The 140,632-nt window shown below is 42.9% G+C and overlaps 2 protein-coding genes across 16 annotated transcripts; both read right to left on the reverse strand.

The window, feature by feature from the left end:
* Positions 1 to 5,052: 5,052 nt before the first annotated feature.
* Positions 5,053 to 19,365, reverse strand: LOC139379311 (putative ferric-chelate reductase 1). 2 transcript variants are annotated; one of them, XM_071122112.1, is made up of 15 exons: positions 19,117 to 19,365; positions 18,787 to 18,920; positions 10,401 to 10,498; positions 10,075 to 10,216; positions 8,957 to 9,151; positions 8,553 to 8,654; positions 8,229 to 8,373; positions 7,840 to 7,947; positions 7,572 to 7,687; positions 7,045 to 7,131; positions 6,766 to 6,857; positions 6,591 to 6,649; positions 6,309 to 6,446; positions 6,017 to 6,042; positions 5,053 to 5,884 (listed from the first exon to the last, which is right to left on the reverse strand). In XM_071122112.1, the coding sequence occupies exons 1-15, from the start codon at positions 19,307 to 19,309 to the stop codon at positions 5,795 to 5,797; spliced, it is 1,725 nt and encodes a 574-aa protein (XP_070978213.1). In that variant the 5' UTR covers positions 19,310 to 19,365; the 3' UTR covers positions 5,053 to 5,794. The 2 variants fall into 2 exon arrangements, with proteins under 2 accessions (XP_070978213.1, XP_070978214.1); XM_071122113.1 differs by lacking the exon at positions 18,787 to 18,920 and having other exon boundaries at positions 19,117 to 19,267.
* Positions 19,366 to 55,394: 36,029 nt separating this feature from the next.
* On the reverse strand, positions 55,395 to 118,351 carry LOC139378533 (protein phosphatase 1 regulatory subunit 12A-like). 14 transcript variants are annotated; one of them, XM_071120789.1, is made up of 28 exons: positions 118,040 to 118,344; positions 98,137 to 98,267; positions 93,170 to 93,288; positions 85,596 to 85,755; positions 84,779 to 84,923; positions 84,567 to 84,641; positions 84,237 to 84,325; positions 83,661 to 83,821; positions 82,958 to 83,091; positions 79,250 to 79,357; positions 78,129 to 78,392; positions 77,615 to 77,706; positions 77,046 to 77,165; positions 76,350 to 76,502; positions 75,838 to 76,002; positions 75,467 to 75,613; positions 74,571 to 74,661; positions 73,760 to 73,939; positions 73,345 to 73,549; positions 69,956 to 70,089; positions 69,600 to 69,665; positions 65,587 to 65,603; positions 65,167 to 65,281; positions 64,936 to 65,040; positions 64,763 to 64,810; positions 59,909 to 59,959; positions 58,795 to 59,014; positions 55,396 to 57,113 (listed from the first exon to the last, which is right to left on the reverse strand). In XM_071120789.1, the coding sequence occupies exons 1-27, from the start codon at positions 118,274 to 118,276 to the stop codon at positions 58,874 to 58,876; spliced, it is 3,453 nt and encodes a 1,150-aa protein (XP_070976890.1). In that variant the 5' UTR covers positions 118,277 to 118,344; the 3' UTR covers positions 55,396 to 57,113; positions 58,795 to 58,873. The 14 variants fall into 14 exon arrangements, with proteins under 14 accessions (XP_070976897.1, XP_070976890.1, XP_070976892.1 ...); XM_071120791.1 differs by lacking the exon at positions 79,250 to 79,357 and having other exon boundaries at positions 82,985 to 83,091; XM_071120790.1 differs by lacking the exon at positions 79,250 to 79,357.
* Positions 118,352 to 140,632: the final 22,281 nt, after the last annotated feature.

Below are 140,632 nucleotides of genomic sequence, written 5' to 3' on the forward strand. Positions count from 1 at the left end.
CATGTACACTCGTTTGTTATAAACAAAATACAGGTAGCAGTTTTGACAGAGATACTAACATGGCTAACATAGCCCTATGTTTGTCGATATCATAACTGTAGAGGGTAGGTATGGCATGACTTACTTTCTGCAAGCAGCCATAACACACTGCATCCACCAGGGGATGCCATCAGCCTAATTTTGTAATAATATATATATAGATATATATTTTTTTTTTCTCTCTCTAATTTTGTAATAATGTTCTTATTCGAATTCATCTTCCACATTGACAAAAAAAAGATAAAACAACAACTACAATAAATAAATAAATTAAGAAAAAACAAACAGAAGAAAATGAAATACAAAAACGCAGTTTAAATAGAGTAATTAGGCCCAATACATGGAACATACAGTATAATCATGAGACAAATAAACAACAAACTGCCTGCTGCCTGACGAAATCACTATTTCAATAGTTCTTAAAAATAGATAAGGCATACTTTTAAGACTGCTGAATAACAACTATATATCAATTATACTGATATTTTTTTTATCTGTCGGGTAGAGATACTGTACCTAAGCAACTGCTCTCTATCTCTCTTCTGTGCTAGAGATGGTAGCGACAACAAGACATTCCACATCCATTTTTTTCCCGGATCTGGACCACTATGGTCTCTACTCATTGCCCAGCATTCAAGATGAACGTTCATATATGCCGTTTCGTGAGGTTTGCCATCTTTCTAGATCCAGTTTTACTGGGATTACTACGCCTGCACACTAGCACTCAGTGCACACAAGGAGCAGTGACAATGTGATCACGTTATCCAAAAACATGACAGACATTGGACGAATATAAAATTGTAATATCTTCGGCTGTGAGTGAAAGCCAAAGATATAAAAAAATGTATTCGTCCAATGTCTGTCATGTTTTTGGATAATGTGATCACATTGTCACTGCTCCTTGTGTGCACTGAGTGCTAGTGTGCAGGCGTTGTAATCCCAGTAAAACTGGCTCTAGAAAGATGGCAATCCTCATGAAACGGTGTATACGAACGTCCATCTTGGATGCCGTCTCTACAGTCTCTTGTGACAAGGTAGGGTTGGTATACAGAAGATAGCCCTATTTGGTAAAAGACCAAGTCCATATTAGGGCAAGAACAGCTCAAATAAGCAAAGAGAAACGACAGTCCATCATTACTTTAAGACAAAGGTCAATCAATTGGACGGCCAAGAAGAAGCACGAAGCTGAAAAGTTATCACCGTTTCATTAGAACTACAACTCCCACCAGCTGAATATCTCACTTTCTCCACTTTTTGGGGGGCATTTTCTAAAAGTACTGGCAGTCAGTAAAAAAAAAATGGCCTGTAACTAATGGGTTCTGTTTCCATACTGTAAGTCCTCAGTTCAAATAGGCACACTAACACTGGGTGGCAAAGTTGTGTCTTTAAACTCTGTCACACCATTATCATTATATTACATGGCATTTAATAGTGGAACTGATTTATAATAAAGTGATTGCTCAATCTGTACAACATTTGACAAATTATGAATTTCTTATTTACCTTGCTATTATAATCATAAGGTGACAGCAAAGTATATTGTCACCCTTGCACTTTTCTTCAAATAAGTTGAAATAAAAAAAAAATATATATATATATTTTGGTCTCCACAACATTTTGGATCGTCAACATTGCATTTTTTTTAAACTTAAATGTACTATTTTATTTGATACTTGGTTGCACAGACAAGTGAACTGCAAAACAAGCAATTTATTTTAAAAGATATAGAGAAAAGTGCAAGGCTGTCAATCAATAGAGATGGAAAGAGGCCTTATTTTTGGGCTTGGCTGCTGCGGTTTTTAAGGCTATTTTCATTCATAAGTAGTACATTCGCTTCTTTTATGTTTGAAAAAAGTGTCAAACTAATATCAAACACAGTACAGTATCAAGAAAGGCAGAAACAACTTATCCAATAGAAAGACTAGATCACACTTGTAGTCGATGTCATGGCGACGTTGGCTAGCTAATCTCATGCGCAAAAACACGTCATCGGGTCTAACGGTCTTGTTGTGCGAACTGTGCATGTGCACTGACAAATCAAAGGCACTCCTTCGATATAAAGTTGCTTTTGACCTAAATTAAAACATTTCAGTTATCACTTTCACGAGGTTGGAGTCATAACATGTCCATCTACTTAAGACATTGGCTCGACTCTAGGTTGTGCCTCTATATTTACAGATAATTAACAACTAAGGAATAATTTCTCACTTCTCCCATTGACTCATACCAAATGCCTTTTATGAAAAATATTTGACACAAGTATGACACATCGCCGAAAATTTGAAAAATCTCAATTGAACTAGCCTTCTCCTTCCGCCTTAATAGCACGCCGGAGCGTGCCTGTTTGAACCGCAGAGTAGCCTAGTGGTTAGAGCATGGACTAGTAACCGGAAGATTGCAAGTTCAAACCCCCGAGCTGACAAGGTACAAATCTGTCGTTCTGCCCCTGAACAGGCAGTTAACCCATTGTTCCTAGGCCGTCGTTGAAAATAATTGTTCTTAACTGACTTGCCTAGTTAAATAAAGGTTAAAAAAAACTGAGTATTTACAGTATGGTAAGAACCCAAAAAAGCGGCTACAGGCCGCTTTTTTTTTTACTGACTGCCAGTACTTTTAGAAAATGCCCCCTGGAGAACGTGAGATATACAGCTGGTGGGAGTTGTAGTTCTAATGAAACGGTGATAACTTTTCAGCTTCGTGCATCTTCTTTGTCCATCCAATTGATTGACCTTCACGTCTTAAAGTAATGATGGACTGTCGTTTCTCTTTGCTTATTTGAACTGTTCTTGCCATAATATGGACTTGGTCTTTTACCAAATAGGGCTATCTTCTGTATACCAACCCTACCTTGTCACAAGAGACTGTAGAGACAGCATCCAAGAAAGACGTTCATATATGCCGTTTCGTGAGGTTTGCCATCTTTCTAGAGCCAGTTTTACTGGGATTACTACGCCTGCGCACTAGCACTCAGTGCACACAAGAAGTGACGATGTCATCACGTTATCCAAAAACATGACATTGGACGAATAAAATTCTTATATCTTTGGCCTGAACTCATAGCTAAAGATATTACAATGTTATATTTGTCCAATTTATTTAAAGAAAAGTGCAAGGGTGCCAATATACTGTATGATTATAATAGCAATGTAAATAAGAAATTAATTATTTGTAAAAATCACTTTATTATAAATCAGTTCCACTATTAAATGTCATGTAATATAATAATGGTGTGACAGAGTATAAAAAAAACTTTGCCATCCAATGAAAAAAATAGGTATTTCTGTGGCATGATTCTCACAGCAAATTCTTTAAAGTAACTGTCCAGTGAAAATCTTGTTTTATTTTTTTTATCTAATTTTTAAAGCTTGATCTTTCAGTAGTTCATAAAAAGCCTATCTCTATTGGAATGCCATCGAGGCCAGGCATTTTCCCCATCTGAAAGTAATCAATTGCCAATCATAGTTAGTCCTGTGAAATTAGGCCTTCACAATATATTTTTGTGTAGCAGATAGTATAACATGATTTTGGGGGAAACGTACAGTACCAGTTAAGAGTTTGGACACATCTACTCATTCAAGGGTTTTTCTTTCTTTTTAACTATTTTCTACATTGTAGAATAATAGTGAAGACATCAAAACTATGAAATAACACATTCTGGAATCATGTAGTAACCAAAAAAGTGTTAAACAAATCAAAATATGTTTTATATTTAAGATTCAAAGTAGCCACCCTTTGCTTTGATGACAGCTTGGCACACTTGGCATTCTCTCAACCAAATGCATGAGGAATGCTTTTCCAACAGTCTTGAAGGTGTTCCCACATATGCTGAGAACTTGTTGGCTGCTTTTCCTTCACTCTGCGGTCCAACTCATCCCAAACCATCTCAATTTGGTTGAGGTCGGGTGATTGTGGAGGCCAGGTCATCTGATGCAGCACTCCCCTTCTTGGTCAAATAGCCCTTACACAGCCTGGTGTTGTGTTGGGTCATTGTCCTGTTGAAAACAAATGATAGTCCCACTAAGCGCTAACCAGATGGGATGGCATATTGCTGCAGAATGCTGTGGTAGCCATGCTGGTTAGTTGTGCCTTGAACTCTAAATAAATCACTGAGTGTCACCAGCAAAGCACCCCCACACCTCCTCCTCCATGCTTCACGGTGGGAACCACACATGCAGAGGTCATCCGTTCACCTACTCTGTCTCACAAAGACATGGCAGTTGGAACCAAAAATCTCAAATTTGGACTCATCAGACCAAAGGGAAGATTTCCACCAGTCTAATGTCCATTGCTCATGTTTCTTGGCCCAAGCAAGTCTCTCCATATTATTGGTGTCCTTTAGTAGTGGTTTCTTTGCAGTAAATCGACCATGAAGGCCTGATTCACACAGTCTCCTCTGAACAGTTGATGTTGAGATGTGTCTGTTACTTGAACTCTGTAAAGCATTTATTTGGGCTGCAATCTGAGGTGCAGTTAAATCTAATGAACTTATCCTCTGCAGCAAAGGTAACTCTGGGTCTTCCTTTCCTGTGGCGGTCCTCATGACAGCCAGTTTCATCATAGAGCTTGATGGTTTTTGCGACTGCACTTCAAGAAACTTTCAAAGTTCTTGAAATTTTACAAATTGACTGACCATGTCTTAAAGTAATGATGGACTGTCTTTTCCTTTTCCTTATTTGAGCTGTTCTTGCCATAATATGGACTTGGTTTTTTACCAAAGAGTGCTGTATACCACCACTACCTTGTCATAACACAACTGATTGGCTCGAACGCATTAAGAAGGAAAGAAATTCCACAAATTAACTTTTAACAAGGCACACCTGTTAATTGAAATGCATTCCAGGTGACTACCTCATGAAGCTGGTTGAGAAAATGCCAAGAGTATGCAAAGCTGTCATCAAGGCTAAGGGTGGCTACTTTGAATAAAACATATTTTGATTTGTTTTATACTGTTGGTTACTACATAATTCAATATGTGTTGTTTCATAGTTTTGATGTCTTCACTATTATTCTACAAGGTACAAAATAGTACAAATAAAGAAAAACCCATGAATGAGTAGGTGTGTCCAAACTTTTGACTGGTACTGTATATCACTAAACTCATCAACTCAGGTTGGAGGACCTTCCTCATTCAGAATCTCCTTTGGTGAGAAGGATTTCTCCATCGTTTGTAACTTTTTTCTGTAGGTTCTTTTTGGTCGGGTTACTATATTGAATTTGCTCTGGGAAAAAAAATAATAATAAACTCGGTCTTTCCTGAATAAATTCCTCAATCTCCTTTTGTTTTGTGTGTAGATTATTCAGGGATTCTGTAGTACATTCAACACCATTGATGTGTAATGTTAGATTTTCTATTTCTGTTGAAATTCTTTTCTCTGTTGACCGATACCGTTTTAGGGATGACAATTGAATTGAATGGCTTCTAAAGGTACAATAATTGGGTCCACTGAACCAGTATTGTGCAAGAAAAAGTCTGTTAAGAATTCCTTACTTTGTGTTAAGAAAGTAGTGTCAGTCAATAAACCCTGGTTAAATTTCCAATATGCCCGTCCTCGTGGAAAGTCTGTCATACTTATATGGAGGGATACTGTATAAATTGATGATCTGATCACATTCAATCCTCAATCAATGGACAGATACTTTAAAACATTTGACAACAAAGAAATATAAAACAACTTAAAATATACTGTACAGTGAGCTATTTTATAGATATACTGTATCACAACGTTCCGATCTCAGTCCATTGCTCAGCAGATCTTCATGACGAGCCAATTCCAACAAGTAGTGCCACCAAAAAGGCTATATTTCCAAGGAAAAACAAGACCAGCAGTAACAACTCCATTCTTGTCTGGGGGAGAAATGAAAAGTCAAGTACAGCCGTGGCAGACAAAATAGTTGGTAAGAATGAGTCACTTTTCTAATTCACTGACACAATAAGTACATTTAAATGTGTGGGATTAAATGGTGGGAATCAGCGTACCGATTCAGAAGCACTCTCTGCATGATCTAGAAGAACAACCAAAGTTATATTGAAGTATTTGAAAAGAAAATAGAAACCTGCACACTTCTCTTGCTTGTATCACTTTGTTTATTCAAGAGTACGTGTCGGCCTCTTGTCCTCCGTCAGAGCTTTTGAGGTGCGCCAAGAGGCCGACAAAAGTTATATATGGCAGATCCACAATATGAGGTTATTCAATATTATAGGGGGGCTATATATCATCAACCTGCATTTAACAAAATAAAGATCGATATCATTATGTATTTGATCTCACCATTGAGCTTCCAGCGCATGTGGAGTTCTAGCAGGATGTACAGCGTTGCCTCCCATCCAACAAACCCCCCCATCACCTTCAGAAGCCAACTATCCTCAGAGGTGCTAAAATACGACAGCCCAGTGAAGATGGCTGCCACTGGAAGATAATGTCAACACAATTACTAACATGGTAGTAGTGCAACAGCAAACATTTTTGACAGATATTGGCTGAGAAGATACGGTACTTTGTACTATGCTAATAAAATCCAACAAAAACAATGTCATGATCACAGTTCCTTACCAGCTAAACCTTTTATTGCCACTGCATTCAAAGCATGCGACCAATTGAAGAGGAATCGCCTGTGAAAAAACAATAACACAAAAATAATACATTACCTTGAGAAAACAAGCCACTTTTGGATTTACATACACATGAGCAAACTGACATACACTAGGTATGAGTCTGTATCCCTTACCAGTGATGATGAGGTCCACATCGGAACATGGCAGCGATTGGCTGGAAGAAGGCCAGGATCATAACGATGCAGCCCAACACAGGATGGGCTCCCTATAAACACAGATGGGCTCCCTATAAACACACTGGGCTCATAAACTGTCTCTCATAACTATTTCAATTATCGGAGCCTTCCATAATAGAGTAGGTTTCATAAAACTGTAGACGGCACAGCATTTGTCAGATAGGTCTGTTTGTTTTAAATAACAATCGGCGTGCAGTAAAGGTTTATGATACATACCCCACTCCAGCCTCCAACTTCTGAGAAGGCCAAAATGAAGGCGATGATGGTGGCAGCAACAGTGAGTGTCATAAGAGACACGTGCGCCTGAGGAACATGCAAGTCAAGAGTACAGATTATATGACATTATTATTTGGAACTAAAAACATTACTAATGTTTATGTTCATTTTCTTATATATATATATATATATATATATATATATATATATATATATATCTTTTTTTTCTTATTGTTGTTGTATATCGAGAAGGAACCTGCAAGTCAGCATATTGTTGGACAGTGTATACCATGTGTATCCGTACATATGACTAATAAAGCTTGAAACTTGAAACGTGACGGACGTCAGTCTGCTTGCTTAATTAACAGTATAGCTTCCTCGCCTGCTTGACACACTCTCCCAGTCACGCTATATTTGGAAAAGGCACCAATTCGATAGCAGTGAAAACATTTCAAGTACAATCTAACTTACGGTACAATCTAATTTTGTTACACTTACACATTAGGGACAGTATTATAGAAACTCACCAGAAACCAAACATCTTTCCCAAAATAATGTTTCCCCTTGGCCACACCTTTCAGATACCTGGCTATGATCATTCCCAAACTACCAGTGGTCATCCACGCTATCAACATCAGGGAACCTGAAGCACAACAGGATAATAAATAAATTATCCATAATCAATACACAAATCTATAAGCTTGTATATGTAGTTATAATCAGTGTATTACCGTATAACAATTTGTTTGAGGTTATGCATGCAAACTCTCCTCACTAAGGAAACGGCAACCTTACCATGTGCTTTAATAACAGGTGGCTCTTTTTCACTTGTAACAACTTGAGGACTTGAAATGTCCACTTTAGTGTCACTGATGAAGGTGCCAGTATGAACGCCGATTGTCCCTGTCAAAGTCAAGCGAAAAGTGAAATGGAAGAGAAATAGAATTAAATGATATTATGAAACATATGACTGCTTGACTGAAGCGGACCGCTTTCTTCATCGGTACCAGGCCCACAATATTTGAATCCTTATTAGATAACAGGGCCCGTATTGATAAAATATTTAAAATTTATTATCTAAAGATGTCATAGCACTATGTCAATAAAATGACAGAGGGATACAACCACTTCCTCTGTACCAGTACTGGTGCTACAAGGTTGTAAACTTTTGGCTCATACTGTACCACTACTGGAGGGTCCGTGAACGATCATGAGATAGTAGAGGGAACTGGACCCTCCGGATCGCTGAGTTGAAATGGGGTTCCTAGTCGTGAAGGAACAGCTAATGATACTATTATTCACTGAGGATGTAACATCAGAAACATTTCCCTAGAAAAGGTCAAACAAGAGACATTTGAGTCATTACTTTTGATTGTTTTGCGAGTCATTATAGCATCAGGGTTGGGGGTACATTCCATTTCAAATCAGTCAAAATCAGAACTTTAAGTCCATATTCCAATTTCTATCATCCTCTTTGCATTTCATAAGTCATAATAGCAAGCAAGTACCAGAGGAAGTATGTCCGGTATCTTCCTTCCTGTTGAAAAGGCGTGTTGCAATTGGATGAGCCCGCCACTGTCCCGTCCACAAATATAGATGTCATCATTTCCCTTATGTGATGCAAAGGAAAACAGATTTATGAGAGGAACACAATCAACCCTGCCACAGGCTACTTGAAGGTGCAGGGTACAATAAACAAAAATTCATAAAATAAAAATAGCACACTGTTGAATGCTCCTGCAGTTTATAGGCTGCCTTTCAACTGCCCTCATACAATCCCTTTTCGTTGTAAAAACTAAACTTGTTCACCGTTTTCATTGAAGTGAAAGTATCTGGACGAGTGCCTCGAAATTTGAATAAGCATATTGAATTGCAGGATGTGCATGCACTACTTCTGAAAAGGCTACATTACCATCCTCTGGTCATCTGAGAAGCCAATGGCGATGTAGCCATCTGAAGGGCCAGTCATCTCCAGCTGGACGGCTGTATCACCGGGAGAAGTCATAGCAGACAGGAAGTAACAGTCTGGACTGACCCCAGGGTCACAGTTCAGAGGTTGGCTGAAACAGACCTTAGTGCTGCCACATCCAGTGCTGGAGTTGGACAACTATTACAAACATATTCAACGTTATTGTAAAGCACTTCGGGACAACTGATGTAAAAATAAATGTTATTGTTTGTTTGAAAATGTAATATGACAATATTGTCTGAGAGTGAGCGGCAGGTAGCCTAGCGGTTAGAGCATTGGGTCAGTAACTGAAAGGTTGCTAGTTCGAATCCCTGACCCGACAAGGTGAAAAATCTGTTGATCTGCCTTTGAGCAAGGCACTTAACCCTAATAATTCGATATTAAACTGATTATGGCAGTAGGCAGAGTATGGCATTAGTCATGTAAACACCTTACTCTGCTTATCTTAAATGGCATAAGTTCATAATCTAAGTAAGCATACGCCGATTAAAACATCTGGTTTCTGAGCAACCTTTAGAATTATTAGGACATGTACACTCTTATAAAAAAGGGTTCCAAAAGGGTTCTGCAGCTGTCCCCATAGAAGGGGACTTTAAGGTTCCAGGGTAGAACTCTTTTGCGTTCTATGTAGAACCCTCTGTGAAAAGGGTTCTACATGGAACCCAAAATGATTCTACATGGAACCAAAAGGGGTTCTTCAAAGGGTTCTCCTGTGGGGACAGCCGAATAACCTTTAAGGGTAAACACTTTAATCGTAGTTCCTGGGTGTATAAAACCAGCAGTGCAACCCTCCATCCTTTGCACGAGTGAAGGGAGTTGAAAATGTCAGAAGTCAGAATCAAATTAGGCTTCCCAAAAATAACATGGTAGCACGTATATTTTGATTGGCAATTTTCTGCATTTATCAAAGTCTCATCAGTAGCCTGATTTCGTGTCCATATAAACAGGATTATTAGGGAATTCATTCTTCTTGCAAAGCATGCAAATGTTTTAATCAAATTATTATATTAATCTGAATATTCACAATAATTGTATTATTGTGTGCATGTAATCTTACTCACTTTTGAGGATGAGGCGAAGGAGGAGGCAGAGGTGATGGATATGGATGTGCTGTTAGCTGGGGGTGCAGCAGAGATGTTGTATGTGACTGGAGAACTTCTCACTCCAACCCAGAAGGTGGAGTAATCTTTTACAAAGGATGCACTGTAAAAATGGCATGGCAGAACATATAGTAACGCAATGTAATAACATTAAGGGATGGATTTTCCATTGAAAGTGCGTTTTAGCCAAGAACGAGGCTTAATCTGTGTACCGGAAACCGGGCCCCAGGGTATAAGATGTGAACATTCTGCTTCACGAGCTAGGGGATATTGGATGGGTGAATCACCTGAATTGGATGGAGTTGAGGTTGCCTGATATGGGGGCCCTCCATATTCCCTGGATGGAGGATTTAGGTGAATCTGATGTGTGAGAAACTGCAGAATTCTGAGAAAAGGAGAAAAAAAAAGGATCCATGAAGATTTCGTTTTATTCAGATGCAACAGGGTGATTCCATGCCAGGGAGACCCAAATATATTTTGGGTTTCTTAGATTGTTCTGGCTATTCTCACATATAAATTTAATTTGGAGGAGGGATGTTTGTTATGCTTTTTACATTTGTATTAACAGTTGGTTTTTTGGGGGAGGGAGGAGCATCATGATGAAAGTGGCCATTTTAGGCCCTTTTAGACCTACAGTGCATTGGGAAAGTATTCAGACCCCTTGACATTTTCCAAATAATGTTATTTTACAGCCTTAATCTAAAATGTATTAAATTAAATGTTTTCCTTGTCAATCTACACACAATACCCCATAATGACAAAGTGAAAACAGGTTTTTAGAAATACCTTATTTACATAAGTATACAGAGCTTTTTCCATGGAGCCTCTAAATTGAGCTAAGGTGCATCCTGTTTCCATTGATAATCCTTGAGATGTTTCTACAACTTGATTGGAGTCCACCTGTGGTACATTCAATTAATTGGACATGATTTGGAAAGGCACACACCTGGCTATATAAGGTCCAACAATTGACATTGCATGTCAGATCAAAAACCAAGCCATTAAGTCTAAGGAATTGTCCGTAGCGCTCCAAGACAGGATTGTGTCGAGGGAAGGGTACCAAAACATTTCTGCAGAATTGAAGGTCCCCAAGAACAGTGGCCTCCATCATTATTAAATGGAAGACGTTTGGAACAACCAAGAGTCTTCCTAGAGCTGGTCACCTGGCCAAACTGAGCAATCGGGGGAGAAGGTCCTTGGTCAGGGAGATAACCAAGAACCCGATGGTCAGTCTGACAGAGCTCCAGAATTCCTCTGTGGAGATGGTTGTCCTTCTGGAAGGTTATCCCATCTCTGAGTGGCCAGACGGAAGCCACTCCTCGGTAAAAGGCACATGACAGCCTGCTTGGAGTTTGCCAAAATGCACCTAAAGGACTCTCAGACAATGAGAAACAAGAATCTCTGGTCTGATGAAAGCAAGATTGAACTATTTGGCCTGAATGCAAAGCGTCATGTCTGGAGGAAACCTGGCACCATCGCTACGGTGAAGCATGGTGGTGGCAGCATCATTATTTCCGTTTTTTTTATAACTATTTTTGCTTTGTCATTATGGGGTATTGTGTGTAGATTGAGGAGGACAATTTAATAATTTTTAGAATAAGGCTGTCACGTAACAAAATGTCAAGGGGTCTGAATACTTTCCGAATGCACTGTATACATGCCTCCTGTAAGATCCTATGTTCCGTGAACCGTACATGTTACAGACAACATCTGTGTCATTATACTCCTGATGGTGTGCTCCAAAATATGGAGTTTTTTCTCGATTCTGATATTCAAAAATGTACTTTAATTTATGCAACATTCAAAATAGGAATATCTCAAAAGACATGTTTTCAAAGAAAGCAGAGCGCGCACTTTCCAAGGGGCAACCACAAAGCAGGCGCAACTCTCCCGACTTCTCAGTCTACTTGCCCCAGGAAATAGGGGAGCCCTTAAGGTGCCTGATACAATCAGGCTTCTGCGTTTTACCTGGTTACATTCAGGAAGAAGAAAAAATATCGCCCCACCACTCTGGGACCTGTGGTGCCCCCTTTGATTTATGATACATTTTATGAGTACCACCAACACAGTGAATGGGAAAATGGATTCAAAGGGAACTCCGTCTGCTAGTGATTTGCAGAATGTGCAATCATAAAGGTCGATACATACAGTACCAGTCAAAGGTTTGGACACACCTACTTATTCAAGGTTTTTTCTGTATTCTTACTATTTTCTACATTGTAGAATAACAGCGAAGACATCAAAACTATGAAATAACACATATGGAATCATGTCGCAACCAAAGAAGTGTTAAACAAATCAAAATATGTTTTATATTTGAGATTATTCAAAGTAGCCACCCTTTGCCTTGATGACCGCTTTGCACACTCTTGGAACTCTTTCTGGAATGCATTAACAGGTGTGCCTTGTTAAAAGTTGTTTAAAGTTTCCTTCTTAATGCATTTGAGCCAATCAGCTTTGTTGTGACAAGGTAGGGGTGGTATACAGAAGATAGCCCTATTTGATAAAAGACTTACCTAGTTAAATAAAGGTGAAATAACATTTAAAAAATTAAACTTAGCCTGAAGACCCAATGTTGTATTGCATAGAATTCTAATCTGGGCAGATATGTGCGTTTGGTTGAGCAAAGTTTCCTCTCACGACCTCGACCTCTACCAACCAGAATGATGAATAAAATGATACTTTACCGGTTGTCCGTGAAGTTGGTCCTTTAGCAGGTAAGACTGTGACATCAAATATCCACAGAGTAGTGTTATCAACCTGACCTTCAGTATGATGGTATTTAATTTTTATTTACATTTTTTATTTCCAATACTGATGCAATTCACATGTGACAAACACTTGCACAATATGGCCGAGCCTAGCCGAACTTCCGAGGAAACGTTCCCTTTGTCAACTACATTCAGCTATTGTCTACATATTGTGCATCACGCGCAATGCGTCAACAGATTGAAAATACAAGCGACAGAACCTACCTGCACCGCAAACATTTGCGTAAGTTAAAGGTTTTCCGACCTGCGTGAGCTGCCGATGGAATAATCAGATACAACCAGAGAAGGTCCATGGGAGCAGCTTGACTGTAGGAGCGGCTGGAGAACTGGTGGAGGGCCCAGAACCAAATCCAACCATGGTAACCTGGAGAGGACAAAGACCTCAAGCAGGAGATCCAGGGTCTATGACAATCTATCCTCACATCCCTCACGCCTCCCAAGCGGAGCTTGCCAGCCAGAGCCCATGAATGGGTCTGCCAACACCAAGTCGACTGAGGGTCGACGTAGCAGGGACTTCAACTCCACAGCAGAGTTTTGAAGTAGCAATGATGTTAACCTCAACCCCAGCACCAGGAGACCAGTCCAGCAGCACCAATGTCAACCCTCCAGCCTTCCTGAGGAAGGAGCCGAAAATGCCTTCTTACCAGCAGAGGGTGGACATTGAAAATGACCTGCTGAGTTTTTTTATTTTATTTTAATTTTACCCCTTTGTCTCCCCAATTTCGTGGTATCCAATTGTTGTAGTTGTCTCATTGCTACAACTCCCGTACAGGCTCGGGAGAGACGAAGGCTGAATGTCATGCATCCTCCGATACACAACCCAACCAGCCGTACTGCTTCACAGCGCGTATCCAACCCGGAAGCCAGCCGCACCAATGTGCGGCTGGCTGCACCTGGCAACCTTGGCTGGCGCGCACTGCACCCGGCCCGCCACAGGAGTCGCTGGTGCGCGATGAGACACCGACCAATCCCTCCCTAACCCGGACGACGCTAGGCCAATTGTGCGTCGCCCCACGGACCTCCCGGTCGCGGCCGGTTACGACAGAGCCTGGGCGCGAACCCAGGGACTCTGATGGCACAGCTGGCGCTGCAGTACAGCGCCCTTAACAACTGCGCCACCCGGGAGGGCCTCCTGCTGAGGTTTTTAACGAATGGCCAAGGCTTGGCGGTGGCAAGAGGAAGAGTGGGCCTGCCATCTAAATCCATTGCTCAAGGGAAAGGCCAAAGAGGCTTACACAGCAACTGATGAGGGGTTGTCCAAAGTCTACAAGGACCTGAAGAAAGCACTGCTGGAGAAGTTGGACATCTCCCCAGAGACCTACCTTCAACGCTTCAGAGCTGGATCAACACCATCGAGAGAGTCACAGACGAAGACTTCCCACCGCCTCAGGGACTTCTACTGCCGATGGGTTCGACCGGAGGAGAAGACACAGGACAAGATCGGTGAGGTCGTCATCCTCGAGCAACTTCTACAAGTTCTTCTACACAACACTCGGATCCGAGAGCACGAGCCCAAGGATGGGCTTATGGCGGCCAAGAGGGCACCGCAGTACCTCAACATACGAAAAGGGGGCCCATCACGACCTGCAGCATCCACTCCAAGAAGCTTCAGAGGCATAAGGGACACCAGGAACACCAAAGACGGTGGAGGTAACTCTGGGGGGGTTGTGTCTGGGAGGAGTAAGTAAGGGATCGTGCAGTTTGTTCAGATGGGAGGGACCTGTTTTTATTGTCTGCAGCAAGGGCACAAAGCTTCAATGTGTCCACCACGTAAGTCCAAGCTCTCAGGTTACTGTTAAGTGCCCAGAGAGGGAGATGGTGTTCAGGATAGGCAGAGTGGGGGAGAGTCAGTCTTGCTACCTGTGAAAGCAAATGTTCAAAGTCTCACTGAAGTGCTTGACACTAGTAGTTCCCTGTCTCTGATGCAGGCCTTCGGAAAATATACATTTTAAAAACTCCAATCAATTTAATATAACCTACACAATCACAATAAATCCATAATTTATTTAAGGCAGGTCTAAAGAAACATGATATGAAGAAAATGTAGTCTATTTCTGTCACGCCCTGGCCTTAGTTATCTTTGTTTTCTTTATTATTTTGGTTAGGTCAGGGTGTGACATGGGGGATTTATGTGTTATGTCTGGTCTAGGGGTTTTTGTATGTTTATGGGGCTGTTTCCTTTCTAGGTAGTTTGTAGGTCTATGGTTGCCTAGATTGGTTCTCAATTAGTGGCAGCTGTCTATCGTTGTCTCTGATTGGGAACCATATTTAGGCAGCCATATTCTGTGGGTAATTTGTGGGTGTTTGTCTTCTGTCTTTGTGTCATTGCACCAGATAGGACTGTTTTGGTTTTCACATTTGTTGTTTTGTATTTTGTAGTGTTCTCGTGTATGGTCTTGATTAAACATGTTGAACTCTAACCACGCTGCATTTTGGTCCTCCTCTCCTTCAGCGGAAGAAAGCCGTTACAATTTCAGAAGAACCAAATAGCATATTCTGAGTGGTCCATATGGGGCACCGATCCTGTAGAAGTTAAGTCAAACATAACTCGACCACTCCGGAACATTCACTGTCATCTTGGTAAGCAACTCCAGTGTCATTTTAGCCTTTTGTTTTAGGTTCTTGTCCTGCTGAAAGGTGAATTCATCTCCCAGTGAGGGAAAGCAGACTGAACCAGGTTTTCCTCTAGGATTTTGCCAGTGCTTAGCTCCTTTTCCATTTATTTTTATCGTGAAAAACTCCCCAGTCCTTAACGATTACAAGCATACCCATAACATGATGCAGGCAGCACTATGCTTGAAAATATGTAGCATGGTACTCAGTAATGTGTTGTATTTGCCCCAAATTTGTATTCAGGACAAAAAGTGAATTGCAAACAGGATGCATGTTTTGGAATATTTTTTATTCTGTACATGCTTCCATCTTTTCACTGTGTCAATTAGATTAGTATTGTGGATTAACTACAATGTTGTTGATCCATCCTCAGTTCTCCTATCACAGCCATTAAAGTCTCCTGCGCAATGAGATCATTTTGTTTCGTCTCGTTTTAGTCAACTGAAATGAAAAGTAATTGTTGCTTAAGTATAGTTTTTTTCTGGGTCTATTTAGTCAGCTATAGTCTTGTCAGTTGCCTTTGACATATTTTAGTCACTATTTTTGATCTGCACTGATTATGCACAATTACAGGATGTGCTCTCCTAACACACACACAGTTTTGTATTGCTATCCTTGTGGGAAGCAAAGAATTGATTCCCATCCAAAATCCTATTTTCCCTAACCCTAAATCTAACCCTAACCTAATCATAACCCTAAATCCAAACCCCTAATCCTAAAACTATACCTAATCATAACTCCTAACCCCAACCCTAATTTTAACCCTAAACCTAATCCCTAAGCCTAAAATAGGGTTTTTCCTCATGGGGACCGGCAAAATGTCCCCAAATTTTCCTTGTTTTACCTTGCCCACAAGGATAGTTAAACAAACACACAAACACACACAACCTTACATAAATATATCATTTTTCTCAGCCACTTTACACTTGATTGTATGCTTTTAACTACCTCATCTACAGTTGAAGTCGGAAATTTACATACACTTAGGTTGGAGTCATTAAAACTTGTTTTTCAATCACTCCACAAATTTCTTGTTAACAAACTATAGTTTTGGCAAGTTGGTTAGGACATCTACTTTGTGCATGACACAAGTAACTTTTCCAACAATTGTTTACAGGCAGATTATTTCACTTATAATTCACTGTATCACAACTACAGTGGTTTAGAAGTTTACATACACTAAGTTGACTGTGCCTTTAAACAGCTTGGAAAATTCCAGAAAATTATGTCATGGCTAATTGACATCATTTGAGTCAATTGGAGGTGTACCTGTGGATGTATTTCAAGGCCTACCTTCAAACTCAGTGCCTCTTTTTGACATCATGGGAAAATCAAAAGAAATCAGCCAAGACTTCAGAAAAAAAATTGTAAACCTCCACAAGTCTGATTCATCCTTGGGAGCAATTTCCAAACGCCTGAAGGTACCACGTTCATCTGTACAAACAATAGTACGCAAGTATAAACACCATGGGACCACGCAGCCGTCAAACCGCTCAGGAAGGAGGCGCGTTCTGTCTCCTAGAGATTAACATATTTTGGGGCGAAAATTGCAAATAAATCCCAGAACAACAGCAAAGGACCTTGTGAAGATGCTGGAGGAAAAAGGTACAAAAAAGGTATCTATATCCACAGTAAAACGAGTCCTATATTGACAACCTGAAAAGCTGCTCAGCAAGGAAGAAGCCACTGCTCCAAAACCGCCATAAAGAAGCCAAACTATGGTTTGCAACTGCACATGGGAACAAAGATTGTACTTTTTGGAGAAATGTCCTCTGGTCTGATGAAACAAAAATAGAAGTGTTTGGCCATAATGACCATCGTTATGTTTGGAGGAAAAAGGGGGAGGCTTGCAAGCCGAAGAACACCATCCCAACCGTGAAGCAAGGGGGTGGCAGTATTATGTTGTGGGGGTGCTTTGCTGCAGGAGGGGCTGGTGCACTTAAAGCTTGGTCGCAAATGGGTCTTCAAAAAAATGGACAATGACCCCAAGCATACTTCCAAAGTTGTAGCAAAATGGCTTCAAGACAACAAAGTCAAGGTATTGCAGTGGCCATCACAAAGCCCTGACCTCAATCCCATAGAAAATGTGTGGGCAGAACTGAAAAAGCATGTGCGAGCAAAGAGGCCTACAAACCTGACTCAGTTACACCAGCTCTGTCAGGAGGATTGGGCCAAAATTCACCCAACTTATTGTGGGAAGCTTGTGGAAGGCTACCTGAAACTTTGACCGAAGTTAAACAATTTAAAGGCAATGCTACCAAATACTAATTGAGTGTATGTAAACTCTTACCCGCTGGGAATGTGATGAAAGTAATACAAACTGAAATAAACCATTCTCTCTACTATTATTCTGACATTTCACATTCTTAAAATAAAGTGATCCTATCCTAATTTTTAGTAGGATTAAAATGTCAGGAATTGTGAAAAACTGAGTTTAAATGTATTTGGCTAAGGTGTATGTAAACTTCCGACTTCAACTGTATCTCCAGTATCCCTGCAGTCATATCAGTACATGTACATTCTTGTGTTCTTTCTCTACTGGCATTTATTTTTTACTTTTATATTGATACTGCTATTTTTTTTTTTATACTGCATTGTTAAAGGTTTTCAGTGTAGACTTACAGCCTCTACTCTACCCGACAGGGTAGCAGGAGGACCCGTGCAGAAACACGGAATAACTGATCTGTTTTTTAAATCAAGAATGCTGTTTTCTTCTGTCTCATGAATACATGTATAAGATCTAAACAACCATTACTGTTTCAATGTTATATGCAGGGGTGCAACTTTCCCATTGAACCTTTATTTAACTAGTCAAGTCAGTTAAGAACAAATTCTTATTTACAATGACAGCCTACCCCGGCCAAACCCAGACAACGCTGGGCCAATTGTGCGCCACCCTATGGGACTCCATCACGGCCGGGTGTGATACAGCCTGGATTCGAACCAGGGTGTCTGTAGTGACGCCTCAAGCACTGAGATGCAGTGCTGCGCCACTCGGGAGCCCTATCATTGGAATGTGATACAAAACGAGGCAATGGTGTGCTTTAGGACCATGCGGATACCTCCGAGCGGTCGGGTAGGCAGTTTGGAGTGTTAATCCGAGTGGATAAAAATAATAATAGCAAAAAAAAGTTATGCCCCACTACTAAAACCAAAGTTGCGCCCCTGGTTATATGTAATAATGTAGCTCTCATAACATAACAGAAAAGCAGGCAATAGGTCAGGTGGTAATAGGTAGGAATAAACCAAATTAAATGGAATTATACAGTCTCTATGGGAATAGACTCACAGGTAGTCCGTTGCAGGTGAGTAGCTGGGCCTCTCCACTTGTTACAGTGAAGGATCCCAGAGGACTGCTTCCTCCAACCTCTCTGGCTTGTAACATAAACCCAATGAATGGAGTGGAAGCTGCCAGGAGCCTGACTGTAAACAAAGGTGTTTAGTTGATTTAAACACCACCATAGAAAATGGAGACCGTTATTAATTCCATATCTACTTTTCAGCATATCTACCCATAACAGCCAAACCATAGATTAATACAACCAAAAGGCCTAGTGGTGAGGGTTCAATATCTCTGCATGAACCCTCCAGTAATAGAGAAAACTACATGATGTCTCACCGATGATTTCATCGCCCTCCTTGAAGCTGAACCGGTCAGTGGTGACAGAGAATGGAGCGGGGCTTTGCTGCGCGCCTTTTTTGTGTTGCGGTGTCATATTGTCACACGCTCCAGTCACCTTTCCGGAGCTGTAGCACCGCACCGCACGCAGACAACACACCAATAACACAATAATAAATATGCATCGTTCCATTTAGATTAAATTATTAAAACGAAAACTGTAAAAATTGCCTACTGGTGGAGACCATAACCCACCGATGCCGGCAAATTGTGACGTTTGGGTGAGGGGCAGAATTTGTATTATAGTGCCTTGTGGGTGGAGAGTAGACTTGTCGCGACAGGTTATGCTGCGTTCATAACCAAGTGGGATGGTGGAAAGGACCAATTGTGACGTCGTAAATACAAGTTGGATGCATTCACTCCTTGACAGAATGCTGATTGGCTAATGGCCAAGTTCGCCAACAAGCTCCATCAACCATAAACTAAAGTACAGCTATTATGCTTGTAAACAAATGATAGTGTTCAAAAAACACATTCTTAGATTCTTTTTAAGAAATAGTATTTTGTTGTTGCATTTAACCGCCGAAAATGCTGTTATCGAGGTCACTTCCTTGACTTCAGAGGTCAGCATGTGGGAGAATTCGGAGCTCAGGTATGATAGATAGTAATTACCAGTTGGAGGGGCATTCGGGTGGATTTTTCAGAGTTGTATATGGTAAATACCACCTTCCCACTGGGTTATGAATGCAGGGTATAACAGGTTGCTTCCATAGAGATGTATAGAGCTGTTTTGTTATGTTATTGTTGTTTGTTATTGTGTTCCAGCCCCCTGACCATCCACTCAAGAAAAAAAATGGCCCGTGGCTGAATCTAGTTCCCATCCAGTTGACTACTTTAAAATGGTGAAAGTCCTCAATGGTGCTGCCCATGCTAAAACTGGTTTTTGGGGACTCGAGACCTCTATAGAGTACCACAGTATGAGTTATAATACTCATAAAACCTAGTGGTCAAACAGGAAAAAGGTTCCAATAGTTTTTCCACCATTCATTTTTCCCATAGGGGATATTAGAAACATTTAAAATAAGAGCTGTGTTTCGTGTAGGCTTACCCTGGCGTGACATTTTAATAACCGTGTAAATCTCTTGGACAAGTTTACATTTATCAAAATTCCCTGTTTGACCGCTAGGTTTTATGGGTATTAGTTCACCTCCACTGTGGGGCTGTATACATCTCTATGTTTACTTCCCGCAATACCGTACCAATGTTCCTTCCAGGCTTACAGTTTTCTACATTAGCTTTGGTGCAATTATCACAAGTACAGTGGGGCAAAAAAGTATTTAGTCAGCCACCAATTGTGCAAGTTCTCCCACTTAAAAAGATGAGGCATGTAATTTTCATCATAGGTACACTTCAACTATGACAGACAAAATGGGAAAAAAAAATCCAGAAATCACATTGTAGGATTTTTAATGAATTTATTTGCAAATTATGGTGGAAAATAAGTATTTGGTCACCTACAAACAAGCAAGATTTCTGGCTCTCACAGACCTGTAACTTCTTTAAGAGGCTCCTCTGTCCTCCACTCGTTACCTGTATTAATGGCACCTGTTTGAACTTGTTATCAGTATAAAAGACACCTGTCCACAACCTCAAACAGTCACACTCCAAACTCCACTATGGCCAAGACCAAAGAGCTGTCAAAGGACACCAGAAACAAAATTGTAGACCTGCACCAGGCTGGGAAGACAATCTGCAATAGGTAAGCAGCTTGGTTTGAAGAAATCAACTGTGGGAGCAATTATTAGGAAATGGAAGACATACAAGACCACTGATAATCTCCCTCGATCTGGGGCTCCACGCAAGATCTCACCCCGTGGGGTCAAAATGAACACAAGAACGGTGAGCAAAAATCCCAGAACCACACGGGGGGACCTAGTGAATGACCTGCAGAGAGCTGGGACCAAAGTAACAAAGCCTACCATCAGTAACACACTACGCCGCCAGGGACTCAAATCCTGCAGTGCCAGACGTGTCCCCCTGCTTAAGCCAGTACATGTCCAGGCCCGTCTGAAGTTTGCTAGAGAGCATTTGGATGACCCAGAAGAAGATTGGGAGAATGTCATATGGTCAGATGAAACCAAAATATAACTTTCCAAAGAACACCATACCTACTGTGAAGCATGGGGGTGTAAACATCATGCTTTGGGGCTGTTTTTCTGCAAAGGGACCAGGACGACTGATCCGTGTAAAGGAAAGAATGAATGGGGCCATGTATCGTGAGATTTTGAGTGAAAACCTCCTTCCATCAGCAAGGGCATTGAAAATGAAACGTGGCTGGGTCTTTCAGCATGACAATGATCCCAAACACACCGCCCGGGCAATGAAGGAGTGGCTTCGTAAGAAGCATTTCAGGGTCCTGGAGTGGCCTAGCCAGTCTCCAGATCTCAACCCCATAGAAAATCTTTGGAGGGAGTTGAAAGTCCGTGTTGCCCAGCAACAGCCCCAAAACATCACTGCTCTAGAGGAGATCTGCATGGAGGAATGGGCCAAAATACCAGCAACAGTGTGCGAAAACCTTGTGAAGACTTACAGAAAACATTTGACCTCTGTCATTACCAACAAAGGGTATATAACAAAGTATTGAGATAAACTTTTGTTATTGACCAAATACTTATTTTCCACCATCATTTGCAAATAAATTCATTAAAAATCCTACAATGTGATTTTCTTGATTTTTTTTCTCATTTTGTCTGTCATAGTTGAAGTGTGCCTATGATGAAAATTACAGGCCTCATCTTTTTAAGTGGGAGAACTTGGTGGCTGACTAAATACTTTTTTACCCCACTGTATGTGGTGAATTTTCTAAACTCTTATTACAAAAATCCAAACCGATAACTGTAATCAAACGAAACAAAGGAATTGAATGAAACATAACGTTTAGCAGCTACTAGTTTGAATCAAGCCTGTCTTGAGCATTTGGCCATTGGTTCTCATCGACATCACAGTAACTGTCCTCATTGTTCATACACCTGGGGGAAAAACATCAAGCCTCACATACAGTACCAGTCAAAAGTTTGGACACCTGCTCATTCAAGGGTTTTTCTTTTATTTGTACTATTTTCTACATTGTAGAATAACAGTGAAGACATCAAAACTATGAAATAACACATATGGAATCATGTAGTAATCAAAACAAGTGTTAAACAAATAAAAAATATATGTAAAGTACCCTTTGCCTTGACAGCGTTGCACACTCTTGGCATTCTCTCAACCAGCTTCACCTGGAATGCTTTTCCAACAGTCTTGAAGGAGTTCCCACATATGCTGAGCACTTGTTTGCTGATTTTCCTTCACTCTGCGGTCCAACTCATCCCAAACCATCTCAATTGGGTTGAGATCGGGTGATTACGGAGGCCAAGTCATCTGATACAGCACTCCATTCCTCCTTTGTGAAATAGCCCTTACACAGCCTGACTTTCCTAGTTAAATAAAGGTTAAATAAAATAAAATACATTTACACAGCCTGGAGGTGTGTTGGGTCATTGTCCTGTTGAAAAACAAATGATAGCCCCACTAAGCGCCAACCAGATTGGATGGCGTATCACTGTATAATGCTGTGGTAGCCATGCTGGTTAAGCGTGCCTTGAATTTGAAATAAATCTCTGACAGTGTCACCAGCAAGCACCCCCAAACCACCTCCTCCATGCTTCATTGTAGGAACCACACATGCAGAGATCATCCGTTCACCTACTCTGAGTGTCACAAAGACACAGTGGTTGGAACCAAAAATCAGAAATTTAGAATTATCAGACCAAAGTAAAGATTTCCACCAGTCTAATATCCATTGTTCGTGTTTCTTGGCACAAGCAAGTCTCTTATTGGTGTCCTTCAGCAATGGTTTCTTTTCAGCAATTCAACTATGGCGTGATTCACGCAGTCTCGTCTGAGCAGTTGATGTTGAGATGTGTCTGTTACTTGAACTCTGTGAAGCATTTATTTGGGCTGCAATATCTGAGTCTGGTAACTCTAATGAACATATCCTCTGCAACAGAGGTAACTCTGTCTTCCATTCCTTTGGCGGTCCTCATGAGCAGTTTCATCATAGCGCTTGATGTTTTTTTCGACTGCACTTGAAGAAACTTTCAAAGTTCTTGACCTTTTCCGGATTAACTGACCTTCATGTCTTAAAGTAATGATGGACTGTCATTTCTCTTTGCTTATTTGAACTGTTCTTGCCAAATAGGGATATCTTCTGTATATCACACGTAGCGCGTTGGGCCAGTAAACAAAAGTTTGCTGGATCAAATCCCTGAGCTGACAAGGTAAAAACCTGTCTTCTTCCCCTGAACAAGGCAGTTAACCCACTGTTCCCTGGTAGGCCATCATTGTAAATAAGAATTTGTTCCTAACTATCTTGCCTAGTCACAACACAGCTGATTGGCTCAAACACATTAAGAAGGAAAGAAATTGCACAAATTAACTGCCACTTTTCAACCTCCTTCATTATCTCCAGCTCCAAATCAGTATGTGAAAATGGTGCATTTCTTCATTTTGTAGAAAAAAATAACCTTAAAGTTCTACCAGATGACATCAAAAGTTACATTTAAAAAAACGATTTTTCAAACACTATGAGATTCGCAGTAACATGGGGAGCAAGAAAATACCCCCCCTCTGGCTAGAAACTCATTGTCAGTTTTGAAAATCACAGTTTTTCTTACATTAGGACTTTTCACCACAGAAACACACCATTTTCACATGTAGGCCCCGGTTTGATGCTGGAGATATGTTGAAAAGTGGTTGCCATTTAACAATGCTGTTTATACAGTTTGTTGACATTCATCCAAGGACACCTTGACTTGCATTACACACCCTGCACTGCAGAAACATTTTCTCATGAAATCATGGTTATAGAAAAAGATTTCTGTAAACGCGACCTGCTACAAGTAGGGAAAATGTTGTGGACAAAATTTAAATCTGACCATATCTCTGACAGTAACCCTGAATGATGAATGTGTGAACTATTTTGTCATATTGGAATGGAACAATGGAACATTCTAATCTTTAAAGGCATCTAATCTTTAAGGCAGAACAGGTTTAAGCAAAGTATAGTGCCATAGTTCTCAGGAAGGTGTACCTATGGCGATAGGAGGGACAGGAGGCGGATTGCTGATACTGCACTCTGCCTTTGTATGACCTTAAAACTACATGGGTAAAGCAAATGTGTTTATCCAACTTTCTTGGCTGTCTCGTGGTGTGTCATGATCGTGATGGCCTGAACTCGGAACCCGATAGAATACCAAGGCAGACCGTAGTAACTGCAGTCAAAACATGGTTGAACAAAGCCAGAGTGCAGTAACTTTACTTACTGCTGTTTTCCTTAGTTTTTACTTGGATTTTGTAGTTACTGCAAATTTGACACTCAATTTTCTCTAAAACAGAAGAAAATTGAAACAATACACTTTGTGACAAGATAAAACAGATAACACAATGACTTTGGTCTTAATTGTTAAGCAGAATACATCTCTGATCTTGTCCATATCAGATTGTTTCAAACTTCCTGGGTAAAATAATAAGTCATCATCATAATAGTACATGACAGTATATCATTCTTTATGTGTTAATACTTTACAAACATACCTTTTCGTTATGTAGTTCTCAAAATCTGTAGTGGGAAAAACAGTTTCAAATCTATAGGTTTACCAAACGGTTAAGTGATTATGGACTGGGCATCCTCACTCAGCCCCTCTCCATTCCCATGGACGTTAGAGCGCTGGACAGGTGCTATATAGGCCAGGTCACCCACAATTACCACCCCCATCAACCTACGTGTGTCAGAGAACCACAGCGAGACGATCCAATTCCTGCTCATTAAGTCTCCTCAGGTTCCCATGGTATTGGGATTCTCTTGCCTCCAGTGAAACAAGCCCATAATGGGCTTGAGCCCGTTCTGCCACACTCGTTGCCAGAAGTCAGCGCAGCCTGCCCCGGGACGTCTTCCTAAGGGCTCCCGCGGAGAACCAGGACATCCGGGAGGTGTTCAGTAAGGCCCGGGCCACTTCGCTTCCGCCATACCGACCCTATGACTGCGGGATTGACCTTCTCCCAGGCACCATTCCTCCCCCGGGGACGACTGTACTCTCTGTTGGGTCCAAAGACAGAGGCTATGGAGACCTACATTGAGGACTCCCTAGCTGCAGGGTTCATTTGTCCTGCATTCTCCTCTGCCAGCACAGAGTTCTTCTTTGTGGAGAAGGACAAAACCCTGCGCCTGTTCATCGACTACCAGAGCCTCAATGACATCATGGTGAAGAACCGCTACCCGCTACCACTCATCTCCTCGGCCTTCGAGCCGCTCCAGGGGGTCACCGTGTTCTCCAAGCTGGACCTACGGAATGCCTATCACCTGATGAGGATACGGGAAGAGGACGAGTGAAAGACTGCTTTCAACGCAGCCAGCGGTCACTATGAGTATCTGGTCATGCCATTTGGCCTTAACACCTCAGCAGTGTTCCAGGCACTGGTCAATGATGTTCTCTGCGACATGTTGAAACGGTTAGTCTTCCTCAACAACATCCTCGTCTCCCCCCTGACCACCCAAGAACACGTGTTCCACGTCCGACTGATTCTCCAACGCCTCCTGGCAAACCTGCTTTTTGTGAAAGCAGAGAAGTGCGAATTCCATTGCTCCCATTCCTAGGTTACATCATCGCTGCAGGGAGTGTACAGATGGATCCCAGGAAGGTGTGAGCGGTGGTGGATTGGCCCAAGCCTTCGTCCAGTGTGCAGCTGCAACGATCCCTGGGATTCGCCAACTTTTATCGCTGCTTTATCCAGGGTTACAGCACCCTGGCTTCCCCCATCTGCACTCACCTCTCCCAACGTTCCGTTCACGTTGTCCCCAACTGCTGACCGGGCTTTCCGGGATATCAAACACCGTTTCACCACAGCTCCCATCTTGGTTCTTCCTGACACGTCCCGTGGTGGAAGCCAATGCTTTGGATATCGGAGTGGGGGCTGTCCCGTCCCAGCGTTCTGCCCTGGACCCCAAGTTACATCCCTGTGCTGCCTTCTCCCACCGCCTCAATACCATGGAGAGGAACTACGATGTGGGGAATCGTGCGCTTCTCACGCTGAAGATGGCGTTAGATGAGTGGAGGCACTGGCTGTAAGGGGCAGAACATCCGTTCATTGTGTGGACCGACCACAAGAACTTGGAATATCTCCGCACCGCCAAGAGTCTCAATTCCAGGCAAGCTAGGTGAGCCCTGCTTTTCACCCAGTTCATGTTCTCCCTCTCATACGGACTGGAATCCAAGAAGCCGGATGCACTGTCAAGCCGCTATAGCCCCACGGCTAAGACCCCGGAACCATCCTTCCCAACTAGTGCCTGGTGATGGCACTCAGCTGGAGAATAGGGAAGGGGGGGACCAGGTAACCTGATGCGGTCAGCTCCTCGGTCCTTGAGTGGGCCCACTTCTCCAGGCTTGCCTGCCACCCAGGCTCCCGGGTGGACTCCTGCCTTTGTGCGACAACGCTTTTGGTGGTATACCATGGTTACTGACGTCTCCGCGTTCGTTGCCGTATGCATGATCTGTGCGCAGAACAAGACTCCTCAGCAAGCTCCAGCTGGCCTCCTTCAACATCTGCCTGTCCCTCAACGTCCCTGGACTTTGTCACGGGTCTCCCCCCATCTGATGACAACACCGCCATCTTGACAGTAGTGGACCGGTTTTCCAAAGCCGCCCACTTCATTCCTTTCCCCAAGCTACCCTCTCCCAAAGAGACGGCCCAGCTCCATGGACTCCCAGTGGACATGGTCCTCGACCGGGGTTCTCAGTTCTCGTCCCGGTTCTGGAAGGTGTTCTGCACACTCATTGGGTCATCGGCCAGCCTGTCCTCCGGTTTCCACCCCCAGTCCAACGGCCAGTCGGAGAGAGCCAACCAAGACCTGGAGACGACTCTTCACTGCCAGGTCTCCACCAATCCCACCACCTGGAGTCAGCAACTAGTGTGGGTCGAATACGCTCGCAACACTCTCCCTTTGAGCGTTCCCTGGGTAATCAACCACCGCTCTTCCCTAAGCGAGAGGTTGGCATACCGTCGGCCACCCAGATGTTTGACCGTCACTGTCGTTGTACCTGGAAGAGAGCCCGGTCGGCCCTTCTCAAGACCACCTCCAGGCATCGATGACAAGTGGACCACCAACGGACCCCGGCATCGTCCAGGCAGAAGGTATGGCTATCCATCCGGGATCTGCCCCTCCGGGTGTAGTCCCGTAAACTTTCCCCCCGGTTTATCGGACCCATCTCCAAGGTCATTAGCCCCTCTACTGTTTGTCTTAAGTTGCCCCGTACCCTCCGTATACATCCCACTTTTCATGTGTCTAGAATCAAAACCCATGTCTCATAGTCGTTTGTCTCCTGTTTCCAGGGGGGGTACTGTCTGATCTGTTTCACCTGTATTTGTGCTTGTCTCCACCCCCTCCAGGTGTATTTAGGGAAAGGGGGATACTTGTCACTTGTTGTGGTCGGTCCACACAATGAACGGATGTTCATGTACAACTGAATGCATTCAACTGAAATGTGTCTTCCACATTTAACCCAACCTCTCTGAATCACAGAGGTGCGGAGGGCTGCCATAATCGACAGACACGTCTTCGGCGCCCGGGGAACAGTGGGTTAATTACCTTGCTCAGGGGCAGAATGACAGATATTTTCCTTATCAGCTCGGGGATTCAATCAAGCAACCTTTCAGTTACTGGCCCATCGCTCTAACCAGTAGGCTACCTGCCGCCTCTATTTATACCTGTGTACTCTATACAGTGTGTGCAGATTAAGTAAAATTAGGGAGGTAAGGCAAGAAATAGGCCATAGTGGAGAAATCATTCCAATTTAGCAATTAATAACTGGAGAGGTAGATGTGCAGAAGATGAACGTACAAGTAGAGATACTGGGTGCAAAGGAGCAAAAATTATAGATGAGCTGTGTACAGGTGCAATGATTTGTAAGCTGCTCTGATAGCTGATGCTTAAAGTTAGTGAGGGAGATATGAGTCTCCAGCTTCAGTGATGTTTGCAATTTGTTCCAATCATTGGCAGCAGAGAACTGGAAGGAAAGGCGGCCAAAGGGGGAGTTGGCTTTGGGGGTGACCAGTGAAATATACCTGCTGGAGCTCGTGGTACGGATGGGTGCTGCTATGGTGACCAGTGAGCTGAGATAAGGCCAGGCTTTACCTAGCAAAGACTTATAGATGACCTGGAGCCAGTGGGTTTGGCGACGAATATGAAGCGAGGGCCAGCCAACAAGAACATACAGGCCGCAGTGGTGGGTAGTATATGGGGCTTTGGTGACGAAACGGATGGCACTGTGATGGACTGCATCCAATTTGCTGAGTAGAGTGTTGGAGTCTATTTCGTAAATGACATCACCAAAGTCAAGGATCGGTAGGATAGTCAGTTTTACGAGGGTATGTTTGGCAGCATGAGTGAAGGATACTTTGTTGCAAAATAGGAAACTGATTCTAGATTTCATTTTGGATTGGAGATGCTTAATGTGAGTCTGAAAGGAGAGTTTACAGTCTAACCAGACACCTAGGTATTTGTAGTTGTCCACATATTCTAAGTCAGAACCCTCCAGAGTAGTGATGCTAGACGGGCGGGCAGGTGCGGGCAGCGATCGGTTGAAGAGCATGCATTTAGTTTTACTTTCATTTAAGAGCAGTTGGAGGCCACGAAGGAGAGTTGTATGGCATTGAAGCTCGTCTGGAGGTTTGTTAACACAGTAATCCAAAGAAGTTCCAGAAGTATACAGAATGATGTCGTCTGTGTAGAGGTGGATCAGAGAATCACCAGCTGCAAGAGTGACCTCATTGATGTATACAGAAAAAAAGAGTCGGCCTGAGAATTGAACCCTGTGGCACCCCCATAGAGACTGCCAGAGGTCCAGACAACAGGCCCTCTGATTTGACACACTGAACTCTGTCTGGAAAGTAGTTGGTGAACCAGGCGAGGCAGTCATTTGAGAAACCAAGGCTGTTGAGTCTGCTGATAAGAATGCGGTGATTGACAGAGTCGAAAGCCTTGGCCAGGTCGATGAATACGGCTGCACAGTATTGTCTCTTATCGATGGCGGTTATGATATCGTTTAGGACCTTGAGCGTGGCTGAGGTGCACCCATGACCAGCTTGGAAACCAGATTGCACAGCGGAGAAGGTACGGTGGGATTCAAAATGGTCGGTGATCTGTTTGTTAGCTTGGCTTTCGAAGACCTTGGAAAGGCAGGGTAGTAATGATATAGGTCTGTAATAGTTTGGGTCTAGTGTCTCCCTCTTTGAAAAAGGGACGAACGCGACAGTTTAACAATCTTTGGGGATCTCAGACGATACCTAAGAGGTTGAACAGGCTAGCAATAGGGGTTGCAACAATTGAGGCTGATAGTTTTAGAAATTGAGGGTCCAGATTGTCTAGTCCTGCTGATTTGTAGGTGCCCAGATTTTGCAGCTCTTTCAGAACATCCGCTATCTGGATTTGGGTGAAGGAGAAATGGGGGAGGTTTGGGAAAGTTGCTGTGGGGGGTGCAGAGCTGTTGACCAGGGTAGGGGTAGCCATTGAAATAGGCCTATAGCCTACTGTATAGTATATTTTAATGAGTCATCTCAGTTTTAATTTGAAGCGTCTTTTTATATTTCACTTGTTTATCAATTGCAAAGACATCACAACCTTGTTTTTAAGTTATTGGGGTCACAGGTAGGCAGATAAACCATGTGATTCTATATTTAGCGGAGATCTTCTGTTTATAAAGAGACGCACAAGGGAAAAAAAGCATCTAACAACCCACTGAGCTGTTCTACAAGCGGTCTGAGACAGGTGTTAGATTACTGTCATTTTCAAGTGCAAAAAATGGTTTTGGGAAACAGCGCGGAGATTTAACAATGCACCTACGACGTACTTAGTCTTAAGATGCTTTCGGGAAACCGGCCCTGGATAGCTAGTGTGACAAAGCTGGCTGTAGCCTTGAGCACTTAAAGCAGGGGTGGCATACTCTTTCCACGAAGGGCTGAGTGTCTGCAGGATTTTGTTTTTTCATTTCAATTAAGACCAAGACATCCAGGATAGGGGAGTTCCTTACTAATTAGTGACCTTAACTCATCAATCAAGTACAAGGGTGGCTCGAAAACCCGCAGACACTCGGCCCTCCGTGGAATGAGTTGACTTAAAGGCTTAAAAAGTATATTGAAGGTAAAACGTTTTTAAAAAAATACTTAAAGGTGGAGAAATCTCTTCGCCATTTCCTGGTTGCAATTTAAAAAAAATAGTTTATCAAATTTCAGTTTGTGACAAAACAAGCAGGTGTAGAGCCCCAAACGCAACTCCGGACCTCGAAGCCAGTACCACTGCATTTTTTCATTGTTCCCCTCTAATCAGGGACTGATTTAGACCTGGGACACCAGGTGTGTGCAATTCATTATCAGTTGGAACAGAAAACTATCAGGCTCCGGACCTTGTAGGGTAAGAGTTGAATACCCCTGGTGTACAGAATCATTGTACCATCTAAACCACTGTGAAATATATTTTCAGTAACCAAAAATATTGTATTTTCATCTGTTTGAAGCTGGGGAACAAAACCTAAAGTAAAATGCACGAAAACTAAACGTAAGAATGGGAAGCATAGAAATTGCTCACATAGAAGAGATCTACAACTTCTTAGACTTGCTTTCAATGAGAATGACTGATCTATAACTCTATACAGTTACATATTGCAGCTTTCATTTAGCAAAAATGATAAAACAAAACATCTAACCTTTCAGACATGGACCTTCTAGATTAGAACATTCTAAAAACACTGGTTTGTTTTCTACTGTGGCTTGAGCAATTAACTAATCAGGTACACCTGGAGTGTGACCTGCTACTCAAAATTAAGACAAATGAAATACTTAAACAATTAACTGCTTACAGTTGGGACTGATAATAAGCGCTGAGTAGGCTATGGAAGGATTTGAATGTTGATGAACACAAAACATACAAATACGCTTGCTCTGAAGAAATAACTTTCATACACATTCAAAAGAGTCCAATGCCTCTAGTGAAGAAGCCTCTCCTTCACAGATAGCCTACTTCAGACATGGCATCTTTCCTACTTCAGACATGGCATCTTTCCTACTTCAGACATGGCATCTTTCCTACTTCAGACATGGCATCTTTCCATCTCACAGAGCTTCAGATGGACTGTATTACAATAATAAAGTAAAACAGAAATAGATTATTATTAATGAACCCTTTCTAACCATTTAGATGGCCATATAAAATATATATATTTTATAGCCTACAAACATTTAAATATAATTGATCTACTATCAGCTCAAAATATGGCACTAAAGGGTATTGAACATGAATTGTTGAAATAACATTATTGTTCACTTTAAATCAACTTCCAATAGTAGAAAAAAAGGTCATATCAAGAACCAAAAGAGTTCTTCGGCTGTCCCTATAGGAAACTATGAAGAACCACTTTTGGTTCCAGGTAGAACCTTTCGGGGTTCCCAATAGATGCCAAGTAACCAGTAAGTGTCTGGTGAACAAGATTAGGACACAAGTGCTGAAACCCCTACCCTTCCCATTAGTGATAATAGAAAGACAATGAGTGAAGCCTGAAGCCGAGGTTATATTAAGACACCAGTCTCAACGTCAACAGTGAAGAGGCGACTCCAGGAAGCTAGCCTTCTAGGCTGTGTTCTTTTGCCCATCTCAATCTTTTATTTTTATTGGCCAGTCTGAGATATGGCTTTTTCTTTGCAACTCTGCCTAGAAGGCCAGCATCTCGGAGTCGCCTCTTCACTGTTGACGTTGAGACTGGTGTTTTGCGGGTACTATTTAATGAAGCTGCCAGTTGAGGACTTGTGAGGCGTTGGGTTTCTCACACTAGGCACTCTAATGTACTTGTTCTCTTGCTCAGTTGTTCACCGGGGCCTCCCACTCCTCTTTATATTCTGGTTAGAGACAGTTTGTGCTGTTCTGTGAAGGGAGTAGTATGCAGCATTGTACGAGATCTTCAGTTTCTTGGCAAATTCTCACATGGAATAGCCTTCATTTCTCAGAACAAGAATAAACTGATGAGTTTCAGAGAAAGTCCTTTGTTTCTGGCCATTTTGAGCCTGTAATCGAACCCACAAATGCTGACGCTCCAGATCCTCAACTAGTCTAAAGAAGGCCAGTTTTATTGCTTCTTTAATCAGAACAACAGTTTTCAGCTGTGCTAACATAATGGTTTTCCAATGATCAATTAGCCTTTTAAAATGATAAACTTGGATTAGCTAACACAACGTGCCATTGGAACACAGGCGTGATGGTTGCTGATAATGGGCCTCTGTATGCCTATATAGATATTCCATTAAAAATCAGCCGTTTCCAGCTACAATAGTCATTTACAACATTAACAATGTCTACACTGTATTTCCGATCAATTTGATGTTATTTTAATGGACAAAAAATGTGCTTTTCTTTCAAAAACAAGGACATTTCTAAGTGACCCTAAACCTTTGAACGGTAGTGTACGTTAAGTAGGTCAGGTGTTCCGATGTGTGTCTGGGTGTGGTTTGGTGGATTTCGTTCACTCAGGAATGTGTGTTGATTGATGATGTACATGCAGGTGTTTAAGTGTGTTTATTTGTTTTAGTGACTGGTTCAATGTGTGGGCAGGCATGGTTGAGCGGTTGTGGTTCACTCAGGAATGTGTGTGATGAATAAAGATGTGCAGGTGCGGTTGTTTATAATGCTTGTACAGTGTTCTGTACATCAGACTGTGTTTTTCCCATGATCTTCTCCCTTCTTTGTGGTGTGTTTGGAGTTAAGGCATGTTGTGTGTGTGACTAAGACGATGTGCGTCTCCTTTTTTTCCACACCTAAATGGGCGGAGAAAAACATCAACACATTGGACAATGCCACTGCCAGTATCTAATAACAATCTGTAGGAGATTCCAGTGAGAGGATGAATAAACAATGACTTTGCAGAAAAGAGGGGCTGAATCATCATGACTATGCAGAAAACAGCAAAAGAGGATTATTTCAAATGATTTATTTCTACTGGTATTATGAATACAAGTTTAAACTGGAACAAAAATGTGTTATTTTTTATTAAAGTGGTCGGTGGTGTAGCATGTGGATATATAGATAAGATTTTCACAAAATATTTGATATTTCTGATTGACAGTTTGTCTCATCAGACATCAGGGCAAAAAGATATAGACTATGGTATGAGACATCAATTAAGAAAAAAGTACTTTGAAAGTACTAAAAGATTATAGTCTACAAGATTTCAAAGCAATTCAAGATGTATTGACTAGGCCTACATTGAACATGCAAGACACATTTATACAAACACACATTGGCATAATATCCAGATGTAACAAAGAGGTTGAGGGGTTTAGAGATTTCTTATGTTGTTAAAGGCTGTTTTTTTGTTGTTGATAGACACAGGGTTCCAGCTATGGAGTATGAGATAACGTTTAAAATGTCTTCACTGAAAATACTGTCATAAGTGAAATATTTTTGAAAACTGGGAGGCTGAAACTAATGTGTTGAGAAGAGAAAAGTAGCAAATACAGTGCCTTGCGAAAGTATTCGGCCCCCTTGAACTTTGCGACCTTTTGCCACATTTCAGGCTTCAAACATAAAGATATAAAACTGTATTTTTTTGTGAAGAATCAACAACAAGTGGGACACAATCATGAAGTAGAACGACATTTATTGGATATTTCAAACTTTTTTAACAAATCAAAAACTGAAAAATTGGGCGTGCAAAATTATTCAGCCCCTTTACTTTCAGTGCAGCAAACTCTCTCCAGAAGTTCAGTGAGGATCTCTGAATGATCCAATGTTGACCTAAATGACTAATGATGATAAATACAATCCACCTGTGTGTAATCAAGTCTCCGTATAAATGCACCTGCACTGTGATAGTCTCAGAGGTCCGTTAAAAGCGCAGAGAGCATCATGAAGAACAAGGAACACACCAGGCAGGTCCGAGATACTGTTGTGAAGAAGTTTAAAGCCGGATTTAAAGCCGGATTTAAATGTTTGAAGCCTGAAATGTGGCAAAAGGTTGCAAAGTTCAAGGGGGCCGAATACTTTCGCAAGGCACTGTAAAAGAGGAGAAAATATTCTCCATCTACAGATGTTGTAGGACCTCGCCTGGGTCTCACAGCTGAAGGGACAGTACTGGCCATTGTCATTGGTCAGTTCAAGTAGACCCTTCCAAGACAATCTTGTAGGTGATAAGATAAAATATTGATTACGTGACAATTACAATCAACCTTATCAATTGAGTGAAACAATGGAAAAATGTAATGTACTTCTGACTCAAAAAAAAACATTATTCCATCCTGTGACCATTTTGGTCACTTACCATTTAAACAATTGAGAACGTTATAGTATGTGCAGTCACTTACATTCTTTGGCTTGTGTCTTACCTCTCCAAGCGGATGTTAAGCCTCCTCTTCACTAGGTTAACAGTCTTGTCGTAGATCTCCCATCTTCTTGGAGAAGTACAGTTCCTAGCTACTAAGAAATGTTTATGTGGGCTGTAAATGCATTAACGGATCCTTAGTGGTACTTGAAGCCCTGAACGACATTGAAATCCTCGCTATCCAGAGCGCTATCATAGACACCACAGTACTTCATGTCACTTTATGAGGGGAAAGAAAATAGATAACATGTTAACTGTGGGTTAAGAATGAAAGTCTGAGTGTGGTGCAAGAGCTGGGTCTAGTCTAGTGAGTAACACAGACGTCTTCTGACTATTGCTGGGGAGCGAATCTTTGTTACACTGTAAATTTGATAACTGTTTGTCCTCCATCTTTCACCTTTCTCTTCTGACCTGATGTGTCTAAATAAAGCAACAACACAAGAAGAATGATGTACTGTATGTGAATGTGTGGACAAAACATGTCAGTGGTTGCGTCTGAAATGATACCCTATTCCCTATGGGTCCTGGTCATGAGTAGTGTTCATTCCCAGGGGACCGAGTAGCTTCTGCTCTGCCATCTCTAGTGTCTCCCCAGACGCTATCCACTGTGAACAGGTCTGAAGCCTGGAGAACACAGAGAGATACAAGGTACAGACATCCCAGCAAACAATTCTAGGGAGAGAGAAAGTTTTTGTAATGTTACCTGTAATCAGGGTGTGAATTACAGGGGAGCACAGTTCCCTAGATTAAGACATGAGCTCCCCTAAAGGCAATAAAAGTCCAACTTTGGGGGGGGGGGTCTCTAAATAATGATAATCTGAGTATTGGTGATACACTGGTAATGTTAAGCACTCCTCCAATTGTTGTGAGATCTGATATTCTGCCCAATGCAACTTGGGCTCCCGAGTGGCACAGCGGTCTAAGGCACTGCATCACAATGCTAGAGGCGTCACTACAGACCCTGGTTCGATTCCAGGCTGTATCACAACCGGCCGTGATTGGGAGTCCCATTGGGCAGCGTATAATTGGCCCAGGCCGGGTTTGGCCGGGGTAGGCCAAGGTTAACAATTATGCAAATGGAGTTTACATGTTGGTGATAAAGATAAATGTTTTTGGACAATTGCTATTTGTGTCTCATGTAGAGAGTGGTTCCACTAATTTGCAAAAATTGTCTTGTGATAGTTATATCTACTGTTAAAAAAAATTGTTTAGCATTTGCATTTAGTTTGAAAACAATCAGAAATTACTAGGCTAACTGGTTATTTGGATCCCAGTTTTGCTCATGTGGATTGCAGTTTCCTTCAGCATTCAATGAATCGAGACAAACTGACGCAGCCCACTAAACTGAAGTGGGTTTGCCAAAGCAAACACATTTCTCTTGCAAAATGCACTAACACCATCAAAGCTTAAAATATGAATCTCAAAATTTAAATCACTCCATCAAACAGTATAATTTGTCATTAATGAGAAGATTAATCAAAATTAACACCCTCTAAACTGTTATTTGCAATAGCTTCGCATACAACACGCTGTAGGACTCACATGACAGTGATGTTAGGCCTACAGTGTGTTCTCTACCAGAATCCGCAGCGAAGTCTGTATATTGATTATCACTAAGTAGACATGTTATTGGTTTATCATGGTTGTGAACACACTGTAGGCTTAACATGACATTACGGTTGGTGCACCAGGCCAGAACTTACAGAACTTACAGGCCAGAACTTAGAGTACCTTTCTCAAAACGGTATAATTTATCATCTATTAAGAAAGTAGTCTCACCATTCATTACATAGGCCTGATATCACAACAAATATTAGTTTTTTTGATTGCTTGTTTCTGGAATAAGGGTTCACAGTTAACACTGCCCACTAAACTGAAAATGTGTTTGCCAAAGCAACACATTTCTCTTGGAAAATGTATGTGTGGGGAGGGGGCAAAAAAAAAGTAGACACCCCCCATTCCCTTCATGTCAAACGGAAGTTACCCATAACATGGTTACCATGTTTTCATTATTTAAAATATTACTGTTCCAGACATGTTTCATGGGATGTTACAAGACCATTCATGTGTCCAGCTTTCTAAGGGTTTGGAGGACAATATGTTTCATTGGAACATTGGAAGAACATTCCTGTGTCCAAGAACATTTAAAAACACAGGACATTCTCTCATGGTCCCCTGGAGCTTTTTGTCTAGTTCCTGGGACATCCCTGAAGACTGATGTTCACCTGATGGTCCCAAAGAAATGTTCCCCCAATTAAAACGTGTTTCATTACACACCATCCCCCTGTTACTGTTGCTGAGCCCATCAAGGCCCTGGTAGGTGAACCACTGATCCATTAAAGGGGCAATCCGTAGTTGCTACATACATTTTTGGACGTATACATTTATATGTACCCATTGATTCTTGAAGAATATAACTTATAAATGCCTCATTAACTTATTAGTTCAACTGTCGTACCCATGAGAACCCTCAAAAATAAGCTTGTTTTATTTCAATGTTTGTAAACAAAGAAAATGTAAACAAACACTCTCTACCCTCAAAACACGGTCAAAACTATGATTTTGATATCATGGATGATCAGTCCTTGCTTCCATATCACTGTCTATGAATTTGGGAGAAGTTACATTCTCCAGCCCCATAACTCTGCTTTTTACTGGATCAGGGATGGGGCAATCACTTTTTTATTGTTTCTACTGCTGATTGACACTTTAACAACTCTTTGCATGTTGGCAATGTTCATTACACCCACAAACAGTGCTTTCAACATACATACAGTATATGACACACTTTGACGTACATGATTATGTTGTGCAAGTTCATATATACAGTCATTATTATTAAACATGTCCTCACCTGGGATTTGAACTCACAACCTCTTGGTTTACGGCATTATCATATTCCCGCTACACCACCATGTATTTGCCAGTGATTGATTTCACATGCATTGCTACACTTTGAAGTCAATCTCAGCTCTGTTAAAAGTACACTCAAGAAAAACATATTGTACTTATCATAGTGATTCAGGAGCAACATTAAAACACAGTAATATGCCCCACAAACATTAGACAACTCTACAGAAAATCCCCAAATTGCTTAAATAAGTCAATCAAATCAATGATGAGAGAATAGTTAGATTAACTGATAACTGACACCGGCATAGTGGCGTAGCAAGAACGGAATGTCGTGAACCAAGAGGTTGTGAGTCCCAGTTGAGAACATGATGAATAATATTTACTGTACAAATGAACATAGACAATGTATGTGTGTCAAATATGTAAGTTGAAAACAATGTAAGTTAAAAGCACTGTATGTGGGTGTCGCTAACCATGTCAACAGACAAAGATCTGTAAATTGATCAGTGGTTCACCAATCAGGGCCTTGATGGGCTGGCAACAGTAATAAGGGATGGTGTGTAAAGTTTTTCTTTTTTGGAGAACGTTTCTTTAGGACCATCAGGCAATGTCCTAAAAATGTCTTTAGGGACGTCCCCTGAACAAGCTGGGAACTAGACAAAAACTTCCAGGAGACCATGACAGAACGTCCTATGTTTTAAATGTCATTGGACACAATATTCACATGAAACATGCCTGGAGTGACGGTAAGGAAATTTGCATCAAAGCTGGGACCGAGAGACTGAAAAACAGCTTCTATTTCAAGGCCATCAGACTGTTAAATAGCCATCACTAGCCGGCTATCACCTGGTTACTCAACCCTGCACCTTAGAGCCTGCTGTCCTATGTACAGTGCCTTGCGAAAGTATTCGGCCCCCTTGAACTTTGCGACCTTTTGCCACATTTCAGGCTTCAAACATAAAGATATAAAACTGTATTTTTTTGTGAAGAATCAACAACAAGTGGGACACAATCATGAAGTGGAACGACATTTATTGGATATTTCAAACTTTTTTAACAAATCAAAAACTGAAAAATTGGGCGTGCAAAATTATTCAGCCCCTTTACTTTCAGTGCAGCAAACTCTCTCCAGAAGTTCAGTGAGGATCTCTGAATGATCCAATGTTGACCTAATGATGATAAATACAATCCACCTGTGTGTAATCACGTCTCCGTATAAATGCACCTGCACTGTGATAGTCTCAGAGGTCCGTTAAAAGCGCAGAGAGCATCATGAAGAACAAGGAACACACCAGGCAGGTCCAAGATACTGTTGTGAAGAAGTTTAAAGCTGGATTTGGATACAAAAATATTTCCCAAGCTTTAAACATCTCAAGGAGCACTGTGCAAGCGATAATATTGAAATGGAAGGAGTATCAGACCACTGCAAATCTACCAAGACCTGGCCGTCCCTCTAAACTTTCAGCTCATACAAGGAGAAGACTGATCAGAGATGCAGCCAAGAGGCCCATGATCACTCTGGATGAACTGCAGAGATCTACAGCTGAGGTGGGAGACTCTGTCCATAGGACAACAATCAGTCGTATATTGCACAAATCTGGCTTTTATGGAAGAGTGGCAAGAAGAAAGCCATTTCTTAAAGATATCCATAAAAAGTGTTGTTTAAAGTTTGCCACAAGCCACCTGGGAGACACACCAAACATGTGGAAGAAGGTGCTCTGGTCAGATGAAACCAAAATTGAACTTTTTGGCAACAATGCAAAACGTTATGTTTGGCGTAAAAGCAACACAGCTCATCACCCTGAATACACCATCCCCACTGTCAAACATGGTGGTGGCAGCATCATGGTTTTGGCCTGCTTTTCTTCAGCAGGGACAGGGAAGATGGTTAAAATTGATGGGAAGATGGATGGAGCCAAATACAGGACCATTCTGGAAGAAAACCTGATGGAGTCTGCAAAATACCTGAGACTGGGACGGAGATTTGTTTTCCAACAAGACAATGATCCAAAACATAAAGCAAAATCTACAATGGAATGGTTCAAAAATAAACATATCCAGGTGTTAGAATGGCCAAGTCAAAGTCCAGACCTGAATCCAATCAAGAATCTGTGGAAAGAACTGAAAACTGCTGTTCACAAATGCTCTCCATCCAACCTCACTGAGCTCGAGCTGTTTTGCAAGGAGGAATGGGAAAAAATTTCAGTCTCTCGATGTGCAAAACTGATAGAGACATACCCCAAGCGACTTACAGCTGTAATCGCAGCAAAAGGTGGCGCTACAAAGTATTAACTTAAGGGGGCTGAATAATTTTGCACGCCCAATTTTTCAGTTTTTGATTTGTTAAAAAAGTTTGAAATATCCAATAAATGTCGTTCCACTTCATGATTGTGTCCCACTTGTTGTTGAGTCTTCACAAAAATATACAGTTTTATATCTTTATGTTTGAAGCCTGAAATGTGGCAAAAGGTCGCAAAGTTCAAGGGGGCCGAATAATTTCGCAAGGCACTGTGCATAGACATGGAATCACTGGTCACTTTAATAAACTGAACACTAGTCACTTTAATAATGTTTCAATACTGTTTTACTCATTTCATATGTATATACTGTATTCTATCGTATTTTAGTCAATGCCACTCGGACATTGCTCGTCCAAATATTTATACAGTATATTTCTCAATTCCATTGTTTTAGATGTGTGTATTGTTGTGAATTGTTAGATAATACTGCATTGTTTGAACAAGGAACACAAGCATTTCACTACACCCGCAAAATCATCTGCTAAATATGTGTATGTGACCAATAAAATTGGATTTGATTCTGAGATCAAATCAAATGTTATTAGTCACATGCGCTGAATACAACACCTTACAGTGCAAAGCTTACTTACAAGCCCCTAACCAACAATGCAGTTTAAAAAATACAAATAAGAAATAACAGGAACAAGTAATTAAAGAGCAGCAGTAAAATGACAATAGCGAGACTGTATACAGGGGATACCGGTACAGAGTTAATGTGCGGCAAAGTAATTGAGATAATATGTACATTTAGGCAGGGTTATTAAAGTGACTAAGCATAGATAATAACAGAGAGTAGCAGCGGCGTAAAAGAGAGAGAGGGGGGGGGGGGGGGGGGGGGGTGGCAATGCAAATAGTCTGGGTAGCCAATTGATTAGATGTTCAGGAGTCTTATGGCTTGGGGGTAGAAGCTGTTTAGAAGCCTCTTGGACCTAGACTTGGCGCTCTGCCGTGCGGCAGCAGGGAGAACAGTCTATGACTAGGGTTGCTGGAATCAGACAATTTTTAGGGCCTTCCTTTGACAACGCCTTGTATAAAGGTCCTGGATGACAGGAAGCCTGGGCCCAGTGATGTACTAGGTCATACGCACTATCCTCTGTAGTGCCTTAAGCTCGGAGACCGATGCAGTTGCCATACCAGGCAGTGATGCAACCACTCAGGATGATCTCCATGGTTGTAGTGGAAATTTCCTGTATTTAACTAATCATGAGAGCAAACCACCACACATGTCAGAGTTATCATAAAGTCCATCTTTAATTATATGAGCTCCATCACAACCCTGTGACTCTCAGATCAATTCAGTGTCTATAAATGAATTATCTGAGAGTCCTTACACATTGCAACTGAGATCCTTTATAGCAAAGACACACATAGCCAGACAGCATTGGCCATAAATTATCGTTCAGCTTTGTCTCCTAAACTATGTTATTTTCTCGCTCTCAGAACCATAAAACAAAACCTATCAACAGGCATATATCAAATACCCCCTCCTTGACAAGATAACAGAGACACAGTGACTGGCACACAACCATTGTGGAGCCAAGAGATACACGCTTGACCTCTCCCCTCTCTGCGGCCCAAGTAACTTAGTCCTGACAGAGAACAGATGACTGCAAATGGCGAACAGTATTATACAAAAAATAGACATTCTAATGAGAGGTAACTCACAAACATATAATGAAAATAAAATATCTTATCTATGTTACCCAACTAATTCTGATTATTCCCCAACAGTCTGAATAGTTGAATCATAAAGAGTTGTGGTAGTTCCCGGTTATTGATTTTTGGTTTGATTGTTTAGGTAACACCAGTGAATTTGAACAAGAACGTATACTAACATTAGAATCTGTTTTCATTATGGGGAACAATGAAAGTTCCGCAAAGTAGATTGCAGGTTGAGTTTATTTTATGTTAAAGGGACAGTGCACATTGCCATACCAATGCCATACCAAGGACTCCTGGTGACAGCCTTTGCTGTGAGAATATCTGAAAGAGCTACCTGGATTCATATCACACACTTCAAAAAGGGTATGTGTTATGCTAATTAGTGTCAGTTGATGATAACGCTCCCGGACCCGGGATGGGTAGTATCAAGAGGTTAAAGGGATACACTCACATATAGAATATTAGAAGTTTTGTTTTCTGAGTTTTTCACTAAACACGTGAACTCTTTAGATAAAGGGTTCTTTAATATGTATAATATAGTATGGAACATGACCTTTGACCTCTATCATGGCTTTCTCTTGTGGTCTGATCAGCCACAGGGGAGGGCCATTTGGATAATGAATTTGTGGTCATTTGGGATACTAGTTTTAAAGGTAAATTAATTGTAATGGAGTTTATAGTTCTTGGACATAATTATAATTATAACCACAGAGGAGAAAGTGGAATTGAGGCAGGATAAATTATGGGGAGCGGGGGAATAAACTCTAGTGAGGAAGAGGTTCAGGATTCTGTCTTAAACATTGGCTGTGAAGGTTTCGAATTGGCTACTATTGATTACAACAGGAACAGAAATCATATTTATCGTCGATAATAAATGGGGGAGGATATAGTCCTTTGAGGTTTGGACAGGACATAGTTTAAGCCAATAGGGCAGGAAAATAATGATAGAAAGTGATTTTATAAGCATTACAATTATTTATGAAAACAAATAAGTTGCAGTTCTTAGAGATGGTAAATTACTGTAGATAAGGTATCCCACACTACGCAACATATATTAAATTATTGATGAGACTGATTTTAAGGTTAACCCATGTTATTGTTAGATAAAACACTGTGGACCCCTGAAGAGAGATTTCATTAGCATAGAAAAGAGATAGGATATGGTTAGCATTCGTTTTGGCTTTGAAAATTAGAATAATTGTATTTAAATAGTATTAAAGTGGACAAGGATATGACATCTGTGGTGATTTAGGATTATGGATAGGATCGAGATAACCTATATAAGGACTTTAGAAATAGACATATTTTTCTAAGAATCCATGAGTTTAGATAAAGCCAAACAGTGAGACATTTAGTTAAAATTAGAAAACAACACAGTTGTTACAGACAGATAGGGGAAAGGGCAGACAGAGGAGTCCTCCCCGCACTGCTGAGACATTGAAGGCTTGAGAGCAGAGAGAAGATGGGGGTGTCAGGAAATGAGCACAGATACCTCTTTAAGTAGATAAGACACTTGACAGTGAATTGATACAGGATAGACATGAATGGACGCCCAAGGGAGAATTGGACATGTGGAAAATGAAAGGGGCGCTCCTACATGATAATGTCAGACATAAGGATAATTTACTAATCTTACCTAAGTCATTGTTTAGAGTAGGCAAGATTGTTACCTGGGCAGAGCCAGGTATCAAAAGGGGGAAGGGTAAGTTGTGGTCTAGGATAGGATGTGGCCTATTGGATAATAAACTAATAACAATTTAAAAACATTCTAGCTAACAAATAGGCAAAGAAGTTAAAGATATAATCAGATAGAACAAATGAGAAAATGTTTGTTAACCAAATTACAGGAGAGGGTGATTCACTCAATCCAGTCCCTGAGGAGAATAGACGGGAAGCAGCCCATTGGGAACTTGATGAAGACGGTAAGGAAAATCCTGATAAGAAGAGTTATGATTCTGATGTTGGCCTACAGCAGCCAGTGTAAATGCATGTATTGGTTTCTATTAGGTTGGATTTGGATAACAATAAATATTTCTAATGAAAATAGATGTGTGCTTTTTAATATTCTAATAAAAATAGAGGTGTGATTGGATGTATAAGATTTAGTCATAGGGTGTTAAAGAGTTTTTTATTCTTTATACAATAAATGTGTGTTTCTTTTAACCTTTGTATTCTGAGTATGACACTCTTGTGGGTGTCAAAAGGGAAATTAGGGTTTTAAGTTCCTAGGTGGCTGGTAGCCAATCTAGTACATAGTGGGATCGAATGGGGTACATGAAGGTACAGTGGGGCAAAAAAAGTATTTAGTCAGCCACCAATTGTGCAAGTTCTCCCACTTAAAAAGATGAAGCCTGTAATGTTCATCATAGGTACACTTCAACTATGACAGACAAAATGAGAAAAAAAATCCAGAAAATCACATTGTAGAATTTTTAATGATTTATTTGCAAATTATGGTGGAAAATAAGTATTTGGTCACCTACAAACAAGCAAGATTTCTGGCTCTCACAGACCTGTAACTTCTTTAAGAGGCTCCTCTGTTCTCCACTCGTTACCTGTATTAATGGCACCTGGTGAACTTGTTTTCAGTATAAAAGACACCTGTTCACAACCTCAAACAGTCACACTCCAAACTTCACTATGGCCAAGACCAAAGTGCTGTCAAAAGACACCAGAAACAAAATTGTAGACCTGCACCAGGCTGGGAAGACTGAAACTGCAATAGGTAAGCAGCTTGGTTTGAAGAAATCAACTGTGGGAGCAATTATTAGGAAATGGAAGACATACAAGACCACTGATAATCTCCCTCGATCTGGGGCTCCACACAAGATCTCACCCCGTGGGGTCAAAATGAACACAAGAACGGTGAGCAAAAATCCCAGAACCACACGGGGGGACCTAGTGAATGACCTGCAGAGAGCTGGGACCAAAGTAACAAAGCCTACCATCAGTAACACACTACGCCGCCAGGGACTCAAATCCTGCAGTGCCAGACGTGTCCCCCTGCTTAAGCCAGTACATGTCCAGGCCCGTCTGAAGTTTGCTAGAGAGCATTTGGATGATCCAGAAGAAGATTGGGAGAATGTCATATGGTCAGATGAAACCAAAATATAACTTTTTGGTAAAAACTCAACTCGTCGTGTTTGGAGGACAAAGAATGCTGAGTTGCATCCAAAGAACACCATGCCTACTGTGAAGCATGGGGGTGGAAACATCATGCTTTGGGGCTGTTTTTCTGCAAAGGGACCAGGACGACTGATCCGTGTAAAGGAAAGAATGAATGGGGCCATGTATCGTGAGATTTTGAGTGAAAACCTCCTTCCATCAGCAAGGGCATTGAAGATGAAACGTGGCTGGGTCTTTCAGCATGACAATGATTCCAAACACACCGCCCGGGCAATGAAGGAGTGGCTTCGTAAGAAGCATTTCAAGGTCCTGGAGTGGCCTAGCCAGTCTCCAGATCTCAACCCCATAGAAAATCTTTGGAGGTAGTTGAAAGTCCGTGTTGCCCAGCAACAGCCCCAAAACATCACTGCTCTAGAGGAGATCTGCATGGAGGAATGGGCCAAAATACCAGCAAAAGTGTGTGAAGACTTACAGAAAACGTTTGACCTCTGTCATTGCCAACAAAGGGTATATAACAAAGTATTGAGATAAACTTTTGTTATTGACCAAATACTTATTTTCCACCATCATTTGCAAATAAATGCATTAAAAATCCTACAATGTCATTTTCAGGATTTTTTTCCCTCATTTTGTCTGTCATAGTTGAAGTGTACCTATGATGTAAATTACAGGCCTCATATTTTTAAGTGGGAGAACTTGCACAATTGGTGGCTGACTAAATACTTTTTTGCCCCACTGTATATTCAACTTTGTAGCTTTTATATGATTCATTGCTGAATTTTTATTCACACCCATAGGGGTGTGAAAAGGGGGCTTGTGAGGTTTGGTTTTAAAAATACAGTGTTTAAAGGCCCTACTCTAGGAGTATAATTGAAGCATTATGTGTGGCTAATACATTGATAGACATTGTGCAACATAGCGTGACTTGTGACATTGTGCAGCATAGTGTGATTTGTAACTAATCTAGGGTGTCAACAGTTTTAGGGCCATGGGCCTTAAACATGATGGGAAAATACAGAATAACACAAAAACAGGAGCTGTGCAATGGATGTAGCAACCAGGGTGTGGGGCCACCTGAGTTAATCTACTCAGTAGCAGATCGGACATCTGGAGCGCTGTGGGGCTGGGACCAGCCTGGGCGCCAACGTCAACGATGGGCCAGTGAGTCTAAAACTACACCGAGTCTCTACTAAAGAAGATACCGTTAGGGCAGTACAGAGAACTGGCCAACACCCTACGTGGTGTTACAGCGAACCCGTATATACGAAAATTGCATTTGCCATTTATTGCTTAGCTAATAAAAGTACATAGTATACAATCAGTGACTCAGAAACTCATAACTTGTTCTGATACCAGATTCGAATTGACGCAACCCTAACAGTTCCTTCTGGCAAACTCCAAGCGGGCTGTCATGTGCCTTTTACTGAGGAGTGGCTTCCTTCCGTCTGGCCACTCTACCATAAAGGCCAGATTTGTGGAGTGCTGCAGAGATGGTTGTCCTTCTGGAAGGTTCTCCCATCTCCACAGAGGAACTCTAGAGCTCTGCCCTTCTCCCCCGACTGCTCAGTTTGGCCGGGTGGCCAGCTCTAGGAAGAGTCTTGGTGGTTACAAACTTCTTCCATTTAAGAATTATGGAGGCCACTGTGTTCTTGGGGACCTTCAATGCTGCAGACATTGTTTGTACCCTTCTCCAGATCTGTGCCTCGACACAATCCTGTCTCGGAGCTCTACGGATTCCTTCGACCTCATGGCTTGATTTCTGCTCTCACATGCACAGACATGTCAACAGTGGGACACTATATAGACAGGTGTGTGCCTTTCCAAATCATATACAATCAATTGAATGTACCACAGGTGGACTCCAAACAAGTTGTAGAAACATCTCGAAGGTGATCTATGAAAACAGTAAGCACCTGAGCTCAATTTGGACTCTCATAGCAAAGGGTCTGAATAATTATGTAAATAAGGTATTTATGATTCTATTTTGAATACATTTGCCAAAATGTCTAAAAACCTGTTTTCACTTTGTCATAAAGGGGTATTGTGTGTAGTAGATTACTGAGGAGTAGTATGTTTTAATCCATTTTAGAATAAGGCTGTAACGTAACAAAATGTGGGGGAAAAATCAAGGGGTCTGAATACTTTCTGAAGGCACTGTGTGAGTTTGTTTCTTCATTTTTACTCTGTTTTCTCCCAATTTTGTGGTATCTAATTGGTAGTTACAGTCTTGTCCCATTGCTGCAACTCCCGTAAGGACTCAGATGAGGCGAAGGTCTAGAGCCACACTGCTTCTTGACACAATGCCCACTTAACCCGGAAGCCAGCCGCACCAATGTGTCAGAGGATACACAGGGCACCTGGCAACCATGTAAGCATACACTGCACCTGGCCTGCCACAGGAGTCGCTAGTGCGCAATGGGACAAGGACTTCCCTGCAGGCCAAACCCTCCCCTAACCCGGACGACGCTAGGCCAATTGCCACCCCATGGGTCTCTCAGTCGTGGACGGCTGCGACAGAGCCTGGACTCGAACCCAGAATCTCTAGTAGCACAGCTAGCACTGTGATGCAAGGCAATGTATGTGTATGTGTGTGTGTTCGTTCTTCTATCCTTGTGGGGACCTAAAATCTCCCAAAGTCCCCACAAGGATAGTAAAACAAGGAAAATCCTTTCCTATGTCCCCATGAGGACAAAGGCTATTTTGAGTTTTGTTGTTAGGTTTAAGATTAGGGTTAGAATTAGGGTTAGTGTACTGCGTTAGTTAGGTTTAGGGTTTGGGCTAGGGTTAAGGAAAATAGGATTTTGAATGGAAATACATTTTAGGTCTTCACGAGGATAGAAGAACAAAACGTGTGTGTATGTAAGAATTTTAAGAAAGTTGAAGCTCATTTACAGCATTTCTACACAATTGAAGAACTCTCAAATGCTATTCGGAGAACAGAAAAAAGCAAGCAGAAATTAGCCCAACCATTATCACATTGGTTGCTGTAGCTTCATTCACCTCAGTCGATCTAAAAACACATAGCCTATTAGGTATACAATCAGGGGTTGGAACCGGTTCAGGGAACAGAACAGAAAACTGTAAAATAACAAACATTTTTAAGAAACATAAATGAAAACGAAAGTAGTCCATACTGTTCCGGAACAGAATCATTATTTTTAAAACATGGGAACCGGTTAATCACGTTCTTTTAGGTTCCTAGTCCCACAAAAAATGCAGCAAAGTGCATCTGCAAAGCCCTCACTCTGTCACTCAGAAATGTATTCCAGTATCTGCCTGCAAGCTGAAAATCTTTGCCAGTGTGTGCGTGTTTAGGCTACTTGCCCCTCCCCCCTCTGACGCATAGGCTACTGTACTGACGTTACCATAGGCTACTGTACTGACGTTACAAGCGTGGTTCAGAAGATAGGAGAGATTTTTAATTAGCTAGAGAAGAATGGATTCACTTTTTTCAATGCTAGTTAAGAATAATATAGGCGCAGTCATCACCTTTCAACTTGGATATACTAACTCCAAAATCGTTAGATGTGTTTTTGAATTCTGGTGACACTTTTTCACACAAGTTTTTTTTTTTAGCTAGCAGCTAGCTCAAAGGACATTCAAAGTTCATCCATAGAAGCCGCTCCTCCTAGTTATAATACTGTGGACCCAATTAAGATAATGCATGTCATAACAAGATGCCCAGCGCTTCAAGCCTCCTCCTCAACCCTCTCTCTCCACCCGTAACATTTCAGTCCCATCTTGCGTCATAGGCTACACTTGTCTGTCCATCACATATGCAAATAACTTGCATGCCTGCTTTATCAGCACTGATGGGTGAAGTAATTTAATGAGCTAAATGTAAAAAATAATAATAATCACAGGTTAAAAAAGGAACAGAAAGGAAAGACATAAACCCATTTTTGTAAAAAATGTTATACCTTTATTTAACTAGGCCAGTGTGTTCAACTAGGGGTTGCTGGTTGGAACAGTGGTACGGAATGAAAAAATAATGGTTCTGTTCAGGACTAAATGATTAGCCGCTACATATTAACTCAGTACTGGGAATAAAAACTCTAATTTAATACACACAGATGGATCTGTTCGCAACAAAGTTATTTTATTAACAAAAGGAAAACCCATACGTTTGCTTTACATAACTTTTGTTGTTGTTACTGTTTAGGAGCTAATTACCTGAAATTCTACACATTTTGCCATGGGTTGGGGAGACATTTTTTGCAGTTTTAAAAGCTATTTTCCAGCAATTCTACATATGTTGACATTACTTATGCCATGTTAATATGATACCTGAATGAGAGTGACTAAGAAACTCAATGGGGGCCCCCCTGGAGGTCTGGGCCCCTGGGCACGTGCCCAGCGTTCCCGGTCGGTAATTCGGCCATGATTACAACAAATTTAAATAGCTGGCTAGACTAACTAGACCAATTTAACAAAAATGTTAACTGACATGGGCTAATTGAGTGCCTGTCAATGAGTAACATATAACAAGAGGCAAATTGCTGATGCACAACCAAGTTTCAAAACTGCACCTTGTGTTTTCTACCATTCTAACTCTCAATAGGAAACTACAGTTTGTAAGTTGTACTTCAAATTAGATAAAAATGTATCGGTCGCGTACACAAATTTGCAGATGTTATCGCAGGTGCAGCAAAATGCTTATACAAACATAATACCAAAAGTTTATAAAGAAATTTTAAAAAAATAAGAAATATCAGAACGAGTAATATCAGTCGCCGGAATTTATATACAGTACCAGTCAAAAGTTTGGACACCTACACATTAATGGGTTTTTCTTTATTTGTACTAGTAACCAAAAAAAGTGTTAAATCAAAATATATTTTTCGATTTTTGATTCTTCAAAGTAGCCACCCTTTGTCTTGATGACAGCTTTGAACAATCTTGACATTCTCTCAACCAGCTTCACCTGGAATGCTTTTCCAACAGTCTTGAAGGAGTTCCCACACGCTGAGCACTTGTTGGCTGCTTTTCCTTCACTCTGCGGTCTAACTCATCCCAAACCATATCAATTGGGTTTGAGGTCGGGTGATTGGAGGCCAAGTCACCTGATGCAGCACTCCATCACTTTCCTTCTTGGTCAAATAGCCCTTACACAGCCTGGAGATGTGTTGGGTAATTGTCCTGTTGAAAAACAAATGATAGTCCCACTAAGCTTAAACCAGGTGGGATGGTGTATCGCTGCAGAATGCTGTGGTAGCCATGCTGGTTAAGTGTGCCTTGAATGCTAAATAAATCACTGACAGTGTCACCAGCAAAGCACCCCTAAACCATCACACCTCCTCTTCCATTCTTCACGGTGGGAACTACACATGTGAGATCATCCGTTCACCTACTCCCCACAAAAAGACTGATTTGCACCGGACTAATGTCCATTTCTCATGTTTATTGGCTTCTTATTGGTGTCCTTTAGTAGTGGTTTCTTTGCAGCAATTCAACCATGAAGGCCTGATTCACGAGGTCTCCTCTGAAAAGTTGATGTTGAGATGTCTGTTACTTGAACATTTATTTGGGCTGCAATTTCAGAGGCTGGTAACTCTAATGAACTTATCCTCTGCAGCAGAGGTAACTCCTGTGGCGGTCATCATTGAGAGCTTGATGGTTTTTGCGACTGCACTTCAAGAAACTTTCAAAGTTCTTGAAATGTTCTGGATTGACTGACCATGTCTTAATTAAAGTAATGATGGACTGTCGTTTCTGTTTGCTTATTTGAGCTGTTCTTGCCATAAAATGGACTTGGTCTTTTACCAAATAGGGATATCTTCTGTATACCAAGTTGTCACAACACAACTGATTGGCTCAAATGCTTTAAGGAAAGAAATTCCACAAACACATTCCAGGTGACTACCTCATGAAGCTGTTGGAGAGAATGCAGTGTGCAAAGCTGTCAAGGTAAAGGGTGGATACTTTCAAAATCTCAAACATAAAATATACTTTTTGATTTGTTTAACACTTTTTTGGTTACTACATGATTCCATGTTATTTCATAGTTTTTATGTCTTCACTATTATTCTACAATGTAGTAAAAATAAAGAAACTCTTGAATGAGTAGGTGTCCAAACTTTTGACTGGTACTGTATATGTGTGTGTGTATATACATATATAATGTTTGGTATACTCAGTGTATGTATGGTGTGTAATGTGCATAGACCGTATATGAATAGAAACTGAGTACAGCAGTAGTTATATAGGATGAGCCATGACTTGTCACCCACAGGCCATGTGTATCATTTGTCTCAGAGTAGGCGTGATGATTTACGACCCATTTAGATCATATTACATGGACACACGGGCCACTCCTTCTTCAACACTTGATACATAGGGTACCTGGGACAATCTCAATAGGACAGTGTATTCTTACCTGAACAATATCACACTACCAGAGTGAGCTGTTCAAATTTAGTCTGCTTAACAAATTCACTGCGGCCCTCACCAGTGACATCAGCATGCTTCACAATCTTGCTATCATGTTGCTGGCCAGTTCCAGTAGAAATAATGGTACTGGCAGTGCCTTTAAAAGGAATATTACTCTTGTACATGTGTATAGACTGAAGTGACCCAAGCACAAAACATCAGGTCTAAGAACAGCCCTTAATTATCACACAATAAACCCCGGGTTCTCATGCCTTATAAACTAAAATTGCCCATTGTGTACAATCACATGCCAGGCATATAGAGAAATGCCTGTAACCCTAGCTGGGAGGTAAAGTTGTAATTCTATGGTGCTGTTCTCATGTTACCTGGATGTGTTCTCTGATCTCTACAGTTTTCTTCGGCAGACTTGATGCCGTTCCCGTCTTTCTGGTTTGACACAGCGGTCCGATCCTCTCCACAGTCCTGGCCTCCAGAACCACCACCTCTTTTTTAAAGATTTTGTACATTGGTGGAAAAAAACTTTATACTTGAGTAAAAGTAAAAGCTATGCATCAAATTCCTCACATTAAGCAAACACCATTTTTTTGTTGCTTTTTAAATTGACAAACAGGGGCACACTCCAACATTCACAAATACAGTGATTCTGCCAGATCAGAGGCAGTAGGGGTTACAAGAAGTTATATTGATAGGTTTGTGAATTGGACCATATCATTGTCATGGGTAACGTCGAGGAACATGGCATGGGCAAGAGGGCACTAGACGTCTGAGGCTGGGCTGAACGAACGAGCCCACAGGCTCTCCACCAAACGTGTGGACCAGCCTACCCTCCTCGTGACTGTCTCCTGCACTCCTGGCCTCTGAGGAACAGAGACAGACATAGAGACGAGAGAGATTGTTATTGTAGCAACTAGATAAAACAGGCAAATGGTTATAGCCAATATGGTCATTAATAAGAAAACTCACTCGAGCTGAATGAATCTGTCAATTTATTCATAGTTCACTTCTAATATTACCACCAACAGTCCCTTTTAGCCAAGAGACAATCAATTGCAGATGTATTTAATTTCATGTGTATCAATATACCATGAACAAAGGCAATACCCAACTGTTGAAGAAAAACAGAAACAGTGAACACTTATTTTTCCATTTCTACCAGATTATGTAGCCTGGTCCCAGATCTGTATGTGCTCTGGTCCACTCCAATGCTCAACTCATTTCCTAATTGTCAAGGAGTTGGCTTGATTTCACAAATAGACTGGCAGTCAGGCTATAGATTATGTGCCATTTGTGCATTTCCCAGGCTCTTACCTGTGATGAGGGAGGTAATGGCCAGTCTAGTGACAAAGACATTGTCCAGCTCCTCGCTGCCCGTGAACAGCTCAGCCACCATATACAGGTCTGGCTTCAACTTGCGAGTTCTCTCCAGCATGTACTACATACAGCACAGCCACACCACACACACCAGGGCACACATAGGCAATTTTGGGCAGGGAGAAAGAGTGAGGTTGTAGATAGAGAAGAAGAGGGCGAGAGATGGGAAGGGTAAAGTGAAGGGGTAGAGGCTTTGGCAGATGAGCTCTCCCCTCAGCAGCACAGCTTCAGGCTGTCTCCCCAGCAGATGAGCTCTCCCCTCAGCAGCACAGCTTCAGGCTGTCTCCCCAGCAGATGAGCTCTCCCCTCAGCAGCACAGCTTCAGGCTGTCTCCCCAGCAGATGAGCTCTCCCCTCAGCAGCACAGCTTCAGGCTGTCTCCCCAGCAGATGAGCTCTCCCCTCAGCAGCACAGCTTCAGGCTGTCTCCCCAGCAGATGAGCTCTCCCCTCAGCAGCACAGCTTCAGGCTGTCTCCCCAGCAGATGAGCTCTCCCCTCAGCAGCACAGCTTCAGGCTGTCTCCCCAGCAGATGAGCTCTCCCCTCAGCAGCACAGCTTCAGGCTGTCTCCCCAGCAGATGAGCTCTCCCCTCAGCAGCACAGCTTCAGGCTGTCTCCCCAGCAGATGAGCTCTCCCCTCAGCAGCACAGCTTCAGGCTGTCTCCCCAGCAGATGAGCTCTCCCCTCAGCAGCACAGCTTCAGGCTGTCTCCCCAGCAGATGAGCTCTCCCCTCAGCAGCACAGCTTCAGGCTGTCTCCCCAGCAGATCAGCTCTCCCCTCAGCAGCACAGCTTCAGGCTGTTTCCCCAGCAGATCAGCTCTCCTCTCAGCAGCACAGCTTCAGGCTGTCTCCCCAGCAGATCAGCTCTCCTCTCAGCAGCACAGCTTCAGGCTGTCTCCCCAGCAGATCAGCTCTCCTATCAGCAGCACCGCTTCAGGCTGTCTCCCCAGCAGATCAGCTCTCCCCTCAGCAGCACAGCTTCAGGCTGTCTCCCCAGCAGATCAGCTCTCCCGTCAGCAGCACAGCTTCAGGCTGTCTCCCCAGCAGATCAGCTCTCCCCTAAGCAGCACAGCTTCAGGCTGTCTCCCCAGCAGATTAGCTCTCCTGTCAGCAGCACAGCTTGAGGCTGTCTCCCCAGCAGATCAGCTCTCCCCTCAGGTACAAGGTAGAGCCAGACAGGGATGAAGAGTTAGAAATATCAATGATATCTAAAACGAAAGAGTCACATTTCTCAGGGAAAGGTCCATCTTTACCACCCCCTTTTGGTATAGACTGGATATGACAATTACAGGCCGAAACTAGACCACAGTTACAACAGCACTAGCAGCTGGCCTGGAACCTAATACTACTGAACTATCAGCTGACCTGTAACCTAATACTACTGAACTATCAGCTGACCTGGCTCTGCAAAGTTCGTCAAGGGGTCATCTGACATCACCCAGCCGTTGTGGGCCAGGAAGTGTCTGTCTGGCTCATCAACTGCATTTCCTGGTCAAATGCCAAGTTGTCCTCTGGTGAAATATCTCCACACCACTGGATGTTTCCCGGTGATAGGTCCCAATTTAGGCTGGTGGTCCGCAAGGTGTTTATAAACTACATTTCCCACGATGCAGTTCTAGAGCTCAACATTAAGCTCCTGAACCAGTTACAACACTCCAGGGCAGATGAGGGCGCATTACTGTAACACAAGCACAGGAGTGACAATCATTTGTAGCTCCAACACTAGTGACAACACCCAGCTCAAGATTATTGGGATAATTTTATTCAAGGTATTCCCGCTCCTCTAAAATGGGTCTAAAGCACCCTTCTCGGACATAAAGATCGAAATTGTCTTATAGAAGGTAGCATACAATATAAGAATGGTGATTCAACATAGCAATTACTCTGTATGAGCGGGTCTATTGCAATAATGGAGTATCCTAAAACAGACATGATTGTGGCCAGATGGTTTGTTTACATTTCTACTGTTGAGGCTAGAGGGAGTCGACTTAGGCTTACAGCTCCATCTAGCAGTCGCGTCGGGGACAACAGCTGACAACTATAGCATTAGCTTAACCCTAACCCCTTTCCTAACCTGCTATGTTAATTCGCCTAAACTGCTGTGTTAATATCCTGAACTGCTGTGGTGACAAATCACACCCCTAACCTCATCATGTGATTCGCAAAAATTCAATGAAATACTTCACTCAGTATAGTCACTCTCATCAAGTCCAACTTTCAATCGTTGACATTCCAAGATTATATTTGCAATAGCCCTGGGGACGAGGTTAGATGGTTCCTCACCCTGAAAGTAATCTATGGGCCAGGAGAAACTAATCCATGGTTGACATGGGTCTAAATCACATCCCTATTATTGCAGGTGAAACAAACTGACCTGAGGTGGTGGTGGATGTAGGCCTAGAGGAGCATGGTTGTTGGGCTCTCCACGGCTGAGCTGGGTGTTTCCATTCAATGTGGGTTAAAACAAACTGACCTGAGGTGGTGGTGGATGTAGGCCTAAAGGAGCATGGTTGTTGGGCTCTCCCTGGCTGAGCTGGGTGTTTCCATTCAATGTGGGTTAAAACAAACTGACCTGAGGTGGTAGTGGATGTAGGCCTAGAGGAGCATGGTTGTTGGGCTCTCCACTGCTAAGCTGGGCGTTTCCATTCAATGTGGGTTAAAACAAACTGACCTGAGGTGGTGGTGGATGTAGGCCTAGAGGAGCATGGTTGTTGGGCTCTCCACTGCTGAGCTAGGTGTTTCCATTCAATGTGGGTTAAAACTAACTTGAACATTTTATTGGGAAACATGAATAAGTAGGCCTTGTTATTTCTAAAAACATGCACACTCGTTTGTCCTAAATAAAATACAGGTAGTTGACAGACAACATGGACATCTTTGAAGGTCCTCCACAGCTTTAGCCAGTTGTTGGAATTGGGGACGTTCATAACACAGCAGAGACGACCCAAGAAACCATTCTCGTAACATGTTTCTGCTGTGCAATGGAGGTATCACTGCAGAAAGAGGCCGAGACAGAAACCATTCACAGAGAAGTGACAGGTTAGCATCCCCGAAGGCCTATAGTCACCGTCAAGTGTACAATTTAATGAATGACAAGAATAAAATAGCCAACACAAGGGCTTTACAATGTACAAGTTTATTTTTAATGAACTCTTCAGTGGTTGGTAGTCACAGCACAGCTCGCATGTATGAAGCCACACGCCTATTTTACAAGATGGGAAATTTAAAAAGGAAAAACAGCAATGTAAACCAAAAGAGGAGATGGCCAACAGTCCAACTACAGCAACGTTTTCTTTACTACAGTATCCTTAAAAAGGCCACTGAAATGCAGAAAATGTGTTTGATGCAGGGACTTTATTTGATGGTGGCTGACATCAAATACTCCTCACATGGCATTGACAGTGCATGTAGACATTGTAAAAAAGGACTGGGTTAGCAATACCTAAGATCTTTTAGTGACAACACCTTGGCTAATACTACAGCTTAAAAAAACAACTGAAAAGAAAATGAACAGCACTCATCCAAAGATACTGAATACAATGTGTGAAATGTAGTGAAGCAATTATATTATTCGTATCTCACAATTACCGTGAACACTTAAAACTGGAAAGACAAAGCACTGGACACTGCCAGCCATTCCCTTTAAGAGAGAGAGGCCCGTGGTAATCCAATGTCTTTAGACTATAAATGAAGAAAATAGTTAAAAACACACTTTTTTTGTCCTCTGGAGTTTGTATATTTTTAATAGTAACAGACGGGAACCATAAATGCATGCCATGTGCTGGTCTCAAACGATACATACAGGTATATACAGCATCACTCAGTACCTGCTAAAACGAAGTGAGAAATACAGAGTATAAACCAACGACTACACTACAACCTTAAAGAAAAGAGGGGGGAGAGGGTCGGTGAAAGGGGTGAGCGATGGAAAGATGGAGGAGGAGTGAAAATCCTACTAGTGATGGACTCATCATTAAAGCATTTTTATTAGAAATAAATGCATATTGCACATACAGTGAAAGCTTAAATTCCACCAAGTCCACCTGTTCTGTAAAGCGATAATTCCATTTACCTCTGAGGGAGACACACAAAGGTACAGAAATGGAAAGGGGGTGAGTGGCGTGGATAGAGGTGTGTGTGCGTGTGCTTGTGTGGTGTGTGTCGGGGTGGGGTTGCGTGTACTAAGACAGGGGGTACCACTGGGAAGTCTTCTGCTGTGAAGACTTCTTCTGGGAGGACTTCTTCTGGGGGGGGGGGGGGGGTCAGAAAGAACAGGACAACTACACATCACACAACCCTTGTATGTAGGTCGAGGAACAAACAGGAAATGAAAACAAAAAGATCAAATAAAGGTTTGTGGCACGAATAAAATCAGGTGTGAAATAACTGTTCTTCTGTGACAGCCGAGAGATCGATACAAGTGTTTTATGTACAACTAAGGCTTATTGGTTAAATAGTTGAGGCTTCCCCGCCCGCAAACGCTTTTACATGCCGTTCACAACCCCTATCCTCTGCTAATGTAAACTCAGTGGTTCTATCTGGAGAGCAGCCACAGGTTGAAGTGGAGAATAACCTAATGGAGAGAGGGAGGACATGGAGGACGCTGTGGTGGTGGGAGAGGAGCGAGGCATAGAAGAGCTGAGAAGGAGTCTTGTTGCGGATGTCTCTTGCAATTAATACCTAAAAGTTGCAATTCCATTAGTCACTGCCATGGAGGAGTGGGCGGGCGCAAGGGGGCAGGGGGTCCTGTTCTACTTGGAAAGCTTGCTAATGACTCGAATAAGAGCTCCGTTCTCATCCTTTAGTCTCTGGTTGTCTGATTTCAAGTCTGGTAGCGTCTGGAAGAGAACAAAAAGAGAGAGAGGGGGAAACGGTCTTAGAGACATGTCACCATAGAAACACGTTGAGGTTCACCAGTCAGCCCAGTTCCAGAAACTGTTAATTGCAGTGTGTGTCATCAGCATCTTTGACAAGCCAGTCTCAACCACTTTTTTTCCCCCTCGTCTTTATATTCTTTGCTGAGAATGGAGCAAGCACACCCCAGTCCAAAGTTTCTGCTAAATAGCCATGCAGAACAGGAGAAACGGCTCCACTGGCAGCCAGGAATACAACACTCGGCAAATACACAGCATAAATCCTGGCAGCACAAACAGTGCACCTTTGTTTGAAGCATACAGGACAACAAAAAAAAAAAAGGCATGAGCGACAACTCACTGTTGCAGCATCAAATAATGCCTCTGCAATCCTTCAGTTTTTCTATTTGTCTTTGTGAGGTAGACTTATCAAGTGTAAAGCTAACGCCATCTCGCAGTCAGTACCCACCCAATACCCATTTCTGCCCTGAACCAAATTTCCAAACTAACTGCTATATGAAAAATGGCATTACTACATCTCTGCCTTAATACAATGCCAGTAGTTATGTTATTCACCAACATAACTACACCACTGCCTGTCATCTTGGTCACAGTTTGTGAGTTTAGTCTGAAATAAACTTGAACTAGTCATCAGTGTGATGCCAAAGTGTTGTGGATTAAGTGGGTAATATTACGAGAGAACTACGAAATACTACCCAGTTTGTTTGACAAATGAAAATATAACTAATCACAATGAGTCAGATTTTCATTCCCAAATATAATTCCCTCAATATCAATTAAATCCATACTGGGCTAAGCAGATTCATGAAGCCATGCAGTCCAGCATTGCCTGGGGCAGTGCAACCATGGCAGATTGCCCAGGGTCTCTTGAAACACTTCAGCATTCACATAGGAAACAACTGAACATCCAGGGAGATCAAGAGCAAAACGTAAAACTGTTCACCGCAAAACTATAAAGGCATTATATTACAGATGACAATCAACCAACCGGAGCTTCTTATGGCATGTAATGGAAATTGAAATCATGAGCAAGAGCCAAATGAATATGTCTAGGTCACTGGGAAATTAAATAAGACCAAGTGTAAACCTGCAGTATTGGGGGTGACCCAGTCTCAAAGCTGGGTTGATGTCATCTATAAAGACTCAATTGAAATGGGAGTGGGACTGGAGAAAGACACTGAGGGGAAAGGAAATGTGTCCGTCCTCCATAAAAAAAATATGTCCGCCATTTGACGCTAAAAGGAAGCCACGTCATGCAAAGCCAGAAACCAGCCGAACGAAACAACGGCACTCCCTGATAAAGACTTCAAGACTGCACACTGGGGGGAAAGAACAAAATGGGGCACTCTCCTTTACAGTATATCAAATTATCTAGTAAAATCAATTGAATAAAGACCTAATCATGTAGTCCAATATTTATACTTCAGGTGCTGCACTAACAATAAAGTAGTATATTTGCTTATATGAAAATTAACACCTGAATATATACTTACCTGACTGAAAATAACATTTAACTATACTGTGAACTATAGGTCCTGCAAATGGAAAGTGCCCAGTCAAAACACACTCCCCAATATGAAAACCAGAGGGGACAGGGGAGGTAGGGGGAGGAGATAACCTTGTAGTTGGGCGGCTGGGGACCTGCCTGTCTATGGGTGAGGTCGGAGCACGAATGGAGCATGAGAAGGGAGGGTGAGGGGGTGAGGAGGAGCGGTTGGGCAGGGCTACAGGTCCACGGAGGGGGGCAGCTGGCTGCAGGCTGACTGGGAGAGCTTGACCACCACGCGGGCCAGGGCCCTGTTCTCTGCCTGCAGCCGCTCCTTGACCTGACGCAGGGCCTGAACCTGCTTTACCTCTGGGAGGTTCTGCAGGAAAACCACAACACAGGGAGAGAGAGGGGGAGAGCGAGAGAGAAGGGAGAGCGAGAGAGTCAAACCAGCAGAGGGCAGAGCAAAGTGGGAGATGGGAGAGTGTACCAGAAGGGAGAGAAATAATGGAAGACAAGGGGGGCCAATACAAATTATAGAAAGGATAAGAAGAAGGGGCAAAGAAGACAAAACAGACAAAGGAGATTGTTAGGAAAATGGGACAGAGTTTGGAACTGGAGGAATGACAAGTGCTTTCCAAGCAGGCTGGCATGTAGTAGAGACGCCAATCTATAGTAGCAGAGTAGAATAGAGAGAGAGAGAGGAAGACCGATATGGTCGCTGGGCTGCCTATGACCTAGAAATAGTCACTACATTATGGCAGTGCTGGGAAGAAGGAAAACACTTGTTTATTTTGTTGCCCTGTTTCTGAGAACATCCAATCTCCTTAGTTAGAAGGGTTTACGAGTTACGTCAACATAGAGCATCCCAAAATGTGGCAATACTGAACACGCACGCGCACACACACAGAATACACACCACAGATAGGATACACTGGGGGCTCAAATCAAACACTGGGGAGTTTACAGTGACAACAGCACTATGCTGACTGTCAGTTAGGATTGTTACGTTATACATCTACAATGCTATAATTCACAGCACCAGAGTTTATCAAACGGGACATTGAATTGCCTCTGGCCCTCCTCACATTGGTCCACACTAGTGGTCCAGCTAAAGTATACAGTATGTTTAACATTGGAATATTGACTGCTGTTCCTGATCTTAAAGGGGCAATATGCAATTATGTCACTCAAAACCTTCTGGTGCCCTGCACAAAAATAGGGCCTTACACCCAACAACATACATCGAGGGCCCAGTCACATAAGACAGTACCTTGAGTTCCTCCTCCATCTCAGAGATCTTCCTTTCTAGAGCTCTTCTTTCCTGCAGGGAGGGGGACAAACAGATGTTAACCCCAGGTTTAAAGAAGAGGGAGACGAGCATAGAAAACACCACACAAGACAACCACCGCATACAGGCTCCCACAAACTGCTTCAGTTATGTTACCTCACACCTCGGCTCCGCAGCTCGGCTGTTACAGCCTCGAGTGACTCTGGCTCTGATAGCAGTGCTCATTTCATCAACAATATTTTTCCTGACTAAAACTGACGATAACGAGACGAGATTCCATGGTGGGGATAACTATCACCAATTACTTTCATTTTAGTCAACGAAAATGTGACACTAATGGACATTTAATTTGGCATGACATGCGGACCACGGCGCTAAAGCCGCAACATTCGACAGTCAAGTGTCACCTGGCTTCGCATCAGTTCAAAAGATTGTCGAGTGACTGAAGTGACTGCCTGGAGCTGTGTGGGAGCTGGGCAGATCAACTCAAATCAGCTGCAGACCACGGAACATGAAGGATGCCAATTCTGCCAATGAGAGGACTGCATGAAATATTCTGAAGCATACATGTTTAGGATTGGACATGTTTGTAGAATTGACATCTTTCAGTTGCACGGTCTGATTGAGCTGATCCACCCAGCTCTCCTCCCACAGCTACCCACGCCACTTCAATCACAAGTCAATCTTTTGAACCGATGCGAAGTCAGGTGCCAGGACACTTTACTGTTCTAGTTGAGCTTAGTTACAAGTCATGTTTACTCACTTTCATGTTGGCTATTTTTGCTTTGATCACATCAGAACCTCCATTTTCCCCTTTGCGTTATTATTCATCTGTGTTGCCGCTCACGCGCAGCGATGCGCGAATGCAAGTGGTTCCATTTTTCCTATGGGACAAACGAATGCTATTTGTTGAATATTAGGAGTATGGTAATACTTCTGACATTTATGGAAAGCTTAAATTCTCCCCTTTTCAAGAAACCACTTACTTACCCCCCTTTACGGTTATGATGGGGAGAAAAATCAGTCGTAAATTTAACCTGTAGCAAAGGCTTTATAGCCTATATGGTTAATAGTGCCTGGCATTAGTTACAATCTGCCACAATTAATGTCAGAGGTAGTCGACATATTCATTATTTAATAGAAGAAAATGCACCGACTTGTGTGGCTAAAATGTGACTAAGCCTAAAAAGGTATTTTATGACTAAAACAAAGACGAAATCTAAATTGACACTGTCTGATAGTAAAACCTAGCTGCAGTTATATCCAATAAAGTGACTGTGGAGATGAGGTGTGAACGTCAGATAACAGACGCAGGTTGAGGAGCTTCATGAAGAGCGACAGAGGCGAGAGGAAAGTGGGTGAGGTGCACTCGCATGATTGTGAAGCATCAGAAAGACCTAACATCTAATCTAAAAAAGACCTAACATGTCTAGTGCTGCATGTCCCATCTTCTCCTGATGTGGTTATCTAAACATGACACGTTCATGAAATGACTCATGGGTAATGTCAGCCATACTGGCAGGGCCAATAAAGCTAAAATTAAAGAAGCAGTTGGCTTCGCTTACAAAGGCAGACCCAAGCTGTGAAGGTTTGGAGGTATGCGGACTTTAGGGAACGCCAGGGGAAGGAGATCAAGGGAAGGTCATCTAAAATCCGGTGACAACATGGACTTTAATAAGCAAACTAAAGCAATAGATTAGGGTATGAGTAAATCATTCATGGAAGATGGTTGGAGATCAGGATAAACTTTTTTTCTTGGCCACCATGCGAACTACATGTGCCTGTTGTCGTTAAGGTGATGTTTCTATTGGGTCAATTTCACACCATATGTTTTGAATTTAAAATAAAATAAATCATGAACATGAAAAATAGTTGAGAATGTAAACATGTTTGAGGACGGGTGAAATAATGGATTTTGAAATCAAAAACCAAAACAAATAAAATATAATTGTAAACAAAAATAATACATTAAAAGCAAAACCCCAAAACTTGTAAGCAAATCATTTTAAAGCGAGAGCAAAACTTAATGACAAAGTATTTTTTTAAATATTTTCAAACGAATACAAAAATAGTTTTCGGTTAAACTTTCCCAGCAACCAATCGTATTGAATAGATTTTGCCTACGGTCTTGCCTGCATGTCCTACCCTTTGGTTACACTACTCGTATCTTTGCTTTCGATGTCTGTTTCTTTGCTTTCACTGCCAGTCTTTTCGAATGCAAGTTGCGCATTATTTTTCCGTGAAAGGAGGGGTTTAGAGGAAGGCGTAGAGAAGTCTCCATTGGTCCACTAGTTTTGGAGTGACGGTTCGTCTTACCACAATCAATGAACATGATACAGGCTTTTTCCCCCTATTGTCTACTTAAGTAGACAGTCTGATGACATCGTTTTAGGGTTTTAGCTAACGTACTTCAAACTGTCAGTCACAGGTCAATAATGTACAGATATTAGAAGCATGTCTATCTAATTCATTTAATGGCAAACCATCTGTCAGACAAAGTTCAGCGCAGGTGTTGGCAAATGGTTCGACAGGTAATTCATATGTTTACCTAAGTAGTTAGATAAAATATGTATAATATATAAAAGTTTCGGGTTTTTGCTTTTGATGCATTATTTGTGTTTACAATTCTACAGCCGTGGCCAAAAGTTGAGAATGACAAATATTAATTTTCACAAAGTCTGCTGCCTCAGTTTGTATGATGGAAATTTGCATATACTCCAGAATGTTATGAAGAGTGATCAGATGAATTGCAATTAATTGCAAAGTCCCCCTTTGCCATGCAAATGAACTGAATCCCCAAAAACCTTTCCACTGCATTTCAGCCCTGCCACAAAAGGACCAGCTGACATCATGTAAGTGATTCTCGTTAACACAGGTGTGAGTGTTGACGAGGACAAGGCTGGAGATCACTCTGTCATGCTGATTGAGGTTGAATAACAGACAGGAAGCTTCAAAAGGAGGGTGGTGCTAGGGAATCATTGTTCTTCCTCTGTCAATCATGGTTTCCTTTTTGCTTTGCACAAAAATGGCTTCACATGCAAGGATATTGCTGCCAGTAAGATTGCACCTAAACTATTTATCGGATAATCAAGAACTTCAAGGAGAGCGTTTCAATTGTTGTGAAGAAGGCTTCAGGGCGCCCAAGAAAGTCCAGCAAGCACCAGGACCATATCCTAAAGTTGATTCACCTGCAGGATACCACCAGTACAGAGCTTGCTCAGGAATGGCAGCAGGCAGGTGTGAGTGCGTCTGCACGCAGTGAGGCGAAGACTTTTGGAGGATGTCCTGGTGTCAAGAAGGGCAGCAAAGAAGCCATGAAAAACATCAGGGACAGACTGATATTCTGCAAAAGGTACAGGGATTGGACTGCTGAGGACTGGGGTAAAGTCATTTTCTCTGTTGAATCCCCTTTACGATTGTTTGGGGCATCTGGAAAAAAGCTTGTCCGGAGAAGACAAGGTGAGCGCTACCATCAGTCCTGTCTCATGCCAACAGTAAAGCATCCTGAGACCATTTATGTGTGGGGTTGCTTCTCAGCCAAGGGAGTGGGCTCACTCACAATTTTGCCTAAGAACACAGCCATGAATAAAGAATGGTACCAACACATCCTCCGAGAGCAACTTCTCCCAACCATTCAGGAACAGTTTGGTGACGAACAATGCCTTTTCCAGCATGATGGAGCACCTTGCCATAAGGCAAAAGTGATAAGTAAGTGGCTCGGGGAACAAAACATCGATATTTTGGGTCCATGGCCAGGAAACTCCCCAGACCTTAATCCCATTGAGAACTTGGTCAACCCTCAAGAGGTGGGTGGGACAAACAAAAACGCACACATTCTGACAAACTCCAAGCATTGATTATGCAAGAATGGGCCGCCATCAGTCAGGATGTGGCCCAGAAGTTAATTGACAACATGCCAGGGCGGATTGCAGAGGTCTTGAAAAAGAAGGGTCAACACTGCAAATATTGACTCTTTGCATCAACTTCATGTAATTGTCAATAAAAGCCTTTGACACTTATGAAATGCTTGTAATTATACTTCAGTATTCCATAGTAACTGACAAATATCTGAAGACACTGAAGCAGCAACCTGAGTAAATTAATATTTGTGTCATTCTCAAAACTTTGACACGACTGTATATATTTTGCCTTCAATTGCTTGGTTTTTGATTTCAAAATCCATTATTTCACCCGTCCTCCAAAATATGTTTACATTGTCAACTTTATTTTTCATGTTCATGTTTTATTTTTATTTGAATTCAATACATATGGCGTGAAATTGACCCCATACATTTGTGTCAGTCGTTAAGGTGATGTGAGTGAACACTTTCCAAAAAGAATGGCAAAAAGCACATGCGTAAGATAACACATTTACATTGAAACAATCCATCATGTGTACTCGCTATCACACACACACACACTCGTCAAAAAGAACAACCATGGAGAAAAAGTGACCACACACTGGCTAAAAATGTACAAAAACACGTGTGAGAAGGTAGGCAGCTCGTGCTTGGGTGGGGTTGCACGCCCCCCCAGCCAAATATACGGGCATGGTGAGCCAGCCAGCAGGAGAGGCAGTAGACTGGAGAAAGTAGTCAGGTTTATAAGACCATACCACCCAGCTGAAATTGAGGCCTGCTTGTAACCTTCAGACATAAACCAGTTGGCATTGATTACCACACTGTTAACCACTACCAATACCAATTCAGTTCAAACCAATAATAATTTTATTTGTAAGTGCCTTTCATTCATACAACTCAGTTTTGTAAGTTAATCATTTTACCAAACAAATGAATGAAGTTAAAAACATTAACACATAAAACAATAAATCATTACCCTTTTCTCCATCTCAAGCTGCGACCGGTCAGCAAAGCGCTCCTGCCTCTGTAATAGAAGCAACGTCGGTAACCCACAGTTAGCGTGGAAGTCCTATTTATTCACAATGAGTGATCCTAATGCTACATGCTAATTTCCCAACTGTACAGTGCAGCCTGGCCACAGTGCCTCACCTGTGTGGCCTTCTCCAGCTGTAGCTTCAAGTCATTCAGCTGCAGGTCTGTGTCACGTAACTGGGACTTCAGCTTCTCATTCTCAGCTAGGATCTGCTCATAAAGCTGAGAGGAAAAACAGTCAGAAAAAAGTTACTTCACAGGGAAAATGTGACTATTTCTATGGTGTTGTCATTGAGTCTGGTGTGATTTTAACTAAGGTAGAAGGTGAGTGTCTGGGAGCTCCAGTACCTTCTTGTAGTCAGTGCTATCGTCTCGGTCCAGCCTGCTTGAGAATGACCTGCGACCCTCGCCACGGCTACCCAGGTGGTCATAGCGGTCAGAAGAGGAAGTGCTGCTCTCATTCCTGAACAGAGTAAAAACATGGACACTTAGCTCTACAGCATCTTATTGACCATGTCTAATATTTACATAGCCATATACCAGTTTGTCAACGGTTTATTTGGTCCAAAGTGGCACAAGCCCGCCAAGTGAAGGGTAAATAGACAGGAAATATGCATTCCCAAATGGCACCCTATTCTCTACATAGGGCTCTGGTCAAAATTAGTACACTACAGGTTCCCTATGGGCCCTGGTCAAAAGTTGTGCACTATATAGGGAATAGTGTGCCATTTGGATAGACCTGAAGAATATACTGAATTTGGCACGTACCTGGACAGTCGGTCGCTCTGTGAAAAGAAAAACAGCAGTGATTTAATGTCTTTACCCGATGTTAATACAAGCAAATTCACATGACCGATTCAGCCTCTCCTAGCTCCCGCAGTGTTTCTCAGAGCAGGCGGGATGTGGGTCAGAGGGCCAAGCCTACAACAGTGTTCAAATTGCTGTTGGTTTCCTGAAGCTGAAGGAGCCCGATCTCCAGGAAAAGCCCTTGTGTGTCAGGATATCTTTAAGACCGTAGCTACAGAGACTAAAATGGTGAGGGGGAAGAAAACTGACATGTACAACTGGTTGAATTATAGGTGTCAGAAAAATATACTGCTTAACAAAAACACCAAAGCATGTTTTAACCTACTTCCCTCGGGTTGTGATATATTTTGAAGATCTTGACCAATTCAAATCTCCCTCAAGTCAAGAAAAAAAGTGCTTCACTTCACACTGCAAGTAACTGATACATGCAGGGACATTCTTCAATAACTCCAGTTGTCCTTGACTTTCACCACCACAAGGCCAGCTATGTTTACCACCTAAAATCAAGTGGGCAGAACTGGGAGGGGTGAAACTAGTTACATATCACAATATTATATTGATACTTTGACTGCAAGTATCGATTTGTACTGAATGCACGTCTAATTTACACATCTCCATCACCTTATTTTTTCCCAATTGTAAAGATTTTATTTTTTAATTGCAGCGTTTTAAAAATCCTATATCGTTGCTTTAAATCAATGTACGGGCGAGCCCGCTCGCTCTCCATCAATTCCATTCCAATGACATCCAAAATAGACAATCCCGTTCAAGATTGAAGAGAGATTATGCATAATAAGCTTCTAATTTATTGCCTCCTCATTTGCGCAATATGCACACACCCGTGCTCCGCCCGCTGGCCTCTAAAAATACTAGACTAGAATACCTTGCTGGACATTTTTCTGCATTACTTACACCAATAGACTATTTGAAGAGAGCAAACAAAAGTTGTGTGTTCGAATGTTAAAAGCAACAGCCAAAAGAACTCACAGGTAGTTTGAAAGAGCGATTGCGCGACGGCGCTAGACTATAGAAGTCATTTATTCAGACCCATTAACCATTCAATCCTCATGGAGAAGTGAACACCTTCTGCATCTCATTCTAGTCTTACATTATTCAAGTATGTCATTAGAATGATGGACAACACAACTTATTTCATTTAACTGTTGAAAGCGAGGAAGGAATGGCGCAACACTAGAGAGAGAAAGGTCGGCTAATAGCAGGAAATATCTTGAAAAATTTAACTCAAATTTTCTAGCCTTTAATTGTAACTTTGCAGGCTGCATGTGCTGCACCTGCTTTATCATGGTTAGACCAAGGGGTGTAATTCCAGTCCACACAATGCAGTTCACACTCAAAAGACTACTGCCACTTGTTTCATTTACTTATCCATAGATGTAGCTATGCGCCTTTATGTTTTTCTGCCGTGCATAATGTGCAGTAGCTTATATATCATATAGCCTATGTATTGGATAACGTCCCAATCATTTGGCAGTCGACGCATTGTCATTAATGTAGGGCTCATAATATGTATTCAATCAGGCTCAGGTTGCATCAGGCTGGAATTTTCAAACAAAGCTCTAATCAAATCCAGACATAGGCCTATTTATATGCTTTATAAATGCTTTTGAATAACACTTCCGGTTTTGATGGGAAGTGCCGGGTTACACGGGAGAAAAGTGATTTATTCTCAGGATGGAACATTTGTAAAATATCAGGAAACTATTCAACCCTAATTGCCAGGTAACGTTAGTTGACCGTACCTACAACAAAACTCCTGTATTGTTCAGCCTATAGCTTGTTCTCCATCTTCTTAAATAGTGAGCGAACGTGTTGTTTTCAGCCCTTTTATTTCCATGACTGATCAAAAATCACTTTCACATGCGCTCTCGTCTCTCTGTAGCAGACATGTAGTGATCAATAGTTTGAAACATCAAATCGCAATACACATCGTGTATTGGCCCCTAAGTATCCTAACATTGTATCGTGAGGTCCCTGGCAATTCCAAGCCCAGGGAGAAACCCAAATCAACTCTGGCAGGAGGGAGCAGCTCTTCCTGAATGCTTTCCTATTCATGCAGAGATAATAGACCATTTCCTATTTGGTGTTCCGTTAAGGCCCCGCCCCAACGTGCAGCCTTCAACAACAAAGAGATATGCTGGCTTTCTGGCTGGTTGCTCCGTCCACCAGCCCTCCTCCTCCCACTGTGTGCGTCTGATCTGCAGCCAAGCGCCTGGCCACATCACTGTCCGCTCCGCAGCACTGCATAGGACACACCCCTTCCAAAACAGGAAGACTTAGCCAGGGAGACTCCATCTTATTCAACCTTTATTCAACCTCAAGAAACTAGGGTTTCTTACAGAGGAGCTCTGCATAAATACAAACAGATACAATGTACAACATAACAAAGAGATATATTAAAACAGAGATATATCAAGAGATGACAATCATTGACCAAGGAGGACGAGGAGATCTCATTTCAGAGAGCTCTGGAAGTTGTTCCACATGAAGGTCGCAAAAAAATAAATAAAGACTAAAAGCAGCTTTACCCAACTGTGGAGACCGAAGGGGCCTCCAGTAGTATCCAAGCCTGAGACTGGGTTTGGTCATTTGTAAGTCTAAATTGAATTAATGATACAATAGAGATAGGAAGTTTCTTCATGAGTCCTTTGTAGATAAACAAAATGCCGCTCTCTTTTTACATACAAAGAAGCCTGACCCATTTTTTGTTAGTCATACCGACCTTCCATCTCCCTCCCAAAAGGTACAACAGCAACTCCGTTGGGGGTTCTTTAGCTATGATTACAGGGTGGATGTCATGTCCACTAAAAATAAGTCATCGTGGATTGCAGAATGCTGGACATTTTTCAATGCATGTGAAAAAATAAACTTAAAGTAATTGTCAATATCTAGTCCAAAAAAGTAACTAGCCCAGAACATTTTAATTCCTTCCATTTTCTCCTCCATTCACAGAATAGTTTTCATAATAGTGAAAACTGCCTGTACGTTCAACCTTCGACATGAACAAGACAATTTCCTTTGTGTGGTGGCTTGTTTTGGAACTTACTGAACTATGGTGGAGAGTGCGTTTGAGGTCACCTTAGCGACAGGACAATCACAGGAAAGGAGGAACCATGATATCCAAAGTAAGCAGAAGAGGGAGTCTTTACAGTACCAAAGCTGGCCAAAATAGGCCAAATAAAGGAAAAGCAGAGGCACTTGCTTGGCCGTGACTATAGACAAAAGAGTGAAAGAGCAAAAAAAAGTTGATTGGGGTGGTTGAACTTCATCAAAAAAATGGCCACTCACTAAAAGTGTTTAATCAAAACAGTCTATCCTTTAGTTTGGGTCTCAGGCTGGAGGTTGGACCACAGACAGTTGCGGTAAAGAGGTCAATGGAACTCAAAGCAATGTAAATGCCATGGAAACGAGTGGAATATCCTCAATGCCCCCCAGCAAAAACAGCCTATAGGCTATTGTTTATTACGGATATTTCACAATATGTTGAGGTATAAATCTGAGCTTAACGCTTGTATGGATGTAAACCCCAATACATGTCATAGTCACCAATCAATGGGGTTCGTGATATACACCCACTGACACTTTAATGAGGACATGCCTTTCAGTTAAAAACGACTGCCTTCCATAACAATTTCTGTATGCTAGCTATGATACCATCTCATACAAACTTGAGTTAGCATTTAGCAGTCACTTCTTCAAAACGTGAAAAGGGGACAACTTTAAAACGTTATGCAGTGAAAACAGCCCAAAATATCCAAATCAGACTTTTAGTAACCACCTTGAGCCCGTTTCAAATTAATAATACAAAAATTACAGATTTGACATATATCCACTTAGTTCGATCAGATTTGTTGAATTTGCGCAAATGAGGGCGTCACAGCATCCTGCGTTCCAATTACCTCTTTACTGCATCTATTGTGGGTTTATTTCTGCATGGTTGTGTGGACTAAGGTTACCTGAGGTTCACCCTTGATGCTGCCTTCCTCGGAGTCTGCCGACTGGTCTGGGTCATTGTCATCACTCTGGAATGCAAGGAGGGACAGGAGGTCAGGAACAGGCCCGGGACAGTTATTCTCAGAATAAACCCAAAGTCTGGCTGAAAAACCCCAATCAGCTACATCCAGATGTGTTTCATGGAGGTGCACTTCAGTGTAGTACCTCGAGAGTAGTTGTACTGCTAAATCTATAAAATGGCTTTTCACCTCAAACTGACATGTATCCTTATTACCTTACAGGTGGGTCAAGTGGGCTCTGTTCATTACACTTGAGGCATGTCCACATTAAAAAGTGTCAGTGTGTGTATGTCACAAACCCCATCTTGGGTCCAGAAAGACACCCCGGTGGAGCGTCTCTTCTCACGGGGCCGCCGGCGATCACGTATGGAGCGGGGCTGGGACTTATCCTCTCCCTCCTTCTCCTCCTCCTGCTGCTGCTTCTTGTCGGATTCTGTCAATTACAGAGAGACTGAGTGAGCCATATGCACTGGACCTAGTACATTTGGGGTCAATTCCAATTTGTCAGGTTTACATTGTCAAATCAACATTTTATTTTGGAAATGCAATTGACTTTACTGAGGAGCCTAACTGGTGACAAACTATTAGTCACCCAATAAATGAGCATGTCCTTCATCAATAGTGTTCATTAGTCAGTGTGTGCCGACATCAAAGTTTCATTCCATCAAAGCGTAGTTCGGTAAACCTTAAGTTATATCTTTGGTTTGCGCCTCCCAAGTGGCACAGAGGTCTAAGGCACAGAATCGCAGTGCTGAGGCGCTACTACAGCCTCGGGTTCGATCCCAGGCTGTGTCACTGCCGGACGTGACCGGGAGACCCATGGGGCTGGGCACAATTGGGGAGGGTTTGGCCAGCTGGGATTTCCTTGTCTCATCGTGCTCTAGCGACTACTTGTGGCAGGCCAGCTGCCTGCAAGCGGACTCGGTGGTCAGTTGGACGGTGTTTCCTCCGACACATTGGTGCGGCTGGCTTCCTGGTTAAGCGAGCAGAGTCAAGAAGCAGTGTGGCTTGGCAGGGTCATGTTTCATTTAAGGCATTTCATTTAAGGCAACCTAATCCTTTCCCTGCCTGGGTGGAATTCAGGTTAACCAGTCTATGCTCACATGGCTATTAGATACAGTGCCTTCAGAAAGTATTCATACCCCTTGACTTGTTCTACATTTTGTTCTGTTACAGCCTGAATTCAAAATGGATTAAATTGATAATTTGTTAACCCATCTACACAAAATATCCCATAATGACAAAGTGAAAAGACATTTTTAGAATTATTGAAAATGTAATACAGTAATCTAATTTACAGAAGTATTCCCGAGTCAATTCTTTGCAGAAACACCTTGGCAGAGATACAGCTTTAAGTAGTCTTCGGTGCCTGGATCAGCTTTGCATCTCTGGATTTTTGGATTTTCTCCCATTCTTCCTTGCAGATTTTCTTAAGCTCTTAAATTAGATGGGGAGTGGCAGTGAACAGCAATCTTCAAGTCTTTCCACAGATTAAGTACTTTTACATTCTTGTTCTGAAGCCATTTCAGCGTTGCTTTGGCTGTATGCTTGGGGTCATTCTGCTGCTGGAATGTAAATCTTCACCCTCAGTCTAAGGTCCTTTGCGCTCTCAAGCAGGTTCTCTTCAAGAAATTGGCTGCATGTCTCTATTCATTGGTCCCTCTATCCTTACCAGTCTCCCAGTCCCTGCTGCTGAAAAGCATTCCCATAGCATGCTGCTGCCACCACGCTTCACGGTAGGGATGGTGTTATACGGGTGATGAGCTGTGCCTGGTTCTCTCCAGACATAGCCCTTAGTATTCAGGCCAAAGACTTACATTTTTGTCTCAGACTACAATCTATTGCCTTATGCTTTTAAGTTTTTCACATGCCTTTTTGTAAACTCCGGGCATGCTGTCAAATGCTTTTTTTTTCTCAGGAGTGGCCTCAGGCTCTTCTGGGCTTTGTGGGAGAGTGGCCAGACTATTGTCCTTCTGGCAGGCTCTTCCATCTCAGCCAAGGAACTACGTAGTTCTGTCAGTGGTCATTGGCTTCTTGGTCACCTCCCCAACCTAGGTCCTTCTTGCCCTGTTGCTCAGTTTGTTCGTCTGGCCAGCTCTAGGCAGAGTTCTATATTAATGGAGACCACTGTGCGCTTGGAACCTTTCAAAACTCTAGAAATAGTTTTAAACCCTTCCCCAGATACATGCCTCATCACAATTATCTTGGAGCACTACCGAAAGTTCCTTGTACTTCATGGCAGTTTCTGCTCTGACATTTATTTGACTTAACCTTTATAGAACTAGGGAAGTCAGTTATGAACAAATTCTAATTTACAATGACAGCCCACATGCACTGTGGGACCTTATATAGACAAGTGTTTCCTTCTAAAAAAAAATGTCCAAACAATTGAATTTGCCACAGGTGGACTCCAATCAAGCTGTAGTGACATCAAGGATGATCAAAGGAAATTACATGCAACTGAGCACTATTTCTGAGCACTATTTGGAGTGTCATAGCAAAGGGATGTGAATACTTACACACTGAACAGAAAATATAAAAAAGGAACATGTCAAGTGTTGGTCCCATGTTTCATGAGTGGAAATAAAAGATCCCAGAAATGTCCATACCCACAAAAAGCTTATTTCTCTAAAATGTTGGTGCACAGATTTGTTACCATCCCTGTTAGTGAGCATTCCTTTGCAAAGATAATCCATCTACCTGACAGGTGTGGCATATCAAGAAGCTGATTAAACAGCATGAACATTACACAGGTGCACCTTGTGCTGGGGACAATAAAAATACTAAATTGTGTTGTCACACAACGCCACAGATTTCTAAAGTTGATGGAGCTTGCAATTGTCATGTTGACTGCAGGAATAACCACCAGAGCGGTTGTCAGAGAACTACATTTGTATTTCTCTACAATAAGCCAGACCAGCCTCCCAGATAGCTGATTAAACTGAGGAGTATTTCTGTCTATAATAAAACCCTTTTGTGGGGGAGAACTCATTCGGATTGGCTGGGCCTGGCTTCCAAGTGGGTGGGCCTATGCCCTCCCAGGCCCACGTGTGGCTGCACCGCTGCCCAGTCATGTGAAATCCATAGATTAGGGCCTAATGAATTTATTTCAATTGACTGATTTCCTTATATGAACTGTAACTCAGTAAAATCATTGTAATTGTTGCATGTTGTGTTCATATCTTTGCTCAGTATAAATTAGATCTGTATTTCATCTTCAATAAATTGCAAAAATCTCTGAAACATGTTTTCACTGTAATTATGGGATATTGTGTGTAGATGGGTGAGAAATCCATTTAATCCATTTTGAATTCAGGCTGTAACAACAAAATGTAGAATAAAGTCAAGAAGTAATACTTTCTGAAGGCACTGTATATCTAATTATGTTACATACTCCAGCCATACCTCAATATTGGATTATATTCTACAGTAAAACTCAAGCTTCTTTTTTTCAATAGATAGGTCTGCTGTTGAAAGCAGGAGTATCTCAGTATAATATTTGTGTGCGCATGTGCATCTACTCAGTCACAATCAATGCAATGCTGACAGTGTCCAGAAAGCTTACAGTTTGGTATGAGAGTACATAGATTTATCATACTGATACACCGAATGGCAGCAGCATATGAGGTTTAATTACAATCCATAGCATTTAGAGATCTGCACCCGTAGCTATGCTCTAATGGCTGACCTTTCTCAGTGTCCCTGGAGGAGCGGCTGGAGGAGGAAGTGATGCTGCTCAGGCTGTTGGGCCTGTTGAGGGAGCTGGAGGAGGAAGTGATGCTGCTCAGGCTGTTGGGCCTGTTGAGGGAGCTGGAGGTGGTGGAGGACGGGGTGGAGGCCGTGCTCAGGGTGGAGGTGGTCGAGGTGGTGGAGGGACGGTAGCGCTGGTAAGTCTGGAGAGAGGAGAAAGAACAGGAAGTCCAGAATGATTACAGTCTTCTGATCAAACAACCAGGGCTTGAGGAAAACTGCCAAAAATGTATCCAATTTATTTAGAAACCTCAAAAGTGATTGTCAGTTTACACATCAACAGTAAACTCATATGTTGCATTTCCAGATGGATAATAGAGCATCGTAAATAACTTGGGGAAGCCATGACATACCTCTTCAAAGCTGCGGTACCTCGACCGGTAGTCGTCCTCCTTGGTCTCACCAGTCTCCTTCTCCTCTTGCTTCTCCTTGTCTTGTTTCTCCTTCTCTTCCTTCTCCTCCTCCCGGGTCCGTGTGGGGCGGCTCCTGCCGATGGTCTTCTCTGCCTCTTGGAGGTCAGTCAGAGTCACACCCTGAGAGGAAACGGAGAGAATTTAGTGAATCTCTGACGAAAAGGGTTACAGGAGCAAATGTTTGTTATTTGGCCATTTTGATTTCCTCATGGAGAGAAAAAATACAAAATGGCAGTAATCTGCATTTTGGAAGATGAAACTGTACAACTAATTTCAGGCATTCACTTACTGCACTGTGAACATTGTGGTTATAGAAAAGTAGACAATTTACTTGGGCATTTTAAGCTGAAGCATATCTAGTTATTTCAGAAAGTATTCGTGACAGCGTGGAAAAGGACCCGCCCAGTTTCCTACAGCTTGTAAACAATCTCATTAAAACTCGCCACGCTTAGGAATGTGTGCCACTTTACACAATGTTTATGTTTCCGCAATAAAAACAAACTGGCAATAACTTCTTTTTTTTAAACAATCAGTTCAGCTATATTAGCCCAAGCCACATTATGGCAGAATACTTGATAACATGTACATTACTTTTTCTTATGACTCTTATAGTAGAGAAATGGACTAACCGCGAACCATTACAAAAGTCCAATAAGAAGTGACTCAGTTGACACCGCATTTATCGACAAGTATTTGGTTGGCCATTTAGGGCCAGTTCAGAAGCAGAGTTAGGACAGACGTCTTCACTAACCTGGGTAGACCGTCTGGACTGTCTAGCCTGTCTGGAGCGGGCTTTCCTCTGGGACTCCGACTCTTCATCCCTAACAGGCGTGAGGTACGATCTGCAACACAAACAAGGACAGGCGTGAGGTACAATCTTGAACAAAAACAAGCTAAAGCCACACGTAAGGATGAGGATGATGGACGTGGCAGTTATGAGATTGACAACTGTTCAGGTAAATAGCCTAATCTAAAATGGAAAATCTAACAGTGTTTTCTCTGCTCACTTCCATATTTGTATTGTACTATCAGCTGTGGAGATATTTATTCTCCTTTCACCTTTAATTTAGCGTCAGTCTCAAAATATTGCAAATACTAAGGGAACAACAAGACAGGTAATTGTAATGCTTTCTTTGAAGAGGGAATGTGTTCCTTCACCGCATTCAAAAATATGAATACAATCACTCGTGAGCCTTGTCTAGGCCTTGAGAAACCCCATATTCCTTATAAGGAGAACTTTCTGAAGCAGTCAGGGTTCTAGAACCCTCCCAGAACAGGTGGCTTCTTTCAGCAGCAGTGACTTCACAGGAAGACGTGCTCTTAACCCCATTCATTTTAACAGACTCCCACTCCTCCTCCTGTGTGTACACATTGTAGGAGATCACACCCAATTCTCAAGTAGAGACAATGCAATCTCAAACGGCACAGGATCCTGCTAGCTTCAAGATATTCCGCTTTCTGAGAGACGGCAGTTATTACATTGTTTCTAGTTGCATAAACAAGTGAAGAAACATGAGCTGTGTGTGAAATAGACACGGTGTGTATCAGTGACATCCTTGTTTTTCCCCCATGGGTGCACGTGTGGGCTTCCATTTCAGTGTGTGTGTGTGTATGGGCAGGGGGTGCGCGTACGTGCGCGTGTCAGACCTGCGTCTCTCCCTGCCGTCAGAGCCAATGATGGTGCCAGTAGTGGACGTGGTGGTGGTGGTAGAACCAGTGTTAATCGTAGGGATGACTGCAGCAGACTCCTTCTCCCGCTCCTTTTCCCTCTCCGCACTCTCCTCTGCCCAGTACCTGATCCACACAATTGTACACAGGACTTCAAAATATGACTAAAATGTTTTACATTCATGCGTGTAGGGTCCTCCCAGGATTTTAACACCTGTAACTGCCATTCCCAGCAATCTAGATAAAAATGGCCTTATACGATAAAATAAAAAGTAGTTATTTTTATTTTGGGAGACATTATTTGGGGGAGATCCCTGTGTGTCACATGCATGTGTTACGTGTGTGCGTACCTGCTGGTGAGGCTGGAGGATCCGGTACGGGTGGAGGAGCCCAGGCTGGAGAGCAGGCTGCGGTCACGGTGGCCGGTGGGCGAGGTAACAGACGAGGTGGTGGTGGTGCTAGTGGAGGAAGAGGTGGTCGAACCCAGGTCCTCGTGCCTCCTGCCAAAGGAACCACTGTGGATATCAGTGGAACAACAGTCAGAGAAGGAACGAGAGAACAGGAAAGAGGGAAGGAGAGTGAAAGAGGCTGGAGAGGACCCATTACCCATGCCAGGAATGACACGTTACAATCCAAAACAGTTAACACTGTGGCCTTTGAAGATGAATTCCTCTCCCATTACTGTTACCCAGTATTCCAAAATGGGGTTGATTCTCTTTAGTTAATGGGAGGGTCAAGAGAACACCAGTCACAAAGACACATGGAACTACACAACACTTATGCAGTCGAGACCAACAGACAGGTGACAGACAGACAGTGGAGGTGGATAGAGGTTCTTGTTCAGTGGGGGCTGGTGGTATACCTGCGGTAAATGCTGTAAGACTGGTAGTGGGAGGTGGGCGACTGCCAGGGTTTAGTGTTACAGGTGATAGGGTCCAAGCTGGAGGCAGACGAGGACTTGGCTGGCACGTCCCGCGTGCTGCCACTCCGCCCTAGCGTTAGCGTGTGGGACGTGCTGGCAGTGTGTGGGGGTGGGGGGAGCGAAGATAGACATGTTAGCAAGGGGGCACACCACACACATTTATATAAACACACACACACATAAAAACTAAGCTCTGATACACTTGGTCCACGTCTTGGTTTCTTGAGCCATAGAGATGGATTCTGGATTATGTCATTTTGGAACCTTGCAGGCTGTAAGAACGTGACAATGGCAGATTGTAATGTGGAACCTGGTGTGTAGTATAGAGAAACTAAAAGCACAGAAACCTGACAGGACTAGTACAGTCATGCAGGAGACTGGCGTTTGTGACGGAGGCGTCGGACTGACTTGCACAGCTTTTCTCAGTAGATGTTTGCATGTACATGCACTGCTTTCAAATGGGACATTAGCATTGAGCAAAACTACTAAGTGTGAACTAAAAAGTGTAACTGGATATGTCCACAACATTATTAGTAAGTCCAGAAATAGTACTGAATGAATGATGCGCTGATCTGGTGTAGGGAGTCGGTCACGTTAAGGACCATGAGGGGTAGCATGTAGTGAAGCGTGGCAAACCTGCGCTGATAGCTGGGTGTTGTTCGATTGGTGGAAGCGCTTCCTTCACTGTTCTTCAGCTCATCGTCCCAGCGTCTCCTGGTGTAGGAGCCGCTACGTACCAGACTAGCAGCAGAGTCCCTGGGATTGGAACCACACACACTACAATAGCACCCAGGGATCCACAATATACAGGCAAGGACCAGCAGCTGTGTGCTACAACAAGTAAACACTGGATAAATCCTAAAATGTGTCTAAAATGGAAAATCAGTAATGACTAACAAAGTATCAATGACCGATATTTGTAACATATTTGAGATATTGTCCATCTGATTGATGCTGGTCAAATGTGAACAGTGAGAATATCATTTTCCAGTAACTAATTCCTACACGTCATAGAAATATGTATGAGCCCACTTTTTTAATCTGTAGATTTTTCCATTGTAAACTGAAGTACTCAGAGGCAGCAGAGCAGCTACATAAAGACAACATGCAGTGCTGCTTTGGGCCTGTAACACACAGCAGTGAACAGCAGGTGGTGCTCCTGTCTATGCACTTTTCCCTTCAGAGGGACCACGCTGGCACTTCACCTGTTCTCCTTCTCGTCAATGTCCGATGTACTGGCCAGTCTCCTGGGGATGGTGGGGGCAACGTAGGCAAGTCTGGTTCCTTTGTCTTTTTCCTGCACATGAAACATTAGGAGCTCAAGCAAATGGCTCAAAACACAAACTACATCTACTAACATTCTTCACACATTGTCCCCCAGCCAACAAACCAGTCTCTGTCGACGGTGGATTTCAACTTCATGCAAATTTAAGACAGTCTGGAACGGTGATACGGTTATATGTCCATCCACTTCATCTTAATATACACACACTTCAATGTGTTCAAAGCAGTTGGACATAACATGATTTGAAACAGATGTCATCAAATATCAGCACTATTGACTAGGCTAGACAGGGACACATTGTTATAGTAGGGGCACTGAGTGGGTCCTATAGGGACATACAGTAAGTATATTATATAGGGTCAGCACTAATGACAAGCTCAGATAGGGACACATTATGACGGGTCCGACAGCGTGGTGTTAAGTTAGCTACTGACCTTCTCTTTGTCCTTGTTGTCCAGGGAGGAGGAGAGGCGGGGGCTGGAGGCCGAGCGCATCACCCCGGCCGTGTCCTTCTCCTTCTGGGCCTCCTTAGTGGCCGTGATCTCCGCCAGCGCCCCGTAGCTGCCCGTCTTCCTCAGACCCAGGCGCCACGACGCCGGGGACTCGTCCGATTTCTTAGTCTTGTCATCCTCCTGTTTATCTTTAGGGGAGACCTCTTTAGGAGAGACCTTACCGGCAGGCGACACCTGCTGGGCCACCTGGGGGAGAGAGAGAGAGGAGAGGGGTTAGTGGTTAGCCGTTAGCAAAGACACGTTAATAAGGGGGGTTTATACAGAGAGCAGACGAAGGCAGCAGTCCGGGGATTAGTTTTCTGAGGTGAAGAACACAGAGCAGTCCACAGAGGTTAATCAAGAGGTCAAAAAGCAAAGGAGTTTTGGTGTAGAATGAATCTGCAGAGGCTACGGTCTGATCTATGGCAGCACTTGATAACGTGTCATGGATTGACAACAAATTTAAGGGGGATGTTTGAGTAGGGGCGCATGTTGGGGGGGGGGGCGGAGGTCTGGAGACAACAAGTGACTTGCACCCCTAGAAATAATATAACCACATCTAGGTCGACTGCTCCCTTCAAAAAGAGACCTTGGTCTCAATGGGACTCCCTGCTAAAATAAAGGTAAAATAAATAAACTCTGGTACTAGACTTTTGACTGAGGGACAGAGTACCGACTCCTTAATCTTAGCAGCAGTGGCAGGCCTAGAATCAGACACTAAAGAGACTAAACACTGTTCACTGAAACTCCAGTTAGTGATTAAGTCCTCACACAAGCCTTGGGAACATGGTTACACTGCACACATAATGGCTACAGAAACATCAAATAGACCACACTAGTTGGAGCACATGAGCCACAGACACACAGAGAAAGCATTATAGGACAGTGTGTTTGAAGACCCATGCAGAAAATAAATGTTTTGGCGGGGGGGGGGGCTGTCACTATGTTAGCAAGAGTGTTGACTGGATGGGCTATTGAAGTCAGGTGATTAGGCAAGTTGTCATTTGGTGCGGCGGTAACAAGGGCAGGGTAACTAATAACTCTGGAACACACCAATGCCTCACCATGGGTTTTTTGGGCACAAGAGAAATGCCAGTTTTGCGCAAGCCTTGACGCCACAATGCAGGACAGCTTGGCTCCGCCACAGGCATGAGGGCAGTAATATAATCAGACTAAAGCCAATCAAGACAAGAGCCATGATGAGAAAGGGGCGGACAGAGAGAAAGAGACAAATGGAGTGGGAGAGAGAGAAACAGAGTAGAGAGAGAGAAGCAGCAAAGATAGACAGTTCCTAGCACAGAGAGACAAAGATATATTTTAAGGCCTGATCACACCAAACAATGTCTGACAAGGGGGTCAATCGTTTCTATTGGTTGAGTGAGTGACAGCTCTCGCAGGACACAAGAGGCATTTTGAAAAGAAGACGATGCTAGTCTCAAAGCAGACATTGTTAATTGTTTTGGTCACTCTCGTTAGACAGAAGACATTGTGTTGTGTGTGCGCTAGGCATTAAAGCAGGAGGGGAATAAGAGCATTTCTACAACAGAGATAACAGGAAATATGGATAACTGGGATAGTGATGGGTATATTTCATAGTCTGGACTTCAGCTTGAATGCAGAGTCCTCCACAAAGAAAATGCAATCAGATGGGAGGATATATCCAACGGGAGAAATTTCCTTGGGCACATAACATCAACTTGAAGGGAAAACGTGACTGTTTTCAACAAAACGTAAACTTCAACAAAACGTAAAAACAGAAGTAGTATAGACCAGGTATTGTTTGTAGCAGGTATTTTTTCTAGTTTAATGATACTGTGCCAGTGGTGTTGACATTTAAAGTAAGAGTAGTTTGTAGTATCATTAGGATAATGTTGCGCAAGTCCATTGCCTCAGTTCTTATGAGGGAATAAAGCAGAAGTGCCCTCTAAAGAGTAACAGGCCTGCACTGAGAGACAGTATATGGACGGAGGTCACTGAGTACATTGTCAGCTCCAACGCCACATCTGCACTGCAGAGGGCAGCAGACAAAGGGAAACTGGGGTCATTTTTGAAAGAAATTCCCATCCTCATGGTGTCTTGTAATAATCAACACTGCTAAAATATTTGACTGATGACCTTACCTGTGTCCTTCCAGGGGTCAACAGTGTGCCATTAACAATGTCGAGCAAAGCTACCCACCCCCATGTACAACCACTGCTATGCCCTCAGACAACCCATCAAACAAGCAAAGCGTTAATACAGGATTCAGATTGAATCGTACTACACCGGCTCTGACGCTCGTCGGATGTGGCAGGGCTTGAAAACTATTACGGACTACAAAGGGAAACACAGATGCGAGGTGCCCAGTGACGTGAGCCTACCAGACGACCTAAATGCCTTTTCTGCTCACGTTGAGGCAAGCAACACTGAAGCATGCCCGAGAGCACCAGCTGTTCTGGATGACTGTGTGATAACGCTCTCGGTTGTCGATGTGAACAAAAACAGGTCAACATTCACAAAGCCGCTGGGCCAGACGGATTACCCGGACGTGTACTCAAAGCATGCACGGACCAACTGTCAAGTGTCTTCACTGACATTTTCAACCTCTCCCTGACCAAGTCTGTAATACCTACATGTTTCAAGCAGACCACCAAAGTGCCCAAGGAAGCGAAGGTAACCTGCCTAAATGATTACCGCCCCATGGCACTCATGTTGGTAGCCATGAAGTGCTTTGAAAGGTTGGTCATGGCTCACATCAACAGCATCCTCCCAGACACCCTAGACCCACTCCAATTTGCATACCGCCCCAACAGATGACGCAATCTCAATCACACTCCACACCACTCTTCCTCACCATGACAAAAGGAACACCTATGTGAGAATGTTGTTCATCGACTACAGCTCAGCATTCAACACCATAGTGCCCACGAAGCGCATCACTAAGCTAAGGACCCTGGGACTAAACACCTCCCTCTGCAACTGGATCCTGGACTTCCTGATGGGCCACCCCCAGGTGATAGGAGTAGGCTGTCAGACAAGTCTGTTACACTGATCCTTAACAATGGGGCCCCTCAGGGGTACTTAGTACCCTCCTGTATTCCCTGTTCACCCACGACTCCATGGCAAAACACAACTCCAGCACTTTCATTAAGTTTCCTGACGACACAAGTGGTAGGCCTGATCACCGACAATGAGACAGCCTATAGGGAGGTCAGAGAACTGGCAGTGTGGTGCCAGAACAACAACCTCTCCGTCAATGTGTGCAAGACAAAGCAGCTGATCGTGGACCACAGGAAAATAAGGGCCAAACAGGCCCCCCATTAACATCGCCGGGGCTGTAGTGGAGCGGGTCGAGAGTTTCAAGTTCCTTGGTGTCCACATCACCAACAAACTATCATGGTCCAAACATACCAAGACAGTCAAAGAGGGCATGACAAAACCTTTTCCCCTCAGGAGACTGAAAATATTTGGCATGGGTCCTCAGATCCTCAAAAAGTTCAAAAGTTCAGCTGCACCATGGAGAGCATCCTGCCTGGTATGGAAACTGCTCAGCATCTGACCATAAGGCGTAACAGAGGGTCGTGAAAACAGCCCTGTACATCACTGGGGATAAGCTTCCTGCCATCCAGGACCTATATAATAAGCGGTGCCAGAGACTCCAGTCACCAAAGTTATAAACTGTTCTCTCTGCTACCGCACAGCAAGCGGTACCGGAAGGCAAAGTCTAGGACCAAAAGGCTCCTCAACAGCTTCTACCCCCAAGCCATTTGAGTGCTGAACAATTCATAAAAATCACCCCCCCCCCAGTAAAGTCCACGCGTGTCACGGTAAAGTCCACGCGTGTCACGGTAAAGTCCACGCGTGTCACGGTAAAGTCCACGCGTGTCACGGTAAAGTCCACGCGTGTCACGGTAAAGTCCACGCGTGTCACGGTAAAGTCCACGCGTGTCACGGTAAAGTCCACGCGTGTCACGGTAAAGTCCACGCGTGTCACGGTAAAGTCCACGCGTGTCACGGTAAAGTCCACGCGTGTCACGGTAAAGTCCACGCGTGTCACGGTAAAGTCCACGCGTGTCACGGTAAAGTCCACGCGTGTCACGGTAAAGTCCACGCGTGTCACGGTAAAGTCCACGCGTGTCACGGTAAAGTCCACGCGTGTCACGGTAAAGTCCACGCGTGTCACGGTAAAGTCCACGCGTGTCACGGTAAAGTCCACGCGTGTCACGGTAAAGTCCACGCGTGTCACGGTAAAGTCCACGCGTGTCACGGTAAAGTCTACACTTGTAGACCAGAGCTCCTGTTCTTCAACTAATCGTAACTCTCACGCCCCCTGGGCCTCTGACATTTGTTACGGTTCACAGTGTACCGCAGGAGGCAACAACACCTACCCAAGTGTTGTACTCTTCATGTGACCAGCAACAAATCCCAGGTAACCCCCTTTATGTAAACCCTGTGTAACTTGAGCCAAGCGTGAAGCGTGGGTTTGTGTTAAAGCTTTAACTAAACAGACATGGAATTATATTGATCTGTATACCATTTCAGGGCCTCGAGTAAACTTAGCTCAGGCGTAGCTATGTATCCCGGTTTACAGGTTACGTCTGAAAGCATCAGCGGTTAAACCTTCCTTTTAGGTTCTATAACAAACTTCTGGGACACGGAACCACTTGGTCAGTCATGTGACTCCAGAAAGAGTTATTCAGTAGAGGGAGCGGTAAAGGCGTGATAAACTCTCTGCAGAAGAGGCTGACGATGACTAGTGGAGGACTTCAGTGGACCTATCCACCAGGCCGTACCTTCTTGACAGGCGAGGTGAGAGTCACCTGGTTAGTGGGGCTGGTTGGGGAGGTGGACACCGTAACGCTGGTCGGCGTTGGCACCACAGCAGTGCCGTTACTGTTGCTCACAGGGACAGGCGTCTTGCTCTTGTCTGGAGGGGAGGAAGAGCGGGGCTAGTATGAGTTACTGATGCATAAAAAAAAACTGGTTTATACTTCATCTAACCACATGCCTGTAGACCATTAAAATGCATCAAGCGTTTCTTGGCAAAAAAATTATGAAAACGATACTCAGGAAGACTGTCGTCTGCAGACCGCCATTGCAACTGTTGTTTGTAAGATATGGTCTGATTAGCTGTCTTTTAGACATAGCTTTTTAGTACTAAAATAATTTAAAAAATGGATGGGCTTGTTGGTGTTAAAAATAGAGCAGGTATGCTTGTTTGACCATATTTTGTTGATGTAATGCAGACTGTCATTTTTGTGTTTATACTTTTTCATAAAGATGCACGACCATAGGTGATGTCACAGACAAGTGTTTATGATGTCATTGCAACAAGTATGTACAGACACGGTTCAAAAGAGTACGTCTACGACACACTACAACATTTACAAATCAGTTCAACTAATGTAGACAGGGTCTAAGGTCTTCTTCAGAAATCAGGTCAAGGTTTAGAAACACCCTGCCTGCCATTGTACCATTACAGTAGGTTGAACGTACCGGCTTCAGTCTCAGACTCCGAGTCTTCCTCCTCTTCCTCCTCGCTGGAGCAGCTGGACTCCTGGTCCTTCTTGCCCTCCTCTTCCTCGTCCACCTTCTCCGGTTCCAGGGTCTCGATGCGCGGGGCGGGCTTCTCGGGCTCCAAGAGGAGGGTCTCTTTGCTGGAACACACAATGTTTGGTACCTTGTCTGCATGGATTCATTATTATTAAACTACAAAGATATGTGCACCATTTCAGAGCAACACCCATAAACCTGCATATTATCAGGGTGCCTCAATTACTTAGAGATACTTTCAATGTACTGAATACTTAAAACATGAACTTAACTCTATATAGCGGGGGTACCGGCACAGACTTTCTGTGCAGTGGGCACCGGTTAGTCGAGGTAATATGTACAAGTAGGTAGAATTATTAACGTGACTATGCATAGATAACAGAGTGGAGCAGCAGTGTAAAAGAGGCGGTAGGCGACCTACCCTGGGGTTAATTCATAAAAGACAATCCATTACATGACTGTATTTCACTGAGTGACTACCTAATGTCACCCCATTTCCCCCCCAACCAGGACATTTACCTCTTAATGGATTTCAGATTTTGATTGTTGTCCCCAGTGGTCGTCGTTTCTATCAAGGGAGACTTAACATCCTTCTTTTCACTATTGAGCTGCAACGGGAGAAAAACATTAAATAATTGAAGGCAGTGAGCACCCTAACACTATAAATTTAAAATATATATATTTTTAGACAAAGTCTGATTTGATCAAGGGCCTCTGCTACAATAACACCTGCAAGGCATATACCAGTGACTCTCAGTTTCACTTTTGAAAGCTTTAAACGCAGGTTATGCAGTTCATCCAGGCTCAAATGAAAGCGCTTATGTAAGCATTAGCCACACACTGGCTTACCAGATTCTGCTTTTTCTGTAATTCCTCTAAGTAGCCAAGGACATCTTCATCTGCAACATCAAAAGCAGTCTGACCCTGAGGAGGAAGCACACAATTCTCAGAACTAGTGTTATGAGAAGAGCACATACGTGCAGTACAGAACATGCTCCATATCCAACTGAACCTTAGAGGGTATGGATAGAGGATAGAGACTCCGTAGAAGTACTACCCACCACTTTATTGATAAGGTCCATGTCACACAGGTTCTCCACCAGTATCTTGCAGGCCTCCTCTTTGCCCCAATGTGAAGCAGCATGGAGCGGGGTCCAGCCGTCAAAGTCTTTAATATTTACATCATACCCTGCTTGGATTAAAAGCCTGGGGGGCGCAGGGGGAGGGGGACAAAAATAGTGATTATGAGATTTAGCTAATCTTGTTCTTTTGGATTTGGTGCTGCAACCTAATCTTATCAGTCGTTGCCAGTGTCCAGGCTTTTGTTACTGTGCCAGCATTATGGCTGCATTTCGTATTAGTTCGGCAAAAACAGAACCCAAAGACACAAATAAACCAAAAAGTATTCCATCAACTATTTGCATAAGTGCAAATACATTCGTGCAAAAGGTTTAAGAACCCTATTTCAGTCAATAAACGTCTTGCAGGACAGGAAAAATGTTGACCTTGAGTATCTGGTCCTCAACATGGTAAGTGTTAGTGTTAGCCAACTATGGCAGTGGAGTGTGTGGGAGACTTCGTTGGCTGCATTCCCAGGAGCAGATGGACAGGGTGCTGCAGTCCCTCCCTTAGGCAGTCTGTCTGTACTGACAGGCCAGAGATTGGCTCTTGATAACCACTGACACAGTAATGAAGTAAAATCCCACAAGGGACATGGCTATAAGTAGAATCCACTTAACAAATATCTAACGACAACATGTAAGTGGAAATCTCTTTTAAATCAGCATTAATAAAGGTGATAAGTCTATAATATAAAGGAATCCAACGATGGGCTACGGCTTGTTAGAGGTAAAGGCGAGGTAAGGAGTCTGGACTTACTTTAAAACCTCAGCGTATCCCTTGGCGGCGGCCACGTGGAGTGCGGTCCCCCCGGACTTGGCGTGTCGGACGTCGTTGATGGTTCCGCTGTTGAGCCACTGCCGGGCGTCCCTCAGCATGATCCGCTCCTCCTCCTTCCTGGCCGCCTCGATGTCCACGCCTGGTGAGGGCGAAGTGTAACGGTGACCACTGTTAGTCTGGCCTCAGTGGATTAACTGCTACTTAAAAAGAGGCATGTCCCTATAAACACTGGAGATTATCTAGGCTACAAAAGAGCAGTAGAAGGCAGAAACTGTTAGGAAATAAATGCTGCCTGTCTGCCATTCAACCCCAGGGAACTAACATCACAATATTACAGAAGTGATTCAAAGACAAAAATGGAACCCTGAAATTAGCTGAAAATGGCCACATCACATACACATGCTTGCCACACATGGCCTTAAGTGAATGAGTTGAAGGCTCACACTCAAATGGGGAACTACAGTCCAGAGTTTCATTTGAAACCAACAATGGATGAAAAGTCAATGAGTCTGATACCCTTTACACAGCAGAAATCTGACCTGGAATATTACACAACAGGCTAAATGTCCCTATGGTTTACACAGTGTTGTAAGCGAGCTATGGACATTTGGCATACTTTGTATGGCGAGGTGTCAAAATCCAAGCCATGTAGGCATATAGTTTAAGCAAATAATCCACTTGTGGTTGTGCAAAGTGAGTGGGAGCAAAGCTAGCACTCTTTTCCATAGACTAGAGGCCTCTGACCTCTGACAAATTGCTTATTTCAATATTTTGTCCATGTTATCACTGCTCTGGGACTGATAGCAAACACAGTAAGTTTTCCATGTGGGTCAGTATGTCTAAGGTATGGGCCGGCATTATACAGGATACAGGCTGTTGCAGGAACAGGCGTGTACTGTCTTGCCGACACTCGACTGGAACCCGAGACGGCTGAAATTTGGAGCAACTGGTGAAGGCGTGTCTGACTTCTCAGCTGTGAGTTGATATGCTCATTGTTTATGTAGTTGAGCACTAAGTGCTCTGGGGTGGAAGCCAACACTTCAGCTGATCCTATAGGTTTTGGGTTTCTCGTATGATGCACAATCATCCCTCAGCTCCTGGAAAAACAGCTGGACTTTCTTTTTCTATCCATTCATGAAATTACTTTATTTGTCCATTTATGAGAAAGTAAAGCAGCATTAAAAAATAAAAAATTGACTAAGATCGAACATAAGGTCCAGGAATAGTTGATTTTATTCAAAAACAGATCCGACATTAGTTAAATCAGCGCTGGTTCAGTGCCTTGTTAACACTACCTGTCATTGTTGATGAGATTACCGAGTTGAAGTGTGACTAATTAAAAAGGACAAAAGAAGATTCCAACTGTCTGACAGTGTGTTAGGCTGGATGAACAGGGAGCAGTTTACTCCAGCCAGAGGTTCTGGCCTGGCGCCAGCGAAGGAGAACAAGGGACGTAGATCTGTCAGCTAGGGGACCGTGGCAAAAATTCCTGCACAAATTCACTGACAGAACGCCGCTTGTCTGCATGCTGCGTTTCAATCGTGGGAAGAAATTAAGACGACTCGGAAAATGGTCTGAAACTGACTCCTGGCTACCCAAGAACCAATCCTGCTGCACAGTCCATCTAGTTTGGTTTTACTTTCATATTGTGCAGTAAGAGTTAATGGTTATGACAAAAATACTTCTAGCTAAACTATAAGCCTTTGCATTGAGTTTCCCATCCCTTTCATCAACGACACCTTGGGTCACTAGGATGTCTGGCTGCATGGAATAAACAAGCTCCATTTGAAAGGGGGATGGGTGTGGCTCCACGAGTCAAATCCCTGACTCACTGCATAAATGAATGGTCCAATGAAACAGATTTTTCCAATACAGAAGTGAATCAATGGGTTCAGGCTGGTCTTGGGGGGAGATGGCACCATGGCTTCAGTGTTCTGCAATGCTTTGCCCTTTAGTCCAGTCCATGTGATGCCATTACAGTGTAATACACAATGCCCTGCTGTCATAATGGATCTCAATTAGTCCTTTATTCTGCTGGGCTGCCGCGCATGCAGCCTGTGGAACGGGTGGACTGTGGTACAAAAGGTGAGATGTCCACAACCTCACAGATGCATGTTTTACAAATGCACCAGCAAGGCAGGGGAACTATTAGTCAAGGCATTATCAAAATTACTATCCCTGCAGTAATTGGCCTGTATGAATGTTTATTGCATCTGTTACAATAGGGCCCATCGCTTACTAGAGAGCAGGGGATTTAAGGAGTAGCCTGTACTGGTTCTAGAAAAAGGCAGGGAGACTAATAGATCCTAAGTAGGACTACAAAACAGCAGCCTGGTGGAGGAACTGGACACATTCAAAGCTGCTTTTTCAAGAGAAAATTGCACCTTCTACCGGGACGCTGAGAAAATAAATAGAGAAAAGCCAGTAGACCAGAAAACTGACTGGATGAGGACTGAATCACTCTCCCTCCCTCCCCCTCTCTCAAAGCTAGGCCTACATATGGTCTGGTAAAGCCAAAATGGAAAATATCCCAAAGAATCTGACCTGGCGCAAACATGAGAATCCTCTGAGGAAATTCGCCTGGACCTCTGAGGATGAGATAACACAGGACTAAATTCAGTGAAGGGAAAACCTGCTGACTAGCCAAAACTAAATTACCCCAAGACATTGATCAGAGACAGCCCTTATGGGCAGTTATAGAGGTAGTGGGTGGGGGCCTAGTCACCTAATGTCTGTGAGGCAGAGGGGATCTGAAGGTGGAGCCATCTGCGCGGGAATGGTGGTGGCTCCTAACGAGTTTAACACCATGATTAAGGTCTCTCTTTAGAGAGGAGACCATGAGACAGGAAGAGAAAAATCACATTAAGCATACAGAGGGAGCTGCACAACACTGTTACATAACTGTACCTTACTGAACACGGAGAACAGAGAGCTGCTCTAGCCATTATTGTGGTAAGGTCAAAAACAATGCGCATGAATTCATTCCCTACATGATGTTACATCTAACAGCCTGAGCATTACACTCATGCTGCAACTCCGCTGCAAACTAAATTGCCAGTGTAACTGCCCATCGACCCAAAAAAATGTGGCATCACTGATCAGATACAGCCAGGAGGGAGAAACACTTTGCATATTAAAAAGGCCCAGTGGTCAGATGTCTGTCATATGACTGATGGTAAATGCAGTAGAGGTCGACCGATTATGATTTTTCAACGCCGATGCCGATTATTGGAGGACCAAAAAAAAAAGCCAATACCGATTAAATCGGCCGATTTGTTTTTATTTGTAATAATGACTATTACAACAATACTGAATGTACACTTATTTTAACTTAATATATTACATCAATAAAAATCAATTTAGCCTCAAGTAAATAATGAAACATGTTCAATTTGGTGTAAATGATGCAAAAACAAAGTGTTGGAGAAGAAAGTAAAAGTGCAATATGTGCCATGTAAGAAAGCTAACGTTTAAGTTCCTTGCTCAGAACATGAGAACATATGAAAGCTGGTGGTTCCTTTTAACATGAGTCTTCAATATTCCCAGGTAAGAAGTTTTAAGTTGTAGTTATTATAGGAAGTATAGGACTATTTCTCTCTATACCATTTATATTTCATTAACCTTTGACTATTGGATGTTCTTATAGGCACTTTAGTATTGCCAGTGTAACAGTATCTCTTCCATCCCTCTCCTCGCTCCTACCTGGGCTCGAACCAGGAACACATTGACAACAGCCACCCTCGAAGCAGCGTTACCCATGCAGAGCAAGGGGAACAACCACACCAAGTCTCAGAGCGAGTGACGTTTGAAACGCTATTAGCGTGCACCCAGCTAACTAGCTAGCCATTTCACATCGGTTACACCAGCCTAATCTCGGGAGTTGATAGGCTTGAAGTCATAAACAGCTGCTGGCAAACGCACAAAAGTGCTGTTTGAATGAATGCTTACGAGCCTGCTGGTGCCAACCACCGCTCAGTCAGGCTGCTCTATCAAATCATAGACTTAGTTATAACATGATAACACAGAAATACAAGCCTTATGGTTGAATCCGGAAACTCTCGAAAACAAGATGTTTATTCTTTCAGTCAAATACGGAACCGTTCCATATTTTATCTAACGGGTGGCACCCATAAGTCTAAATATTGCTGTTACATTGCACAACCTTCAATGTTATGTCATAATTACATAACATTCTGGCAAATTAGGCAGCCCAAACTGCTGCATATACACTGACTCTGCGTGCAATGAACACAAGAGAAATGACACAATTTCGCCTGGTTAATATTGGCTGCTAACCTGGGTTTCTTTTAGCTAAAAATGCAGGTTTAAAAATAGATACTTCTGTGTATTGATTTTAAGAAAGGCATTGATGTTTATGGTTAGGTACACATTGGCGCAACGATACGCACCGCATCGATTATATGCAACGCAGGACACGCTAGATAAACTAGTAATATTAATCATGTGAAGTTAACTAGTGATTATGATTGATTGATTTTATAAGATAAGTTTAATGCTAGCTAGCAACTTACCTTGGCTGCATTCACGTAACATGCAGGCTCCTCGTGAGTGCAATGAGAGGCAGGTGGTTAGAGCGTTGGACTAGTTAACTGTAAGGTTGCAAGATTGAATCCCTGAGCTGACAAATCTGTCGTTCTGCCCCTGAACAAGGCAGTTAACCCACCGTTCCTAGGCAGTCATTGAAAATAAGAATGCGTTCTTAACTACTCATATATACCCATTTTAAAAATAAAATACATTTTTAAAAAAAATAGGGTAAATCGGTGTCCAAAAATTCCGATTGTTATGAAAACTTGAAATCGGCCCTAATTTTAAAAAAATAAAATAAAAAAAAATTGGCCATTCCGATTAAATCGGTCAACCTCCAAAATGCAGTGGTGTGCAACATTGTGATGCTGCAGGCAGGGGTTTATGTGTCTGACAGTAAGGGATCTTGGGAACTGGCCTACTGACGCACCGCTTCAAAGCCGTAGACTGCGTATCCATCAAGCCCGGAAAACGAAGGCTGAAAGCTGCAGTCTGCCGTGAGATGTGCGGGGCTCCTGTGGGATAAGCCGCCGCCTCCGTTATATAATACTCTTAAGTAGCGTAGCATGCTAACAAACAGCAGGAGAGGTCATAACTGCTGAATGAATTCTGCACATTCAGCCCTTAGGACTGGAGTGCTAAAAGGATAGGGCTCTGACCACCTCAGCCAAGCCCTGCTCCAGGTCCCTCCACTGCTGCCTTCACCTCATACCCAGACCTGGATCATGTTACTGGGTCTAGTCTGGTTCTACTTAAGGCGGGGCTGTATAGCATATTTTACTACATGCCATTATTGCAGAATGAACCGGTTTGAGTTTGTACTTTACCTACTATAAGGGTATTTGAATGTTTGGTTTGTTAAAATGTGATATGCTGTGTGTAACGTCCATTTTTATAGTTTATACGCTACTTTAGTCATCCCCCTCATCTCTCTCCGTGCCACTTTCCACACAGACTTAGCCCAGCCCACTGTCACTCAAGGAGCACTTTGTTGTTGCTTGACCGAGACACATAGGGCGCGTTCGGAGTAGATAGCCAGAGTGAATTTACGATGTGCCAAAGTTCAGAATAACTGATGAACTTACGAACGCTCAATAACCGTTGAATATGTCCGGCGTCAGTAAACATCGGACAAAAGCGTAATTAAATTCTTAGTCACCAACACTCTGGGTAACATGAAAACAGCTTAACCAGCTCTACTAGGGCAAGTAAAAAGGTTGACTGAGGTGTTCTCATTCATGTCTGGAATTAGCTAGCAAGCTAACTTTAGCCAGTTCGCTTAGGCACTTGACTGCCATTGTGATGTCAGAACGCTCAGATCAACCATACTCCTCAACCAGAGTATCCAGTGTGCGCTCGAAATGCTCAGAGAGCGAAACGCTCCGAATTTACGAAATGGACAAATCTGACAACGCTCTGAATTTACGAACACCCAGAGCGCGCTGAGCACTCTGGCACTCGAGTTAACTTTAAGGGTGTGTTCGTAAATTAAGTCTGCATTGGTTCCTACCCTGTCAACTCCTCATTGTCATGTCAAACACACTTCAAAATGCCCACTATTATTTATATTCTAACTATAGAATTAGAATAATTATTCTATTTCCATGATTCCAACAGTTTACCTAAGTCAAATCGCAGTTGCAACATTTGTTTACAAAAATAAGGCCTAGATTTTTTGCCCATATCTTGCAGCCCTTATGTGGCAGTGGGGAAATTCTCAAATGAGAGCAGGAAATGCAGAAATTGGTGAAAGTGTAGGATTTCTTTTTTAGGTTGAAGAACAGTATAAAACAGAATGGAGAAAGACCCATTGAAATCACTTAGAATGTATGTGTTGCCACTGTAGGGTCACACACTACCCATAAAGCAAAAGTAGAACTTTAATTCAAAAGCAACATCAGCATAAAAAAATGACTGATGTGATATTTTGGCATATCGCCCAGCCCTAGTTCTACTCGTCTACACCTCAGGGGAGGAGCAACCTAAGCAGACAAGGGTGCAAATAACAGAGGGGGCTGTCTGACAAGCTAAGCTGCTACCTAACTTCTAATTATGTCTGGTGGCTAACAATGTAAACAGTGCAAAGGTGTCCAGCCACACTTAGTGGATTTGAAGAGAGCTGCATTTGGAATGACTACTAGGTGACGAAGTAAAGAGACGGGATGAAAAGAGGAGAGCGCCACAATCTGCCGACAACGTAGCGGCATCATGAGCAGAGGAGTGGTTCATCCCCGGGGCCATTAGCCTGTCTGAACAAGGCCTCCCACCGGAGGGGACGGGTACACGTCATCATATCAAGAACACACAGGGTCAAAAATAGAAAAACCCTTCCATCCAGTTTAGAATCATCACAAAGAGAAACCCAGAGTTTAAGTGGATGGCATTAATCTCCATTATGTAACTTCTCCGAGGCAAAGCGTCACAGCTGCTGGGACTGGGTCTCACTTTATTTCATAAATACTTTGACACAGTACACGCATGTTATACCTGGATATCATGTACGTAAGCATGGTATTGGGTGAAGTAGTGAAGGGGGAGTTAGACCAGACCAGTGAGCTTGTTGGACGTATAGGCTGCAGTGCTATTGAACCAAGCTGAGTGCACGCCACTGGAGGCCTGCCTGATATGAACGGAGGCCACAGCGGCCTAGATGCATGTGCCACGATCCATTTCACACACACACACACACCAACTCTCCTCCCTTAACTGTCTATTTGGAGAGGCAGTGCATAACTGCCTAGTCTATAGCAAACAATGATGCTAGCGAAGTAGCAGCACTCATGTCATTAAAAAGTAATCTATTTTGAAAACATAATGAAAAACATTCCCATTGTCGTTTTAGGCACTTCCCTTCCAATCACAGACGTGAAAAGCCCCATTAATGATATGCTTGGTGGACAATGTTTGACTGGCAATGGTTCAACTGAAAGCAGAAGTGAAAGTTGTTGTTGACTAGCAGGTCAGTGTGGGGCAGACAGTGAGTCAGTGCTGCGGTCCATCTGTACCTTGTCGGTTGATCTCATTCTTCAGGAGCTCCTCCATGGCCTCCTCCTCAGCGATATCCAGTGGTGTCTCCCCCTCACTGTTCACCACCCCCACACTGGCTCCCTTGCCAATCAGATACCTGCACAAACACACACACTTACTTAGGACAGGTAAGTAGTAGTCCAAATAGTATTAGTAACATTCAGTAGTAGTAAATTAAATTCTTCACTGACTCAATATGTATGGATCAAGTCTCTTATTTAACCCAGGTGAATACAGGTTCAATCAAAATGCCTAGGAAATCATGTATTCCAATGTATTAGGCCTATATAAAGCTACTGCTTTAGGCCTATGACAAGTTTGAAAACAAAAAATGGCACTAATTCTAGCAAGACACATTTATGAGGATTGGAAAATAGATGCATTTACCAATTACCATAACGGTCAATAATGTGTTCCCTTCACCTGCAGGGAAACAGTCAAGTGAATATATTATGAAAACCTATACGTCATAACCGGGGATTCAGTTAGGAAAATGTGGTGCCGGACATTTGACCGGCAGAGTTTAAATTTAGCGGACGGTGCTCAAAATGACAGAAATCCCACGTAGATTATGGTAATTCATATTAACAGAACATACAAGACGAGGACCAACAACGTGTGGTCTTTCTTACCGAATTCTGATTCGCACTTCAAATAATAATCCACATTTACTTTCTCAGTGACGAACAGCAAAATCACTAACCTTTGACAATCTTACTATCCCCCATAGTAGAAAAAAAACATACTGGTCAGCTTGTCGAGAAAGAAATAGCTTATTTCAAACAGACTGGGATGATAGATCACACCTTCATACAACCAAAAGGTCTAGGCTACATTTTCCTTATTTAAATGACGTTAAAAAGCAAAGAGATGCAACAGATCAGAACGTTTCGCTTAAAAATGTTGATAAACTTATTTCCTCATATTATAAAGCACAGCAACACCCACAACGCATTGGGCTATAAGCAAATGTTTGTTCCGTAATACAATTATCGTGAAAACACCATTGTCAAAAGCGCACCGCACACGCTAGCGGTTTAAAGTGAATAGACAAACCAACAAAAACAAAAAAAGTCTGTCCAAGAGTTGTCTGTTCTTTTGACCAATTGATAGTGTACCTTTCCCCTAGTGTTTTAATAAAAATCAACTATATGCACTGATCTTGTCTGATGTGTTAAGCTTGATTAAATAATTAAGGCAAATGACTAGAGGGAGTCAGACCGCAATCGATTTGATTGTGCCGAGCCTGGCTCGTCATCCCTGCTGCAACGACCACCACAGAACATCAGTGCTGTAACCATATACATTTTCAGTCGCACATCTTAGTCTGATGGACTGTGCAATCCAAGGCTTCCACAATGGATCAGTCAACTCAGACAGGTGCAAATCAGACAGGTGTCTTGTACACCATTTATTTATTATTAGCTACTGCTCGACTAAAATCTGTCGACCAACAGCCTATCGACCAGTCAACTAAACGGGGTCAGCCCTAAATGTGACAGATGAAAATATCAGTTAAACATTTAGAAAGAGGGGAGAGTTAATATGCAACAACTAGCATGGGTTGCTAATATGACTAGGACTGTTCCTTTGGCTACTAGACAATGAAAGAAATTTCATAAAATAATTACCTCCACAGATATGGTCTGCGTTTGGCTAGGCTACTTTGAAGTAAAATGGTCAGGTTTCAAACAATTAAGTATATGTTCTTAACATGCATACTGACTCCAGATCATTGCAAAGTGGTGTGACGCGCTGTTGCCTATGCATTTGCTGTTTGAGATGCTGTAGCAGCAGATCTTGCACTGTCTGACAGATTTTCCATCGGTCTTTAGGCTTCATGTCCATCAATGAAGGCTAAAAAGCATTATTTCGCAATTTTATTCATCGGCTTATTCATTTATTTACTTGCATTTTAAAATTGTCCGAAAGCCAGCTATTACCAACTAATGGAAACCCTGGTCACAACCCACTGGTAGCAGAAATCCCAGACCTTGGGGAAGGCTAGGCACATATCCCTCCACTGACCTAACCACCTGAGTTTAATGCTGTACTCCTCCACCCAATGGTCTTCATGCTGCATCCCTCCGCTGACCTAACCACCTAAGGGAGGAAGGTGTAAATCTAGATATCAAGTTACACCCATTGGGTGTGTGGTCGTTTTTCTCGTTCGGGATAACAGTGGTTCACATTGACGGGGCTGAAGTGGAGCGTAATTATGACATAACATTGAAGGTTGTACAATGTAACAAGAATATTTAGACTTAGGGATGCCACCCGTTAGATAAAATACCGAACGGTTCCATATTTCACCGAAATAAACGTTTTGTTTTCGAAATTATAGTTTCCAGATTCGACCATATTAATGACCAAAGGCTCGTATTTCTGTGTGTTATGTTATAATTAAGTCTATTATTTGATATTTGATAGAGCAGTCTGACTGAGCGGTGGTAGGTAGCAGCAGGCTCATAAGCATTCATTCAAACAGCACTTTTGCATTTTGCCAGCAGCTCTTCGCAAGCACAGCGCTGTTTATGACTTCAAGCCTATCAGCCTAATGGCTGGTGTAACCGATGTGAAATGGCTAGCTAGTTAGCGGGGTGCGCACTAATAGCGTTTCAAACGTCACTCGCTCTGAGACTTGGTGTGGTTGTTCCCCTTGCTCTGCATGGGTAACGCTGCTTCGAGGGTGGCTGTTGTCAATGTGTTCCTGGTTCGAGCCCAGGTAGGGGCGAGGAGAGGGACAGAAGCTATACTGTTACACTGGCAATACTAAAGTGCCTATAAGAACATCCAATAGTCAGGTTAATGAAATACAAAAGGTAGAGAGAGAAATAGCCCTATAAATACTATATTAACTACAACCTAAAACCCCTTACCTTGGAATATTGAAGTCTCATGTGAAAAGGAACCACCAACTTTCATATGTTCTCATGTTCTGAGCAAGGAACTCAAACGTTAGCACATTGCACTTTTACTTTCTTCTCCAACACTTTGTTTTTGCATTATTTAAACCAAATTGAACATGTTTCATTATTTATTTGAGGCTAAATTGATTTTTATTGATGTATTATATTAGGTTAAAATAAGTGTTCATGCAGTATCGTTGTAATCATCATTATTACAAATAAATACGTTTTTTTTTGGTCCTCCAATAAATCGCTGTTAGCGTTGAAAAATCAGTCAGTCGACCTCTAATCCACATCACCAACGAACTATAATTGTCCAAACACACCAAAACAGGACAAGACCTTTTCCCAATCAGGAGACTGAAAAGGTTTGGCATGGGTCCGCAGATCATCCTGATCGGTTGCATCACTGCCGGGTATGGCAACCTCTCGGCATCGGAACGTAAGGCGCTACAGAGGGTAGTGCGTACGGCCCAGTACATCACTGGGGCCACGCTTCCTGCCAGCCAGGACATGTACACTAGGCGGTGTCAGAGGAAGGCCCCAAAAATATTGTCAAAGACTCCAGTCACCCAAGTCATAGACTGTTCTCTCTGCTACCACACGGCAAGTGGTACCGGAACACCAAGTCTAGGTCCAAAAGGCTCCTTAAAAGCTTCTACCCTACCGCCAAGGCATAAGACTGCTGAACAATTAATCAAATGGCCACCTGGACTATTTACATTACATTGAACAGTTCAAATGAGCAAAATGAAACGACAGTCCATTACTTTAACTTCTATGGGATCAGCAGAGGGACAATAAGTTACTCCCCATTGTAAGAAAATGATTTAACTGAACATGACAGCTTTAACTTATTTTTAATAACTAATTTGTCATAGGGGTGAGAGGGAAGTCTAAAGGACATCTACAAGGCAGCTCTTGGAATTACAACAACCAATTGCAGCTGATGAAACACCATAAAAGGCAACATTTCAGTCAATTAATAACCTTGGTAGCATAGTAGGATACTTTTACTCCAACTTGGGCAGCAGGACTGCACAGGGTGTGATAACGCTCATGCCAGGCTCCTGTAATATAATACAGAGAAGTAAAACAGGTCACAGCACAATGAGTGCAAGTGAGCTCCTTCAGCTCTCAGCCTGTTTAAAATGTCTACTGATAATATCTCCCTCCTTGCCGGCCCGGTTTCTGTCCCTTTTAAACGGCCTTCTTACCTCAAAAGGACAATGAAAGGAAAGACTGGAAGCAACTGGAGCAATGACCGATGCCGGTGGTTACCCACCGATTTCTCTATATTGATTACATCACAAGGAACTTGTGCGAGGTTGTTGGGGCCATCTGATAGGCGGTTGCCCCCATCAACATGTAATCATGCACCTTGGAGAAACAGACCATTGAAAAAACTGCGACCCCCTGACAAATTTAGGCAGGTCTCCTCCATAAAAAGTAGCTATTAGGAATGAATTGATTAGCATTACATTTCAGTCTAAGATAATTGAACAGAAAGGGTTTATTGATGACCAAAATGATCTATACAGGATGGGGTAATGGATGTTCCCCAAACGTAAAGGCATTCACACTATTACGTGTTTAACCAGCCATAAGGCTCGGGGAATAGCCTTGTAACATTTGGCGATGCAAAATAAGCACTAAATAAAAACTGACCATTGATTCTTGATGTGCCAGTGAGTCATTGCCTCCATTGTAAAAAAAAAAAAAAAAACAGGTTTGCTCAAGGTGAATTACCTGGCTAGCCATATGCGTCGCTGCGGCCAAACTGACGTTTCTTATCCACAATGAATGTATACTATCATGTATGTAGCGATCAGAGCAGCAGAATTTAATTTAGGACGAGTCATCAGGCAATGTGAAAGGGCTGGTACATAATGGGGTTATCCCAATGCAGTAATGTGTGTGTGTGTGGGTGGGGAGGGGCAAGAGACCAGCCATTGCCCTAGAGGTCCATAACAGCCTCCAGCTGGACCCTCACCACGTCAGCCATGACATCTCTCTGGCCCAGCAGCTGTACTTACTCTGCTATGTCCATGTATCCACAGGAGGCTGCGGCATGGAGGGGGATCCAGCCCTCATTGTCGGGCTGGTTGATGGCAGCCCCATGTTCCACCAGGAACGTCACCATGTCCACGTTGTCATCTATGCATGCCTGAAGGAGGGCGGGAGAGAGAAATAGTAAGTACGTTAGAAAAGTCCAACATTTAACACTAAGATACTTCAGCGCGACGACCCCCGAAAGGAGAAAAATCACGAGCTTTCAGAGACATGCAGGTAGACTTATGTTCGTGTGTGATACCTTCCTCAGAGTGTCAGGAACCAGCACCTGTGTGTGTACACCCGGTTGACCCCGCTGACAGGTAGTGGTGTCAGTAGGAGCTGGCTCACGTCCCGTTTAAAAAAAAGAAGAGCCTCATTTCTCCAGAAAACTATTGGGGAATGTTGGCGGGGGGGGTAACATGGCCAAAATGCCAGGACATAGCCGAGGTGTTTGGAATACCTCAGTGCGTACTATTGCTGTTGGAATGGGGGAAATTGGGTGTTCTCTGACAGCTCATATGCAAGTTCGTTGAATTTTCACTCCCTCTTTTGGGCTGTCCCATTCATCGGCTGTACCTATGGATTTATGTGCCGCTCTAGACAGCATGACCGATACGTCACTCCAGTCAAATGTGGTTAGACAGAAAAGACCATTGAGTTACCCAAAACACACTCGCCATTATACCCTGGACTCCATAGTGTTTAGTCCCCAAGAATAGGCTAATCCGTTGCATTCTAGGAACAAGAAACCGGTAAGTCAGAAATTCAAAAGGAGCTTTCTTTTCCTTCAAATACACATGCCAGGACTTGATCGAGGCAAAGAGCACAAACCTGAGAAGGGAAAACATTAGACCGAAGCAACAACACTACAAAATGGCTGTAAAGACTAATCTGCTAATTTTAGGTTGCATCCAAAGACAAACCATAACAGCACAATAAATGACATGTGGGAGTGAGCCAGCAACCGTGTGCATATACTAGCTGGGGCGTTCCCTGCCTAGAGGCAAAAGGGATGACAAGGGCCAACTATCTGTAGTAGAGAGAGAGAGAGAGGAGAGTGAGAGCGCTATAGGGAGTTCAGACTGTTCAGAGGAATAGGGGATGCTGGGATAGCTCCAGAGCGACCTCAGTGACGACCTAGGGGTTAAAATGTCACTCGCTTCAAAGCCAGCCAGATAACAAGGCGACTGTCAAAGAAACAAACCCAGGTTGGGCAAAATATTGTACCCAGGAATGACAGGATTAAAACTGGACAAAATTAGTTAAACCTTTCACTTCTGATGGCAACAGTTTCAGATCTCAGTAAGTGGATATCACCCGAAAGGCCACCCTACTCTCATTTCGACTGAAAGGCCCCCCCTACTCTCATTTCGACTGAATGAGAGTACTACTGCTAAACGTTACTCTGGGATCCCTTTTCGGACCCAAGACTTGGAGTTGAAATCCCTGCTTTGCAGTCCATAACCTTGATAACTTTCCGACCTTGAAGCTTCCCCCTTCCTAAAAGCTGCCTGTAATGTTTCACACTCTCTCCTCAGGCTGCTATGACGGCAAAAGCAGTGAGGGAAAAAAAATATATTTTTAAACACACCGGACTCACGTTTGCGTCACACAGCTATCTGGCTGGAATCCTTGTCCAAATTTGGTCGGTTTACAGCATTGTACATGGCCAGATCTGGAGAAGAGTCTGCGTGGGGTGTGTGTATTACTATCCTCATGGGTACCGGAAATCATCAAGTCCCCCTCATGGGGACATTTCCCACGTGTGTGTAAGACGTGGCCGTAGGTTAGAAGCTGTTCAGGCAGCTGCTTAGAAGAGTGTATCCAGGTGCGTTTCCACCTTTCACTCACTGGCTGGCTGGGCTCGTCTGACTTCGCTGCAGGGCGGACAGAGACAGACGGCGCGCCACTGAGCGCAAACTGGCTGAGTGACAAGATTACGTTATGTCCGTCTATCAAGAGTTCAGTCACCCCTCTGTCAAATTCCCTTTGACTACAATGTGTGTGATTCTTTCTTGATAAGAGAGAGTGTCTGCTAAACGCTGAAACCAAAATAATGTAGCTAAATGTAGATGGTATACAAACAGCTAGACCGGTGTTCTGCACCGTCTGAAGACTCATACTTGCAGGTGACTGATAATAGGCATTTAAGGTAGTAACAATTTAGGTCAGTTGATTTGTGTACAACTCTTCACCATTTCCCCCTCTGTCGTGTCTCTCTGACTGCTCCCATACCCCTTAAGGAGAACTCACTGCCGGTTCCTGCTGCTCCCCTACAGGAGGTCCAGGCCACCGGCTGCAGGAGCCCAACAATGTAATCCCTTAATGGCTGTAATTGTTTGTAGCCGACAGGTGCCAGAGTTACTGCCAACATCGCAGGAATGAGTAGCATGGCAGCCAGGGGGACAGCCAGGGAGACAGGACGAGGAGGACAGCCAGGGGGACAGGATGAGGGGGACAGCCAGGGGGACAGGACGAGGGCAGAAAAGAAAAAAAGATGGTGAGTGTCATCCTTTGGCAGAGCTGTGGGGAAACTGGCATAACTGTCTGCACCACTGTCACCGCTCAGAGACTGAGTGGGGCAGCCAGGCATCGCTCAGCGGCCTGCGAGAGACACCCACTGACGCAGGAGGGACACTACCACTGTTTAAAGTGTGTGTGGGGTGCATTCCTTGACCAATAGAGGAGCTGCTGAGAAATGCAACGGGAGCAATACCTGGAATGGGTTGAACCAGCTTTTTACTGGCGGGGGATTTCAGCAGCGTTTCAGTGGTTAAAGCCAAACAAGGCAGACAAAGCCATCTCTATTTGATGGCTAAACACACTATGGGGAGAGAGAGGGAGCTAATCTGACTATTAATGTAGGTAATAACAGGAGACATTGTGAGTAAAGCCCACCTCACACCCAGCTGACCGACAGGCCTGTTCTGCACTCACAAAGACAATACTAGCCTTTTCAGCAGTGATGTCAAGAGTGTGTGTGGGGGGGTACAGACAATTTATTGAATAAAGGGGAAACACTGCAGACATGTACTGACACTCCATAGGAAACATACATGTCACCATGCAAGCCTGTGTGACCAGTGTTCTAGCTAGAGAGCAGGCCTTGTCACATGTAGCAGTCTGCATTACACAGCAGACAGGGAGAGGGGGGGGGGGGGGGGGGGCAGGAAGGAGTGGGCAATGCTGTCTCGAAATCGCACAATAAATGTAGCAACATCGTAATGTTTGACCGAAAGCCATCATGACTCACAGTTCAAGTCCAGTGTTCCTCAACCACACAGAGCGATGTTTTCGATAGCACAACCCTCTTCAGTATTATTAAACACGAACATGAAGACAGCAACTGAGTATATCAGCGGTGGCTACTTCTCCATTTCCCTTCCAGCATGTTCTTAAAACAATGAGTCCCACTAAGGCCGGTGCATTTTTGACTTCAGACACCTTTAAAAATATTCCTGGGCTGTACCATAGGATTCATCTATTTATTCTGAATCCGAAGACACCAGCCATTAGTCTGTGGGATTAACAATCTTTATGAGACAAGAGCCGATCCCGAAAGGTCCTGGGGACCAGGTCTTTAAGTCTGTAGCGTCTGAATGGTTTGCTCTACAAACTATATCAAACAAACACACACACGTAACATGTTCTGCTCCATGACGCTCACAAGCTACACGTGAGTCATTGAAGGTAAGTGGTTCTTCTACATAGACCATAGGAAATCCCAGGACAGTGTCTTTAGCTCACATAGTTGGACATTAATTTCCTACTGAGCAAACCATTTCTGTACTTACAGCGTTCATATTCAATCCATTTCTCAGATTTGCTTTGGCAACTTTTATTTTTATTGACATTTGTCAAAACTCGTGAACGCACTGGTTTTGTCAAATAGTTTTACATTGTGAGGCTAACTATAAGGGATGGATCACCCCTAGCCCTGAAACCAGGGCTGCCTCAATGACTCACAGTAGGACAGGATTCCCCACTTCATTGGTCAATAGAGTTAAAGATGCACGAGATGCAAGAGAAATCACTGCCATTTCCTGGTTGCTAACATTCTACTAGTTCCCCTAATTTCAGAATGTGACAAAACAAGCTAGTGTAGAGAATCATTGTACCATCTAAACCGCTGCGAAATAGATTTTCATAACCCCCCCCAAAAATATTGTATTTCCAGCTGTTTGAAGCATAGAAATAGCACAAAGAACAGATCTACTGCGTCTTAGACTTGCATTCAAATGAGAATGTCAGATCTATAACCCACATTTCTGTGAATTTGGTCAGTTTGCACAAAGGTTACATTTTGCAGGTTTAATTGTACATGCCTCTCCCTCTGAAAACAGCCTGTTTATCCATTAAAATGGTTCAACCATGGAGAATAGCAAAGTAGTTGTCATCTCATGACGTCCAGCACTGGGTCAGGTAATGATGCACTTTCTGCGTTACTGAACAACTAGCAAGTGTTCCTGGCGGTTTGTGTTTAAATAAGTAAATCCAGATGTAATCATCCTTAACAGTTGCAATATTTTTTGCATTCCTATAAGATACACAGCTCTAATGTTCTTATGATCTCTACATTTGAATAAAAAGTTAAAGGCAGCTACTGGAATAGTTTATAATAGTGGATCAACCCTTACCAGGCCTGCTTGTGATTAGAGAAACTGTGGGAATTTACCTCAGTGCAGGCTAGTTAAACCTCAATCTCAGTGCTGCTAAGTGACAGAACACTTAGTGTTTAAAGTTCCCGCCAGTGAAAATAAGATGCTAACACTACAACACTGGACTGTTGTAACCGATGCTCTTTTCAAAACACTGAAAAGTACTCCTAAATCAAACCTGCGCATGTTTATTGGGTGTGTGTGTGTACATGCAATTACCCATTCCCTTCAGTGGAGCGTCAGCCGGCATGTGTCAGGAAGTGACTGTAGCTATGAGTGCACACTTCACAAAAGAGCACCGAGGGTGGGAGGTAGAGTCTGAGATTGTGAGAGAGCAGAGCCTAAGCACCCCAGTGAAACCTGACCCATAGAAAACACTGGGTTCACACTGTAAACCACAATGTTAGCACAGCCAAATGCCTCCACATCATGGTTCTGCTAGCTAGCCGTCCATGTGCTGACAGCAGGAAATCAAATCAGCTGTCCTAGCCTTGTCAATCGTGGTTTAAATGGAGAAGAGTTGGAAGTGAAGAGGGAACCAACCAGTAGAATGTGTAAGATACACATGACAGAACCAACCTCGTCTGCTGGAAGAGACGCTTGGAAGTAGCCTCCATGCTGACTTGTGTTCACAAGCTCAGGCTACAATGAGCGACTGTCCCCCAGCAGTAGAGACTTTCTCCAACCGCAAGGCAATGAAGCAGTGCCCTTTGCGCCTCACACATTCTCTTCAATTTAGGGCACCCATATGGGGCTGATTACAGGGCACTATCTATAGATTAACTTAAATCAACCCACCACGAGCAGCAGGGATAAATATGTAAACATTATGAGCAGAAAGAAGTGTCCATATGCGCCAGCCTAATGCTAAAATAATAGAGGATTTCAAGGGCCCTGGCTAGCGGGCGGAGACGGGCAAAGCCGTTCTCAGAGAACAACAAGAAAATGCGCCAATGACGTCCTCCCCGCCCCAAGAGAGCCTGGGCCATTGCCATAGCAACCAAGCCCAAAAGAGGACGAGAGTTCAGTCTTGTCGGGCATTTGTAAGAAACATAAATAAAGAGAGAAAATAGTTAATTTAAAGCACACTGGGGTTGCTCAGAGAGCCCCCAAGGCAGCGCACGGAGCAGACCTCGCAAGTACAAGATCAAAAGCTAATCTTGAGAACAGGGGGAGAGAAGGGTTCCTTCTCTTTTTGGACGTTCCAAGTTTTTGGTCACCCCACCGCTGTTCTCATGACTGGTTATGGTCAAAGGACAGAAACACCATTCTCTGTTGCTTAGACCTCTCATCAAGGTACCATTGCTCACCTCCAGAAGCGCAGAGTATTTTCATGGACAGGTTGAAAGCATAGGTCACCATTAACCATACTAGGTTAGCTTAAATAGATTCAACAAATAGAATGGTGACAGCCTACATTAAGAGAACTCAAACTTCAGGGTGGCTATCCTTGTAGCCATTTCTGTGGAAGAACCCACACCCCCCCCCCTCCCCTCCCCTCCTCCTCAAAAAAATACAACTTCTTGCTAATGGCGTGTGTCATCCATATAGCCAGATGTTGCATTAGTCAGAAGACTTTGCTGTATGACCACAATCCATTTTAGATACACTTTTACAGTCAAGTCAAAGGGAACGTCAAAGACTTCCACCTGATTCAAATGTGAATAGCCATTATGCGTCAACCAAGAGTATTTACCCAAAAAGATCATGCATGTACACAAAGTATCCAAGCCCGTGTATACAGGTTCTCCAATCTATTATACAATGGAGTCACACAATATAAAAACCTGTCATACAACATAGTGAACCTGTGACAGCTTCCAAACCCCATCTCCCACCCATAGTACAGTTCAGAAAAAGGACAGAGGGCTTTTTCCATACTTTAAAAGGCACTGTACTTCCTACTGATACAGTTGGGGGTCATTGTGCAGAGCGCTCCATGCTAACTTTAGCAGCACTCCACATCAAGGAGAAGACACTTGAGGACCCCCCCCCCCATTTCCTCTGGCAGGGCCCTCCGATGGGCAACTAAAAGAAATGGCCTACTCCAAACCTACTCTGGAACAAGAAATCCACACAACCAGTAGGTCTAGACTACATAAAAAAATAAAAGAAATTAAATGTTAAAGCCACGAGTCTGATGCAACAGATCTGAACGTTTAGATTCAAAATGTTGATTAACTTATTTCTTTACATTATAGGCGCAGCAATGTACACAATTCAGTAGGCTGTGCGAATGTTCATTCCATATTGCAATTAGTTGGAAAACACTTGTCAAAAGGGCACTGCACATGCGAGTGGATTCATGTGACAGATGAAAGTATCCGTTAGATTTAGAAAGAGGAGATCTAATAGGTTAATTTTTTTACAAGTTACAAGTTGCCTCATATGTATTAAAACATTCAGTTTTAAAACAATTTACTATGGGTTTTCATCATGCATATGGCCACCAGCTCACTGCAAAGTGGTGTGTGACGTTCTGATGAAGCATTCAAAAGAACTGGGAAATAGGAAATCTGACTTCCGACTTCAGTGGGGGGGGGGGGGGGGTTAAATTATTTTTGAAAGGATATCCAACTCGGAAACTCAGGCCTCTTTCTAGCACTCCGACTTTCCCACCTGAAGATCACTGACATGATTTGACCTAAGTTCCCAGTTGTCTTGAAAGCCCAAAATATGCTGTTGGTCTGACAGATTTTCCACTCAAAGGCTCTGTATGCTGAACGCATGTGATAATTCCACTAAATAATGCTAAATTAACCTACAGACCGATAAGCATGACCAGTCAAAATATATTTACATAGACTGGTATTTCCATCAATGAATAGGCTAAAAGTGATTAGTTTGCAGTGGGACTACGTCGCAGACAATTGGCCGGCAAAATTGTATTTAACGTCGGCTTTAAGTTATTTTCGATAAAAATCGGACAATGGCCGGCTATTCCCAGCTAACGGAAACCCTGGTCTCAAACCCACCAAGCAGACGGGCCTCCAGCAGGTCATTCCAACTACTAGTAGCCATGGCTAGGACCCTGGGTAATTTCCAACAACGTGACTTGTACCAGTGTGGCTCAGTTGGTAGAGCATTGTACATTGTCACCAGTACAAAAATGTATGCACTACTTTAAGTCACTATGGACAAGAGCATCTGCTAAATGACTATAAAGCAAATGTAACATTACCAGGATCATATCTGGGCCCTAGCTGTAGGTTATATAGTGGGCTCCTGATCAGGAAACTGGGCCCTAGGTAATGGTGTTCAAATATGGCACAGCCAGTGCTGGTTTTAGAAACTTTTGTTTTAGCACAGGAACCAGCTCAGAACAGATGACAACCATAAACAAAAACACTGTGTGCCATGAGTGGAGAACAGTGTGGTCACTGAGCAGCTGTTTAAACCCATAATGACTGAGCGAGGCCTGAGTCACTCTCCAGTGGGATCAAAGCACCAGCACAGCCACCAAGTACTTGGAGCTCTTTGAAAACATGAATTCATCAAATCTAAATGACAGCATTATTGGTCACAATATCAACAACATAAAAAAAGTATTACGGTTGCATTTTTTCTGTAACAACTATCACCATTCTATCATTTTGGCAACCATCTGCTCATGTGTTTCAGATAAGCATCACTGGCCTTTAGAGAAAACAAAACTGGTAATTGAATTTCAGAGCCGAGAGAGAGGAACATTTGAGTAGTTGTCAGAAAAAGCAAAACATCCATGGGCCTGGCTTTAAAATATCACATGTACAACCCAAATATGCCTGCTGGCTTTTTGAGTCAGCAAATTAAAGGATTAACAGGAGATAGGGCATCCACAGTGGAGCTCGTTTTCTTTTTGGAAAATACCCATTTATTCCCTTATAAAGCAATAGTATGGAGACAAAGGTTCTCCTGGAGACCAACACAGGCCCCTTTCTCTCCCTCGCAACTTTGCTTCCTTTCCGCAGCCACCTAGCATAGCTGCAGCCAAGCCACAGTCTAGCATAGCAGTGGAGAACTTCCCAGATAAGTAATACTCCGGGGCTCAGGGCTTCAAGGAGTGAGGCTCTGGCCACACCTACTGGGCTATGTCACCGGCTCAGAGGCATGCAGCCACTTCCACAAAAGGAATTTCTTCTTACCGCCTGTGTGTGTGTGTGTGTGTAAATGAAAAAGAGGGCGCAAGTGAGCGAATGTGAGGGGTTTAAAAGCACAAAGCTACTGCAGAGGCCAGGGGAAGGGTTGGGGGGGGGGAAGCGCTGCGGGGCGGCCAGCTGGGTTCCTCCACTAGATGAGCCCTGTTGGGAGCCGTAACCCGGCTACACAGAACTCTGCCTCCACTGCTGCTGAGAACGACCATATATGGCTCTGGGATTCCCATGGGAAAAGGCCAGGATTGAAGCAGAGGGGGAAAAAGTCCAGGGAGATTGTAACTATACATTTCAGCTTATGCTCTGCAGCCAAAACAATAGCCCTGCTTGAGAGCCAAGTTTGTTTCCATGAGCTGTTACTGTCAGTGGTCCAAGGAGAGAGGGGGCATGAGGGGACAACGAGGTCAGACGGCCACAGTAACACGAGTGTGTGTGTAGCACAATCTCCCTTAATACCGTGCATTATGTGGGTTAACCTACAGCCATGAGCAGAAAATGCTGATGAGGCCTGTTGTTCATGTCATTCTCCAGGCAAGCACTGCCTGAACTCCAGAGGTTAAAGAGACAGTGTGTATGCTTGTGTCTGCCCGCCAGGCATTCAAACAATCCATAGCCATTACGGTTGAAAAATATGGATCACCTCCATAGCCTTTGGAGTAAAGGCTCCAGCCGTTGTCCCCTGCACAGTGCCACCGTCAACACCGCCACACATGATCTCAACTCAATGTCTCACATAGGACCGTGCACATTATATTGTCTTTCTTAGGCCTAGCTCACACATTATCTCTTTCGTTCCTGATATTACCAAAGGGCTACTCTTGGGAAGAAACAAGTCAAGACACAAATAAGCATCAGAGTGTGACTTCCTTAAAGAGCTAAGCCACAGTACTCGATGAGGAAACAGTTTACACAATTAGGAGGGTTGTCTTGGCTCGCCAATGTAAGAGGGGCATATAGTGCAGACTGGGCTTTCAAGTAGGAGAGGAGCTGGGTGTGTTTTGTGATGGTGGGGCGAATGCTGGGAAATGGGAGGGGGGGGGGGGGGGGGGGGTTAGTAGATGAAGTAGGAGTTAGTAGATGAAGCCGTGCTCACTTGTGGAGCCTCGACGAGGAAATGAGGAAAATAAACAAATACTTCCTGTTCCTCTGCCTGAAAAGTCTCTCCAACACCCCCATCCCCCACTACATCCTATTCCCCTCATTTAGGAAGAGGATAAACATTCCTGTCAGTCCTCCTGCCCTCTCAAAACAGACAACGACAGCAGGGCACACCTTTAATTAGCCAATGAAAATCCACATGAGGAGTCCTGAGCAGAGACAAAAGCTCTGGTGGAGACTAGGGCGTTGGGATTTCCGACGGCACACCTAATCTCCCTGAGCCTCAGAAAATGTCAACTACATTGGAAGGCTCACATGAATCTCAAGTGTGGTCCGAGGACACTAAATGGAACCAAAAGTACTGGTACACCAAGAGTTATACTTACTTTGTAAATGTATGCTAAACGGCTCATTGCGTGAAAGAAAGAGTTCACTTATTTGGGTTGAAGAGGTTATACTTCTTGATTGACGTTGCTGTGCTTCCGACTGTAGCCTCCTTTCTCCAGACAGGCACATGTACAGTAGGGCAGTGTGCTTAATTCTGGTTCATTTAATTATTAATTTGGAAGGCTGACATCTGGGATAGGAGCTCAATTAGACTTAACGACCAGACAATATTCACAATCTACAAAATGTCAATCAAGTCTACAATTTTAGGAAATGAACAGTGAAAAATATACAAATGGTGAAATTGACGCAAAATGGCCACTCCGATTTTTTAAATTTTTTTAAAGGCACAAGGGTGAAAATAAAAGTACATTTACCTTCTAGTATATTCCTGCCCTGAATAGTTTCCTACTCTGGTCTGTTCAGCAGTGTTAATGGCACCACTAAATTACTGTACCTGGAGATACTAAATAAATCAGTGGTTTTGAATGATGTCCAATGCCTGCAGCCATCAACTCACAAGCCAAACACACAGACACCCAGCTCGATTCACTGACACGGCTTCTACTCTGCAGTCAAATATACAACACAGACTATAATTAAAAGGCCCCTGTCTGCACAACAGTAGTTTCACTGGCAAAGTCACAAGGCTGGTAGTGGCTCAGTACAAAACTAGATCCCTCAAAGGCTGAGGGGAAGAGGCAGACTGGTTAGCCTGTACAAAGGTTGCTAAAGACTTGTGTACTGACTGTTGTGTACTGGGTTGACTATAAGAAAGGCAAGTAGCCCACTTTGAAACCACATAGGGGTGTGATGCCCATCATGTCTAGTAGGCTGTTGGTCCTTCACTCATACTCTAGGGTGGTCTAGGCCTACATCTTATGGTCCTTCACCTAGGCCTACATCTTATGGTCCTTCACCTAGGCTGAAATCGGGGCTTTACCTCAGGGATCGCGTTCGAGTTCAGATGTCTGCATTTTCCAAATAGAGACCAACCTGATTTTAAACAATTTCACTTGCGTTTTATGTTGCTTACGATAAATTTAAAAAACGACCATCATATTTCTAATGTTTATCATAGAAAGAACGTAGCCAGTTACAATTCCTAATGATTTTCTTGAAGTTGATCTTGCATTTTTCCAGAGAAAGTATCTACACAGAGTGCTGTCTGCTGATTGATGAGAATTCATAAACAGGCATTTGAGTGGAGAAGTGCAACTGAAGCACTAAATTAGTCTGATGCCAAGCTGAAATTACAATAATAAGCATTTTAGATCTGTGTTTACAAAATGCAGCAATGCATTTCATATACGTAATTGTTTGCATGAAAACGCAGAATTCTGTTTTAAATGTGACACCTGTACCTGTCAGTAGTTTCTGGTGCACCAATTTCACTGGCTGGAAAGATGAGGCCATTGAAAGATGAATTGAAAGAATGTAACTTCTCCCTCCCAGGACAACAAAACAGACTGGGCTTAATTGTCCTCCTTGCTGCATAAGACAGAGGAACACAGTCCTCAGCTTCCAGGTGTTTTCGGTTCAAAAATCACCTTATAAACCCACACTCAGTGAGGCATATGACTGCTGGAATGCAAAGAACCCTGGGATGGTTTGAAGACCAAACTAGAGGAGAGGAGACTATCACAGGGTGAATAAAAACAGACAAGCTGCTGAAGTCATCCCACTAAAATTTTGCAGCAGCTCAATACTATGCTAAAGCCCAAGTATGACCGGAGATGTGGGGCAGCGGGGGAGGAGAGAAAGAGAGCTCTCGCCAGCTTCGCATCCCAGTTTACCTTACACAGATGTTGTCAACGGGTCTATGTGCCGGGACTATTTCTCAGAGACCCGAGGAGCCCTGACAACATAGTGAGAGATCTATAGCTTCTCGCTCTCGTGAGAAATTGTTTGCATGTACAGGAATGCACAGTGACATCAAATGTACTTGAGGGAGAGGGTAGTACACAGGTGTGGATGAATGGCAGCTTGTAGTTTCAAAAATGAAATTGATAGCAGAGTCACCAGTTTTAATTGTCTCGTTTTGATCATGGCCGATATCCGCGGAGCACCTAGCCTATCGGTTGCTAGTGTGTGACAGGTCAAGTCCACCTCCACAGGCTTCTTGGCTGTCATTGTCTGTCTGAGCACATACGTGGCAAAAGAAGGTCGAGTTTACACCGCTGCTGAGGAATTCTATCTACAACCCCAGGTGAACCAGTTTCAACCTGCGGTGACGCTTGTCTTAAATACTTCAGACAGTTCCTACCACTAGAGCACTTTCATAATTAAAGCATCAAGAAATTGGGTATCAATACATCAAGAAAATGTGAGTGTTCATGCGTTTCTTTTTTTTAATGTTTTATTTGAGGAAACATTGGAAAAACTACCCACGGAAATCTGGAGTTGAACAGGCATGGAAGTTGTCTGCTTTCTAATATAAGGAAGCCGTGCCGACGTGTCATGATCAGCAGACTACCTGACGTGTTGTGAAGCAGTCGAGAGCAACGACACGACTTCCTGCACTTGATTATAGGTTGCGGAAACACTTCAATGAAAACTTAAGACGGAGCCAGCCTGACAGAGCAAGACCTACCAATTATAAACAGGTAGAATGTGCAAGTTCTGTGAGCTTTTCTAATATTACAGTTGTTACAGGCTAGAGGCCCGTGACGGTTAGGATGATGATTCAAAGGCAACGTTGAATCAACATTGGGTTGGGTGACCCGCAACGCTTGAATTATAATATTTTATTAATGCACCTGTGTCCATAAAAACTGACAAGCAATCGACTGCTACAGTTATGAATACATCCAACCGTATTAGCCAATAACCTTTCTACAAGACAGACTGAACGCATAGACAAAGAGTAACACAAGTCAGATTGCCTTAATTCCATACTATAAATAGCTGAGGAACATTCTCATGGTGCTATGTGCATTATTAAAACGCATGAATCACTGCCTTTGGGCAGGTAAATTAGAAAGGCAAAATTTAAGATACAAAGCGGGTGGTTGAAATATTTTTCTTATAGATTTCTATTATGCCTTTCTACCAGAGGTACTTCAAGAGCTTTACATAGTAACGGCTAAACTCCCCTCAACCACCAATGAAATGTGGATCTTAAAAAGCCCTCCAAAAACGACCAAATATTTCATGTCTGTTGACAGGGCCCAACACCAGAGGCAGCCGTTTCAGACCATTCCACAGAATGGTTTCAAAGGAAGTGGGGCATTTCACTTTAAGAGTCCCCTCCTCCACAAACCAAACCGTGCCATGTTCACGCTGCCCCTCCATACCCAGTCCACTGCCAAACAGGCCACCTCCAACTTTGGTTAAGGGCTAGGAATAGACACCCTCGATGAGCAAACCGGCTCAGAGTGACATTGTTTGAGTGACATCTACAGGAAAAGGTATCAAGTAGAGAATGATGTCTAAAAGAACAATACAAATGCAGTTTATCTTCTGGGGGGAAAAGTACTGACTGAAAGTATTCCGTCTTGTTTTGTGTTCCTTTGATCATCTTCCGAGGTGAGCAACGACAAATGTCCCTAGTAATGAGAGGAACATGGTGCTCTCGTCATCAAAAGTCACACAGCTCGTTTCAACCCAAATCAACGTAATCTAGCCCTAATTGGGCAGCACTTTCAGGTCCTGACACACACCAACACTCACTACGGATCAGGTGATCCGTGGTAACCCAAAACACTCTCCGCTTCCCTCCAGGGTAAGTGAGTTTACAGCCGTAAGATTTTTTTTTAAAGACAGAGTGCCACATGACTGGTGAAAGAAATGTTCCAGAACATAATATTTCAGCAATAGGATCTGGGTGAAGACGACACTTTACAAGGCCAGACCTTCAGAATATATCAGGTCAACAAGTACATTTTCCAAATTGAATCAAGAGATTGAATTCAAGCAACAACAAAAATCTCAACACCTCTGCCACAGCTGAGAATCTCAAGGTTGAGGCTGGAACAATTATGTAATGTGTTAATGTAACTGGTGCTGCTTTGGATGGAACTGCAGTGAGGGCCCCATGCACTGCTGTCTGCATAGGTTCCATTTCAAGATTCATGCAGTCCTTGTGATTCTAAACTGCTGCTGGCTACTCTGCTCAGTCAGCGGTTATGTAACTCTGTATGTACACAAATCGGCAGACAAGCCACTTGACATGAGACGTTGCCATGGTTACATTGTTAGAGTTCACACACTGATAGTGAGGGCGTGGAACTAAACTGTTGCTAAGGTTTTTTATTTTTTTTAATTAAAAAGTGAACAGTTGGCATTTTATCAAGCCTATCCCAATGATGTCGTAAAACCTTCACCACAACTTACAAAAAGCTACTTTGATGAGCCAGTAAAAATGTAATTTCTATACAATACCTGTATCAGCTAGACTATATATATACACTAAGTACATTACCAATGATAGACAATATGGATGACTCAAGAAAGGCCAGATATGGGTGAATACGCCTGTTGTTTCACTGTGCAGGCCCTACCTTGATTGGGCACAGTAGGTGGCAGTCAGATGGGTCCTGGCATTGCCTGGGGAGAGGCTGGCAGGCCAGAAAGAGGGTAAGACTGTGTGTGTGTGTGTGTGAGGGGGGGTGACAGCTGAGGAATGCTTGCTCTGCTCTCCCTTTGCCATGGTTTCCACCGACTGTCATGTGAGGAATGCACGGGCCAGGAGGACAGGCACGGAATGCTACCTATCCAGCACATATCTACAAACATCTCTCTCCAGTCCTGCCCCCTCATTCACAACTCCCTGTACCTCTTCACCCCCGGGGAGCAACTGTGTGGAAAGCGTTACAATTCTGGTTTACAGTAGCACCATTATAGGCCTTTCCCTCCCACATTTACTCAGTGGTCCTAGAGGGCTGCAGGGTGTGCAGGCTTGTGCCCCAGCAGTAAAGATGTCAGCATGCTTCAGTTCGGCTGGTGCCTCGTCAAACTCCGGTAGCTGAACGAGTGTGCTCGCATACTACTCCCTTACAGACCTTCGCTTGATTTAAAAAAAAAAAAAAAAAATATGCAATATTACCGTTTGTCCAGGAAGACACCATAGCCAAAGTCAGAATTTATCTAAGATAACTCAAGAAATCTGTCATAAAATAGCTGTTTTTGCCAAGGTGATCTTAGTTGCTCAATTTTACATCTAAGATGTTTGATTCAATATTTCTCAAGGGGGGAAAAAAATGGGCCTTAAAAAACAAGTCATCTCCCATTCAATGACAAAGACTTTATTGAAGAATCCCTACTGTTGACCAATCACCAATGAAGTGGTGTAGACTTCGGCTTCAACTTGCCTCCAGAAAAAAATACAAGTGTGCCCAACCAGCCCAAACTGTTGGGATAATATATGCACAAACTCTTTCGAACTGGAAGCCTTAACACTCCCGATTCAGATTAACAACATCTCAAATCAGTTAAATAGGCCTAGTCTTTTGAGAAAGGCTGGGACAAATGTCCTCCAGGTCCATAGTTAAGAACAGTGGTGGTCAGTCACAACAAAAGGTGAACATCAGATGCCATTGTTCAGTGACTCGTAGGTGATTTCTGTTTCACATAGACAAACCCTTTCAAGTCAGACGGTCCACATGAACTCCAATGCATGCCAAGCCGCCAGTAAAAAGCTAAGCAGTCCAGTGTGGCAATGACTCACCCAAACTTAGAATAATCTCCTCAAACCAAGCTATACTGAGAGGAACTGGTGCAGGGGGTATTTATATCCTGGCACTCAGAAGTGGCAGGAGGGCAGGAGTGCAGTGCAGTCACTGCACCCAAGGAGGAGTGAGTGACCCTCCGCGTAAAAACAGAGCATTGTTACAACCAAAGCTAGAGGTCACTGCCTTGCCACCAGGAAGGGAATGGTTCAGGGCATGTCATCAGCACCCGACAACCCCCATAAACAATTGTTGCAGATAAAATAACAGATCTTCAGCTGCAACTGAAAGGAGACTTGCCACTCTACCATGTCAATTAGCCTACACGGCCTGGCTGGTCAATGGTCACTCAGGTACCTGCGTGGTAGCAGCATTAGAGTCATGTTAAAGCCACCGTAGTCTCACTACCACAAGCCAATTATTACAGTAGTGGTGAATCGTGGCACCATGTTTGACTCTATAAATAAAAAGGCTAGTCAAACCCCAGGCAGGTGACTACTAATACTTACTAGACTGTTTGGTTTAGTTCCATTCAAGACCAGGACTAGGGTGCATTACCACTACTGTCCTCCTGCTAATAGGAGGGGAGTCCATCCCACTTTGGGAGAGTCATTAACCATTCATTCTGACAACTTTGATTCTCTAAGCCAACTGGCCCTACTCCTTGAAGGCAGAGATTCCCAACATGGATAATGGTTAGCAAAGCCATCAGGGACAATTAACGTGGCAACCCAGACTGGGCCACATTAGATGGGGGTTAGCAAAAAGGTCACTATTCAAATAGTATCAAGATATTTTTAACAGCAAATATGTTTATACTTTTTTTTTTTTTTTTTACTCTGCGTTGTTGGGAAAGTTGTAGTCAGTGCATGTGTCCAATAAAATTTGATTTGTCAGATATCCGGAAATCTGAAGCGCATGTCTTTTTTTGTAGTTACGTTTTTAACTTGAGCACTGCTGCATGAGGGAGCTGTGGAGGTGCCGGTGAGATTGTAATGAGCAGACTAAGGCAGATAGTGACACTACTTGTCTACAGCCAAGACTACATAGATTGTAGAAGCCACAATGTTATTTATCATCACATATAACAGTGCCAATCTTGACTGGAGTAGCCTAGAGAAGCTAAGCTAGCCAACTATAGCTAGCTGGGCTAATTGAGGCCACATTCTGCGCTCACTATCCATTGAGCCACGTTGATTGGGCAATGCTACCAGTGGTTTTTATGGGGAGAACGTCAAAAACTACAATGAAAGGTTTGTTTTTATTAAATCTATAATTTGAAATGTCATGGTATATTCTTGCATGTAACATGGATATTTTAAATTTAGAAAATGCTTTCAGTGTTAAAATAGGCCTATACATTTATGGATGCTGAACGTCCGATACTAACGTCCGGTCAGATATTCAAATAACCGTGCACATCCCTAAACAAAATCTGTTGGTTTGAGCAAACCAACATCAGCCAGACCTTCCTGAAATCCTAGGATTAGCAAGCTAAACGCCAATCCCTATATCGCCTTCAACTCTTTTCCAAGACCCTTGAAGCCAGGGATCACATGCTGGAACACAAACAAAGCTGCTCCAAGTCTCTCCAGACATGGTTAGGTCTCAAGCACGGCGTCGCAAATGCTTTCCTCACCTCTGCTTGTCCCTGGAGTGGACTCCGGTCCCCCAAAAAAAGGCTATATTTTCAACCAGTGAGCCTGCGCAGTGCAGGAGGCTGACTAATTCCAGTTGAAAGGAAGACAAACTCAGTCACCCTAAAGAAAAGGCTGATTAAGACACAGTCTCTGACTAGTAGTGCATATCTAATGTCAGATAAAAGTAACTAATTTGTGTGAATTCCTCACCCCCCCCCCCCCCCCCCAAAAAAAAAAATCTACTAGTGATACAGCAGCATCTATTCTAGAGACAAGGCACCACTTCTACACCCTGAGATCGGCCTTCAGGGATATAGCCTTGCCCGGCAATAACAGTTTATAAAAGGTGCACACATCACACTACTTAAGAAAGGGCGGGTGATGCATCACTTAGCAAAACAGGACATCTGGGTGATGAGATTATTGTAGATGTAAGGTGCAAGACAGTTGGAGCATGCAAGACTTCAATAAACAATGTTTCATTCCAGCATTACTAAAATGCATTTGGTGAGACGGGCAGGCCTACACCTTCTCAATTTTGCATTTACACCTGTGTGAAAACCTTTGATGAACAGTTAACATGTTATTCTCTGGCTACAATGACAAAACAATAGCATGACTTAAAATGTTTATGTGCAATATCTGTTTCAAGAACAAAAAACTTAACTGAATTAGATGTTTTGGTTGAATGTTTTGGTTGTCAGTATTCAAGGTAACAGGCTGGTGCTCCACCTGCCATAACATAAGCTAAAGTGTTGAATAATAACATTAACAGCCCAAAAACCTAGGATTGGCTTCTTTCACACAGCTGAAAGCGACAGGTATTGACATGTAAACCTCACACCTCCCAGAGAGAATGTGTCAGCTGTTATCCGACTGCAGAACAGTCTACTGTGCAGCAAAACACGTCAGTAATGCAACATTGCAATCCGAACACATAGGCAAGCTATAGGCTAGCTAGTCAAATTCAAAGTGTAACAACCTTTATAAAAATGAGCATATGATTCTAATTCTGAGCATTTACTTAGTGTTATGCTAAGAATGTTAGTATACTTTTCAAATAGCCTAGCTATCATAACTACTTCGAAAAGTTTTGATGTTTGCCAATCCATGCAGATAGCTTATAATACAATTGCAAATTGCAATTACAAAATGTGGGTATGAATTGTAACGTTATCTGCTACAATAGTATAATCGATTATAAGAGTGATGTTAGCTACAGAATGTCAAAAGACGTGGCTCCTGAGGCTAAGGTTTGCTAGTAACACGATCATTTAGCTAGCCTAAGAGTTACATATGCTGTTAACCACAAATAATATTTATTGAAAATATAAGTATGGTGACTGTAGCTAGTTACAGTACAGTCGTTCTGCCCTTCAGCCTAGAGACTGCGGCATAGCTACTGTAGCTAAACATATAGTCAAATATTGTTGCATGTTATAGCTTCGACGTGATCCAAGCTGACATCTGATTCATTTAATTTGAATGGAGCTTTACTGCCGACCGACTGCAGTCAAGCTTATGCTTAGTAACGAGCAGTGCCACTGGACAGCTAAACGTTCTTTCCACCATTTGCACTGGTTAGCTAACCAACTTGTAGCAAGCTAGCTAGCCATCAGCTAACAAACAAGTAAATTTTCTGTACTTCCTATTAAGTTCAATATAAAGCACAATTGGCAGCAGTTAACTTCGCCAACGACTGTAATAATTGAGTATTTGTTAAACAACAAACCAACAATATTGAGTTAAGCTATCTTTCATAGCTTACACAGGTTAGCCAGAGCAGGGCGACATATCAGTTCCAAGAATGGTTTGCCTAGCTAGCTACAGTGTAACTGGCTGACGTTAACTAGCTATGCTAACAGCACCACCCAAGTGGCTGGTTAGATGTTAGCAAGCCAGTCAACGGCATTCTTCCCGACTATTGGATGTTTGAATCAGTTGCTGATAAACATAATAAGATAAATAGCTAACTATCCATATGTTCAACATTACCTAACCTACGAATACTATTAACATACCTAGCTAGCTCAAACGGGATAGCTACCAATCAGGTATTTTGAGTTTAACCACCCCTTCGCTTCTGATCCAATTCAATCAACAGCCCAACAAATGAAATGGCCATGTCTCGTCTAAAAAAAGACGGGCGTGCTAGGTAAACAGACTGAGCTACAGCAGGAATTACTCCATTCTCCATTACTGTGGCAGGAGGTAACGTTAGCTACGATCTTTGGCAAGACATATGGTTGTCGTGCTCTTGTATGGGAAGTGTCTCGGCTTATAGCTGTAAAAGACAAACCTGGTGGAGGGCAGTCAGACCGTCTACATTAGCGTAGTTGATGTCAGCACCCCGGTCAATCATTCGGAGCACCTCCTCGGTATCGCCGCTTGAGCAGGCAGCCAAAAACACGGCGCCATCGTCGAACTTCACCTTCGTCTTCTTCTTTTTCAGAATAGGAGGCTCGATGTCTGTCTCCGACCCTAACCACCGTTTCAACTGTTCGTTCCTTTTTTGCTTGGCGTCCGCCATCTTCATCCCCTCCCGTCTCGGGCTTCTTATCTTTCTCCGAGAGAGGATATACTTTATAGTGCCACTATCCCACAGCGCACTGGGCGTGGGAAGGGGGGCCTGAGAGAGCGTCTGGATTGTTTTCCATAAGCTCGCGAGACAAAGCAACGTCACCTCAGGATCTGCAGTATAACGTCATCATCAGCAGATGAAAGGAACATTAGGTTTTACATTCCTTGACAGAGTTAGAGTGTTATCATTTATTATGATAAATAAGAGCAATGAGACCAGCATAATGTCGATTTTATTAATTGTGAGTTCTATCAGGATTGCTTCCAGCTTTTTTTCAAGGGTTTTTATGATGACTGGTCAAACTAAGTCGAAACAGTTGAGAAAATATGTATTTTACTTCTTAGACCAGAGATAGGCAATTGATAAACATAGCTCTTTCATTCTTTTTTTCAACTGTTAATTAATAACATTCAAAGAACATCATCCCTGTCCATATGAAATTACCAGAGGAAGACAATAAAAATTAAAGGACATTGGCAATAGAAATAGCAAGGGGGTTTATGTTTTATCAACAGTGGTAAAATGGTGTAAAAGGACACAATCCCCAAAAGCAGAACTTGAAATCGATGTTGCAGAGGCAATATCAGCCGACAGGCAGGCCACATACTGTACAACACAGGCCAGTTAAATGCATGTCTCATCGAAATGATTTCCGGAGCCTTTTATTAATCAAGGATGAGGTGCTATTACATTGTTTTATATTTAGAGTTATTCGTGAGGCCCATTAAAAACTCAAAATCACATCACCAGTGATTAAAGTGCCAGATCAAATTACATCCCAAATTATTTTCAACTGGGCCTTCAAATGAAATGTGACCATGGTCACTTAATCAGACTTTCAATTTTCAAAAGCTTGTTTCCAAAACTACCACTGGTTGAACAAATATGTCTCTATTTTCTACTTAAATATCACAGTAGTAGCAGGATATTAGTATGTTTACTTTGTTTGTGCCCATCTGTGTCAGCTGTGCCACTCTTTCAGAGGAGCCATTATGGAGAGGGATACTATTGTCCATGAAACATTAGCTGGCCAGTCCATGGAGATAATTAAATTAGATATGAGAGAGACAAGTATAATTATTTTTCCATGAGTACTTTGAAGCACTTTGGGTCAATAGGAAAATGTTTAGTGACCAGTGTGCAACAACAACTTATCTAAAGGAAACTAATGACTTCCTCCTTGGCCTCAAATTGGATTGGAAACCCAAGGGTGTAAGCCATGGTATGGACTGCTTTGTCTCTCAGTAGTGTTTGTGTGTGTGTTTTGTCGGGGGGGGAAATACCTTTACAAGAGAAATCCACTTTATTTTTTGTGTCGGATGGTTATATCAGGTATAAACCAGTGGAGGCTGCTGAGGCGTAAATGGAATGGCATTTGATGTATTTAATACCATTCCACTGATTGCACTCTAACCATTACCACGAGCATGTCCTCAACAATTTAGGTGTCACGATACTCCGGTGGTATAAACAGATGGTGATTCTCACCATTGCCACAATATTGCTGAAGCAAAGTATGTTTAGGGCCCTCGAAGCACCTTGCATAGCAAATGTGGCTCTGATAAGACAAACATAACTGTCTCAAGTGGCTGTGGATAAGCTTTGTGGCAGGACTCAAACACAAATATTCAATCTGCATTTTTTTGCCCATTTTTTTGCCCCTCCAACATGTCATCTATAAGGACATGCGTGGCTAATTACTGTAGACATAACAGGAGGCTGTTGAAGGAGACAGCTCATAACAATGGCTGGAATGGAGTGAATGGAATGGTATCAAACACATGGAAACCATGTGTGGAAACCATGTGTTTGATACCATTCCATGTATTCCTTTCCAGCCATTACTATGAGCCCATCCTCCCCATTTAAGATGCCACCAGCCACCTGTGGTAGACATAGTCTGTGTATTTGTGTCCCATTTGTGTTCCTTTTCATAACAGAGACACAATGCACACCAAAGAGCAATATAAAGCACCTTTACCACAAACCAGTACCTGAAATGATTTGATGGGAGCACTTGAAGTGAAAGGAATGTCTAGTGGACTCAGCCTCTGGGGTGGTCCAGACTTAGCCCTGACTGAATGCAAGGTGGACCGGCGAAGAGTGGTTTTTATTTTGGCACCACCGAGCGTTATTATTGGCAGACGCCCATGTGTACGCCGCAGGGGTGTGGTTTTGCTTCCTTGTATGCTGGTTGTGGAGTTGTTTCTAGAGGCCAGTTCCTAGGCAGTCGTCATGGAGCATGCCACAACACTATTTAAAGTGCCGTTTACTGTCATGTTCATAATGATAGTGTTTATGGGTTTGAGTACAATTATTGTTGGCCTAATTGTCCTGCTAATTCTGGTGGGAACGGCTCCTGGATCTCAAAATAGTTTATTTCCTACATGAAATCTAGAACATCCCTGTGTAAAAAAAAGTGGGGATAATAGTGATACAGATACATGTATCTGAAGTTTGTTGCCCATTATAAGCTGCTTTAGTCCATCTTCTGTAACGCGGCTTGACACGGCTTCATTTGTGAATGGAACCCTCTAGTATCTGTCAGCAGCACCAGAAATGATGTTGTGCGATTAACCGCCTGACTTTGGACAATCTGAGAAAATCTGACAACCTGAGCCAAAAAGCCATCCAAGCAAAGAAATGATCCAAAACATTTACACAGCTCCACCCACATGAGTTAAAACTCAAGACCACTGTTAGGACAGAGGGGGTGACAAGAGAGAGAGAGATCTCCTCTGCAGATCCAATCGGCTGCCACTTATTTTCCCAACCCTGGTCCTTCCATCAGACCCAGTGGATGTCCAGCAAGGACCAGTGGTTGAAAAAGTACACAATTGTCATACCTGAGTAAAAGCATAGATACCTTAATAGAAAGTTACTCAAGTAAAAGTGAAAGTCACACAGTAAAATACTACTTGAGTAAAAGTATAAAAGTTTTTGGTTTTAAATATACTTAAGTATCAAAAGTAAATGTAATTACTAAAATATACTAGTATCAAAAGTAGAAGTTAAAGTATAAATTGTTTCAAATTCCTTATAATTTATTAAGCAGACGGCACCATTTTCTTGTTTTTAAAATGTACAGATAGCCAGGTGGACACTCCAACACTCAGACATTATTGACAAAAGATACATTTGTGTTTAGTGAGTTTGCCAGACCATAGGCAGTAGGGATGACCACGTCTTCTCTTGATAAGTCGGTGATTTTCCCAATTTTCCTGTCCTGCTAAGCATTCAAAATGTAATGAGTACTTTGGGTTGTCTGTGAAAATGTATGGAGTAAAAAATACAAAACTGTCTTTAGGAATGTAGTGAAATAAAAGTAAAAGTTGTCAAAAATATAAATAGTAAAGTAAAGTACAGATACCCCCCAAAAACGACTTAAGTAGTACTTTAAAGTGTTTTTACTTAAGTACACAGTCGAGGACAGACTTTTTTATTTTATTTTTGTTTGTTTTTTTAAATTGAATATTAAAACGTACAATCTACTTGCAGTGAAGCCGCTCAACAATTACATTGCATTCAATCATCTAACAGACTCCATTCAGAGTGACCCACAGAAGCAATCAGGGTCAATGCCCTGCTCAAGAGCACGTCGACTGATCTCACACAAAGTTAAAAACGGGGACCCAAATCAGCCACCGGCCCAAGCTCCCAACCACCAGGCCACCAGCCTGCCAAGACCCCCACCCCCCTCCCCACAGTTCCCCGAGAGCTGCCCCTCAACCATCCGAGACACCCTAAACTAATAAACACTTCTGCTACTACCTTCAATCCATACATCTTATACACACTCTACAGATACAGTCTACTTTACAATAGTTCTCTCTTGTTTGTTCTTAATCCTTCCTCTATTTCTGATGTCCATCCAGTTTGATTTCTATTTGTAACTATGCTATTTCACAAAAGCGCAGAACCTATATACATTCTACAGATAGCGTATGCCCTACATTGTTTATCTTGTTATTAGTCCCACCCTTCAGCTCCACTCAACCCCTCCCATCTGTCTCTCAACATCATCCATTTCGGATTTCTACTTGCCATATATTTTTCAACTGTGCTGTGATGCTTCACAAAATAATTGAACCTTCCTATTCTCATAGCTTCTGCAGATTGTAAATTAAAAATAAACATTTTTGTTAAAATTATTATTATATTATTGATTGATTGTGTATGGCTTTTCAAATCACCCAGTATTGCTATCTGTAGTGTTAGTTCTAGGCAAATGTTGCAATTCTTCAGCCATTCCTGGACCTGTGACCAAAAATGAGCTACATATGGACAATACCAAAATAAATGATCTAATGACTCTGCCTCCTCACAGCAGAATCTGCAGAGCTGGGAAGATTGTATCCCCCATATATATAACATTATATTAGTTGCAAGAATTTTGTATAGTAATTTATATTGACAAATTAGAAGTGTTGAATCCGGCGTTGTTTTGCGTATCAATTCATAAACCATGTGCCATGGAATGGGTACATCAAAAATCTCTTCCCAACCATTTTGCCATTTATATGGCACAGCTGTCAGTTTTTTGGTCCTTAAATGAAATTGGTATATGTTTTTATTTATCACACTTTTCTTTAACCATTTATGTTCTTTAATACAGGGCTGACATACAAGTTCCTTACTTTTTTCCCCTTCTACTTGCCTCTTCCATTTTTGTGGTAATGCTGCAATTAATTGGTTGAAATTTTGGGTAGAGCAGACATTTCCATATGACTGTGTTAGCTGCATGTGTGACATAACTCCCCCAGTCCTATTTATGATATCATTCACTAAATGTATACCTTTTTTAAACATTTCTTCTTCTTCTCACGATAAATACAGTTTTTTTAATCAATTAGTATATTTGAATTTAACCACAATATATGTTGTACTATTTGTTCTGTCCTTTCAGGTGGATTAAACTGAAATTGCAACCAACTTTCTAAGGCTTGTTTAAAAAATAAAGATATTTTGGAGATTATTTCCTTTTCAAACAACCGAAAGTGAGCAGGTGTAATCTGAATAAAGGGGAAAAGGCCCTTCCTGAATATAGGATGAGACATTCGTACCAATTGACTAGAGAACCAGTTTGGATTTAAGTATAACTTTTGTATGACTGATGCCTTTAGTGAGAGGTCTAATGCTTTAATATTTAATAATTTCTGCCCACAGAATTCATATTCGTTATATAAATAGGCCCTTTTAATTTGATCTGGTTTGCCGTTCCAAATAAAATGGAATATTTTTTGTCCATATAATTTAAAAAGCAGGTCACTAGGTGTAGGCAAAACCATAAGAAAATAGGTAAACTGTGATATAACTAAGGAGTTAATCAGGGTGATTTTTCCACAAATAGACAGGTATTTTCCTTTCCATGGTAGCAAGATCTTATCTATTGTTGCTAACTTTCTATAAAAAATTATTGGAGTGAGATCATTTCTTTCCTTTGGGAATTGTATACTGAGTATGTCCACATCTCCGTCAGACCATTTAATTGGTAAACTACATGCTAATGTAAAATGTGATTTTTTTTAGTGATCCAATACGTAATATGGTACATTTATCATAATTTGGTTTTAATCCAGAGAGGATAGCAAAAGTATCTAGATCCTCTAAGAGGCTGTGGAGAGACTCCAATTGTGGTTTTAAAAGAAAACATGAATCATCAGCGTACAATGACACCTTAGTTTTTAGGCCACAGATTTCTAATCCCTTAATATTATTGTTTGATCTAATCTTTGCAGCTAACATTTCGATGGCAATAATAAATATATATGCCGATAGTGGACAACCCTGTTTTACTCCTCTAGATAGTTTAAAACTTTCTGAGATGTAGCCATGATTTACTATTTTACACCTAGGGTTACTATACATAACTTTAACCCATTTTATAAAAGATTCCCCAAAATTGAAATATTCTAGGCATTTATATATAAACTCCAGTCGTACTTTATCAAAAGCCTTTTCAAAATCAGCTATGAAAACCAGGCCTGGTGTCCCCGATATTTCATAGTGTTCTATTGTTTCCAGTACTTGTCTTATATTATCTCCAATGTATCGTCCATGTAAAAAACCTGTCTGATTAGGATGAATAATATCTGACAATACTTTAATTCTATGCGCCAAGCATTTTGCTAGGATTTTTGCATCACAACACTGAAGTGTAAGAGGTCTCCAATTTTTTAAACGGACTGGATCTTTATATATACCACTTAGGTCCTGTTTCAGTAATAATGATATCAGACCTTCTTGTTGCGTGTCTGATAATCTACCATTTATATAGGAGTGGTTAAAACAAGCCAATAATGGTCCTTTGAGTATACCAAACAAGGTTTTGTACACTTCCACTGGTATGCCATCCAGCCCTGGAGTTTTCCCATCCTTAAAGGCCCCAATTGCCTCAAGCAGTTCCTCCTCTGTAATTTTTCTGTACAGATATTCATTTTACATTTTTTAACAATGGAAAAGCTTTTCTTAGTAATCTACTGGAGAACCATTTAGGGTTCAAGTAAAACTTTTGTATAAGTGAAGCTTTTAGAGAGAGGTTTAGTGCTTTTATATTTAATAATCTCAACCCACCCAATTCATTTCATTATATAGACAGGCACGCTTTATCTTGTCTGGTTTAGCATTCCAGAGAAATCAAAATATTTCTTGCTCATATGATTAAAAAAATTAATCATCATGAGAAAGCAGCGTCATAAGTAAGTGAGTAAATTGAGATATGACTAAGGAGTTAATCAGTGCAATTTCCCCATAAATAGACAAGTATTTACATCTCCATGGTTGCAGGATCTTGTCTATTTTTACTAGTTTTCTATCGAAATTCATTGTGGAAAGACAATTTATATATTTTGTGATGTGAATATCAAGTATGTCTTGTCTACTTCACTGTCAGTCCATTTTATAGGTAAACTGCAGGGTAATGTAAAAGTTGTATTTTTTAAAGATCCAATATGTAATTTTCTACACATAATTAGGTTTGAGTCCAGAAAAGTTATCTAGATCTTCAATGAGACAATGCAGGGATCTAGCTAGCGGACTTGATATAAAACGTAAGTTATCGGCATACATGGATACCTTTGTTTTTAAGCCTTGGATTTCAAATCCTCTAACATTGTTATTTAATCGGATTTTAAAAGCTAGCATTTCAATGGCTATAACGAATAGATATGGTGCCAGCGGACAACCTTGTTTTACTCCTCTTGACAATTCAAAACTCTCTCAGAGGCAGCTGCTATTGAAGTGTAAGAGGCCTCCAGTTTTTTAGATAGATTCGATATTTATATTTGCCATCTGTGTCTTTTATAATAATAATGAGGACAGACTTACCAGTAATTGATTTCTGCAGACTCTGTACATGAATCAGCTTCCTGGCAGGACCGACGCTGAGGCGTGGAGGATCTCTAGGCCAGGAGAAACGGTGGGAGGCCAAGATACACAGTGAAGGATCAGGCCCAGTTAGTCTTGATTTACTGGCCACCTCTCGAACCAAAGTCTATGGTGCGAACGGCCGTCAGGAGATCCTGGAAGGAGGTCTTTTGTGTTTAGTCACAGGGGAGGTGGAGCACGCCAAACGTCTGTGGTGTCAGGATGATGGCTAAAATAGTTTTATGTGCTGATATCAGGAGAGCTAGTAGTGGAAAGTGATGTGTAAGCTGCTGCTGGGCAGGGCAAGAAACAGACCTCCCAGTGATGTGATAGACAGTGTGAGTGAGCTCAAGGTACGTGTGTTGGACTGCGTTGATATCTGTAGTATTTGTATTGGAACACTGACAATCTGTCAGCGTCTGCGTATTGTTCTTCTCAATGTGTTCGTGGTGGTGCTCAACTCAATGAAATCATCCTACCGAATAAACACACACAAGAAAATGTGTCAAATGTGTGTTAAAATCACTTTCACAAGTTCCTGCTTCTGCTTTCAAACATAGATTGTCAAGCCAATAGTGGAGAAATTGTATATTAACCTTAAAGCAGGGCCCCTCTCCTACCTAAACACCTTACCGTCATCAGTTTATGCTTACTATACATAACATACAGCACCATACTGTATGTGAGACTGAGCAGCTACACCTTTCCCACGGATTAGATTATAAAGAACCAACCATTCATTATGTAAGGATGATGTCACGTCAAACACAGTAAATCCATTTGCTTGTTTTAAAATGTGCAGGGATCATTGGTAGCTTGAGCGGAATATAGAAGACAAAGTCTGCGATACAGGCAGAGCCAAGCATGGCAGTGAATTGTCTCTCTCCACGAGGCAAGAGTACCACCAAGAAACCATCTGTGGATGAAATGCAGTGCCAAGCTCTGTCTATCTTACAGCCAAGGCCTTCTGAGACATCAGGGTGCTAATTTGTTACAGGCTTCTGATTGGACGCCTCAGCAGAGAAACAGTAGATCAAACGGCCCCCAAGGTGAATTAAAATCCACTCGCCACCGCCCCTCCTTCTGGCCTATACTTCCCAACCTGCCAGGTCCTGTCTGTAGTCAGTCGCCACAACCACCACAACCCCTCTGCTTGTCTAACAGTGGTCATTCGTTCCCTGGGGCAACCAAGTGATCCATCATCCAACCACATCAGTTATATGACTGTGTGCGCTCTGTTTGGCTTTTCCCATGTGGACTAACCTACCTCTTGAAGGTATAGTAAATGTTTAGGTGTCTTTTCCTTACACATTAAACAGTTGTGTTTACCACAATGCTCACGTGGGCCATTAGTGGCTGCTTCATCTGCATGCAGGCCAGTCCAGTCATCATGTGTCACCGGGAGGGAAGGTAATCCAGACGAACTCTGTCCCTCATTACCTTTCACTTTGATGCCAGAGAACTGTTTGCTGTTGTTCCTGTTCCTCACAGAGATCAAAGAAAAGTTTGGGAGGGAGACAAATTAGGTGTATCAATACCACAAACCACCAACACTCTCTTTTTGGCATTGTCCATTGACATGTTAGCGACTGAGGCTTAATAAAAACAAGTCATAAAGACTTATCCCAGAGGCTTGTTGTGTGTGTGTGCTGTTGTGTGATCTCATGTCAGAACGGTTATACCTATGACTAATTCCTCAGGGGAAGCTGGTGTTTACTATTGTAATTTAGTCAGACAGCTGACTGAGGCCCAGGGTGGAGGACTATACAATAAAGTCCTGTTGTGAGTGGGATGATTGATTGCTATTGCCTGTGGTTGTGAGTGGGAGTGAAACTGTTAATATATTGGACAGGGTTAAATGATCAGATATTGCACTGAAGATGAAATACAGTTTAGTTAGAATCCTTCCAATAAATAACTGACTACCATTGACAGTAAAACGGTCTCTTCAGATATATTCACTAACTACAGTAACATGTCCCTGAAGGTAACTGAGGCAGCAGCCACTCAGAGCTGGGTGACTCGTGAGTGTTGACGAGTGAGCACCATCTGAGTGAAGCCAGACACCCACTTCCTGTCGCCCACTGCCTGCTGCCGCGGGGACGTTGGTGCCTGTGACATACACTCAACTCCTCCCAGAGCAGAAACCCCAGACTGCAGTGCTATCATCACACTGATAGAAATAGTCTTGCTTTGATGTTATCTGCGATGCAAAAGGCTATGGCAAGAAATGCATAGATAGTCCCGGCTCAGACCTTAGCCTCTTCAATTTAGTCACTGTCAGATTTTAAAGCTCTCCTCCAATCCCTGGTATCAGGTGAGAGTTAGCAGGTCTGCAGACAGTGTCACTCCCAGCCTGCTGTTTTGCAATGGGCAAAGTACATATCATCACATATGCACAGCATGACATTTAAATAGGCAGCAGGGGCAATGCAACCCTTCCTATACATCTGTGCTCATCCACGCCTGTCATTGACAAATAGGTCTACGTCTCTATATATTCAAAGTATGATACGTGTGGAACTTTGAACCACCATGAGTTGAGCTGAGTTGGCCGAGGCAGTGTGGTTAGATTTTGTCAGACCCTCCTCATTGAGTAGAGTAATAATAGCAAGCTGATCTCCGCAGCAGCCAGTCACATGCTGTGAAGTCTGTTGATGTTGTTGTGTGTATGTGTGTGGGCGTGGGTGTGTGGGTGTGTGCATATCTGTGCACATGTTTGTATAATTTCTATAGAAATCAGTTGAGCAGTTCCCCCAAGTAAATGAATAAAATGACTGCATGCTCAAACAGCCTGTCAGGTCTTGTTGGCAGGAATGGTATTTAAGACTGGTTTTAGGTTTGTCATTGTGGGTGACACACTTCATGCTCAAGTGTTGAAGTGAAGTTCATTGCCCATGTCAGATGTTGATGAGTCCAATCAATTTGAGGTTCACAGAAGACCCAAAACAATCAACAACCTAATTATGATAACACATCTTCTCTAAATAGATAGCAGAAAGGCAATAGAGGAAAGAACAAGCTGTGGCTAAACTCTCAGTGCACGGTATAATTGTGGCGCCCAGCAAACAGCAGCATAGCAGAGACACTGAGGCAGAGAGACTCAGGGATTTGACTCTTGCAGCCAGGGGTCAGAGGTCAGACAGATCTGTGATGGAGCTGCCCCCCCCCCCCCTCCTCGCAGCTGTCCCAGGGCCCCCTTTTTCACTATGCTGCTCTGAGCCTCCTTATGGGGGGTGTCTGGAAAAGCTTTTCTCTGTAGTCTCAGGGAGCTTGTCACTTTGAATTCACGCTCTTAGGATATTTACACCACTGAGCATGTGGCTTCTTCGACTTAAGGAGCAGTATTGCTCCATTGTGAGTGGGCAGGCAGTTCTTTGTGAATACCAGCCAGTCTGTCAAATGCATGCCACCTGGCAAATCTTGCTGGTGCGCCCCTGTGTTCAACACGTGATATATCTCAGCGAGAGCGTACCTCGCCAAAATCCCCCCCAGAGGAGGAGTGATTATGAGCTGATCTTCTCATGGACAACAGCTGAGCTCCTGCCTCAGCCAGATACAGGGCAGGCCCCTCACTTAGCAGCTCTTACTACTATAGTGTCACTCCATTCTCTCTACTAGTCTAAAGGCTTCACATACACAGATACTGTAGTCCATCAAAGGAACGTTCAACTATTAAGATACCCCTCAGTGTGGGGTTATACTTCCTATGGTATGGGTACGGTTTACTGTAATGAATGGATGTATACTATGCACATTACTCTACTGGTACAGGGATACATGTCTCTTTAAGGCAAAGTAGTGATAGCCTAATAAGACATGGCTATTGGACTGACCTTGTTTCATATCAAGAGTCTAATAATAGTATGAATCTGGAGCTGTGCAGCAACCGGTACTGGGTTAGAGCTAAAAGCTCAAATGAGTCACTCCGACAGAGCAAACCATGGAAAAGACGCCTGCATATCCATTGTTTATTGTCATAAAAGGTTAACAACATACACACCATTGGTGAGGCAGTGCATTAAGGTGATGGAGTGTGTTTTGTCTCTCTACCAAACAGCTGACCTGTCCACTCCTATGTGCTCCTAATTATTACCATGGCAACGTTGGCACTGGCAGCTTCATCAAGAGCCCAGTGGATGAGAGGCACTCTCAGCTGTCTACTCTCCATTTGTGTCTATTGGCTTATCGGCAACGGGAGGATTTGCTGTTCTTTATTTTTCTTGTCACTTCCTCATTGTCTGTCTGTCTGACTGTCTCTAATTTCCTCCATTTCTCCATGACAGTAGACATATCAGTGGTTAACATTAATGAGTGGCTGATAATGGAGAATATATCAGAAAGCCTCTTGACTTCAAAGAGTCAAATATATCTCTGGGACAAAGCCACTGCGGCTTTCCCCTTTAGAGTTACTATTGGTTATATCTCCTATCCAGACTGTTTCCATTTAGCCTACCTTCATGACAACCATGTGATAAAAAGGGCAACCACGTGATCGATCACTCAACCTGAGGGTCTTCAACCCTCAGTTGGAACTGAACCCCAACCTTTTGATGATCAGTGGATGGGAGCCCAGTGGAGACATCTCTCTCTCAGGGTTCAAAGTTCACCAGACCAGCCCATTTGTCATGGACAGAACTTCAAGGCAGTCAAATCCGCATGCAGACAGGTTCACGTTTCAATTAACAGGTGTCATATATCTTGTTTCCCATCGGTCTCATATCTCCCATGACCCCAGAGTTCCAGAGCAAAACAACTAGTTACAGGAAATTAGTATTATCCATCCACAATATTGTAGCCAGTGTTAGTTGACAAACAACAGAGCGAATAAGAGCCCAGTTCAAAAATGAGGTAGACATAATCCTCCTTAAACCTAGTCCGCCATCGTTGCCACTGTGGAGAGTTGGCACATGTACAGTGAGAGACCTTCCATTTTACAGTGTCTGCAAGATGAAGCAAACAGAACAGACCTTCCAACCAGAGTTATAAATAGAGCTGTGTTCTTCTGCTTACTTAGATTCAGCTCTTCCCCCCCTCTTTACAGTGGAGACACTCATTATTAGCATTTATGTTGTAGCTCTCCTCTCACCAGAATCAAAAGACCAGTGGAGGAGGTGAGAATCATGCTCCTGAGCTGAATCAAAATGATTCTTTTAGCCTACAATACAGTTTGTTTATCAGTTAACAGAGGTGACCTGAAGTATACAATATACACAAGTAGAAGGAGATGACATTGGCATTAACATAGCAGGATTAATGCATTACAGTATTATCATCAAATGCAATAATAATTCAATGAGAGTGATTATGCTTCAGTGAGATGAGGGAGTGGTGTCACAGGTGTGAATATGAATATTCAGCATCCAGGGAAGCTTTGCTGAGACCTGCATTTCTAACAGGAGTATAATTACTCAGCTGTGTTGACTTATTACAGACAGACGTCCTCTCATTAAACAAGTGAAATAGCTCATCAAGCTCGTTGTAATCCTATTCCAAACACAGCCAGTGTCCCTCTCTCGCCTTGCCCTTCATGACCAGACAACTGTGTCGTACGTCTGCCCTCTGACTGACTCCGAGGCCAGTCTACACCCCACAGTAACCGTTTCAGCAGAGCTGCTAGTGGCCAATGATTTTGACCATGGAACTAGACTATGGTGGTTATGTCACCGAGCGGCAAGCTACCACTACGGCTTTCTGGGATGCGCTTTAAATTTAGAGTAACAAATTAGGTCAAGGTCAGCTGAATGTCCAAAGTCAAAATAACAGCCTCCCTGGTCCCACTGCAGCCCACCATCTCCATCCTAGGCCCAGAGATAGATAGATAGATAGATAGATAGATAGATAGATAGATAGATAGATAGATAGATAGATAGATAGATAGATAGATAAATGGCTGCCAATATACAATCTGTTGAGGTAAAATTGAAAATATATAGCGTATTTTACAGGTATACATTACAAAGTGTTGAGTTGTATAGTGTAGAATACAACAAGCCAGTCTGAATGGGTATTCTCACCTGCTACATGATGATAAGGTAATGTCAGTGTTATATCTGAGCTATTGGGACGGACGGCGAGGTGTGCAGTGTCAGAGAAGACAAGCCGACGACTGGTGCTGTTCATCACGTGGAAATTGACAACAGCCCCGTGACAAGTCCTGATCCGTGCTCATGCATTACATGTACCAAAGACTGTCTAATATATTGACAAGATAGTCAAGTGATCGCTCTAACAATGGTAATGCATGTCCTCAAAGATGGAAGGCAGGCGGGAGGAAGCGAGATTATGTGGGACCATTCTAGCCCATAAGAAGGCAGATACTCAGGTGGAAGACAGGCGATAGAGATAGAAAGATGACTCATCTTTATATCTGTGCCATTATAGCATCTGTGACAGCATGGGCAACGCATTTTCTTCTTCTTCATTGGCTGATATCTCCCAACTCATAGGAATCCCACCCGGTTGAGTACTTTAAAATGGTGGAAGCTCTCAATGGCAATGTCCATGCTAAAACAGGTTACTACCATGATGAGTCCTTTATCTATCTCTATGACAACAGGCACAGCTTTGATATAAAGTTGCCGAAGTGCCACGTGCGTTCACTTACATCAGTGCATTCGTAACAACCTAACTATTACGAAACTTCTATTCAATCAAATAAACCTCACATAGCAAATAGCTATTCGACAGTCTCTCATTGACCGCCATGCTAAAATTCCTCACGTTGTGAGATTATTTTCGTGGACAGATTTTGGGCAGAGTAAAATCTCTCGCTTCACCTCTTCCTCTCTGCCTGGACTAAGGGTGTGGTGGAGGATGAAGGGTGGTGGATAATATAAGGTATGTTTGTGTGTATGTGTCGGAGAGGGAGAGGGAGGGGTGACATGCAGCTTGTGGAGCCAGTCACTGTGTACCTCCCAGACACCCCTGAGGGTTCCTCATGTCAGAGCTTCCCTAAATCAGACTTAGTCAAACACATTTACCTGTCACCCCAGATCAACTCACCCTGCAAGGTTCGACACGCACGCACGCACACGCACGCACGCACGCACGCACGCACACACACACACACACACACACACACACACACACACACACACACACACACACACACACACACACACACACACACACACACACACACACACACACACACATGTAATCTCACACTCACTCACAGGAGAGCATATACATATCTCATGGCATGCTGTTTTCAGGATGTGATCATTACATAATGGACTTGTTATCTATTCAAAATAGGGGTACAATAATTTGATATATCTACCGATGGAGAAAGTGACAACTAAACTAAAGCAGGGAAGTAATTATCATCCAATTCATATGACATGGAAATCATCCAGCCCATTAATGCTTGGCATATTTTCTGGTTACAGTTTTACAGATGAATTTCATGCATCACCTCCAGGGAACTGAATATCAGCTGACTCCAATGGAGGTCCATGCTATCCTGGAGATGGACTTCAACATTTTCATTGAAAAAGACACAGCAAAAGTTACCAACTCCACATTTGGAAATCGCTCAAGGAAATGTCCTTGGAACTGTGACCAGCCTGCATGGAAGCCATCAACAAATGCAGTTTAACAGACATGTAAATACAAACAGACTTCACATGGAAAGCAGGCGGGAGGTGCAACCTAAGACAAACAAACTGATTTATTTTCAGAGCCTGTGACATCATAATGACAACCTCCAGCAGCGGGGCCGGTGTCTAAAAATAGGGAAGACGTCAAAGCGCTGGTACATATATGTCCATAAAGTGTGCAGCACATTCCTCAGATAACAGCAGATGGCTCACAGATTTGGGCGTTGCGGCGAGAGGATGAACAGCCCACACACGCTTCAAACAACCCATCGCAGGCCCTTTGGTGCCGCGGTTCACCGCGGAGAAAGCGAAGAGTGGAGACGGGGCTCCCAAATTGTCCTGTGTGGAGGCAAACTGGGGTTTAAGAGGGACACTGGGTTCGGCCATGCTGTAGCGTTGTGTACATGAAGCAGTCCTTGACCCCTATCAGTGAGGTCCTGGTGGAAATTTGGACTCCCTGAAACAGAAGAAGGCATCCGCTACTGAACATGCTCTGTGTTTTTGAATTCGTCGTTAGGGTCAAGATGTAGCTAAAGAGCCTTCTTGGTAACTGCATGAGAATTTCATAGCATGGAAATGATCAATTGATACATCTTGCTGATATTTGTATTGTAGGCCCAGATGAACACATAAATGGTAGTTTCGTAGAAGGGGAACCAGCTATGGTTCCCATATATTTATTTGCGCACTCCATGATCTTGTTTTTCTTTCCATCTTCAGTGGCCCCAAGACTGAACCACGCACATTAACAGGGGTGTCACACAGATGAATTAATGACGCCCTTCTCCAGAGGCTTCAGCAGACTGTAAATGGTCCGGAACACTTGAGAACCCTGCCTCGGCGCATCGTGTTGTCAACCATGGTCATGTCACATTCCATCAAAGTGGACAGTCCTCTTCCTCTCTCTTCTTCACTCTCTCCTTTAAACAAGCCCTATCATGGAGAACCACGTAACTTAGACTGTGAGGAAGAGGAGGAGACAATTAGATTGCATTGCTGGAAATAACCGTTTTTATACTGTTCAGGAATTTATTCCACTTTTCCAATATCTAAAAGAGACAAATATAATCATTGCCCTATTGAATGACTACACATGCTGCAGAAATCTGTCCAATAAACCCATGGCCTTTGTGTGCACCAGTCAGAATCTGATGGACATTAGGCCTCTGAAGTCATCGATGTTGTGTGTGTATCTGATATGCACGAGTTTCACAAAGCCACAAAGCCTGCTGCTAGGCTTCTATCCTCTTTAAGAAGGAAAGAAAAAAAATGAAAAGAAGAGAGTCCACGACGACATCATTCATCCTGGCCTTTTAAGGAGTGCTCCTGTGGAGGCCTTGTGAGCGCTGTGCTGGCCCACTTTCCCAGCTGCAGCAGCACACAGCTTCCCAGCCCCGTCCTCTCTTCTCCTGGGGAGCCAGGAGCACAGACACGGACTATACTGAGACACAGACACACACAGTGACTATACAAAGACATGCTTGTATGGTCACACAGAGGCACTCCATCAGGCTGCTTATGTCAGGGGTGTACAACCCCAGTCCTAAAGGGCCTCAGTCCTGCTGGAGTTCTTTTTGGTTTGGGAACTATATCATTGATGATGTCATTGATTAGCTATGGTGAGGACAGAAAATGGCATACATCACAGGCCTCGTGGATCAGAGTCACCTATCCTAATGACACGCAGACATGCACCTCACTATCAACACAAGTAATTCACACTGTGCATATGCATGCAGCCATACTACACAGACAGACATTAACAGAAACACTCAAAGACCCCCCAAAAATTGACATAGACCCAAATGTATTTCCGTGCATCTATTCAATCAAAACGTATCTTATTCAATAATTGATTTATAATGGTGGTCCATTATGTAACTGAGGTAGAGCAATAACACTACCGCTATCACTGTATGATTCAGTCTGGCAAACTGGTGTTCATCAGCAAGGCCATGTTCAGAGTGTGGTGGTGGTGGGGGAAAGAACCTCCATAGTTCTGGCAGCAGTATTCATCATTGTATTTCCTCCCGGGCCCAGCAGATGTTGTCCAGGCTGCAGCCACTGTCCCAGAGCCCATCAGATAGACAGAGACGGACTGGAGAGGGACTGTGCTGTGGTGGCCCTCCCTGCCCTGAACCGAGCGCTGCTGATGTCAGCCAGACCCCGCATGGCCCCCACTCACCCTCCACACTCTGCCTCTTGCATGAACCCGTACCAGAACCACAAAAGGAGGACAAAGGAGTGGGAGGGAGAGAGAGAAAGAGCGAGGGAGAGAGAGAGAGTGTGGGAGGAGAAGTGTATGTGTGAATGTTTGACAGAGAGAGAGAGAGAGAGAGAGAGAGAGAGAGAGAGAGAGAGAGAGAGAGAGTGTGTGAATGTGACAGAGAGACAGTGAGGGAATGACTACTGTGTTGGCAAGTTTAGTTACTTTCCCATCATGCTTTGCTCTATTGCCAGGTCAACTAAATGTTCTCAATGTTTCAAGTATGCTTTAGACAGAACCTTTGAATGATCCAGCCACTCTATAAACAATAACCCACTCTAAAATGCATAATGACGCTTTACGAGAAAGTGGGATGAAGAAATGTAGTTTACGTGAACAGAACACATTGGATATCACCGTAATGTCATGGCCGTTACATCTCGCTAGCTTTTAACAAAACATTACAGTCCCTGTTGTTATCTCATATTCCAGTGATAATGCCTTGCATTACGCCTGGCAAGAAAACATTTCAATTTGCTCAACAATGAAAATGTACTATCTTGAGTTCATGTGCATGACACATTGCAAAATATTATGCATATTATGCATTAAACTGACAAAATGGTATTATAACTGCAAAAATCACTGTAGCTGGAGACTCATATCTCCCTCACTAACTTTAAACACCAGCTGTCAGAGCAGCTCACAGATCACTGCACCTGTACATAGCCCATCTGTAAATAGCCCATCTGTAAATAGCCCATCCAACTACCTGTTATTTATTTATTTTATTTTGCTCCTTTGCACCCCAGTATCTCTACTTCCACACTCATCTTCTGCACATCTATCACTCCAGTGTTTAATTGCTATACTGTAATTATTTCGCCACTATGGCCTATTTATTGCCTTACCTCTCTTATCCTACCTCATTTGCACACTCTGTATATAGACTTTTCCTACTGTATTATTGACTGTATGTTTGTTTATTCCATGTGTAACTGTGTTGTTGTATGTGTCAAACTGCTTTGCTTTATCTTGTCCAGGTCGTAGTTGTAAATCAGAACTTGTTCTCAACTGGCCTACCTGGTTAAATAAAGGTGAAATAAAAAAAATATTTAAAAAAATTCTATGGGGTGTGGTGGCCATTGTCTCAACTTACCCCAAGGCAAACATTTTGACTATATTAGCCCACAGAGCTACAAGGATGTACTTTCATGCTAGGTTTAGGACCTCATATTGAAGCGTATAGAGACTTCAACTGATGTATAGAACAATCTTCAAAGGATCTACTTTGGTTTAAATACAAGCATCATGAAACCTCTAACACGATACATTTGTTTGACTTTGTGAAAATCGTTTTTTTTTGGACCTAACTTGCTTGCCACTTTTTCCTTGTGGTTCCTTCCTTCACAGACTCCATGGAATGCTGACTTCCTAAATATTTGGTCAAATTATTCATTTTGTGTATGGTTTCCTAGAAACAAGTGTGTCTCAACTTACCTATTTGGCTCAACTTACCCCACTCTCCCCTACGTGCCTTTTCTCAAACATCTAGATGTGGACAAATGGCAGTTAAACATTACTCTGTTAAATAACCATAACATCCTCTAAGATTTTTGGTCTTGGATGCAATTTCCCCAAATTAGAAAGCTAAAAAGCCCATCCGATTCACAGGCAATGAACGACAGTGGTGACATTAACCACGCATACGCACACATACACACTCTCTCTCTGCTGAAAAAGCAGTGTGTGAAAGCAGTGTGTGTGAGTCTCTGTCTCTTCCTGGAACCTAATGCTGTGTCTAATGATGAGCATCAGGTCCTGTGTACAGGCCAGGGGACAATGCCTCCCACCCCAGTGGGCCAGAGGACAGCTGCCTGCAAGGCCCGCCACTATGCAGCCGATGCCTGCTAAAATAGCCAAATTAATGGAAGAGGCTCAAGTCCAAACGAGGGTTTAATACCAGGACACATTTTAACGGCCTGAGCTGTCACACACAGCAGCAGACATCAATATTTACCGCTGCCATGGCACAACGGTAAGAGGTGGAGATGGAGTGGCGGCCATTTTGGTGGCCCTCCAGGGTACCTTTACGCTGTGGTAAAGGCTGAGGAAATCCCCCCTTCAACAGCCCAACGCTATGCACCCCTGGGGCTGGTGCTTCTAAGAAAGAGGCTGGAGGCTGCCAAACATACTGTAAATAACTGTCACTCAGAGATGTGTTAGTCCCTGGGATGTTGTGTAACATGTGATAGCCTATCAGCATGCACACAACTGACACTGAGAAGCTCAAGCAATGTTTCTATGGACAAGCAGGACAAGTGTTTAGATTATGTAGCAATATGATTCCACTTAAAAAATGTGGATGCATACAGTAGCCTATAAGTAGACTACTATTATGTCACATTGACAGACCTGTGCGTCACACGGTGATGTCATTTTGAATATTGAATTGCTCCCCGTGTGTTTATGCTAAAGACTTACTCTCGTTGTGGCTGCAGCTCAATCCCTTCTTTCCACCGATATGGATTTTTAGCCTATTCCATAACGTGGGTTTGTGAAAGCGGTCTTTATCTATGCATGAGAGAATCCAGACAAGAAACCCATCACGAAATCATGTGCAAAACCCGAACCGTTTGAGTCACAAACAAATGTCACCACCATCGAAAAATGACAACATCCACAAGCTTTACATCTGAACTCTCTGTCACGGACATCCTCATTTCGAAGGGATCTTCTCACAGAACAAGTTGTCCAGACCGAACCATTGGAGCAACAAAATAATATGTCAGGGTGGCCTGGTCATGTTGCTGATACATCAACTGTAATTTTCCTCTTTTGTCTGACTAATCACAGCCTAACTTTGGATGGCCTGTCCTTACGCAGTGGCTCAAGTCATTATGATGAAACTGGGAAAAGTGATGCATGTGACTTCTTTAAAGAGCAGGATGTAGGGTGAAGAGTGGGAATGACAGGGCCTATTCATTGACCCACAGACAGAGATATGAAAGGTAAGACCTGTGGCTCTAATCGTTATTTCCCTTGGCAGACAGGCAGGCAGGCAGGCGCTGTATTCACTGCCCTCACTGCAACGTCGCTTTTCTTCTTCATAAGCAAGCCCTGAAGAGTGATTCCCCGTCTCCATGGCAACCGCACTACTGTATTCCTCACAAAACTCCAAAGCATCCCTCTCGCCCCCTCACCACCCACCCCCAGGGCTTGGCAGCCCTCTCTCTCCCTCTGCTCAGGGAAACTTCAATTGCCAGCAACACTTTTTCTACCTCGCCTCAACCTATTATGGTCAAATGAGAGTATAACATCGACCCGAAAAGCCCGCTCCTTTGCTGTAAATCTGCGAGCCATTGTCTCATGCTCGTGGTGCTGTGACAAGATAAGGTCACGGGGTCGCGCCTCCAGGTGATGTGTTTCCATAAGGCTGTGGAGAGGGAATGCACATATATGGTATTGTCTTTATTTAATGCCTGTTCCCTGGCTTTACTGGGTGACTGGCTACAGACTCTTCTCTCCCAGAGTCCTGCACTTCTGTTCTGACACAGTACAGTAGAGACTCAGCTAACTCTTTTAGCAATGCAGGTTTTAGTTAACCAACCCCAACACTCTTTACGTATGAAAAATGCCATTCTTTAACCTGTTATGAAGCAGTGCTGAGGTGCTTGTGCAGGCCCCCGGTACCCTACAAATGCTGTGCTTGAAATACCATACCCAAAGCAGTAATCTGAAAGCGTTGAACTTGAGATCGCGGAGTGGCCTGGACAATGTAAGGAGAACTTGACAGTTGTGAACACCAAGGGATTGTGTGCTTTAGCGGGTCGCTGAGCGAAGCAGGAAATCGAGGACGATTCTGTGGCCCTAACGTGTTTCCTATGCAGACGGCAAGGGGGGCCCCAGCAACCCTCAACACGACCACACAGGTCTATCTGTCCTGCTTGATGTCCAGCCTGGGTCCTCTCCTCACATAGCATTTCCTCTGTCTGACACTGGGGTGTAGACATTGGCATGCTCACATGGCGAAGGAACATCCCTCCGAGTTATCTGTAGGCTGATTACTCTATGGGTTTGTCACGCATGAACCATGGCCGCAGCCCTGATGGAAAGAGCACAGTGAGCCGCAGTGAGCGGGGCTTCTGAATCAGACCTACCTGCTTAAGACATCTCACACACCACATACAGTGTTGACTGTGAAACTGAGTCCATCACATAATAACCCCGAAGTCAAACACATACTGTACGTCCTCATTCACTTTAGCTGTCACTCTAAAACACAGAGGGCCTCTTTTCATTCCTCTCATCCAACTCCAACCCACTGCATGAGAATAGCAGGGCCCTGGATTTAAAAGTGGGCCGTATCCCAACTCAGAGAAGAAAAAAAACACTGTTTCAAAATGTCTGCATATGGGCCCCCTTGCCCTGTGTGCCTGAATGGGAGGGCGGTGGTGGTGCTATGATTAGACTGGAGACTGGCGAGGGCATTGGCTGGCATGCCCGGCACAGCTATGCCAACCCTACAGGAAATGTACCCATCGAAGTGTGTTGAAAATGTATTTATCTAAGCAAACACAAACAAATATGGTTTGAAATGCATTTTTAGTTTGCATGTTTTTCACCACATATATTTAAAATATATTAACACATTGGAATGGCAAATGTAATTTATTCATCTTGTGTAAAACTTTCAGTAGGGTAGCCAAAGCCAGGTTGAAGAGGACCCGAAGTGCAGGTCAGTCTAGGAGAAGTGAGGGGAACATCAGAGACCATCCTTACCATCACTACACATCCACACTGCACTGGGTCATTGGAGCGGGGAAGTGGGACTTCTCCCTGACAATAAAAGAAGCCAGGTGCCTGTTCACCCATGCCCGGCATTGTAAACACCACTCTCCCGGCATGACTCATGCCACTGTATACAGAATCCCAAGATGCTATTTATCTTCAGCCCTCTCCTGCCCCGGGTATGGCCTGACCGCTTCCCTCCTTTAAGGGTAAGAGTATGACAAGACGCAGACTCTACTTTCCTCTCTTCTCTCTGGTTCCAGACAGACAGAGTTGTCATTCATATAGGCTGTTCCACTGCTCTGTGTATTGTAACCTTCCATTCTGCCTCGTCATGTGCTCTGT

This window comes from Oncorhynchus clarkii, chromosome 21, assembly GCF_045791955.1.
Source record: "Oncorhynchus clarkii lewisi isolate Uvic-CL-2024 chromosome 21, UVic_Ocla_1.0, whole genome shotgun sequence".
NCBI classification, from domain to species: domain Eukaryota; kingdom Metazoa; phylum Chordata; class Actinopteri; order Salmoniformes; family Salmonidae; genus Oncorhynchus; species Oncorhynchus clarkii.

Bases quoted from the DNA above. Each gene is read 5' to 3' on its own strand.
- LOC139379311 (XM_071122112.1), bottom strand. From the start codon at position 19,309: ATGGAACGATGCATATTTATTATTGTGTTATTGGTGTGTTGTCTGCGT. The intron at 9,152-10,074 runs GTGAGTAAGATT...TGTTTGTAATAG, and splicing joins CCTTCGCCTCATCCTCAAAA to TTGTCCAACTCCAGCACTGG. The intron at 6,043-6,308 runs GTGAGATCAAAT...TTGTTCTTCTAG, and splicing joins CATGCGCTGGAAGCTCAATG to ATCATGCAGAGAGTGCTTCT.
- LOC139378533 (XM_071120789.1), bottom strand. From the start codon at position 118,276: ATGAAGATGGCGGACGCCAAGCAAAAAAGGAACGAACAGTTGAAACGG. The intron at 84,924-85,595 runs GTAAGTCCAGAC...TGCGCCCCCCAG, and splicing joins GGATACGCTGAGGTTTTAAA to GCTTTTAATCCAAGCAGGGT. The intron at 77,166-77,614 runs GTGAAGTGCCAG...TTCCAATCCCAG, and splicing joins ATTGACGAGAAGGAGAACAG to GGACTCTGCTGCTAGTCTGG.